Source organism: Polistes canadensis, unplaced genomic scaffold (genome assembly GCF_001313835.1).
Source record: "Polistes canadensis isolate GaletaPanama2010 unplaced genomic scaffold, ASM131383v1 scaffold_0, whole genome shotgun sequence".
NCBI lineage: Eukaryota > Metazoa > Arthropoda > Insecta > Hymenoptera > Vespidae > Polistes > Polistes canadensis.
Genome location: NW_014569547.1, coordinates 2,449,912 through 2,587,427, shown reverse-complemented (window position 1 = coordinate 2,587,427; position 137,516 = coordinate 2,449,912). Strand labels below are relative to the sequence as shown.

The window sequence follows — 137,516 nt, the reverse complement described above, 5'->3', positions numbered from 1 at the left end:
GAGGAGGAGGAGGAGGAGGAGGAGGTGGCAAAAAGTTAAAATTAAAAGTTGTATAGTAAACCTTATTCGTATGGAATTTCATCAAAATAGTATTGTCCATAATGATATTTACAACGAAATTGCGTCGGTTTTTTCTCAACGGAACATATTTCGGCAACGAGAGAAAGAGAGAGAGAGAGAGTCTTTTTAGAACATTTTCGTTTTCGAAAAATTTATTGTTTAAATGTGACTAATAATCTGTATCTCAGCGTAACAACAAAATGGATTGTTAAAATAGAAAATTTGGGGCGTCTTCCGGCACATCGAGTCAACTATACTCGTAATGTAGAGAGAAAGAGAGAGAGAGAGAGAAAAAGAGAGATTGAGAGAGAGAGAGAGAGAGAGAGAGAGAGAGAGCGAGAGCGAGAGAGAGAGAGAGAAAAAGAGAGAGAGAAAAAGAGAGAGAGAGAGTGAGAGAGAAAAAGAAAAAGAGGAGAGATCTTTGCGTTTTTGAATACTATTAAAATAATAAAATTATATTAATATAATAACACTTTTTACACCGGAGGCGCTTCAAAAACCACAAAACTACAGTCTTTGGTATCTTCGATCAACAGTTATGATAGTAACTAAACTATTCTACATTTATCTATAATCTAATAAACTGTGAAACAAGTGTACTATAATGTTATAGTTCATTATGATCCCCTCCCCCCTCATCAACATCCTTTTTTATTTTTATATATGTATATTATATATAAATATTTGAATATTTTTTCTTTATTTTTTTTTTTTCTGTAACACTGGTGCTGAGCCACATGAAAACCTTTTAAAAGAATTTTCTAAAATATATGTATATATTATCTTGTTTCTATTTGTTTTTTTTTTTCAAACGTAATAATTTTATTGTATAAAACGCGAGCGAGAGAATACATTATTGTATTATTGTTTCCATTGTAGTTATCAACGTATCTAATTCATCCTTGTTCATTTCAACGTCAATGATACGTCTTGTTCCCTTCTCTTCAACAATAAAGTCTAATTGAAGTAGAGGTTCTCGTAACGATGCCATTTTACTCGTACCCATGACAAGCTGTAAATTATACAATTCCAATATATCCTTCTTTTATTAGATAATCATATAGAAGATAAAATATAATGAAATATTTGATTACTTTTAATCTCCAATCAAAGTCTACTAAAGTTTGTAATTTTCGCTTTGAATGTTCCATTAATAAGGCATGCGTCAGTTGTTTTTGTCTAACTTTTAAACAATTTAAAATATCTTTTTGAATTAATTCAGGAAGGTCATGATACTCTGGAGGCATCTAAAAATTAAATTAAGTTCGATAAGGCAAATGGAAACTTGAAATAATTATTTAACATAAGACAAATATGTTAAGAGTACTGGGATAAATTTTAGAGTATAATAGTTGTTCGTAATAATTTTTAATACCTTCTCTTCCATCAAATATAAACATGCTGGATTACGTAAAAGCATTATCATTAATTTATAAACATCTTCGTATACTTCTTTACTCCAATTCATTCGATTCATGAACTTGTGGTAAGACGGTCCAGGACGTCCACATATTTCATCTACACATGCATGTAGTAACTGTAAACATAATAGTTACTTTTAATACACAATTTTAATTTGTTACATTTAATAAAATATACTAACTTCTTTCAACACATCACCCTTATCTTGATCAATTAAGTTGGTATATAAAGACTGAATAATCTCCATTCTTAATCAATACTTAAGCATTTTCTAATATTTGTGTCGTTTCATCTGAATCAAAAAAAAAACAAATATAATAACATGTAACAGTATGAAAAATACGTATTAAATTTTTGTACAACGTAATGTATATTATTAATAAATAATAGTTAATATTACCTTATGTTACACAGATGAATTAAATTATATAATAAATGATTATTGTTTACAAATACATATATATACATAAGTGAATGCAATCACTTAATTTTAACATTTGTTTATCACATTTAACAGATTGTCTATTGTAATAAATTTTATTCGAAGGTTATACATTCAGATAATGTAGAAATGTCATAGAAATAAAAAAATCATTTGGTAATACCGGCCTGCAGCAGGGATACCAACATGGCAACCGAAACGCCATCTAATAGTGATCAAATTTTTCTATTAAATAAAAAATCAAAATAAATTATAATAATTAACTTAAATTCACACATATTCTCAAATATCGCGAAAAATATTACAAATATAAAACTAATAAAATAAATTAAAATATATAAAAAGTAAAAGATAAATATACAAAAATTATTTATAAGTTAGAACATTAAAACAAAAAAAGAAAAGAAAATTGCATCATTAAAATAAACCTGGTAATATATATTATATATATAAATATATATTAGTAATTAATAGTTTCCCCCATTAATAATTATCTTTGAAATTAATTAATGAAAAGATCAAAAACAGAGCATGTAAATTTTTTATGAAGCATAGATGGCGCATAGAGAGTATTTCCTAATGTTCCTTTTCTTACGAAAGAAAGAGAACTTGGTATGTGTCACTTTTACTTGCACTGTTTCCCTTCCATTTATACTGTTATCTTTAGTGACAAAATGCACTTCTGTGTATAGTCATGCATTATAAGGGAAGGTTTATCATGAAATAACTAACGTTTTACGATTATTTACTCGAGTTCATCGATTTTAACGGAAATTTTCTTTTACACAGTAAGTTTTCTAAGTAATATTTTGTTTATTTCATTATGACAATTGGTTTTATTCATCTAAATAAAATTATCTTTATCATATATTATACACTGAATCGTAATATTAGAGAATAACATTCACTCTCTTTATGGCTTCGTGAATCAATTTGTTTACGTGTGTATTATACATATATAAAAAACATTTCTGGAGTGACATAAACAATACCTTTATTACAACGAACGCGTTTGCAGATTATTTTTTAATGTTCTGGTGTTACGTTTTATTTCAAGAAATATTATTTCTAAAGTTTATAGAGTTAGATTATATAATTCTATTGCTAGATTTTTCTTTTGACCTACTTTTTTTTTCATTATCTTACCAATCTGCTTATTAAAATATTTAGGTCAACTGTTGTATTTTTGTTCTGTTTCATTTGAAGTAATTGTCATTTATAACAAATTCGATATTTTAATCATACATTCACGTAGAACGAAATTTGTTTGAAATTATTGTTATTTCATAATTTAAATTTTTCGTTATGAATCAGTTTTGATTTATATTAAATTCATTTGTTGTTTAAAAAATGTATTCAATTAAGAATAATTTTAATCGGACGATCACATTGTTTATCGTGTATCGATATTTATAGAAAATTTTTCTATAAAAAAGAAAATACTTGACAAGGTTTATCAGAGTTTGTTTTAATTAGTATAATTTCATTTTTTATTTCGCTTTAGTTTCAATAACAAAGTTGAAACTATCGTACGTGACTCAGATCGCGTAATCTTTTCCTCGGATAATTTTTCGTAATGTCTTTTATAAAATCGATATTTTAAAGTATGCAAATATATCGATAATAAAATTTAATATTTGCCGATGCATGTAATATATAAACATTTTTATAAATATAATAATATATTTTTTGTTGTAAATATTACTACAATATTATTCACAATTGAATTAGTTATATTTATTCTTATATTTTTTTTTTATATAAAAATTGTATTTCTTTAAATATATTACTATATTACATTACATTTTCTCTTTCAGGTTATAAAAAACAACTTAATTATTTAAAAAAAGCTTTGAAGAAAGCATTGAACATTTATTAATGAAATATTTTATTAAACCTAATCAAGACTGTTGTTGAAAATATATTTCAATTGGTTGCATTTTTCATTATAATGGTTAAGTATTTCGAAGACAATACAACATTTTACTTTAATTGGAAGCAAGTTGTACAAGGATTTTGGGTTAAATATCCCAATCCTCACAGGTATCAATTTTGTTATTATAATTAAACTAGAATATATTTCCCTCTCTCTCTCTCTCTCTCTCTCTCTCTCTCATGTATGAGCTTTTTTAAATAATATTATTTTTTAATTGTGTCATCAGCTCGCATGTCTTATCAGAAGATACTATATCAAGAGAAGTTAAGGAAGGCAAGCTATATTCTAAGCGTCTTTTGACAAAAACAAACGGTGTACCAAAATGGGGTGAAATGTTGATTAAGAAAAAGTCTGTTAAAATAGTTGAGGAAAGTATATTGGATCCAGAAGCAAAGACATTGACAACGTATTCGAGAAATTTTACCTACAACAAGGCAATGGTAATTCTTGCAAATAAAATATATTATATTATGAATACATCTTCGTTACTCTTCAAATGTATATAACATAATTTTTGTATTATTATTTAGAGTGTTATTGAGAAAGTTGTTTATCGAGTATCGGATGAAAACCCTTCATGGACTACAGTACACAGATCGGCATGGATATGGAGTTGTGTACTTGGATTTAGTAAAGCAATTGAAGCATTTGGACAAGACAGATTAAAAAAGAATTATATTAAAATGTCATTAGGTTTCAATGACGTTCTTGGACGTATGTTTCCACAAACAGCACAATTATCAACTTCTTACAGCAGTATTCAAGTAAATATATATCATATAAGAAAATGATTTCTACAATATATATGAGTTTCAAAGGGAAATTAAAGACATCTAATATTAAATATAATTATTAAATGTCTTTAATTTCCCTTTGAAACTCATATATATTAATATACTGTTGGGACAAGAATATTAATAATTAGATTTCTACAATTTTCATATCTTTTATATTTTTTAATATCGAATAATTTACAGCCTGACGATACAACTGCAAGTAAATCAATTTTAGCTGAAGGATTGCAACATTCATTGAAAGACAAAGCAGAACAAGTTAAAGATGCTGCTAAAAAAGCTTCAGATTTAGCTAAGCAAAAGACTGGTCAATTTATGTAATATATAGAAGATTCAGATTAATTAAACTTAAATAAAACATTAGCGAATAATTAAGTGCTGTACCAGATGAAGAAATTCAATAGAACACGTATTAATAGTAAAAAATAACAACAGCAAAAAGAATTAGATCACTTGGAACTTTTTGTCTAGAAAAATCAATTTAATATATACCGAATCTCTAACTTTTAATGTTAGGAATTTTTTCTTTAAAATATTTTTCTTTATAAATCTTCTCTCTCGTCACAATATATAGAAAAATTAATGATTTGTATTACTTTTGTTTTACAAAACATAGTTAATTGTATTTTAAACAAAAATTACCATTCCTTTTTAACTGCCGGAGTTCCCAGAATATATATAATATTAAGAATATCTCCTGTATCGAATTATTTAAGGTTTAGTGCATATATAATTAATCTAAAATACACTTTTTAGATACGATATACGTACTTACGTGACTTATACTCTACTACTCGTTTAAAATAAAATATACGAGTTTCATTATTATAAAAAGTAAGTCTTGCCTATAGAAATGGAGATTCTATTAGATTATATTAAATTGTTTATGCCATACAACATTTTTTTGGTTGTAATGTAAAATTAAATTTTATTCGTTGTCCATGTTATAAAAAAAGTCCATATATTTTTTAATATTATTTTCAGGTAAATTATTTTATTTAATGGCATATACATACGTGAAATACATTTTGTGTTAATTTGTAATATGGGGTATAACTTTTGTCTTTTTTAGAATAACAATTTTTTCTCTCTTTTAAAAACAAGAAATACAATCATACTGTTGAAATATAAAACTATAAAAATATATAATGTATATATCAAAAATTAACATAAGTTGTGACTTGGTGTTTTGTATGTAGAATGCCAATAAAAAAATAAGTATGCATTTGTGCAAAATTAGCGTTTAAAATATCGCATAATAGAATTTGCACCTTTGTTGATTTTTAAAAGAACGTAAATGCAAACTAATATGCACGTATATGTATATATTATATTCTATATATATTACGTACGTATATGTATTATATTATAAAAATATATTTGCTGTATGTATGCTTTTGAATGTATTATATGAATAATTAATTTAAAGTTATTAAAATATATATATATGTCCAACATATGCAAGTTTTATTGCATACAATTCTTGTTATTTTCATGTCAAAAAGGTGAAGGATAATAATAAATTAAATTAATCAAGGTTATTTTCTTAATGGTATAATCAATGTCCCGAAATTAAGAATGAATAATTGTTTCATTGAAATTAAACATTTACAAAAATTAAAGGCAGACTGTAAACTTTAGGGGTCTTGGATTACACTATTTGAGGACCTACCCAATTGACCCAGATTAGACTAACTTAATTTGAATTAATTGTGACGACTCATTCGCCATTTTGTCTCGAAAAATATATATATTTATTTTTCTATTTAAATTCAATAGTGTTGCAAATCAACGAACGTAAAAAATTATTTTTAATAACAAGAATAAATAAATAAACAAATATGCTTATTTAATTTCAAATTTTATATATTCATAACTGTATCAAAATAAACGTGCGTATCAATCTTATTCTTGAAAATAATTATTTAATAATTTCTTGTTAAGGAATCTTATTCTAATATTCTAAGTATATCTAAAAAAATTTCTTAGAAGAAACTTGGAAAATTTATTTCATTGAACATATTGCGGAAATAAAAATTCAAATATATTCATAAAAATTTTCAATAAATAATATTAATATTAATCATTGACATATTACAATGACTTCATTGAATTTTCGCATTCACGCAAATACAGTATTGAAAATAACGATGATCCATTAGTAATTAATTTTTTTAATATGTTTTTTGTCTTCCTCATTTCATAAGCATGAAACGTGATTTTCTGGTTGACCTTGTCGTCGCCATCTACGGATCTGACTTCTCATTAACGTAGTGATTCCTTGAAATCTTAGAAATACCAAGTTCGGTCGACTTACTAACTATACGAGAAAGATACATGAATTCGATACATGAATTTAATCACGTCGGCCCATCATAAATTAAATCTGACTTTTCTGTATACTTCCCTTTAAATTTATCAATAAATTCAAAGGTGGAAAACAGAGTGGGACATAAGAAATAACATAAAAAAACCTTTTAACATAAATATGTTAAGATAAAATTGTTATTATAATCAAAAGTGCTGTGTTGTTATCAACGCATTAAAGGGGAAATTTATCTCGTGCAATATACGAATGAGGGAAAAACCAAGTTTTTTCTTTTTTTTACAAAATAATGTGTCTGTGAGAAATGGAGTGAGTAAGAAAGAGAAAGAGGAAAATTCTTGGGTACACGTATTTATTCTTTTTCAAGTTGTCGTCGACCCGTGCAACGTATCAGAGATTCATATATAAGTAAAGAGTCTCGATAAATTTCCGTACAGTCGATCGTCGACCTTCCGTGAGAAACTTTGTTTGAGAAGTTTTGAGAGTCGTATATAAAGATAGTTTTTTGTGATCTATAATAATTTATTATAATCAATTCTCTCTCTCTCTCATCATGACGAGCCGTGTCAGCGTTTTTACGATTTTAAGTAATTACTAATTAAAACATAATAATTTTTTTTTTTAATACAAAGATATAATAATTTATAAAAAAAAAAAGAAAGAATTGTAATAATCTTTGTGTTCGTTTTTATTTGAATTTAAATGCAATTGATTTATTTATACGATAGTTTATTCTCCGTTGATCTTTGATATTTAATAAGATTAAATATTAATACGATTATTTTTTTGTTTGTGTTATTATTGTAGTCGTGCTTGCAGTAACATCAAACACCATAGCCTTTCCTCAGGTAAGTTTATAAATGTTATTTTAAATATTAACGTTATAAATATAAAAATTGCACTTTTACATTATTTCGACGGATCAGAAATTAAGAATTGTTTAAATATATTTATGAAATTATATAATCCTAGTAATATGTGTGAATGATCGGATGATAGAACCAACAGTTTCTTGACAGTTGCTACTTGTATTTATACGCGTACTATTGTATTTAATTATTACCTTAATTATTTACATTTGATTTCAGATGAACTTGAATTTAGATGATTTTTCTCAAGTTAATGGGTTCGCTTTTGACGGTCCTATAAGAACTACAAGTCAACGTCCTGCAAATAATGGAATTATGGATATTACAACAACGACACGAGCAACACCTGCACCTGTTACGCCAGGACCCCCAGGTTATGAAGAATGCATTTCTTCGTGTGCGGTAAATATTTGTTTTAAATAATCTTATCTTATAATATTACTTATTACTTTATATATATGTAATTTTTTAATACAGGTTACTGCAGAATATAATCCTGTATGTGGAACAGATAACATCACATATGAAAATCCTGGAAGATTGAATTGTGCAGTTTTGTGCGGCAAAAGTAAATTAATTTTAAATATTTAAATGTTCTAAACAATAATTAACAGTTCCTAATGTTAATTTGATTTTCTATCTAATTACAGATATAAAAACAAATACATACGGACGTTGCGGTGCTGATGGGCTAAGAGGTTAATTGATCTTTGGCACGAACTGATAATAGTGATTTATTATTAAATAGATAAGTAATCTATTATGGAAGACTGTTTAGTGATTTATGTTTTATAATTTTTTCTATTAAAAATTTCTTTTATTGCTTCTAATACGTTTCTTCGATAATATTAATAAATATCAAAATATCAAATTTAATATACATTCTCATTTGTTTTTTCTCTATTAGATTATTATTAACGATAAAATAATTTATAACAATGATTTCATTTTCATCATACACCGTTATTAATTGTTATTAATAATTGACATTTATTATATTTATTGCGTATACACTGTAATTATCTTCTTTTTTTGTAAAAATTAAAATAATTTCCAAGTAACAAAGTATAAACTTTCGTTAGAATATTTATTTAATTGTTATTATTATTTTCAATGTTGTTAATATAAAAAAGAAAAAAAGAAAAAAACAAGAAAGAGAGTGATAGAAAAAAAAAGAGTGATATGTCGATTTAAAGTGATTCCCTCAGCCGACGGTAACAAATCAACTGATCGAAGAATTATTTCTATCAGCCCACCTGACCCTTCGAGATATTTCAAAGTTACCCCCATGGATACCATAAAGATGTCTGGCCAATATATCAGCTCTGTCTTCTTCCGCTCTTATTGCCATTCTTCTGTATCGTCCAACAGCCAATAGGCAAGATGCTATCAAAATTATTTGAATGATCAGCCAAAAGATGAGTAAGCCTAAAACTAAACTAGCATCTACGCAGAGTAGTCCATCGATGGAGTCTAAAAAAAAAAAAACAAGTAAAAAACAATTTAGAAATGGATTTAAAAAAAAAAAAAGAAACAAAAAGAAAAAGTTCAAACTTGTTTAATAGAATTGGGATTAAACTTACGTCCGCCAGCTATTAGAATCGTATCGGGAGTAGTATTTTCCCTGGACAGTAGAGGATCCGCAAATATCACAGGACTCTGAACTATGATAGACAGTTGTAATGGTAGTTCATCTGGTGTTTTGTTCCTGAAAATTTCAGTTACCTCAGCAGTTATATAAGGCTCCGACGTAGAAGTGGCAATTGTTGATTTTCGTTTCCTTCTTCCGTAAGAGACACGATTTCCTTCGCAATGTGCCTTCAAAATAAAAAATAATCATTCCAATGATATATGTACTTTTCTATTGAATTCGATGTTTAATTATTAATTTACCGGCTCGCATATATCCAGACAAAATTTAACAATAACGTTGAATCGAACCAATTGACTTTCGGGAAATTTGAAAGCAGTAAAAGTTGCAATAAGTGATCGATTATCACTAGGATCTTTTGATAACGCTGGAAATGTTGTTGGATCCGTAGGACACCCAACTTCATTAAGTAGAAGATAAGACCAATGTCCTGTTGCACTACTAGCTACTAGATGTCCAGCCATGATATCATACGGACCTAAAATACTTGAAATTCTATTTGATTTCATTCCTAATTTTCATATCTATCATTTAACTAATTCACAAAATCACGCATATTTATTTTATCATTTTTTGAACATAGGGATAAAGATTAAATAAATGGTTAAATGATCGATTAAATTAATGTGAAGATAGGATACTTAACCAAAGACGTACCATCAGCTGGATTTATTTCAATTCTAAGAGTCAGCCTTTCTCCCAGTTTCGTAACAACAGCATCCTGATGATCCTCGTTTAAAATTCTCATTGTTATCACTGGAACTTCCGATGATGCGTTCATTACAATTGTTGAAATTGGTGGTACTCCTGCGCTAAATACGTTATTACGGATATGGAAAAAAGTTAAAAAAGTAATACATTTTATAAGGACTCGAAACAGTGCTCACTTGGGATCAGCAAAACTTAAACTCGATTGCACCGATATGTTTCTAGGCTTTGGAATATCATGTTCACCTATAGTACATCCAACTTTAATAGCTTGATCACCCAGTCTTTGAATAATAGGATTGAACTGTACGACTATAGTAGCCCATATCATCGTTCTTGTTCTAAAAAATAATACATAATTTTAATGCAATTATTGATTATAAATGGTTTGTTGAACTAACCGATTTTCATTATCGATTGAAAATGCTGGCGTTAAACCACATGGAATTTTGGACATATCTAATTCCTCGGTTTTTGGTAAAGGCAGTGTTAATATTGTTACGTTTCGGCCAGTCCCTTGAATACCACAATCATTTCCATAACCATTGGCGTAAAGTCTACCTTCGAAGGGTTCCAACGTAGTCAAAGTTACTGTTAACATCATGTCGCTGCATTTGACTTTAACTGAAAACATAGTATTTTATAATTTTTTAATTGAATCAAATCCCAAAGTTTTGCTTTTCGTAAATAAAATAACTCACCGTCTAAACAAGGTTCACGTTCCTTGTAAATACTATTAGGTGTGCTTTCAAGTGAACTGGTACCAAGACTCAGTGTATCTTCTGAGTGTAATCGACAAATTGGTTTTTGATTTGACGTGTATACTACTGTATAACTTCTACAAATGAAACCATCCTCGCCAAGATCGCATCTGCTTTCGCACTGTGTGCAATTACAAACAAAAAATATATTAATGTTATTATTAAAATAATATTAATAAAAATATAATATATTTACCTCTTGTTTATCAACACCAGGTAATTCAAGATCTGAATATGGCAGAGTTACGTTCGGAAATTCAGCGTAGGAACAATAATCCATTTTTACTGCAACATAATTTAAGATTTAACAATAGATAATATTTTCGCAATAATTTCGTTTTCCTTATGTTAGATAATTAGAACAAGGAATATATTATTAGATATTTTTAAATACATTTCTTTTTTTTCTTTTTTTTTTTTATAAAATACCTACATATATCATGACACTGATGTTGCAAATATTCGTCTCTGTACATGGAAGCCCTGTAAGTCTGTGGTCTAATACTCCTTTCAGCCATTGATAGGGCACATCTTCCAAGTGTATTATTAATCGATAATGCTTTTGATGCACGAAATTGGGCTGATTTACAGGCACCACCTGAAAATCAAAATTCGTTTAACATAAGTTCATATTTTAATAAATTTCATTCTGTAAATGACAACAACAACATCAAGTCAACATTATTTTTGTTGTTTACTTTATATATTTTTTAAAAAGATATTAATAACATTAATTTAAATTTACCTGCATCGATACACATTTTATAACATCGGCTTCTTCGCATAAGTTGTGGTAACCAAACGGAAGCAACATCGAGTAAAACGGCGCCCAATGTTCTTTCCACTTGCCAAAGTTTTTTTTCTTTACAAATTTTAGGTACTAACAAAAAAAAGATAAGATTCGAATAAATAATTCGAGAGAACATTGAATAGGAATAATATAAAAAGAAAAGAAAAGAAAATCTATCCTCGATACCTTTAATACAAATTTCTTGATAAAATATAGCATTCGACTCTGGAACAAATTCGTCGCCTTGAACTTCGACGCTGTAACAGAGACTTCGATCGATATCGATCACGAAGGCAGTGCAATTGATTCTTTTACACCTGAGAGAATTAAAAATAAAAGTAATTAATATATAAATAATTAAAACAAGAATTATAATATTTAAATATATATATTAAATATTAAATAATTATATTTTATTAATATATACCTTTCAAAACAAGGTATAACAATGCCATGGGCATTTTCACCACTGAACAGGGCAACTTTAGAAATGGTATATTCAGGCCTAGCTCCATCAACTTTCTCCCATGCTGTGTCTTGACAACTTTGGCATAATCCTAAAAAAGAAAACGAAAAAAGAAACAAAAATTAAATAAAATAAATATAAATGAGAAGGAAAAGAAGTAAAAATACAGGATCGGATGAATGTGAATTCCTTCGAGCATTGCATACCTAGTTTAACATCGGGAATACATTAATGACGTAACGTAAACGTGGTTTAAAAAAAAGATACAAAGAAAAAAAGCAAAAAAACAAGATAAAAGATAGAAATACAACACACCTGTACAAATGATCGACAAGATGACGACGACGACGAGGAATAGAAGAAATATCAAAGATCGCGAACGTCCAGTCATCCTTTTAACTAAACTCTTCTTCTTTTTCTTGTTTATATCCTAAAGTATTATCAATCAATTTGTAATATCTATTATCAAACAAACGAACACCTTATTATTAGTTCTTCCTTCGTTTCTTCATGCGCGAACAAATATTTCGTCGTTACATAATTTTATTGATTCACGGTGCTTATATCCTACTTGTAATTAATATCCTTCGAAACCAATCATTAACACCGTCTTCTACGAACAGTTGATATTTTTTCATCCCCATTCCCGTCGTTCACAAATTTTCCTTATTCTTCTTCTTCTTCGTATTCTTATTCTTCCTCTTCCTCTTCCTCTTCTTCTTCTTCTTCTCTTTTTTAATTAATATTTCTTTGAAATATAAATAATTTCCCTATACTTATAATAGAATAATTTAAAAAAGAAAAAAAAAAAGGAATAATGGGGAAGAACACGTTGTTCGTCTAACGACGAACAAAAATATGAATGACAATTCCGTTCTCGCGTTCGTACCACGACTGACTCCTACCTGACGGGATGTGGGTAAAAACTATATATCGAGGTGCATTGTCGTAGAGAAAAAAAAAAAAAAAGGTGTACCTACGAAGACGAGCAGGACGCGCTCGGTGGTCCACGAACACGATCGCGATAGGCTTCTCCCTCTTCACCCCTCTTACCTCATCTGCAATCGTGCAATTAGTCACCCCTTTTTTAATAATACGTACCTACTGTCTTTTTTCTTTTTTCTTTCTTTTTTTTGCTATATCGTATCGTTATACACATATATATATATATATTCATGTGTCGGTAATTATGACAGTGGAACTAATGTAAGTCAGATAATCGAAACAAAATTAATGACTTTATGATTTACGTTTGTAATATACGAGTAATTTTAATATAAATTAAATCGTAAAATATTAATATTTTAACTATAACAATTATACTCGATTGTCATAATTATTGGTACATACAAAATATAATTAATCAAATATTCTTTTTTGTCACATATATATAGATATATGTGAAATAATTCAAATATAATTTATATATGTTTAAAATAATTCTATACGCGGGTCGATTATTAAATTAATTACGAACATTTTTTTCTATTTGTTTCAATTACTTTTTTTTTATTCTTATTTTAAATATACGAAAAAATATTTTCGAGAAGTGAAATATTTGGTAAAACCATTACAACATAGTTCATACAATTATCTAGCTTACACGCGCGACATGATAAAAATAATTTTATTGAAATATAAAACTTTTTGAAACACTGAAAAATCAGTATCGCGTTCTTTCTGACATATACATTAAATTAGAAAATTTATATAAGAGTTATTATTAAATTACATGAAAAAAAGAAAAAATAAAATAAATTTCACTTGAAATTTCATTAGCATTGTATTAGCATTATAATAAAATATGAATATATATCACTTCGTTATAATCATTAGCTCAAATGTAATGTCACAATCATATTATTTACATATTTGTTTTATCAGCTGCAATTTTGGTTATCCATGAAGATAATCATTTAAAAAATGGTGTCAACAGAAAAAAAAAAAAAAAAAGACAAAGTATGTGTTCCATAAATACTAGAGTAACAATGTGTGTTTCCATCTGTAGAAAGGCTTACCGAATCGAGGCCGCAGGTTCATTTACGTGCTCGAGTGGTCGTCTATCGTTATCACTGCTTACGTAATAGCCTTTAAAAATATAGGTATATTCTCCATTAGGAATACAAACGATTTGTCAAACACAAAAAAGAAGAAGAATCTTAATAGTATAAGTATTTATGAAATATGCAACTGATGTGTAAACTAAGGAAAGTGAATTCCGATATTTGTTATACGGGTCATTCCTGTCCTTATTTATTGTATATACATATGTATATGTATGTATGTGATATATCTAATAGTAAGTACTTACTTATGCATATGCATAACTAAGCATATGAGTCATCGACGTTGTTTGAAATCTCTCAACGATATACACTTAATTATCTAACAAATTATTAGCATTATCTAATACCAAATTAACCTTTCAATTTAAATATAACTAAATTTCAATTTTATTTATAAAATAACACCCTTTTGGATTATTTTTCTATAATAATTAAATATTATATACATAGTTTATATTAGATACTAATTATTATATCACACACATATAATATTAATATATTATATTAGATTACTTATAATATGTGTAGTAATTAATTCGATGTCTTGATATTAAATTCATTGCATCAAAACTGCTATTCATTATTCGTAAAAAAATTCATCGTTTGTCTGAAGGATGAATAAAAAGCATCGTAAAAAGATATAGAGAAAGAGAGACTATTTCGAAGAATAACATATGTGTACGCGCGCGATTACTTTGTAAATAAATATAAAAATTTGTTTAATATTAATTAATTTGCTATATCTCTAACATATTATTTTGAGAAATAATAAATAAAATATGTATATTATTATAGTAATTAATAAAAAAAAAAAAAGAGAATCTATAATTTTCTATTAACACGGTATTTACTTTAACGGCATTAAATAATAATAGTACGATTGTATTATACTTTACGCATTATGCTTCTTGAGTTCTAGTTACTTAAGTATTTCAAAGCAATTCCTACATAAAAAGAAAAGTTTCTCTCTCATCCTGATGTAGACATTCGAAATAGAGGAAACGGAACTGGCAATGAGTAAAACGTGATCGTAGCACGTGTAAAATCGATATTATCTATGATATGAAGAAGAAGATTTAAACGTGTAGAGAATTATTGCAAAATCGTTTATTTTGTAAAATACGCATACACGGCTTACTCGTCTACGAATATACGCATCCGGCGTGATGTCCTTCGTCTTATGCAACAGCAATGGTAACGTTATTATGTACAATGCATATGTATCTATTATATCTACGTACATACGTTTATTATCAAGGCCTATACGTCAAAGCCACGTAAAACATAAAAAAATTCATTTTTAAGAAATAATGATTATAAGATTTATTTATTTAAATTTTTTAAAATATATAACATGTTGTTTGTTAATATAAATTTGGATTAATTAAGATATTGATTGTTTATTACATATAGTAATTACTTATAGTAATTTTTATACTAATATTATATTATAATAATTAATAATATAAATAAAAAGAAATTTTAATATATATATGAATCGAGTCCCAGGAGTTTGTTCTTTTTTTTTTCTTCTTCTTCTTTTTAATTTCTTTATATGTTTGTACAATAATTAAAAATCGTCAAATAAAAGATAGAAATTTCGAGATGGTCCCGTTTATTTTCGAAAGGCTAGTCAAAATCGATTCAGATGCAATTTCCTGTCGGGCCCGTCCGTGTCTACCCGTCAGTCTGCACTTCGTCTCTACCCCCTTTATACGGATCAATGATATCGTATAAATGATGACTGGATCGAAAACTAATTTACATGAAGTCAATCGATTACGAGTACTTTCATTGTCATATCTCCTAGTTTGACAGATACCGTGAGAATAACTTCCCAACAAGTTACTCTAATTCCATACCATTCCTCTTTTTATTTTTTGTTACCATTAAAATACATAAATATTGATAAATTTTATATCATTTACTTTGGAATATTACAAACGATATAATATACATTTTCATATTACATTTATTAATAGTCCATATACAATATATCTCAATATAATTTTTTTCATAATTTATATTTTACATATATATATATATATATATTAGAAATATTTTTATATATTATAGTTAATATTTTTGTTTTCTATGATAAAAAGAAATTTGGTAGACTAAAACATTTTGTTGAATAATTTAAAAAAAAATGAAATTATATTATACGTAGATATATCAATTTTCTGATGCTTTCGAAACTAATTCGATGAGTTTACCGACTAAAGGATCTACCTTACATAATCCTTTAATAATGTTTTCACCGTAACAACCTTTTCCATAATAGTTTAAACTCAAATCGGATGGTTACTCGTATAGAAAGTTTCATTAATAGAGATTGTACAAAAGTATACGATTCAAAGTAAAATCAATGATAATAGTTCATCCAAAAATCTTAATAGAATTATGATGACTGTCTTTTAAATCAATCATGTCTTCTTCCTGTATTGTAATAGACAGATATTTTTAAAAATATTATTTAGGTATTATTTACTTTCGAAGATTTCTCATATTACGACAATACTTCGAATACATACTTTCAACCCGCATTATTTATCAGTTACCATTTCAAATTTATTTTCTACGTAATTCTTTCGTAATTTTTCTCAATTATGTGTAACTTTCTTTTTCGATATGAAAAAGAAATATCATAATTAAATATTGTTAACATTAAAATTGACATTACGTGTAATTAATAATAGTAATCGAACATTAAAAGAAAGTACAAAATTTATATACGCCTGTGCATTAAACGTTGCTCAAAGATTTATTTATAACAGCAAACGAAAGAAAGATGTACATAAAACAATAATCGTGTTAAATATTTCTCTCTCTTTCTCTCTCTCTCTCAAGATCAAATTTTTACATACAAACATATTTTCCTTATAATTTTATAGAATAACAAAAAAAAAATATATATATATATAAATATATATAAATAAAGAAAAAAAGAAAGAGAAATATTAATTAACAATAAGATTTTATAGAGCGCTCATAAGTAAACGATTGATATCGTATAGACTTATAATAGTATGAAGCAAAGAATTCAATGGGTCTGGAACGATATTACTGTCAGAAAAATTTTTCAATACCGCCATTATCGGTGGTAAAACAGTTTCAAGGGGATGATTAAATACATCAGTTGCAGCCTTGCCTCCATTACGGATCGTTTTGAGAGTATAACAAATACAATTTGATAAAGATTTTATAGGATGAGCTGCAATTTCTGAAGGAGATGGTAGATAATTTGAATCCGATGAGTTACAATTGAGAATGTCATCGACCTTCGATAATAAAGTCCAGGTAGTAGATCCTACTTCTGTAGACATATTAAAAATATTTGATAACGATAAAGATATTTAAATTAATTCTTCGTTTTAACGTTAATGAAAATTCGGAAAAAGAAATGAAGATGATGAAAATGTTGATAATGGTGGTGGTCGTGGTGATAATGATAATGATGATATCATAGAATAAATAGGTTTGGAATCGTTCACAGCGTTTTCTACATTATCAAATAACCCTTTCAGAGGATACTCAACGCAATTAACAATTTGATTAAACAATAATGACCCGGAATATAAAATCTTGGACAATAATCCTGTCAGTGATTTTAGAATCAACGTTAAGACATTAAAAACCGATGGCGGAAGTTGTTCGTTTAAATGTACAATCATTTTAACAATCCAGTAAATTGATTTTAATATCGTATAAAGAAAATAGTTAACTTAGGTGCTGTTATTATTGCTCATTGTGATATTTTTGTCGTTGTTTGGAGCCTCATTTTGGCTTGAAAAAATCTTTTGTTAAAGCTCATTCCAATTCTTCGCGATTTTTCTTTAGATATCAAACCTTTTTACTTGATTTTCAAAAAAGCACTTGTGCTAAACTCAAAGTCCATCTTGTTTAACTATTCTTTTTTCGTGTTTAATCTGTTTTTTTAGGATGTTAGGAAGAAAAAAATTAAGTATTTAAATAGGTAAGACAGTGAGAGATACCGAATGAATTTTGTTTCGGAAAAAAGATTAGGAAAGAGAGTAGCCGTATGCAAGAAAAAATAGTAATAGATATAAATGATAAATATAAAAAAAAGATAATTAAATCTCTCTACCTGTAACAGTATCGTTAAATACCGATGGGAGTGTAGCTCCATCGGATAAACCATAGAGTCCGCAGCAGACAACCAAGCAAAATAATAATGATTTTGAAATTTTCATCATTTTACCACAAAATTTTATCCTTCAATAATTCTTTCACTCCTTTGCACACTGGTAAGATATAAGATAAATTATTTCTATTCTAAAGTATATTATACGTATTAGTATTAAAGTATTACATAAGTTTGCGGAGGGCCGTTCCAAAGATATTTGCGAATTTTTTGCGTTTGAGCTCTTATATTAAGAACTTTATCCTCAAACTGCGCTAGTCTATTTCAAAGAAATGTCACAGTACTACGTAAATACTACTACTTTAAACGTAAAAAATCGTTCAAATGTAGAAACAAAAAAGGAAAAAATAATATTTTACCTTGGCTATTCGAATATTCATTGAACTACTTCGTCACCAAACACTAGTATTTATTATGCTACCTTATCATATACCTAATTTCTTTCCCTCTATTTTTTGTCTTTATTTTCCTTTTCTTTTTTTTCTTTTTCTAAAATTTACGTAAATAATCGTTGCATATCGAAAAGGATTAAATAGTTCAAATATTATTATATGCGCATACATTACAAAATATAGTTTCTATGTACAGGCCGATAATTATACATAATCGTAATGATATAACAACGACTATTAGACTTATATATATAATATAATATTATACGAAATGTAATTAAAAAAATATAAAAGCTCTGAAAATTTGTAAGTATTAGTCATCTGATTGAGTCACACATTTTGATAAACAAAAAGATACGTATTTTTTGTACATTACGTGAACATAGAACAAGCATTAACACTTTAAATGAAAAAGATGAATGATTTAAAATAATATTTTGGACAAACTATTTATTATGTATAGACATACTGGATTTTTTAATTGTATTTTTATTGATTAATATTTCATGACTATCATGATGATTTGTCAAAATATACTGATAATTTATAACTCATTATGAATATTTTACGAAGTTGTATAATTAGACATTTAAAGATATTACTACGGTTATCATTGGAATGACCTGCATTACTATCACGAAAAAAGTATTACGAAAATAAAATATGGTAATACTTTAATTATTCTTCAAATTCGAATATTTGCTATTCATTCACGCAGGCAAATTCTTTCTTCTCTTTTTTGATAAATTTGCTAATATTATTATACAATATATAATAGATATAGAATAAAAATACTAATTCGTAGAAATTTGATTTAATGATCTAATTTACTTGGATCTTGGTAATATATATAATAATATTTAAAAAACAAAATAGAAATAAAGAAAAATTGTAAAAATCCTATTTCTTACAAATAATTTAATCCTATTTGCATAAAATATATTTACTTCTTTGTTAATTAATTTTAACTACGTGTTATTAATGCTATATATTATAAAATCTTTAATATAAATATGAACAACACATCCATACCGGTTAATATTATTAAGTATACAAATAAATTAAGAATCTAAGCTTCCTAGAAACAAACATTCGATCCATAATAATCCGTAAAAGATTGAAAAAGTTATCTTAATTTGCTTCTATACACCTCTCCCACTTCTCGGGCAGATAGTGAATTTCCTGGCGGTAAAATAATGGCGGTTTTGAGTCGATAAAGTAGGTAATGCAGTTTTCGACTTCTTCGAATGTTTTAAAGTGGCTATTGACCACTATATGATGTTAAAGCAATTGGAAAAAGTAAAAATTAGAAAAAGCATACAATGCATAATATGCGCCTTATTGCAACTAATTTTGTTTACTGTATTCGTGATGAATATTTTGAAGTTATGTTAAACTTTTAGTCCGGTAATATAATCTCCTAGGTTGATATTATATAATCCCCACAACTAGCGGGGAAATATTTTTATTCCAATATTTAATACGATCGTTTTAATTATTAAGGCTGGAACTTATGTTTGCATCTAATATATCAATCTGTAGAGTACAAACATGGCAAATACGAAATAGGGAATAAACAGGAAGTGTTGATTTTAACTGATTGTCCTTACAACGAACACCGATTGGTCCTTAGTTCTGAACATTGATTGGTTTTTATCGCACGTACCGATTGGTTCAATAAATTAAACCAATAGAAATATACTATTTTATTCTAGTTTCTGACGAACAAATAAGAAATTTGTGAAACAAATCAGATTTTCATTAATTCATTATACAATTCTTTGTATAATTTCTTAAAATAAATTTACCAAATAGAGAATTGGTAAGAATTATAAATGATCAACCCCTCCCCCCTCCACCGCTCTCTGGTACTTTATGACGAAAAGGTTAAGTTAGCCAGTAGAAGCAGAACTAGCAGAGACATCACAAAATTTTAAGACACTGACACTGAAAGGTACTACTGTATTTGTATTTGTATTTAAATACTAAACGGAGGTATCTTAGATTATATTTATACGGGTTATTAATGAAACATTTATCTAGAAGATTAAAACATCTTTTTTAAAAGTAACTACTGCGTCTCAAATAATAGTCCCAAGTTATAGATCGGTGTATACGTGTCTCTCTTTTCATCTCTTTCTATCCTTTACCATCACTACTACCCCCTCCAGATATTTTTTTCTTTCTATTTCTTTCGGTTTTCCATATTAATTTTTTTCTTATTAATTAGAGTCCTCTACGTAATGTGATTATCTAGACAAAAAACATATTGTATTATTTTCGTCTGAGAGTGTTATTTAATAAAAAGAAAAGGTTTCACTAACGTTATAAGATATTTATTATAATTGACTTAATTATAATAACACACACACATACATTACTATGCCGATTCTTATTTAATTAAAATTCCTTCATTATTTTTAGTCAATGTTGCGCGACAATAAATTCGCATAAAAAGATAGACTTTGATTAACTATACTATATTTAATTAATTTCATTATATCATATATATTAATTAATTGCAATATTTAATAATTGTTATATATATATACATATCTATGATAATAATCTTCAAATTTTCAATATCTTTTTTCTTTTTTTAGATCAACACATTTCTTTGACACGCAATGGCTGTCAAAGGACTAGTTGCTGCAATAGTTCAGTTTCTGACCCATCAATTGGAGGATGGGAATATTACAGCAGATTCCCGTGAGAGTCTTGAAGTAGCGATTCAATGTTTAGAAACAGCCTACAGCGTACAAGCAAGCGATACACCTGCTAAATTTAACTTGTACGAAGCTTACAAAGCTGCTGTTGAAGATGCTAAGCCAGATCTTGGACCGGAAGCTTCACCAGAGGCTAAAGCTGAAGCGGAAAAATATAAGAATGAGGGTAATGCTTTGGTCAAAGCAGAAAAACTCGAAGAAGCTATTAACAATTATACCAAGTATGTTGTATAATAAATTAATATAATTGATTATTTAATTTCTATATTGCATGTAATTGCTTATTAAATTTATATCATTTTTAGGGCAATTGAATTAAATGCGCATAATGCAGTTTATTACTGTAACCGAGCTGCAGTCTACAGCAAGCTTGGAAATCATCATCAAGCTATTAAAGATTGTCATACAGCATTATCTATCGACCCTATGTATAGTAAAGCATATGGACGATTAGGTTTGGCATATTCAAGTTTGGAGAGGCACAAAGAAGCCAAAGAAAGCTATCAAAAAGCTTTGGAAATGGAGCCTGATAATGAGAGCCATCGAAATAATTTACAAATAACTGAAGAGAAATTGGCTCGACAATGTGTTTGTAATATGGGATTGGGTGGAGCACCAGGATCATTGCCAGATTTAAGCGCTATGTATAATAATCCTGCTCTGACAAGTGTGGTACAGCAAATATTGTCAGATCCAGCTATGCAAAATATAATAAGTAATTTGTTCTCAAGAACAAATGTTGAACATAGAGAACGGCGCATGGAAGCATTAATTGAAGCGTCAGTTAAACAATTCTAATTCTTGTAGTTAGAAAAAAAAATCTATTAAATAAATCTAATTACTTTGCAACTTTTTAGGGGTCTACAATTAGCGCAGGAAATGCAGAGCGAGAATCTGGAACTGATAGAGACCATAAGGAGGCAGATGGGAGGGAACCCTAACGATCCTGACCCACCACAACATAATTAAATTACGTATTAGAGTCATCAACGTAAGATCGAAATAATCAAGGTTGATTTTAATGTGGAAAAATTTGAAGACAGTGGAATAATCACTTTTTTAAAAAGTTATTGCAAAGTACATATGAACATTTTACTTACAATTCAGTTTAACCTATCTTACTTAAAAATGAATATTTATACGCATACGCATAATCATATCTATGGTCATATATACTACCTTAAGAATTCTCTTTAAAACTTAGAAGTTGAATAAATGTAAAATATTGTCTTCTGAAATTCTCTCGTATGATATTTTTAATGTTTTAGCTAAATTAAAAGAAAAAAAAATGATTAAAAACAAAAAACGGATATATAGCGTACTATATACTATACGTACTTACAAAGGCTGAAATTAAAATTAGGATAAAAATTTTTTCTATTATTCTCTAATCAAAACAAAATTAAATGTCCTTTTTTTTGTATAACAAAAAATTATATTGTTCTTTTTTTAATATGTATCAGTAAGTTAATGTGTTTATATTATCATTTCAAATTATACATATATTATTAACTGTTATATTTCATCAATACTACTATTATTACTATTATTATTATTATTATATATACTGTTATTTCAATATAATGATGAAAGATTTAAAAAGTTGGAAAATTTAAAGGAAACTAAATACATGCTTATAAATTCTGCCATAGCATATCAAAAGGTGATATTTGATCTATTTCTTCATCGTCTCAAAATATTTAATCTGACATATTAGAATGATCCAAAGACCTAAATTAAATGAGTATATTTAATGATAAATGAATTACATATTTCCTATGACGTCATCTTGAAGATTCTATAAAAACATCTTGCGTTCTAAGGTATTAGACATCAAAATAGTGTAATTTTTCAATTATTCTATCTAACTCTAGTTAATCATATATATACTACTCCAAAGTTCGCGTTTCGTGGCATCTTGAATCACATTATTTGGTATATTATTATTTGTTTTTAAAATATCTAGTATCTAAATTTTAACAAAATTAAAATTTTATATTATGTAGTTTATTACTTTTCTAATCTATAAATTTTTTCATTATTTCTTTAAAAAAATACATTAGTTATTTGGTAATGAATTTTTATGACATTCGCTAGATGTTACATGTTAATATAATGTTACGTGATTCAAATTTGGCTGTAAAAAATAACAAAGAAAAAATCATATATTCATTACCATGAGATTTTTATTCGAAATTAATTAATTTGTAAAATAAATAATCTGCTCTCTGCAAAAAAATCAATATGTAAATTTCTACATTACCGACACTGCATTTACGCAAATGTCTCTTTTTCGTACTAACACTTATTGTTAATAAAATTTCCAAACATTCTAAATATTGCTTCAATCAAACAAAACTAGAAAAAAAGAAAATTGTTTACACAATTTGATTAATTAAAAACATCATAAACTATAAATAAGATCGAATTAATTAGGCATGATAGTTAAAAGATTATTTTAACTTATCAAGCAATTTCGTTTATTTTGGTACTCGATAAAGTTGAATAATTTTATGTTACAGTATTGAATCAGTTTATGTAAAACTGTGTAGTAGTAGTAGTAGTGTAGTAGTGTAGTAGTAGTGGTAGTAATAGTAGTAGTGTGTAGTAATAGTAGTAGTAATAGTAGTAGTAGTAATAATAGTAATAATGTAATGTAGTAATGTAGTAATGATAATATAATAGTAATAATTATAATATAACTTTTTAATTTTTTTTTTTTTTCAATTTTTTTCTCTAAGTAATCTAACACAATATACTAGTATTAGATGATATACTATTTAGTACCTAACAAACATAAACAAATTAAACAAAATAGCATTAGGGCCATGCATTTAGGATCATCTTATTATTATAACTATAGGACCACGTATTATTTCAATTTATGTTGAATAATACAAAGTGCTGATGATCCTTAGAAAGAGTAATAAACGCGTGTTAACTCTGTCATAATAGAGAAATTGTTCAATCTAATCACCCCACAATATGCATAGTTAATTAAGAGGTAACGTTATTCTAACACTCGGAAAAATAGCTTATTTTTGAGCATTTTTTATGGAAACATGGTAAGTGCAAAGTAAAATTCATTTAGATGACTTATTACATATGTCAGCGTTAAATTATATAATTAAGTTAAATCGTAGAAATATTAGATTTTACCAGAAATAAATAAGCGTTTTTGGGAAAGCGTATAAAACTATATATAGTAGTTTTATAAAATAATAAAATAAAATATGAATTCACAAGAGACGAGTAGTTAAAGTATGAGATTGACATTTAATCAGTCTTTAAAGTCAGATTTTCTTTCTACAACAATGCTCGTAGTTATCCGTTATTATCTCTTCCTGTACTTTAAAAACCAATGTTCTGTTAGTCATGCTGTTTTATCTAATCTTTTGTAATTTTGCTTTACATTTACCATATTTCCATACTAAATTCTCAGAAATAGGCAATTTTTCTGAGCACTAAAATGACGTTACCCTTTAACGCCATTTTGAGTACTCAAATGGACTGACTCGACTTTTCTTTTTTCTTTCTTCTCTCTCTCTCTCTCTCTCTCTCTCTCTCTCTCTCTCTCTCTCTCTCACTCTCTTTTTGCATTACATTGCAATAGTTAATATTACGAATGTTCTTGTAAATATTGAAGTGAACCATACGTATATAATATTATTTAATCTTGATTTTTGTTTTTCTAATTAAGTAAAACATATTTGTAAAAATGAAACAGAATTAATAATTTATAAAAACAACCCTTACATTCTATGTACATATTATTGCGATTAGATGTAGAAAAAACAATTTGTTTAGATTTTCTTTTGATACAAATTTGCTATTGAATTTTTTTCTTTTTATTGAGATATTGTTATCCTTTTGCATTGCTAATAAGGATCTCGCGCTATAACGAAAAATTTTGCAAGATTTCTATTTTAAACGAAATCTACTATACAAAATTTCTCTGCATGCCAATAGTAAAAGTATAATACATAGATATCATGGAACAAAAACTCTGATAGCCATGATCAAAATGATGTGAATATATTCAATGTAGCAATTAATTCGGTGCCTTTTAAACAAATTTAGTGTTTATTTATAAAGTTATTAATTCCTATCAAGTATTTTATAAAGTTAATATAGTTATTTATGAAATATTTATTTATAAAATGTTATTCTTCAACTTATCTTCCATTATTTACGATGGCTTTAATCCATCCACCTTTCAAGCAGCTACTGAATTCATTGACGAAAAAAAGATGGCGATTTGGATGCAATGGATTTAATATCAAGAAACCGAATTAATTGCTACACCTAATACTTTTTATTTTTATTTATGTTTTTTCTTTTTGCTTTTTAAATCTATGAAGAATTAATTATTTCTATAGATGTAAAAACATTCTATCTGAAGTGCCATCCTATTTTCGAATAAAATTCTTTAACAAACATTTTCATTTTTACATCAATCGTTCTACTGTTATTATTGACATGATCGAGTTTATACTGGTCTCACACTGACTTATCAGCAAGATACAATTATTGTCAACTACAGTCGAGTCCTGAGTATACTCAATTTTAATCGCCTGTTTCATTAATTTAATAATATTAATTATTATAATAATAATAACAACCATAATAAACATATATTATATTTTCCAAACAAAGAAAAAACAAAATTAGAAACAGAAAATAAAAAAAAAATAATAATAAAAAAGAATCGAATAATTTTCGCGTGACAACAGCAAAATGCAAATATAGATATATAAAAGTAAAAAACAGATAATCATCTCGATTAACGAGTCTACGAAGTAACCAATTTCCAATTTTTCATTCGTTACTTATGAAAATCATATTTTACAAATAACAATTTTTAGAATCGCCAGGGAAACTTAATAGGTACATATGTACATGACGCATCGATTCAACAATTAATTAATTAATTAATTAATCAATCAATCAACCAGGGCTCCAACACCTACAATAATAAATCAGTGTGATATTATACCCAATGAAGCTCGTTATATTTACTCATTTAAAACAAAAGTACTAATATTATTATAGGATGAGCGTGACTCATAATAATAATATTAACTAATGATAGTAATTAAGAATATTAATAAAATCAAGCAACGACTGGTTCGGGACTGCACGGCTGTAGTTCCGATTCATTTTGCGATTCTGCTGTGTTCGAGCTGTTCGAAGTAGAAGATGCTGTTGTAGCACTTGTATCATGATTTGAAATAGAATCGGATGTCATAGCAGCCCATTGTGCAGCATGAGGTGCTGTACGTGCTTCTCTTCTGGCTTTCCTTTTGGTACGACGTTGTTCCATGACTAAACGCAAACGTCGCATTTTTCCTTTAGTAGCTTCGTTTTCTTTCGACAATTCTTCTACAAGATCAGAAATATAAAAACATGCGCGCGCGCACGCACACACACACATATATATACATACATCTGTATTTATAGGTATATAAATTTTGACAATTATTTTTTAAATTATGCATACCCAAAGAATGTCCTGATCCGTTTGAATCATGGCAACCAACGCCAACAGAGGTTCCATTTCCTGAATTTGGTACACCATTAGATCCAGAAGAACATTGTTGACGACTATTCGAATGCCTATGATGATGCCTATAGTGACCTGCTGTAGCCGCAGGTGTAGCACATAATAAATCATTTAAGATATGAATAATAGTACTAATATCTCGTTTGGGACGACCATGTCGATCCTGAAGCGCTGGATTAATAGTCCCACTAAAGGTTCCAGAATATACACCTTTCCCGTGATGATGCATACTTTCTATCATGGCTCCTTGCCTATGTCTCGCATTTTCCTGTATATAACATATATTAAATAAACTATTAATCTCATTGTTTTTTTCTCTTACAAGATAATTACAAGATTTAAAAATATAATAAAATATACTAATAGTATTATACTTTTAAAAAGCATGCCTTTCTTAAAGTAAGATTTCATAAAAAGTTTGAGAAAGCTATAAAGTTGACTACAATTTAATGATAAATTGAAACTTTGATGATGATAATAATAATAATTTATAGAGAGATATATAAAGCTTGTATAATACCATTTAAATATAAATATATATAAATGTAAACAGGGAGAACTGGCATCGGTAATAATGTATACCTCTGCGAGGTCGACCCGCGAGGTGAATACCTCAGAGGAGAGCTGCTTCAGTTTCTGCGTCAAATTACGAGATGCCTCGGCTAATGCTCGGGTGTCTAGGGCGAGCTTTGCACCTTTGTCGATAAGAGATGAGGCTAGAGGAGAAGTCTGCGACGAGGTAATGTCACCGATGGCGTCCTCTCCGTTTCTCCTCAACGACGTTTCAAGGGACGACTGATGGACGTGATGAGCGGTACAAAGCTTTTTGCTTGCTGGCGTCGTTACATCGTACGATGACGAAGAAGAGGATGTTGACTCGGAGCATGTGTAATTGATGGAGGTAGATTGTTGCAAATGGTCGATGGAAATGGTCGAGGATGAGGTAGTAGTAGTAGTAGTGGTAGCAACAGCAGCAGCGGCAGCAGCAGCAGCAGCAGCAGCGGCAGCAGCAGCAGCAGCAGCAGCAGCAGCGGCGGCGGCGGTGGCAGCAGAAGTGGCAGCGTTAGTGGCAACGGAGGCGGCAGCAGCGGCTGCGGCTGCGGCGGCGGCAGTAGTAGTAGAGGAGCAGGTGGTTGAAGAAGAAGAAGAGATGACGCCGGAGGGTAAGGGTAAAGGAGAAGGAGAAGGAGATGATGTTAAAGATGAACAGGAAGGGTGAGATGTACAGGACGAGGTACAAGTTGTCTTATACCTCGAATGATAGCGGTGATGGTGGTGATGATGGTGATGATGATGGTGATGATGACTGTGGTAACGATGATGATGGTAGAGGAATCGAGACTGGCACATACTCGAACAGTTGGTTGCCGAAAACGCAGTGGTAGCGCGACTGGAACAAACTGAACTTGTCGTTTTGGTCGCTGTTGATAAACTCGTGCTGCAGCTCGCCGCAGCATGTAAAGCCGATGCCAAACGGCTTACGAGGGAGGACGTACGGGGTGCTGCTGCGCTTCCTCGTTGAAGTTTCGATGATGTGCTCGCAGTAGAACGTGCAGCCAACAACGCTGATCGCCTACTTTGAAGCGAGGGCGGTACGTGATTCGTCGAAAGATTCGGCCCATTTCCACCGATGTTGTTTCCTCCTCCCCCGCCGCCACCTCCTCCTCCCCCTCCGCTCCCGCCTCCACCGACAGTCAAGCTAGTAGTACCACTGCCGTTCGTTTGATTGCTACCTGGTAAAGGCACTCTCACCGTCGATAACTGCAGTTGAATCAGCATCATGTGATCGCCCAACCGCATCGTCAGATTTAGAGGTGCCTTTCCAGACAAGAAGTCGTTCACCTGCGAGTCGTTCAAACTCTCCAATGCTTGCATTACACTTTGCTCTGGTCGTTGTGCCTAAAACAATATATCATTTCTATAATTAAAACTGTTTTTTACACCTACATATCTTTTCTCTTGTCAATATTTGTATCATACACATATTTTTTCTCAGCATTCACATGAAACAAAACAACAACCCAACTCGAAATAGAGAAAGGAAAAGATGAGATGAAATAAAAGAAATAGATGATCAAATTAATCGATGATCGAAATGAAACAACAAAACGGCAGATGATAGAAACAAGAAGACCTGCAGAAGGAAGGAAACCTCGTCGCATCGAAGCTCAGAGAGACCCTCGATGGACTCGGCTAGTCATCCCTCGGCACACCTAACGGACTTCTCTTTCATGTTAACGGCTATCGCATATTCGATGTAACTTGATTTGTACATATACGTTTTAAGAAACTACTCACTAATTTTCTAACTCAAATCTTTTATCCAATCCCCCTATTTTTCTTTTTCACCATTATCAAATAGTAGAAATAATATCGATATACTCTTCGAACGACATTTTGCATAGATAAGTTACGATTATAAGAAAAAAGTAATAATTCAATACTTTACATCATCGTTTCTTTTAATTCAAATTATCCTATCTTGTTTCTAATATTGCATGCACATAAATTATAAACGAAGGTTCATTAATTCTCGTAAATCTCGACACGACTTATCGAAGAAAACTTACCAATAATCCTGTTTCCACGCTCGGCAATAATGTGAGTCTACTTCCATCTTGCAAACGATTTTCCTCGAGAGTTCCATCGCGTAGCAATCTATAGCAAAAGTTTTAAAAAATAAATAAACAAATAAACTTTCCTCCTAGATCGATTAATATATCCTTTATATAATTATATATTTATATTTTTAAAGGAATATATATATATATATTCTCTAATGGAATTATATAATGATTATCATGAATTTTTTTATCAATATTCTAATTAAAGAGATATAAAAGTAGAAAGGAACTTGCATTAAATAAACGCAATATAAGATAATATCGATAAAAGAAAATATAATGATTAAAAAAAACTTATTTTTACACATCAAAAACTATTCAAAATATTCATGCTTTCAAAGTTCCTAATTAAATGATAAAAAAATTTTGAAGAAGCAAGTCATGTTTGATCAAACGTATTGGTAGCTCAAAGTACGAAGGGCATTTATCTATATACAAAACGATAATGATATCAACTTATAACAGGTTCTAATATATCAATGAAGAATAACAATAATATCACAAATAGACAATAAATAAATCGGCTCTTTAATCGAAGAGTACAAATAAACAATCGATGGTCATGGATTTAAAACCACTCATTATTTCTATATAAATTTAATCTAAACCTTGGGCTAGACTTTTATAGATCTATGAGATCTATCTCTCTTCCTTCATTTCCTTTTATTTGTAATAATAACAATAACAATTATAATAACAATATCGCTTCCTATCTGTTTTATTTTCAAAACAATTTAATATACAATCCCCATTATATTTATTCATAATAATCTCCACTGTAATCATAAAAGTGATATTTAACAAGAATCTTATCAAGTATCTTATTTCTAAATAAAAATTTCATGGAATTGGAAGCGATAGATAAGGCAAAATAGATTTGTTCATTTCTTTGTAACACTTTGAAGAGTAGGAATACGAAGAGGATACAAGATGAAGAAGAAAACGACGACAAAAAGTAACCGAAAGAGACGGGAAAGGCCAAGAGAAGAGAGACCCGTTGGTCCAAGCTCGTTTCTCCATAAGGCGCATGCGCACACGAGGTCGTCGTGCACACGGTGAGCAACCAAGGGCTGGAACAGGGGCTTGGAGGGAGCTGGAGGAAGACACGCGTATACGTACACGCAGTCGCGTCTCAAAGAGAGAAAGAAAAGGAGAGATAGATATAAAAAGAGAGGGAGAAAACCAACTCGTGCGACCCTGAACGCGCGCGAGCACACATGCACGGAAAAAATCACGTACGATGTTGCTCCGTTTATTTTCAATTCACCATCCCCCTCTGGGTTTTGTTTCGCGCCAAATTTGATTTTTCACATAATTTAAATATTATTTGATAACGAATTTAATCAATTATTGGACCATCATTTGCTCGAAATGTTTTCTAGAAACGCTTTATCTGATTGGTGTTTTCTTTTTAACCTCAACAAATAATTGGCTCGATGTGTGGAAAAACAAACAGAAGACAATAGAATGCAACCTGTTATTCAAAAATGTCTCGACATTCCTATAGTTTTTCAATCCCTAATTGACGATAAAACCTGAATGTATAACCTAATCTAAGAAAAAAACATGATGAATATTTTATTATTATTTCCTATCTATAACTGTTAATAAACATTTAATTCTAACATATTTTTAATTAAAGAATTAATGATTCTCGTCCACTAACATTACTATGTCAAATGAAGAAGACGAAAACGTGTAATTCAAGGGAAAAGAGAAACGCGAGGTATAGAAGAGAACCTTCAAAAAAAAATACGTAGAGAAAGAGAGAGAAAGAGAGAAAAATAAAAAAAATAAACAGCATCATCGTCGATGGATCCGTGTACGGGAATAACCGCTCTCTGTCCTATGTTCTCTGACCGGCCGCTTGCTTTTTTTATTCCTCTTACTCCTACCCTCTCGTGAATTCTTCCACTCGGTCGCCCTCGCGACTGAGCTTGCTGTCTTTTTCTCTCTTAATGCTCGTTTCCTTCCTCTTTCCCCGCGAGTGTGTGCGCGCGCGAGAACGTACGTCGTAGATGGCTGTCATCGTTTCGCTCTAGAGAACGCAATTTATCGAGGTATTCTACCTACTGCACCACACCATCACGATTCTCTCTCTCTCTCTCTTTCTTTCTATCTATCTGTAGTAGTTTATTCTTCTGTCAGTCTGTCTCTCTCTCTCTCTCTTTCTATTTCTAGTAGTTATTTCTTATCTTTACCTAACTCTTTCCCTTCTTTTTATCCATCCCTTTCTTTATATCGCGCAGTAGTAGTATCTTTGTATCTATCTTTCTTTCTTTCTTGTGCATACACGCGCTACAGTGAAGGAGGATCCATGGAGAGCGACGGCCCCCACGACGCCTACGAAGCGTGTGCACACGTACTCCCTCTATATATCTATCTTCTTTCCTCCTTTTCTTTCATTCCTCCTTCTGCCCTTCCTGTCTCTTGAGCTCGCTCTGTTTGCCCGTCTCTCTTTCTCTTTATTTATTTATTTCTTTCTTTCTTTCTTTCTTTCTCTCTCTTTCTCTCACTCCCTCTTTTGAGAAAGAGATTTCTCCTACTCGATCGTGGCCGCACCACGTCCGAAAGCGCACCACATACACACACACACCGATGACGATTATTCCGCGAGCTCGAGCATTCTCTCGTACGGGTCAACAACGGTTTCTCTTTCTTTCCTCTTTTCATGAAGCGTCTTTCTTTTACGATTTCGTACGATCTTGTATATACCTAAGGATTTTTATATCTTCCTTGAGATTAAGTTTTAATTGCTTTGATCGAAAAGAATTTTTTTTGTTATTCTTCATAAGAATTAATATGAGAGACTATTTTTTTTTGTCTGAATTCTTTCATTGTAACGAAAGAAAGACAGGAAATGACACGCATTTTTTCTTTTATTCTTTCCATCTTTCGTTATTTTGTATTTTGTATTTCGTATTTATGTAAATATTATAGCATTCGATGGCCTACAACTATTTTTTTCTACTTTATTTTTTTTAACTAAACATATATATATATATATAATCTCTTTGTCAAGAAGATAAGAATAAAATAAATAAAGAAAAAGAAAACACATCGTGAAATCGCGTTCGATATTTTCTAATATCGAAGTACATTTTTACGCGGGAAAATTCAAACTAACTATTTCGAACTACATGAATTCTATTGCGTAAACTACTTCGTTGTGTCGATTAATCTTTCGTTTTTGAACAAATCCGAAAGGAATTGGAAGTTTCTGAGAAATAATGAATCAGTTGATTATAACATGTATCATCCTCGAGTATTACTCACCTCTCGAGGTGTAATAAACAGATGCGTTCTTTAGCGACCTTGAGTCTTTTAGAAATATTTTTCTTAAGATTTTCAATAGTTTCGGATCGATCTACTGTAAGATCGAATTGTCCACCAGTAGTTGGGGTGATGCTGATGGTGATCTCGTCGGATTCGACGGCTGCAGCCACGACGCAGCCACACCCTGGCGGGGACGGGGATGTGATAGGGATCGGCGAAGAAGAATTAGACCTTAGACTGGAGGGCCGACCAGCAGCAGGAGGACGATGATGATAGTCCGGTTCGTTGGGTAAGGTAGGGTCAGGTGAATTTAACCAGGAGGATATTGAGGAGGCGGAGGAAAAGGGGGAGGAGGAAGAGGAGGAAGAAGAAGGGGGACAAGAGGAGGATGAAGAAGAGGTAGAGGAGGAAGAAGCGGAGGATGGCGAGGATGGCGAGGAAGACGAGACGGAAGAAGAGGAAGATGTTGAAGAGGGAGAGAAGGAGGACGAGACACCAGGAGAGGAGGTCACCAAGGCGGCGGCAGCAACAGCAGCGGACTCTTCGACAACAGTTGTTCTACTACGTATCTTAGATTCTTCCTCCTTCTCCTTTCCCATAATTATATCCGATGACGATGCCGGTGGCTGGGAACTACCTTCCATACTGTCGAATCGTGCAGCAACTACGTAAGATCCTTCTTCGAAAAAGATCTTCAATAATTTTCTTCCTTTTTCTTCCTTTTGAAGCTGATATTGCTCGCTTTGTTCCACCTTGAATAGTTGGAGTAGGAGTAATAGTGGTAGTCGTCGTCGTCGTCGTCGTCGTCGTTTTCCTCGCCGTCGCCGTCCTCGTCTTCTTCGTTCTCGTTCTCGTCCTCGTCGTCGTTCTCGTCGTCGTATTCACGCGTCGCTTCCTCTTTTCTTCTCTTCTCTTCTCTTGATGTACAAACACGCTCGCGCACGATACAAGCACGCACGCACCAAAGCAGGCACACGCGGCTGGGAAAGCACACTCGTACCCAACATCCACACCCACGATCGCTAGTCACAGTGTGTAGCCCCTACGCTCGATCTATCGATCCCACTAAAGCGTTTTTCTCTTCCTCCTCCACCTTTGTTTCTTTCTCTTTTCTCTTCTCTTTCTCTCCCCTACTACTTCTTCTTCTTCTTCTTTTTCTTCTTCCCAAGAATTCGTCGAAATCTTTTATTTTTCTTGATCCAATCGTGAGACGCGCCACTGAGGGGAGCTCCGACGGCAAAGGTAATCGGTCAACATATCTTACTAATGATTGTCAAAGGTAAACTAAGAGAAATGTTCTAGGGAATGTATGCGTTTTAAAATGATTAAACTTCTCGATCGATATCACCAATAAATAATCGAACGCTTAGAGAGATTTTTTTTCTTTTTTTTATTCTCTTTTCGAATATATCACGATTTCAACAGTATTTAAACATTATTAATTTTCTTCTTTATTTTGTCGCCGGTAGGTACAATAATGATACGACATACGTGATAGACGCTTGCAAACTACCTTTGCTTCCTCCTCCGCCCCTTCCTTCTATCTTTTCTTCTTCCTCTCACCCACTTTTATTTGTTCTTATCTTTTTCTTTCTTTCTTTTTCTCTCTCTCCCTCTCTCTCTCTCTCTCTTTTCGACGACTTCACATGTTCATTCTTGTCACTACGCACTGGCCCTCCTTCCCTAAGTGTCTACAACTAAACGCAACTGCCATCGAGCAGCAACCAAAACCCTGGAAGAGTTCCTGTGAAATAGCCGAACGTAACCGAACTTTTCCGAACTGCAAGATGGCGCTGATTCGAATTTAAATAATTTAAGCGCCATTTTTTTATTCTATATTATCGATGCCACAATTTTTTTTATCGGAATGATTATACATGAATTGTAATACTAATTATAGTATGAATGAATACATTTATTATTTTATTCTTTTATGCTTTTTTATTTATTTCTTCTGAAAATTTCTTTTTAAGAAATTATTACCCTTTCACCTTATAATTGTTACAGTCTTAGTACATTATGAATTGGAGTTCCTTTATCATTTTCACTATTTTTCTTTCTCTCTTTTTGTCTTTCCTTCGTTCTTATAAAGTATATTTTTAATAATATTAATAACGGAGCGATATACATGAAATAATTACAGCTGTTCGATCGCATCAAATATTTCGTAGAGAAATAATATTGTGTATATACATTTATATATACACTTATATAGTTCTTTGGTTAAATTTTGTTGTTATTCATTAATTAACGTGATTTATGTGTTATAATAATAGTTATAATAATAGAATATAAGTTAATAAGATTTACTTAATTACAGAGCAAATATATACATCATTTTCCAACGATGTATTATTACGATACAAGCTTCAACTATATATACAATAATGTGTTTATATAAATGTTTGGTAAAACACTGGAAGAAGAGAGTGTTCGTATTATATTTACATACTTATAAATGAAAATTTAAAAATAGAAAATTCGAATAGAAAAATATATGAAAGCTACTTTTTGAGATAGTTTTGATTATACACCTTATTCACGTAGAAATAATATTTATGGCTATTCATTATTTATGCTTAAATATTGATTTCTTTTGAGAAACTAAAAGAAATCTATGAAAATTTAGTATTTTAATAAGAAACTATGTATTCGTTTGCTCGTTATTTCATTTGTTTTCATTACCACTCATGCTTATGGTTGCCACTAAATGTACATGTATTTCATTAAATAATATTGTTTAGAGAAAAAATTTAAATATTTATGATTCAAACTCTTCTGAATCTAGATCAATCTTTTTAAATTCATATCCTCCCCTACCATCCATTTGTAAAAGGTACTGTAATCAAATAGATAATATTTATTATTAACAAATAATTGTTTTTTTAATGTATAAAGAATTGTTTGTGTTACCTCATGATGTTTCCAAAGAGATTTTCTATGAGAAACAGTAAATAAAGTAATATTTGCATCTTTACAATAAGAATATATAGAATCCTCAACATCAATGCTAACAGCACTCGTGCATTCATCTAATATTGCAAATTGTGGTTTGTGGTAAAATAATCGGGCCATCTAAAAAAATATTTAATTAATATTATATACTAATTAATAGAAAAATCTTATATTTAAGTTTATCTACTTAACGATAAAATATTTCATTAACACGTTAAGCGCGCATTATGCCAGTTCCTATGGATCGACTGTAGCCATTTAGTTTTATGCTATATAATTACGCGCGCTGGTCTTTGCATACTGATTGTTACATTAAAAATTTCGTATAGGCGACATCAAATTTTGTTCAATCAAAGTTTTTAGGAAAGGAATATAATATTTTCATAAAAAAATTAATGTACTTTATTAATGTTCGTTACTTAGTTTAGAGCTCACGCATCATAAATGATCGCCTCCACTTGACAGCAGAATGCACCGTAAACGAAAGCCCGACAAAATAGGCTTGGCGCTTAATGTGTTAAATATCTTACCGCAATACGTTGTTTTTCTCCTCCTGACAAAACATCCATCCAATCGGCTACGGCATCCCATTTTTGATTGTCAGAATTTCCTTGATTTTCTCTTTCCAAAAGATATTCTAATTGCACTATACGTAAATAATTTAACAAATCTTCGTCGTTAGTTTGTCCTCTTCTGGCCATTTCTTCTTTAGTGTGAGGATAAATAATTTGGTCTCTTAGAGTACCTAACGTCATGTAGGGACGCTGTGGTATATAGAATAATTTTCCACGTGGTGGTTTTGTAATGACGCCATCCCAAACAGGCCATAACTAGTTGCGTATAAGCAAACAAAAATATATATATATAAATATATATATTATTTAAAATTATAAAGTTATATAACATAACATACAAATAAATCAAAATAAAGATCAGAAATAATTTACCTCTCCAAGAATTCTGAATAATGAACTTTTTCCACAACCGTTTGGACCACAGACTAATACATTCATGCCGGATTTAACTTCAAATGACAATTCTTTGATAAGAATATCTCCATTTGGTGTTATAAGAGAAACACGGTCAAATTGTATAATGTTATCTTTTGCAATGATCTTTCCAGCACCTGGGTAAATATGTGGATCACTCTTCGAGTCGGCCATCATTGTTCTAACATATTTTCCAGAGTTCAAGTCATTTAATACATCCCTTATTTCTGTAACTCTTGCTGTAAAACCTGCTAATCTCGTTATTTCTCTGCTTGATAATATGAGTAAGCCCAATGCTTCTGCAAATTTAACCAACATTCTTCCATATGTATAATAATATTTAAATCGATGTTCAGAAGGGCCTGAAAGAATGGGGTGATCCTTTTTAAAGAATGGTATACTAACGGCAGTAAAGCCAATCAATAATGCCAGATCTGAAAAAAAAGAAATCATAAATTGTTAACAACTATCATTTTAATTAAATATATCTACGTTTTTTACTTAGTTATTAAAATTTACATTTTCCAATAAAATTGTCAAATATGCCTATGAAACATCTATATTCCAAAAATTTACGAAGATGTGAAACCTGAAACAAAATATACATGTATTGATATATTGATGCTATAGAAAGTTTTTTTCCACTTACCAATTTATGAAAACTAGTTAAAAGAATTAATTTTTCTCTATTGTTTCCTTGATAAAATGCTATTTCTTCCGAATTGGTGATTAAACGTGAATTGATATGTCGATATTCACCTTCCAATTGTTGTTCTTTCACAGTCATTTGTGTTATTGGTCTTCTCAAGTAGGTTGTACAAGTACCAGCTATTATTAGATATGTAAGTACCAATAATGGTGTCTACAACAGGAACAGAAAAAAGGGGAAAACAGAAAAAAGAAACAATATCAAATAACTGAAAAGAACAAAAAGCATGGTTTCTAAGTGTATGATATTGAATATAAAGAAGCATTTTTCTTTATATTATATTTCTATGAAGTCATATTTCCTAAATTATATTTAATATATATAGTGTACAATAATATAAAAGTACACTAAATGTATTCACACAAAGCAGAAACAATGGAAATATATGAAATAAGTATTATAATATATTTACATACTTGCCCGCCTAAAGTAGTGGACATCCTGAAAGCATATAAAATAATGTCGAACATTGGCTTCATTATATTGCCATACAAGTCTGTAAAACTTTCACAAAATTTATCTACATCGGTTATTAATAGTTGATCTGGATTTGTAATGCGAGAGTCTAAATTATTCATCTTATAATATGTATAGCCCCTGAAAACAAATAAAAATATATATTAATTAAGATCCACATTAAAGTTTCATTCGAAAGAAAAAACTTATAAATTGTAATATTATTTTAACACTAAACCTATAACGCGCGATCAAATGACCGCGTCCTATAATTTATAAAAAATGTAGTAAAAACGCATTAAATTTACATTATTCATTTCTAAATAAAATAAAATATATTGTTCATTATCCAATTGGCTAAAATTTCACTTTATATTAAATTACATGTTCTTTTAAAGCGTTCATATTATTACTCACAGTAGGAATAAATTAGCATGAAAAATCGGTAATTTAGTATCAGAAAGTGTTGACCTCGACTTATTTATTACAATAAATTATTCTATAATGTGTTGAAATAATTATATAACCTTTGGATTATTATAATAGAATTTCTATGATAAGCCTCATTAGCAATTATAATAACTATTCAAAAATAGAAATAAAACTTACTTGAGATAATGATTCGTTAAATGATGCGTTAGATTTGTGCGCAATTTCAACTTCACTTCGCCTATACTGTATTTTAAAATATTGTTCACAATTGCTATCTAGACAAATAAATTTACATTTAAATATACAATGAATTAATAAAAAAAAAGTAAGGTTATCCAGCAGTTAGAAAAGAAATATATCAACAGTCATGGTTAATAATTTATGCGATAATTTCAAGTACTCACGCTAGGTATTACAATTACAAATTTCAATAAAAGTTTCTTGAATAAAGGAAAATTCATGGTGATAATTGCTCTAGGAAAGCAAAATTATCTATTAGCAAAAAGAAAATAGTTGGAAAGAATAAATAAAATAAATGATGCATACGTTTCAATAAGAGTAACTGTTTGTATCAACCAAAGATCGCAAATTGATCTGGCAGTTAAAGAACCACCGATAAGCAGCAGGAACAAAATTTCGGATGATATTATTCCAGGAATGCCAATGGACAATAGTTTAAATAATTGTCGAAAAAATACTGCATTGACTTGAGCTTTTGAACCTTTACGTTTGTCCTAATAGAATTAAATAATTTTATAATAAAAAATATAATTATTTGTATCTATTTTTTATCTTTAATAATAATTTTCAAACGATTACCTCTTTAATGAAATATTGTATATTGTTGTTAGACCAATTAACATTCCTGTAAATAAAAAGAAATATGTCTTATTAAATATAATGGATAAAATTATTATTTTATTACACAATTACTTACTTGTTTTTAACATGATTTTTTCCTTTTCTTTTTACCAACCATAGTAAACTACTAATTGCCAAAGATCCAGCTAATGCATATTTCAACGTATGTTTACTAAGTGCTGGTGCCATCCTTCCTTTTCAGAATTACCTAGCTAACTAAATTTTTTAGCATCTATCGCGCGTATAAACTATACGTTATGTATATGTTACTTTGATTCTACAGGGTAAAGGTTACAACATATGTAAGAAGTGGGGTGAGATTATAAATCAGCTTTTCCATGATGTTTCAAATTGAATTAAATAATCTTAAACAGGATATACTGTTCAATATTGTAATCGTAAATAAATATTGCTACTTATGACAAAATTTAAATAATACATCGCGAAGAAAATAAATAATAAATGGTATTACAAAAATCGAAGAATAAAAATGGAAAAACAAAAATATGTTTTAAATAATTGATGAATACAATTATAAGACTCTTTAAGGCTTGCGGTATTTTTTCGTCCTTTAAGGATTATTTCAACAAATTTACATTCAGATTACTATGCAACATTAATTTTTCTAACGTTTATAATACAAATATTGTTCCTAAATTTCAATCAATGTACGATGTAAGTATATCAATGACGTAAGTATGACAACTTCATTAACAAATCATACGATAGATGTAATAACATTAATTAATTTTGACGTATGAATTACTGTCATACATATAATTGGACAAATATTCTATAGTTAATAAAATAGTCATCTTTATAACTCGAAAAAATGTTAAATATTACGCATGAGGATAAATAGTACAGAAGTGAATTAGAAATATGCGAATTAAATTGATAGCAAAAAATAGGGAATAATAATAGTTGATCGATTAAGATACACGATGGTGCTGCAATCGCATAGATGCACGATAATTTTTATAGTAATTTCCACTCTATCGAATATTTTTCTTTGACGATTTACGATTGTAGTGATTGTATTTTTTTATATCGCTTGTCTGAGTGATACTTTCAAATGGTCAGTGGTTTCACGTTAAAAAAAAGCTGTAAGAAGTGATCGTGCATTTTTGAAAAGAAGAAGAAGAAGAAGAAAAAGTAAAAGGAGAAGAAGAAATGCCAGACAGTGGTGCTGTTTATCAACCTACGACGGTAGGATACACGTATGATAGTGGAGGTGACGGTACCGGTAGTGCTGGTGGAATAAGAAGTGGTTTTTGGAGGATTGCATCGAGGCATAAGATTAATTCAAGAAAATGGCTAGAATGGACGTTATTGTCTGTTGGATTGTCCTTCTTCGTCGTTGGACTCACCACAATGCTTGTGAGTCTGGTCTCAACCGACAACATTAATCAACGAACTACAGAGGTGATTAATTATTGTTTAGATTTATTTAGAATAGACTTATTATTCTTGTTATTATTATTGTTATTGTTATTATTATTATTATTACTATTATTATTATCATTCACTTCCTTTCATTCTCTGTTTCTCATTCTCTCTCGTGTTCATCTGTCTTTTAAATGACATTCTCATACCTCAGAGTACCTTCCTCGCTGCTTCGTGATAAAGGATTGCTCCCACTGATAAGGTAATACCAGTGGTGAGTATGGAGATAACACGAACGATAGCAGGATTTATTGATCAGTATCCTTCGCAGCATTTCAAAGAAACGCTTAATTTATGGGTGATCAAATATATATGGAAAATTGTTTTAACATTGATCATAGGTAAAGCAGGATTCGTCTTCGATTGGTGCAACTGTTGAAGTGGAGGAAAATGTTGAAGGAGCTTCTAAGGGATCCGTAGCATTAGGAGCAGGAATGATATTTGTTGGAATATTATTGAATGTTATTTGGGCATGGCTTCGATTCTTCCAACGTAATAAATCACCAAGGAGCGGAATTACTGGAGGAAGTGGTCAGGTAAGAACAACTGTTACAATGAAAATCTTTCTTTTTACTTGAGTTTTCTTCTTCTTCTTTTTTGTTTCTTTTTTTTGTCACCGGGCACCATCTTTTTATGTTACGTATGTTCGTTTTCTTATCTTAATTACGCGTTGCTATGAGGAAAGATGTTGGGCGGTTTGAATCCATCGACTGACTTGCTGGTGGGTTCCACTTCGCAGTACGGGCCAGTACTTACGGAGTTGCCGAGTCAGCTGAAATTAAAGGAAGCTAATATACATGAGACGCTAGTAGCACCACTTTCTGATCAAGAAGAAGAAACCCTTACTTTAATGCTGGATTCTAATACATCTACAACGCTTGTTGCTGACCCTAATAGTGCTGCTAACCAGATTCCAGGTTGAGTACATTCATTCACCACACTGAATGCAATAGAGTGACCTGAAGTGAACACTGCTTTACTTTTACAAATCTGATAATACTTATCAGAAATTAATTGCTTATATTTTCTCGTAAGAGAAAAAACGAAAGAAAAAATATCTTGTTTTTAACTCTCCATTAGTTTATCTGCAATGATGAAAATCATTGTATAAATAACATTAATTTATAAGTTCATATTCAATATTTGTTGATTATACTACTATCTATTTTCACAGTCTAGTGCTTTCAGTTATACGAGTCTATATCAATATACAAGTCGTACAAGTAATGATATGAGATCTCATTTTTAGAATCTTTCATAATATCTAGTATATATACATATTTTTTTGCTATTGCCTACACATTCCTCTACTCCGTCCATTACTATTAATTATTTCTTACTTGCATTGAATCCAGACGTTAGAAATACATAAGAAAACGTATAGGCTTCTAAGAGTCAAATAATTCACATTATTATATATATATATATATATATATATTATTATTATTTGAGAAAAAAAAAGAAAATGTGAAAGACAATATTTTAATATATTTGATTGTTTGTTAATAATAAATAGCACAATTGACTTTTAAACGATAAGTTATTTTTTTATGTTTTTTAATTCATAGTGCAATAACGAGTTAAGCACGCAATATTTATTTAAAATGTTTTGATGCAAGGCACAAGATATAGAAATAACGGAAGTACTTATTATGTTAACTCTTCATATTTCCTATATTTGTAGTTTTATATTTTTTATTCTTACTGAGTATTGCGCATAAAATATTATTCGAAATTGTATTAGTTATTAGTTCTATATTTGAATAATTTAAAAAAAAAAGATTTTGTATATAATACGATTTTTCTTTTCAAGTTCTCTAAAATTTAAAAAATGATTCTATTATTTAATCTAAAAAAATGTATCACTTCTTTAGTCATTATAATTTTATTCACATATCTTAGGTAGTGCTTTAAAAAGGCACTATATTGTAATTAATTTATGTTTATAAAATTTATAAATTATTTATGTATACAAGATTTGCATGCATTTTTTATTAATGTTATTAATATATGTATATAAAAAAAGGAAAAAAATCATTTTATTAAAACATTTTTTTTCTTTTTTAACTACTGTATAGTATTCATTATACGTGTTGTTAGATTATACTTGTTTTATCAATTTAGTTTTATTTTTATTTTCAGTTTATTTAACATTAATTCTTATCGATAAAGAACAAGTGTGTACAAAGAGGAATGCATAGATGATATTTCATGAAATGATAAACCAATACATTACATTTTAACTTATAATAAAAAAGTAATAAAATAGTCAATTTAATTAATCATGTGAGAAGTGAGCTAAACGTCTGGATTTATTTTATGACATCACATTCTCTTATTAATACATGTATTATCCTTTTCCTTTTAGTTTACTTCTAATAGTAAAAATCTACAAAGGGAAACTGTGTATCTGCTGATTGGACATAACCGATTTAGCTATTTTATTTACGTTTTTTATTAAAGTTATTTATGTATTAAATTATTTTTTAAGTAATTTATATATTATAAAAGAGCATATAGTATTATCGAATTATTATAATTATATGTTAAAAGAAATAAAAGAAATTCATTTCTCTACTTTATTTAAAGGTATTAAGAATTACTTGATTTTATATAATATAATTTAAGAAAAAATTTGGTAAAATTTTTTTAAAGCACTGTCTGGATGCAATGCAATTGTATTATCAAGCACATTTTTGAAATTTTTTGTTCTTTTTTTATGTTTTATAATATATACTCATTCCTACACACTGTTTTAAGTAAACATTTGAATGCCTACTCAATTAAATAAATACCTTTAGGAATATATGTTTTGTTAATAAATTGATTTAAAAATTATCATTATTTTATCTGTTAATTTAAACAAAAATTTGATATGCACTGCAAAAGAAAAACCTTGACATTTAATTAAATATATATCTCTTTCTTTATCTCTGTGTAGGTATACTAATTGTATTTATATAATATATATAAATCTAAATATATATAGAAATATTTTGTGATTTGTTTACATTAGTAAATAATCACATTTTTAGCATGTCTGAACAAAATCATTTAATGTCACAATATTAAACAGGATTTCTTTGAAGAAATACTTTCATTGCAACATCCGTTTGAAGATTTGTGATTTCTATGTATTTTGTATTCTTGCATCCAACCATGGGACACCTACAAAAATTTGGTTATTTTTACGATATTCAAGATATAAACGTATATACATGTAGAAAAAATAAGCAAAAATTTGTTGTCATTTCTAAACTAGTAAATCATTTATCATTATGTCTCTTATGCAATTTGTTGCACTTACCTTGTTTTTTTATTTACTTTTAACAATGCCATAATATTTTGACGATCATAAGTATGTCCACATGCAATATTTTTAATCGGATCTTTTATCCTCATTTTTGAAATAGGATCTATCACATTCATAGAATCTGTTTGTAATTGTAATTCTTCGTCACTGTTACTTTCCTCAATATTCTGATTTTTGTTCGCATCTGTTTACATTAAAATTATGAAAGATTATAAATAATGTTTTTGTAATGTCATCTTTTTGTTTTTTATTATTTGCTCACCGTTCAATAATGCTTCCAATTGTCTATTAAATTCCAGTAATCTTTTATTTGTAGATACATCAACATTCATTGTAGATATAGATTTCTCATAATCCTAGTATTGTAAAACAATTTTTGAACTGTGTTATATACTTTGAATTTAATATATACAAGGTGTTCTGTAACTGGTAGTACAAATGAGAAGAAGGTGATTCTACACGATGATATTTCTTGTATCGGCTCTACTCGTATACTTACCAAATAAGATTCAATCAAATGCATGCGTACTACACTCAACAAATTTTCAAACTTATTTTTCTCAAAAATAAAGCCTTATGTGAACAAATTTTATTCTATGTTTTCGACTTAGTTTTTCATGTAAAATCACCTCCTGTTTGCTTGAACCACCAGTTACAGGAAACTATATTGTAATAATTTACCTTAATAATTTTAGGTATATTTTTTTCCGTTATTTTCTTATCACCATATTTCTCTAATATTTCATCCTTTATCTCTTGAATCATACTTAATTTAGTATCTATTTCACAGTTCTTTTGTACAACATCTTTCAAATCAGCTATTATCTTTTCTTTATCTTCTGCAAATTTCTAACCTGTATTTATTACTATATTACATTTAATTAAAACATAGCTTATAAAATATATTAAAACTTACGAAAGTATATAACTATATTCTCAGCAGTTTTTGTATAACATTCGAACAATTCTTCGGCTACTTCTTTTGATTGAGTCATTTTTATTTGTTTTTTGTTATTAAATTCACCATGTATTTTGAATTCAAAAACAAATAGAAATATGTAAACGTGTTTGAAGGTTATGATAGCGTCATCTAGCGCCTCACAGCTCACGATTACTGTAAGGTGTAAGACGTGTTCGCGCGTGATAAATGCATTTATAACACAAAATACTATATAAAATGAGTAAAAAGTTGAAATTGACAGTTTTGAAGACGTCGACATCTTTAAGATCTAGTCAACGAATTAATACTAAAACACTGCTTCAAAATTCACCTTATTTTAGTCAACAAAATGATCATTCATCTAAGATAAAAGATGTAAACAATGATAAATCTAAGGAAATTAACAATAAAATTGATGAGGAAGGTATATCAGAAGCTACTAATGAATCAGAAAAACCAAAGAAGAAAAGAATCACCAAAAAACAAAATGTACCAATTAAAATAGAATATGAAGAATCGAATGAAGTTAAACCACAGATTAAAAGCGATGATAAAGTTCCTATAACAAAAATAAATAAAAAAGAGAATACAAAAATTAAAGAAACAGAAGATACATCTGGTTGGGAACCGTCCAATTGGAAACGTATTTTAGAAAATATACAAGAAATGCGAAAACATAAAACTGCACCCGTAGATGAAATGGGTTGTCATAAATGTGCAGATCCAGATGCTAATGATTCAACTTATAGATATCAATGTTTAATAGCGTTGATGTTAAGTAGTCAAACTAAAGATCAAATAACTCATGCAGCTATGAAACGTTTAGTTACTTATGGTTGTATACCAAGTAGTATAATGGCTATACCTAATGATGTTCTTGTAAAGCTTATACAACCGGTCGGATTTGCTAATGTAAGGTATTTTAATAGTTACATTTATTTTCTTCAGAAATTATATTTTATTTCTATAAAAGATATAATTATTTTTCAGAGAAAAGCTGATTACCTCAAAAGAACTTCTACTATTTTGTTGGATAAATACAATGGCGATATTCCAAAGACTATAAAAGAGTTGTGCGATTTACCCGGGGTAGGTCCAAAGATGGCACACATTTGTATGCAAATAGCGTGGGGCGAAGTAAGTGGTATTGGTGTAGATACGCATGTACATCGTATCTGTAATAGACTTAATTGGGTAAAAAAACCAACTAAAACACCAGAAGATACTAGGAGAGAAGTAGAAGAGTGGTTGCCTAAAGAATTTTGGAATGAAATAAATCATCTTCTCGTTGGATTTGGTCAAGAGATTTGTTTACCTCGCTTTCCTAAATGCAAAGACTGTCTTAACAAAGATATCTGCCCTTCTGCCAAAATAAAATAAAGTAGAAAGAGATCTAAAGTATTTTTATGTAATTTGTTTAATGCATGAAAAATATTTTTTTCCTATAATTAAAAACAATTTTTATACAAAATTACATGAAAGTACATAACAGCGTAATAGATATTAGCGTTTTCCTTTCCTCTTAAATTTTCCATCACATTTTTTCAATTTTTTCTCTTGTTTTTTCTTTTTCCTAATGTTTAGCTTTCTATTTTTGTTGTGTTCTAATCTATTTTTTTGTTGAAACACTTTACTTTTCTTTACTTCTTTTAATGCAGCGTATTTAATAGCTCGTTTTAAATCCTTTGCCGATTCAATACTTTTACTTTCTATTCCTCGTACAGAAGTTTTTGCTGTGGATTTTTCTTCAGTTTCTTTAGCTTCTTCTTTTTCAGATTCTTCGTTATAGTCAACTGCTTTGTTGATTCCAATACATTTATTCTTTTCGTATAATGAATCGATATCCATTTCTAAGATACTAACTGTATGATTTTCTGTTTCAAATTCTCGTTCTGACAGCAATTTCTCAAGTTCTGGTACATCACGATTTGATAATAATTTTTTATAACGTTCACGTGCCTAAAAATTATATTTATATATATTTATTAATTTTCAATTCATAAGTAAAACGTTCTTCATGTGCAGATGAATAATATATAATTAAAAGAAAAACCTACATCTTGTTTTATCCTCTTTTTTTCTTCTTTCAATTGCTTTAGTAATTCTTCTTTAGCTTTTTTTTGTCGTTGTACTTTTCGTTTATGGAAACCTCCCAAAAATTGTCTAAAATTATTTCAAAATATAATTAACCCCAAAATAGATATATATAATTATGACTTGAATCTTTAACAAATTTTTATTTAATTGAGCGTATATTTACCGTCTTTTATCCTCATCAAATACTAAAGTAACACTTTTTCGTTTATTTGGGTTTTTCATATTGATTTATTTACGTCTCTAACACACATATAAAATTACCCGTGTCAACTTTTGAAGGTATATATATAATATTAACTTTATAATGTGCCGTTAGATATCGCTGTCGTCGTTGTTTCGATTACACCGGAATTACGTCACGAAACAGGTGAGAAATCTTTCAATATAATTTAAAAATAATTATTATTAATTCTTGTGATAAGCATAAGACAATCTAAAAAATTGTATTAAACGTTTTAAATAAATAATGTAATTAACACACACACAATTAATATCTTAAATTATTTTATATTTATTTTAACAATGTGTAATATATACTTATGCATGTATTGCGCATACAAAATTAATGTTTACACGTTATTATATTTATTTAAACATTATATAGCTATTAATCAACTCCTTGAATATAAAATAATATTAATGCTTTATTTCGTAAAAAGAACATTTTAAAATCATAGTGAATGCCCGACATCAACGATGTAAACATAAACGAACACTCGAACGACTTTGACAATATCGTCAGTCTTCTTTCGTATTTCGAGGAGTAAACATCGCCGGTACGTTCATTCCGTGCTGTTACGACAAAATAATATATACTTTCGATTATTTTTCATTTATTTAAACAATATATATAGTTTATATATGTTATTTTAATATGATTTATTACAATTTAAGCAATGCTATAATTGTTTAAACATTACATACCTTATTAATATATTTTATACCTAATATAAATTTCAGTCGTGTTTACATTTTAATTTATACTTTTTTTATGGTTATAAAGTAATTCGTTATACGAAGTGAAGTGTCTTAATAAATTTAGAATCAGTGTTTCTCGTGTCATCGTGTTCAATTTTATCATACAAGATATTCATCTAAAGTTTTTTTTTCTTTTTTTGTTTTAATAGTTTCGATCGCCTTATTATTTAGTGTTCTGTTCAAGTGAAATAATTGAAGAACTTGGTATCATTCATGTGAATTGTAAGTATTTAGTTTTTCTTTAATGTAAGAATTTCATTTTATTTGGTTGATCAAAGGTTGGATTAAAGGTTAGAATAATATATACTAATCAAATTTGCGATTACTATTACAGATAATTTAGCATCTTGTAATATTTTCTATTACAGTTAACCTATTATGACGACTTGGGATTGTTACAGATATTTTTGAGGCATTGTAAAACTTCTTAAAAAACAGTAGCAAGTACAATTTAATAAATTATTTTAACCATTTAATCGTGTTTAAGATTAAAAGATTTGAATTTGCATGGATGATTGGTTGTAATTTTTGATAAAAAAGCAATGAATGATTAAAAATCAATATTCTGTGGCATTGATATTTGAGAATGAAGATATTACTTTTATAAATATATGTATAACCTAAAAAGTATTATAACAAATATGCATAATAATAGTATATATACATATTAATAAAGAAAAATGAGAACTTGGTTAGAGAAATTATTTTAGAATTTATTAAAAAGTTTTTATGAAAGTATAAAAATTGCGTGCATGTAAATGAGTTGACACACTTAATTTTAATTTTTATTAATTATAGGTGAAATTGTAAAATAATAATCGTATAATAATTATAATTATTATTAGAAACGGATGCAGGACGAGTGATAGGAGCTTGTCACGTAACAAAAGAGAAAGAAAGAAAGAGAGAAAGAGAAAATCAACAGACGTCTGATACAGGAAGTAGTGGGCACCCAAGGATAGACATTCGTTCCTGGTTCCTTTCTCCCCTCCATCGTGTCGATCGCCGCGCTACTCACAGATTGAGGTGTGGCCAGTGAGGGCAGCCATTTTCTTGACTTTCTGTCGCTTAAGATTTCAGGTAAATGCGTAATTATTTATCTTTAATAATGTGTCTCGATCGTAGTAATGCGAGAGTGTGTTTGTTGTGTTATTGTGCTCGCGTCCTCGCACCGTGTTGTCCATGAATTAATATGAGTTCGGGGTTATAAGTCTGTGCTTTTAAAATGAGATGAGAGAAAGAGAAAAAAACTTCACCTACGGATGCCTAGGGAGAAAAAGAGAGAGAGAGAGAGAGAGAGAGTGAGAGAGAAAGAAAGAAAGAAAGAAAGAAAAAAGAGCGAGAGAAAGAAAGAAAGAAAGAGAAGTCTGAGGGAGTGCCATGCGTTACGAATTAATTTCATGACGGCGAGTCTAAGCTCGATAATAAAAGCAAATTTCCTTTATTTTATTTTCTTTAAATTTTTATTGGTTAACTTTATAAATACGATCAGCAGCAGTTTTCAAGCGCACGTCACGTCATGCACGTCACGTCACGTCACATTTTCGAACTGACATTCTTTGGTTATACCAAAGAAAAAAGATTTCTCTTTTCAACTGATAGATGATTATTAGTGAATTTTTCATTCAATGAATTCTCTTTCCTAACCTCGGGGCCTTCAAAGACCCCTGCATCGCTATCTTATCCTGCCTGCCCTGTCGTACCATGCCCCACCCTACCCCACTCCATCAGTCCACCATTCCACCACTCTACTCGACTCTACTCTATTCCATTCCCATTCCATTCCGACCCACCTCGCTTTTCCTCGCACTCTCACACACACGCAGCGCCCTCACGTCCGGCTTCCCCTTCACTCTTCCCCTCTATCTTTCGTCCTAACTCTCACCGAGCAGCGATGCACATCTTCCATTCGATGAGTGGACTAAGATTTTTTTCCTATAATCATATCTCTACTACGATTAGCTGCTACTCGTCAAAGATTACAATTGACTTTTTACCTTTATCTAATTTAATAATAACTTTTTGCTAATTCGTTTTGTTACTCAAGTCAAAGGCAGCATTTCGCTATAATAAAAAGGTCGGTATATACTTTGACGTACATTTGAAATATTACGTCGTGATCTCGAACCGTACCGTGGAAAACCCCCCTGCGCTTTTTTTTTTCAATTATACTGACTAATCATATCTAGAAACGTTATTTCCACGAATTCATTCCATTGCATACGTTCAATTTTCATCGTTATTTAATTTTTCTTGTTTTATATTTTTTATATTTTTTTAAAGGTTTTTGCAAGTAATATATAATGTTCTTCTACCTTGTTCGGTATTGAAATTAGTTATTGACTCATATTCCTCTGCTTATACGATAATGAACATAAAGTAATATTGTTTGATATGATCATTTAAATTTTTCTTCCAAGGTATCTGTATTGTGCAGTTTTGCATAACTTCTAATGTTTTAAATATAATATGTGTTTTTTATATATATATAAAAATTTATAGATATATAAATATTTATATATATTGCACAAATCAAGTCAGATTTCCTTCCGTCAAGTAATATATCTCTTAATCGTCTAATACAAATACGAATACCTTATTGGTAGCCTGATCTTTTGATGATCCACAAAAGTCATCGGATAGTATTTATTTTTATTTAATGATATGGCTATTGCATCACACTATAAGCTTTAACTAAATTAATTATAAAAATCATTATTTATTATAAGAATGCATAAAAATCTACAAGTTTATATTTCATATTGACGTATAACATTTTAACATTATAATTAAGATACTTATTTATTATGCAAGGTGTTTCCTGCATACATTTTTTATATGATGTATGAAAAAAAATAAAAATAGATTTTTTAAATTCATATACATATATACATACATATAATATACTTATCTTGTGTACTCAAAAGACAAGGTCAATTAAGATTCTTCTCATGCAGTCACGTATTAAATACTTTTTTTATTATTTCGTTTAGCTTTGGTAAAATATATTATAAGTGCACTTTATTGTATTCTTTAAAATTATATGCTATAAAATTTATGAATTATTAATGTTCTTTATTTTATTTTTTATTTTTTTTATAAGTAATCTTGTAAAAAAGAAAAACAACGATAAGGCATTCTACGTATTTGCAGATATAGTAATGTCCAATAAGAAGTAATAAATAATTCCTGTAGATTTATTTTAAGTATTATAATTAACTTTATACAATGCATATGTATATAAAGCAAATGTGTCTCATTATCCAAATATCTGTTGAAAAAATTTACATATTATAAAAAAGTATTATTTTTAAACTTGAGTATTATATTTATATTTATAAATCGTATCGTTAGGATCATTCATAATGTATATGATTGATATTGTAACGTTTAATAAGTTTGTACCATATAATATATGCAGTATGAAAGTCTTCTTTAACTTAGGTACGCTTTTCAAATTGTTTTTTCCAATGAGTATGTTCTGTCCTAATGCATGTTTAACGAACAATATCTTTTATTTATATGCATGTAATCTATAAGAATGTCATATTATTTAAATCATAAGGTATTGTCTTTTTATACACATCTTATACACATACATATCATATTCTAGGAATTAAGCGATAGTTAGAAATTTAATAAATTCAATCGTTTAACTCAAAATGATCATATTGCTAAATCATGCATTGATTTTAATAAAGACTCTACCTTATGTGATTATATAATCTGTTATATGTAACAAAATTTACTATACAATTATCAACTATTTTTAATTGGTTTCTTTTGAGAGATAATCCTATGAAATTAATTTATATAAATATATCTTAAATCTATATATACTAAATTTATATATATAATATTCGAGAGATAAAATGGTCAATAAATTATATATNTATATATATATATATATATATATATATATATATGACATTAGAAGGAAAGAGTTAAGAATGTTGATTGCACGATTTAAATATCGGGCAGTGCATTTCCTGATAATAATATTTACACATAATTTTTATTATTATTATTATTTTGAAGCAAATATAAATATACTATTCAAACAAAAAGAAAAGTAGAACACATATTATTTACACAGAAGTATACACAGACAATTTTTGTTGTGTGGAATTTGAGTTAGTCTCACAGCTTCCTACTCATTCTAACATATAAAATGTCCACTTAAAACAGAGACGCTGAAAGAAAGACTAAAAACATGGGATGCAATGCGGGCCGATGCCTCGGTCCAGACGATACGGGGTACCCTGGATCAGGTACGACCCAGTCAATATCCTCTAAAGCTTCAACCCTCGTAGGTTGCTTTTCGAATAGCATTCAAGTAGATATGAGATTAAATATGAAATCTAGGGAATCTTTACTACAACCATTATGTAAGTAGCTTGCAGTAAGCAAAGTTAGAAATGATTATTAGTCAAATATCTTTTTAATGCAAAGTATCGAAAAGGTCCAATGATAGTATTACACACTAGACAATCAGGATAGTTTTGTAATTCATTTAATATATGCAATTTAATTATAAATAGATAGTGAATTCAAACTACGAGGTTTGAACTCTAGTCACTGTTTATTACAACAGTTTCAAAAGAGATCAGTAATGTCAAGTTACGCAAGTTCAAAAGTTTACCCTGACTTTTCCTAACTCTATCCTCGAAATTGCTTTTTTAATCTTGTCCATTTTTATTTTATTTTATTTTTGTTTACTTTGTAATATTATTGCAAATGCTGACCTATATATATATATATATATATATATGTTTTTAGTAATTGCTTACATTCTTTTGTTTTCTTTTTTTTTAATTATCATAGACAAAAAATATAATTAAATATTAATATAACAATTATTTCCCATTTCTTTAGCGATTCTTACGTTTCTATAATTTTTGCATTGTTTTATATTGATCTATGTTGTGTACGTTACATATTTATGCTGCATGTTGGTAGATATATTTCTGCTTTTATTATATATATTTTTGTTTACAATAGATTGCAAATTTGATATTTTCTTTTTTTCCGCTTGAAAAGAAACTTCTGTTATTTATTTTATCAAAGAACAATTATAGAATTTACATGATGATGATATTTATCAATCTTTATAATTATATAAAATATTGGACATTTTGAGATGTGTATGTATGCATATGTCAACAATTGATTCGTTAAACCAATTAAGAAGGATTTATGTGTATTGATGCATATTTGCAATAGTCAGCAATCTGTTTGTTGATTTTATAGATTTACGTATCCATATAAAAACACTAAATCATCCGAAATTTTTATGTACAAGTGTAAAAATTTCTTAAAAGGTTATTAAATGAATATATATAAGAAAATCTATATATAATTTAAAACTATAGTTGCCGAATAACAAGTTATATATATATACATCGTATGCATACTAGTCAATTTCAATACAATTGTAACGTATGTATAAATATTGGAACTTATATGTAGTGCATTATTGTACTACATTATTATGAAATGTAATATAAAGAATTACAAATCAGTAGCATATAGGTAAGTTATCGATTAAGCATAGGATTTTTTATAACTAATAAATTGTGGAACACCGCTCTAAGTTTTTTGCACATTGTTGCTTTAAATGTGCGTATGCCTAGTTTAGAAATATATGTAAATATATATATATATTTGTATAAATTAATTTCATATATATATTTATGTCAATACAGTAAAATTAAAACTAAATAGTTTTATGTAGAATGTTTTTTATACTTACTATAATTAAAAAATCAAATAGCTTATATAATATTATAACTAGAAATATATCTTTAAAATTTTAGAAAAAAATAGTCTATTCTGCATAAAACATCATAAATTATTATTATTATTATTATTATTATTATATTCATCAAGCTTTGTACACACACACATATATTGTTGTATTATATATTATCAGTAATAAGACAGAAATAATATGAAATAATTATATAATTTTTTAATTGAGGAGCTTTTTATTTTATACGAAGGCGCAAACTTTGAAATTTTTTATTACATTAAATCTCTTACAAATTATGTAATTATAAAATAAATCAGCTATACATTTTCAAACTATTCTTTTTTAAGAATAAAACAATCATCTTTATTGAAAATTTGAAACAAAAGTCTGTGCCTATATTATATTTAATCACGTATATGAATGGACAAACATTTTGCAAGATTGTTACTAACTTATAACGATTTATTCTATCTTGCTTTTTGCATAATTCAAACTGTTACGCAAATTTACAAATTTCGACACTGTTTTTGTACAAAAATATAAAGTAGTCCTTAAAAGTCTTAATATTTTCATAACACTATTTTTCAAATGAACGTGTATCTTAATTGTAGGATTCATGGCAGCCATTAGGAAGAAGTTAGTTATCGTGGGGGATGGTGCTTGTGGTAAAACATGTTTACTCATAGTATTCAGCAAAGATCAGTTCCCCGAAGTATATGTACCTACTGTCTTTGAGAATTATGTTGCTGATATCGAAGTGGATGGTAAGCAGGTATGTTGTCTTAACATAATTCAAATCATTTATTATATTTCATTATTATAATATTATCGCGCAATAACTCTTCTAATTTATGAAACTGTAATATTTAATTACAATATATGTATATCTGTATGTGTACAGGTTGAACTGGCTCTTTGGGACACAGCTGGGCAAGAAGATTATGATAGATTACGTCCGTTATCATATCCAGACACAGATGTTATCTTGATGTGTTTCTCCATTGATAGTCCTGATTCCCTGGAAAACATTCCTGAGAAATGGACACCAGAGGTGAAACATTTCTGCCCAAATGTGCCCATTATTCTTGTGGGAAATAAAAAAGACTTGCGCAATGATCCCAACACCATTAAAGAGCTTGGAAAAATGAAGCAAGAACCAGTTAAGCCAGAAGAAGGAAGATCCATGGCTGAAAAAATCAATGCCTTTGCATACCTTGAATGTTCTGCCAAGAGCAAGGAAGGAGTCAGGGAAGTTTTCGAGACAGCAACTCGAGCTGCGCTTCAAGTGAGCCTATTTTAATATTATTTTCTACACAAGCATTTATAGGAATGTTAGACATCTTCTTACAGTATAGAAACTTGTTTAATTTATTTACTATTAATTGCTACAATGTTATTTTTCTTAGGTGTTTTATTCTATTTATTTTTAATAACTTATCTTTACATTATTTCAAATATATGTAATATATCTTTTCATATTATATAACTAATATGATATATTTTTTTCAGGTTAAGAAGAAGAAGAAGGGAAGATGTAGGCTTCTTTAAAATGTAATGTCAGATGGGCCCAAAAAGTGGGTGAAATTATGGAATTGCAAAGCTAGCTGCAATAAAGCTAGTTGTAATACTGGAGGCCCCCAGTGAAGACCATAATATAATAACATCTTTTACCTTTAATTCTTTTACATAATAATCAAATCTACAAACATGTTCACATTAAAGCCACTGAATAACAAATCTTTCATGGTACAGGACTTCTTTAAACTATAATGAAAATATGCTTCAAGTTTGAGCGAGTGAAAGATTGTCATGTCAACTATTTACATTCAAAAAAGAAAAAACGAAAATAACGTAACTGTTTCATTGTAGTGGCCATTACTGTTAATATTAGTATCATATTACTATTATATGTATACATTCTACTTTTTTTTATACGTATTTGCTCTTCATGTCGGTGATAAAACAGAACGAATGAAATTGGGGGAAAAAAATTAATAAGAAATATTAAAAATAATAATAATAATAATAATAATAATAATAATAATAATAATAATATTAATATTAAACGAAAACAAAATAAAAAAAAATGCAAAAAACCAAAAAAAAATATAATACTGAAGAAACTTACATAATATGCAATGCAAAGTTGTAAAACTTTTTAGAGCACTGTAAGAATCTTAAGAGAAGAGAAAGCGTTACAGATTCCAAATGTTACGTCGCTATTTGAATCGAACCATCAATCAATATTTCTTAACAAACAAACAAAAAAGTAAATATTAAAAAAAAAGAAAAAAGGAAAGTAAAAAAGCCAACAAACAAACATAAGTAAAGTAGGGCGAGCAGATCATTTTCGTCTTTAAGGTACCAGTTAGACTAAATGTATTATTATTATAATATTATTGCTATATTAGTATAATACGACACTAACATAACGGATTGTAACAGCGACTATATTATATTTATGTATTTCGAAAACATCCTTTGTGTTTAATCACGATCATGAACAATGCTTTAGAGATCACACTGTAATCACACTGTATCATATGTTAATATGAATCATTCATGCAAAATACAGTAACAGATTTATAAGGATCGTATACGAGGAAAGACTACTAACCTGTCACGCGTAATGCTCAATTTTGATTAAAAAATGATTTAGCTTATTTTTTCAATTATTTTAAAAATTTATCAACTTGTACATTTATTTTCTTCTATTTGATTTTATACGTGATTCTTCGTTACAAGTTTCTTTATGATACAATCTAAGTTGACATTAAAATAAAGAGAAGGAGAGACAAACGGACGAATAGATGGGTAGACAGACAAGTAGAGAATAAAATTATTTTATCAAATGCAATACACTTTCCGCGTTTTCTTTTTATGCTTTTTAATTACGTATATCAGGGCATTCGAAGTAATTGTAATCGTAGCATCGGGCACGTCTAGTGAAGCCTAATCTATAAGGAATTTATTAAAGAAACATAACAAAAAAAAACGGAAAAAAAGGAACAACAAAAATTTAATAAGAAGTCTGTGAACCAATCGAATTAACGGCCTTTGGTACGCTATAAATACAAAAAAAAGAACCTTAGCCATTAATTCAGTGAGTGACTGTGAAACTGTGTTCATCTTGTTTTTTCTTAAACGATTAGCTGTATCATTATTGAAATGCGCTTTTTGAGAAAAGGGTCCGATCGCACAGTGGGCTAAACAATTTTTAGCAATGGTAAATGGTATACACCCACACATAAACATACGTACACACACTTTTACTACGTTTGTACTTTATGTACATACATACACTTCCTGCTGTGTTGTTGATTAGCTTCATCAGAAAAGAAATGAAAGAAAAAAATCTTAATTACTGCCGATTACGAGCCCACTTACCCCGGTATCGAATTATTAACAACAACAACAACAATAATAATATCTATTTTCGTTTCAGTAATTTATACTCTGTTGCGAGGTTTGGAAGTGATCTTTACAATTTGTACATGGCTTTACTATTACATCTATATTAATTACGATTTAAAGATTGTATATAAATCAACCTCAACCATTCTTATAGTAGACGTGATTGTTGATAAAAATACCAAATGAAAATTCGAGAAAATTAATTTCGAACACTTTTGCATGATACGATAAAACAATAATAAAGTCACAGAAGGTGTTATTATCTCATTTTATTTTCCAGTCGATAATTTTAGAATTATTTAGATTTTCCTGATTTATATAGAATGTTATTTTGCTTATTTTTTTTCTAAATTTAATATATCCGCGTACATATATATTTCGAATAATTAATATAAAAATTAAACTTTATTTAATTTTCATTAAATTCCCTTATTTTTCCTTTAATTCTGTATAAATTCATCAATAAAACTATAATTACGACATCGACAAAAAAATTATTTAAATTAATTCGACATAAATTTACGTCGATTAATACAATATAAACTTAATTTTTTATAGTGACTAAAAATGCTACTGTGTTATTTATTATATAAAATTTCATAAAATCAGGGAAACTCTCTATTATTTTTGTGCTTGGATAAAATTCAACGTAAAAGCAAAGGAATTTTTTTATATTAAAAAGAATTTTAGTGCGAGTGAATAAAAATTATAATAAATATCGAACCTCTAAATTTAATTTGTTTGTTTCTTTTTCTTAATTATCATTTTCATGCAAATAGAATTGTTAAACGGTTGAGAAATAAAATAGAAATCATTACATATGCATTTCTTATAGAATGCAATTGCTATTTTTAAATTATTCGCAACTCTAAAGGAATTATTTTTCATAGATTTTAATCATTAAATAAAACCATACGTAAATTTATTCGTAAATCTAAAAATATAACATCATCTTTGTGAAATATCTAAAAAGAATTTGTTTGTATTAATCATCGTAAAATTCAAAGTGCAACGCGATTAAAAAACAATTCAGAGAAGAAATGGTGGGGATAGTTTAAGACTGCGCAGATGAGTCAACATGACGGTCATAACCAAGAGATAAAGGTTATAGAAAAAAAGCAGAAGGAATTTTATTTTCGAAATATTCGATATTAATATCAAGTTTTTTATATAGAAAATTTATTATTAAAAAGAACAATGCTTTATTAACAATTTAATAACTATTAAAGTTATAATTGCTAGGAAAGAAATGTCAGAAAGAAAAGTTTTTGTAACAGTTGGTACTACAAGTTTTGATAATTTGATTTCAACAATATTAACTCCTGTAGTGCTTGAGGTATACATTGTTTTTTTTTATATATCCTTAATTATATTATAAGGAAATATTAAAATATTGTCAATGTTTGTTTCATTTTAGGCATTAAATTTAAGAGGTTACAATTATTTATCTTTACAGATAGGTAAAAGTTCTTTAAAACCTGATTGTTCACCTCGATATGGTATCAAACATATTGAATATTTCCAATTAAGTTCATCTATCGAGAATTATATACAGGCAGCTGACTTAGTAATAAGTCATGCTGGAGCAGGGAGTATTTTAGAAGCCTTAGAAGCTAAAAAACATCTAATTGTAGTTACTAATCAGTTACTCATGGATAATCATCAATTAGAATTAGCTCAACAATTGTATGAAGATAAGCATTTGTTTTATTGCACTTGCGATACTTTGTTAAATACTATTCAAACAATGGAGTTAAGTAAGTTAAAACCATTTATATCCGATGGAAGTAAAAATATTGTTAACCATTTAGATCGTATCATGGGTTTTAGATAAAATAAAGTATGTTTTTATTTATAAAACATATTGAAATGATAAATTATGTTAATAAATAATTTAAACTCTTTTTTTAGTAAATTATATTAGTATAATAAATTAATATCAACAGGAGAATATATATATCTATTAAAAATGATTGCATAGCTATATAAAAATGCAAGGAAATAGTAGTTTAGGTACAGTGAGAATGTGAGAACCATATATTATATATTTATGTTGAAGTACATATAGATAATATAGAATAGATAAACTCTATATTTAATAACAATATAAAAAAATAATATACTTAACAAGCGTGGCTTAAAATGTTTATTTAGATATAAAGACAACTTTCTTATTTCATGTAAGAATAAATGATAAAAAATGTGGCAGTCAATTCTTTTTAAAATTTTGTTAAATCGATATATCATTGAATTAATTTCTGATTAGTTACTTAAACACTAAAGTTGTCAATTTATAATGACTCTTGATAAAGCACTATGGTATTTAATTCAACTTAAATCGTTAACAAATATTAGCTATAATTTTTACTTTACCATTATTTTACACATAATATGTTAGATAAATATCATCGAATTTTCATGAAACAATGCGTTATCGGCTTTAGGATAAGCAACTTTTGTTTTATATTTAGATCTTTAAAACCGTTGTGTTTCTCAATTACAACAGCTATTACATTTTTAATTTATTTCATAAAGATACACGAATATGCAGAAATGAACTACATTGAGCCAAGGAAATATATTTTAATTACAGACCAGACCAAGACGGGTCATTTCTTTTAATAGTTCATTGCCCATTTGTGCAGGACTCCTTGTTACTATTACACCAGCCTGAAAATTAAATATTTCATTAAACAAAAATAATTATTCACAAAATTCTTTTTCTTAATTTGAATATAAAATTTACTCACTTTTTCAAGGGCATTGATTTTATCTTGTGCACCTCCTTTTCCTCCTGAAATAATAGCACCTGCGTGGCCCATTCGTCTACCTGGAGGAGCAGTAAGACCAGCAATAAACGAAACTACTGGTTTGGCTTTAGAACCCTGGAATTTATAATGAAAATAATATCTAATTTGTTTATAAGATAGCTAAAGAGAATTATATTTATATGCATAGGAAAAATAGGAAAATATTAGAATGAGAGAAAGAGAAAATAAGAGAGGACGAGGACGAAGTATGAATGGATAAACAGAAGGCTTTAACGAGGAAAGCTAGGGAGAGGAATATTAAATTATAAAACAAATTGGAGTTAATATAGGTAACATATATCTTGTAAAGTAGGAAATTGTACTGAACAAGGGTGTGGATCAGGATTTGGGTACCAATAATGTTTTACAGCAACCAACAGTATTATTTTCAATAAGGTATTCCGCTGCTAGTTCTTCTGCACTTCCACCAATTTCACCAATCATGATAATTCCTTCACAATTTGGATCTTTAAGGAAGACCTCCAAACAATCTATAAAATCTGTACCATTAAATGGATCTCCACCAATTCCAACACATAAGGTTTGTCCAAGACCAGTCTTAAAAAAAAAACTTCTATTACATTTATTTTCTTTCTATGTTTTTACATATTAATAAGATTTATAATAATTAATTACTAACTTACAATAGTTGTCTGATTTACGGCTTCATACGTTAATGTTCCTGATCTAGAAACAATACCAATTTTTCCTTTTTGATGTATATGTCCTGGCATAATTCCAATTTTACACTAAAACAAATGTTTATCATTCTTACAAAAATTCGTAATTATTCATTATTTTGTCAATAATTATTAAAAATTGTAATACTTGTTCGGGAGCTATGATACCAGGACAATTAGGTCCAATTAATCTTGATTTATTTTGTTCAAGTAATCGTCGTTTTACTTTAACCATGTCATGTTGGGGAATACCTTCCGTAATACAAACAATTAGGGGCATTTCTGCATCCATTGCTTCCATAATGGCTGCAGCAGCACCCGGTGGTGGAACATAAATTACAGATGCTGTAGCTCCTGTTGCATCTTTCGCCTAATTTATATAAAACATATATAAAATATATATTAAACAAATAATGAAAAAATCATAATTATTAAATTTTTCAGAAGTAAGTTTTATTTTTTTTAGAGAATTTAACTGAGCCTTATATAAAATATAAAATGAAATAAAAGTATAATACTAACTTCTTTCACACATTTGAATACAGGCTTTCCAAGATGATTTGTTCCTGCTTTTTTTGGATTAACACCACCTACTATTTTTGTACCATAATCCAAAGCTTGCTGGCAATGAAATGTACCTTGTTTGCCAGTAAATCCTTGACATATTACTTTAGTATTCGAATCAATTTTTAAATTCTGCCTAGTTTCCGTGTAATTGAATCTTATTTGAGAATGTAATATTCTTTTACAACTTCCAACTAAAATAGTAATATACATGTTAGAAAATTGATAAGACAAACATAAATATTAGGAATATTAAATATATCAAATATTTTTATTTGTAAGCATTAAAAAAAAAATTTTTTTTTTAACAAATTTGTATCTTTCTTAAAAAAGTTTATTTTTTAAAAGTTACTTTAAACAAAAAATTATTTTATAAAAATGAATTACTGTAATTACATGCTCTTAAGAAAAAACATTTTTAAGTCAATGTTATTCTTAGTCACAATAATAAAATTGAGACTTTTAGGTCAAGGTTCAAAGGTACTTTGACAATTTATCTATTAAAAAGTAAGAAAATAACAGAAAACAAGATCTATTTTAATGCAATAAGATAAATTTAATAAATTGCAAATCTAATTATTATTTAATTTAAATTAAACTCGATGAAAATCATTGACAGTTATAAAAAGATAAAGTAAATTCAGGGTTATCTTAAATAGAATTTTTCTTTTAGCCTAATTATAAGTAATACTTGATATAATTACAATGATAAGGACGTATAAAATTGGACATTTATAACATTAAACGAATTAAAATAATATTATCAATGGGAAATAAATTCTATTATGCATTGTCTTATGTAATATATTAGTAAATATATACGTGAATACATAAATCAGAATTATTTTTAGTTCGAAATAACAGTCATTTATGACATAAGGAAAAATATTAAAAAAGAAATAAAAAATACAAGGACACAGAAATGCATGTATTAAATCATTTAATGCGATACGTCAAAAAGTTGCTATGGTTATCCTTAAGTTAACTTTACTTGCTAAAATCTTTAAATAAAAATTGTTAAATCGAAATAACTAATCTTACTTGCAAATTTAGAAAGTGTCCTAGTAGCCACAGCCATGTTCTATTAGTAGTTTTTCTATTGAAAAACTATTGTAAATATATTGATAATTGAGAAACCACCATTAATAGAACTACCGTGGCAATGGTTTGGCAAGAAGGCCAAGAAGCAAGTCAATGCAAGAATAAAATGAAATACGACAATATCACTGTAGACCAGTGAGTTGCGCGCACGATTTGGTGAGCTCGATATTTATCTCATTCTCGATAGTGAATGTACAATTTATAAGAAGAAGACACAAAAATTATCTAAATCTGTTCTCTTCTTTTTTATTGGCAAATTTTTAATCCATCTAACATGATAATATTAAGTTACACCTAAATTTTTTTTTTTTGGTTAAAATTTCATATGACTATTTAGTTTATTCTAGGGTATTCATCTTTCTTATTGTTGCAATTCGAACGAAATTTGAAGTAAAAAAGCATGTGCATGGGATGCAATTCTTACTTCATAAATTTTATTTCATTGAATCAACCAATAGGAAAAGCAGAAATGTATCCACGAATTTTATCGGATCAACAATATATCGAACAATCGTAATTGGTTGATACTTGTTATGATGTGTATCAACCATGTTACTGTCATGGCAGGTAGTTAGTACCGCTATATTGCCCATTATACAGTAATACGTTTTTGTATACGAATCGTTTGTTTTTACCGAATAGTGAAACAAAGTACACGTCTAAGGCGAATGAATTAAAACCAAAATAGAAAATATAAATAAATAATAGCCATTATGTCAACAGATTTTTATATACGATATTACGTCGGCCACAAAGGAAAATTTGGTCACGAATTTCTCGAGTTTGAATTCAGACCTGATGGAAAATTGCGGTACGCTAATAATTCTAATTATAAGAATGATACTATGATTCGAAAGGAAGCTTACGTTCATCAATGCGTTATGGAAGAATTAAAACGCATTATTCAAGATTCAGAAATCATGCAAGAAGATGACTCGTTATGGCCACAACCTGATCGGGTTGGACGTCAAGAATTAGAAATCGTTATCGGAGACGAGCATATATCATTTACAACTTCGAAAACAGGATCACTTTTAGATGTTAATCAATCACGAGACCCTGAAGGACTCCGTTGTTTCTATTATCTTGTACAAGACTTAAAGTGTTTGGTGTTTTCCCTTATAGGATTACACTTTAAGATTAAACCCATATAAAACAGAAATATAGAAGAAGAACAAGATTAATTTATATATTCTTCATTGGAAAGATATTTCTACTATCAATGAAATACACATGTAATTTTTTAATAAATAGGATATAAATAATTTTAATTGATTTATCGTAAATGATCACCATACTTTCACATCTATATTTGACATACAATAACATTGTATATTATAAGATAACTTTTTCTAAAAAGTAGAAATATAAAATAATTTCAAGTGTTTACTTGGTTACTGTATATCTAAACTATTTAATTAAATATATGATAACTTTATAAAAGTTGAATGAATCATCAATGAGAAAGAGAGATACTGAATCGAAAGTTATCTTGCATCTTGTTTGGATGCCATGCTTTTATTCAGTCACACTACTAAGTATGTCTGTGTACATTCATATTTATTCGAGAACGAAAGACTATAAAACTAGTAATCAATTTGTTTTTCATGGATAAACATGAAAATAATCAAATTTATATTAAAAACGAATAGTGTAATAATAAAAAAGATACGTACGATATATTTCTAATAAATGAAATTCGTCTTTTTTTGAGGTTATAATTTTTTAATTATAAATTGGAAAAAAGATATTGTTGCTGATGATTTAAGTAACATAATATTGAATTATAGATGTGAAATATTTTTTACAAAGGATAAAATGTCTGAAACACCAAAAGATGGAGATCATAGTAAAAGAAATGAACGAGTTAGAACGGTTACAGATTCCGTTCATGAAAGATTCCGTGAAATTCGTGTTTACTGTGATATTTGTAGACTTGATTTTATTGGAAATCATAAGGAAATAGAAAAACATTTTAACAATTCACATCCCTCAACTACGATGTGTTGTTATTGTAAAGGCAAGGTATTCAAATATCAAGAATTAAGAGAGTATAGTTTTGATAGTAAAGAACCTCAGGAATTTATCTATCATAAGTGCCACAGTTCAAGATAATAGTACAAATTTAAATGGATTCCATTGGAATTCTTATAATTTATGTACATAAAATAAAAGAAAAAAATAAATTTATTATTATATGATAATATATACCGATATAAGAAATAAATTTTATTTACAAATAGTAAATTACAAAGATACACGAATTTTTGTACACAGTATAATATTACATATCTTTTTTCTTAATTATTTATAAAGTTCACATTTTCTATTATAAACAATAATAGGCAAATGTGATGAAATACATTATAATATTTTTTATGCATATAAAATTTGGTTTCATAAATTCCATTATTATAGGCAATACCCTTGTCGTATTGTTTAAGGCATACACCAGCACAGAGTTCGGATATAATGATTTATAATATAAAAAATAATCTGTGTTTAACGCAATGTTACTAGAGATCACAGTGACTCAAAAAATAATTCTCTTATAGAAAATTTAAAAGTATCTAAAATAGTAGCAATAATTTAAAATTTATATATCATTATTAAAGACAAACAACTTATAAACTCACTTTTTGGTTTAATTTTTATCTACCGTAGTAATACTGATAGTATTGAAAGAAGCATCTATTAAGTATAATTAAAGATACGATCATGTATTAGCTGTTAGATATTTATGCGTAACTTAAACAAGATGAAATCGTTAAAAATAAATATGCACATTAAAGAATTTTAAATAAAAAAAATACTTTTTATATGACGTATACCAAGCATTTAGAATAAATTACTTAAAGTGTGCAACTTATTATATATACTATTTGATAATTTGGTACTCTAAAACTGTACATTTGTAATTATTCTTATTGTTCTTAAATATTATTACAGCACACATTAAAAAATGCATTATATTAATTTTATACGCAATAGCAAGAAATATTAATTTTAAATAAATGCATTGTATAATACTCCTATAAATTTATATAAATTGTTATGTTGGCATTAAAATGTGCTGTGCGGTTTAAAGTGCGTTCAGGTTGCATTTGCGCAAGGTATAATTAAATTTTTGAAATTAGTATTAGTGCATAGAATTCAAAATTTAAAATACTGCTCCTTTTGTTTATAGAAAATTAGACATACATTATTGATGCACTAATACGAATCAGTAGATATTTGTTGATATATCAATTTCATAAACCTATTATAGAAATTAGGAAATATTATTCTAAGGCATAATTATCCAAAAATAACTTTAATTTTGTGGGATAATCTGTCATTACTCCTGTTGCTCCAAGATCGAACGCTTTCTTAAATTCTTCATCTTTGTTTAAAACCCAAAAGTATACCTGTTATAGTGTTTTTATTTTTTTTTAATATTTTCTTTTCTTTTTTTTAAATTAGTAGTTTTTTCGTAATATTCAGTTAAAATAATTTGATCAACTTTACTCACATGTATTCCACGTGCTCTTAAATGTGTAAATAAGCATGGTCTCATTAACAGTAAATTGATAGTGCGTACAACTAGTTTTTCTAATGGAAAGATCGTTGGGTTTGATCTATTCTTGCGTCTTAAGAACATAAAAGTATTTTTCTAGAGGTATTGCATATATTATACATTTATTTGAAATAACATTAACTTACCGTAAATAAATAGAAGGTAAAAATATTTCTAAATGTGTCTCCTTTAATGATACAAATGGTAACAACCCAGTGTATAGAAGAAATAATAGCATCGTAACACGTCGCATAGAAAATAATAGGTTTACACTTGGATTCTGCAACGTAGTATTAATAAATGTTAATCAAAAAGATACTAATTTTATCAATCTAATTAAATTAAGATGTTAAAACAATGATGTACCATTTTGTAACATTTACGTGTAATCTCATCACTAAAATTACCCCAAACTGTATATTCTTCTCGTTTAAATTCAATAATTAATTCAGATACACGTTTTATAAGTTCATCGTTGTTTATCTTTATGTCGATATTGATAGGAATAGTTGGAAATTCCTCGAATACTTCTCTCAATAAAGGAAAACGTCTTTCATTTTCATTAGCAGAACCGATAAATTCCATGTCTGTGAACTACTATTTTTAAATAATTTCATTCAACACTGTTAATATTCTTAGAAGAATAAGCAAAATACCTGGATCAAAATCTATAGGAAGACGTGTTTTCAACGGTGGCAATTCTTTGTAATTTAAATCTGAGATGTTCTTATTGGTACCAGTGCTACGCAATAGATTTTGATCATGCGACACAACCACTTTACCATCTTTGGTAAGATGACAATCTAATTCTAACATTTCAGTACCAATAGCCACTGCTCTGTAATATTACATATATTATTTAATTAATATATTTAATAATAAGAAATAATGAATTATTTTTAATAAAGGAATAAATCAAAGGATGACAGTTGAATGAAAATTGTCAATGATTATATAAAATCATGCATTTGTTAAAATGACGTAAAAAACTTATTGCATTCATAAACATAACCCTGAAAAAATAATATTAAAACTAACCGTCGAAATGCGGACATGGTATTTTCATAATTTTCTCCAGCTCCTGGAATATGTTAGAATAATATTTAAAAGGAATATTCATATTAATTAACTCATAGTAATATAAAATGATATTAAATAAGTAAATAGAACATACCACCTCTATGACTAATATGATGACAATTAAATTTAATTTTTTTCTTTTTATGAAGTAACGTAGGATATTTAAATAATATCATTGATGTTAATACGTAACCTCCAATTAATGTATATAGCAACATTTTTATTGCTATTTTATTATATTTTTTGTACACCCAATACACGTTAAATATTAATAAAAATCATTAGTGACGTATTAAAAAAAAGTTAAAAGTCAGAATTGCAGTCGACACGTAATACAAAGTTTTTTAGCGACAACAATAGCCACCAATTTTAGACAATTACAAGAGATAATACGAATTCATGTAAATTGTTCTCTAATTGCCATTTAAACCTTTTATCATAAAGCGTAATTATTTGACTTTTAATTTATTATTAGTGTTTATTGAAAAAACTGTAAATGAGAAGAAAATCGGGAATAAGAAATTGTGTTAATTTGTAATAGTTTTTTTTTTTTGTTTTTAGACATCCATAAACCAACCGTGTGTGTTCCCGCGCACAGGATATATCTTTGTTTTCATTGATGAAAACCTGAAATATCTGACAAATATGTTTATCTCTTTCTTATATTTGATTAAAAAATTTTATATTTTCATTATTTATTTTACTTATTTAACGAGATAAAAAATGACATGTAATCTTTTTTTAAAAATGATAAATAAAATAATTTTGAAGTTAAAAGTTAACCTATAAAAGAAACGGGTATGAATAACTTAGTATGAATGTAGAATACATACAGAAAATTGTTTCAAGTTCACGATATTCAATAAAAATTGATCTTAATTAATCTTCCTAGGTAATTATAGCTATTTTAAGAAAGGACTCGTTATTTGAAGGCTATTTCTATTCGAAAAAAAAATGATTTAAATACGCGGACCTACGATATGTGTGAGTTTCTACATATATATATAATATGCATTTGGCATATGTGTGTGTATATATGATTTTTAAAGTCAGTGGCTTGAATAGTTCAAAAAATATGTATGGTTAACTAGATGGCGTTGCATATTCAGATCTTGCAGTGTACATCGTTGATAATCTGGCGCTTTATCACCCTCTTAAAATAAGTTAAAAGAACGCTACGATTATTAATTTCTTTATATTCAATTGTTTCTAAACACTCAGTTATCGTTGAGTATTTATCGTTGAGTATTTATCGTTGAGTATTTATCAATATAATACATGTATTCTCTCATTGCATCGATAGAAATTTAAAGTGGTAAGTTAAAGTGGTTTTATTAAAAAAAAAAAAGAAGTATAGTACTAAGAATATAGTATCGAGGTAAGAAAGAATATCTGAATATTTAAACATTAAATTATTTTTCTTCAATTAATAATTCAAATAAATCATTTTTGGTAATATGTAATAATTTTTTAAATATTTAATTTTGTTATAAAAGACAAGCTAAGAATTTTTAATAATAATTAACTTTTTATAGTGTACTTTTTATTTTATAATTTTTGAGCGATTATCTTATGAAAAAAGAAAAATATTTTAAAAATAATGTTAAATCGTTGAAATTTTATTTTTATCTTTGATCAGTAAAAAATAAAATGAAAATGTATAATAAGATGTATAAAATAATTGTTATTATTAGTATAAAAAATTATTATATTATAATAATTTACTTAGTAAAATTACATTTCCTGTATCTATTATTGTGAGAATAATCTTAGTAGCTACATATGATAGTAACGTTCTTTGTTTGTGAAAGGTCATCATGTATGACCTTATATTCTTATCTTATTATTAGCTTTGAATATTGAATTAATTATCTAAAAGTTGAAATACTGTTCTTTATTCATGGTAGCATCAATACATTGAGTATTTGTGATAAAACAGTTGTATTGAATAAATGTAATTGTCATTATGTGTTAATTTATATTGAATAATATTTATTTCAGATATTTATCAATAAATATATATATATATATACATACTAAAAAAAATAATGAAGTTATTTAGTCTACTATTACTTTTGCCATTTTTCTATACTAGTCTATGTAGGGCTAGGGAAATTACGTAAGTATAATTATTTATTAGAAATACATAATAATTTATTAATCAATTTAATAACAAAATAATTTAATCAAATACATTTTTATTATTATAGACACGAGGACATAAAAGATGCTATGTTAAGTTTGGTGCATATGATGCGAGAGAACACTGAAAAATTAGAAAGACATGAAGCACGCGAAAGACAATTAGGAGAACAATTAAAAAAAGCTATCTCTGCATTAACAAAACGAGTATCTGCCATAGATGGAATGAAATTGGCTAAATTGGATGACAGATTAGGAGGAATTGAACAATTAATCGCACAGGTAATAAATAGTTTATAATTTCATTGCAGAGAAAAATTAATATTATCATTTTAAATGCAATGTTTCATTTTGTTTAGAGAGATGAGCGAGAACGTATACAAATGCAGAAAACAGCGGATGCTTTAGAAGATTTGGAAGTTAGATTGGAAGGATGGTTAACGGATTTAGAAACTAAAATAACTAAAGCTCAGGAAGATTCCAATACATCATTAAATAATAAAGAAATAAATCCTGAACTTTTATCCAAGTTAAATAATACTGAATCGTTGATCATGGGACACATTACAGATCTTGAATATACTATGAAATCAACATCAATGGAGTTACAAGATACTATGACTAATCAATCAGAAAAAGTACAGTCAATGGCTATGAAGGTAAATGTTATATAAAAAAAATACCATTCATAATTAAAAAGTTTATTCTAATAATGCATTCATTTTTGTTTATATATTCAAATAGTTAGAAGACATTAATGATAATTTTAAAAATGTTAAAAATTCGATAGAAGTTATCAAAGAATCATCCAAATCTTCAGACAAACATGTAAGCGAGCAATCAATTATTTCTTTACTAGTACAAGAACAAAATAAAGCATTAAAACATATCGAAAAATTAGTTAAGAATTCTATAGAAGATATTCATGAACTACCGCAGTAAGTTTATTTATTAGTATAATTGTATAATAAAAAATAAATTATTAGACGTTTTAATGTCTACTTTTATTTTTAGAGTTAATGAAACTCGAACATTGCACAACGAAACAGAATCGCTTTTACAAGAAACCAAACATTTGATTAAAGATATTATTATTAAAGAAAGTAATGATATAAAAGATAAAATATTGAAGAGTAAAGAAGAATCAAAAGATACAGTTGAATCGTTGAGGTATAATTATTATAAATAAATACGTATTTGACAAATATTTTTCTAAGATGTAAAATATATTGTTAATTGTATTTATAACATTTTAGAATGGCTATGGCGGATAATTCTAATCATGTAAGCAAGGAATTACATGATCTTAGTAAAGGTCAATCACTAATGGTTTCCATGGCTGATCATGTGTTAGATACGAAAAAAAGAGTAGAATATGGAGTACATCAAATTCTTTTGGAAGTAGGAGACTTGGTGAAGGCACAGAGTAAAAATATTAATAATACAATTAATACAAGATTCGATGGTATCTCTAATGATATTATGGACAATCAAAATGGAGCTTTAGCTAATTTAACTACTAAGATGGAACAAGAAATGAATCAGGTGAATATATAAAGATAATTTTATAAAGTAGTCTTTTAAATAGGTGAGAATCTGACGTATATTATTTTTCAAATAAAGGTGTGGAGGCAAATAAACGTAATGTATCAGCAAATGACGGAAAGTGCGAGAGCTTTAGATAAATTACACAAACAGAATGAAGTTTATATTAATGGTACAACTTCTACTATGGATGGAATGGAAAATAAAGTAATTATATCTATAAGTAATATATTATTTAATTTAGTTATAAATTTTAAGGAATACATGTGAAAATAATTCATTTTATGTGTAGGTAAGCGAAATAACGAAACGTATGACAGAAGTAGATAAAAACTTAAATTATCTATTGGGTCGTCTTTTATTGGTAACGCAAGAATTTACTCAAATTAAAAGTGGATTAGGTACGGCATTAGATAATATTAAAGCATCTTTCAAAGAGGTGCAAGAAAAAGCCCGTGATTTAAGTAATCCAGGACCATATCCACTACCTGAAAGTTATAGTGAATTAAATGAAGAAAGAACTGATTAATTATCTATGCATATAAAAATGAGAGATATATTTTAAATGAGGTAGGAACCAAAGGAGTTAGAAATATGAATATTTTATATACATATGTTAAATACTTGACGATATACATAATACATTGAAAGTTTTTGTAACTATTTTTATTTTTAATTTTATAATTTTTTAGATATATCATTTTTTATTGTGTATTAAAGATATTAAATATATATATAAATATATATTATATACATATTTAGAACATAACTTGAACGTGCCGCTCATTTTTTATACAATGTTTTAAATAATATAATTATATTAAATAAAAATTTCTATATATTATATACTTATCACCCATGGTTTTGTAATGGTGTTTCATTGAAGTCTATGGTGGAAGCATATACATATATTACTCAATTTTATGTTACGTCATCCGGAAGCTAGTCAAATCTCAGCATTGTGCAATGGTAAGCTATTTAACTCTCTATTATAATATTAACATATTTTTACAATTTAGTAATTTCTTTTCAGATTTTATTTTTTATGGAATAGTTCACTGGAAAAATATTAGAAATGATTGGTCTTAAAATAAGCGGAGAAAGAATATCAATTACAGAGGTAATTTTAATTAATATATTTTTGTGTATATTGTCTTCAATATTTTTTCATTTTAATTTTTGTAAAACATCTTTGACGATTTTAATTGAAAATCAGCTTTGATTTTGAATCCATCCTAGAGGTTTAGTTTTAATATTTAACACGATAAGAGTTTGGAGATGTGTTCTAAAAGGAAAAAAAATAGGAAGAAAATAAAGTAGAAAGCACGATCGTACCTTTGTTAGTTCGAAGTAAGGTGAAATATACCAAAAGGGGAACACGTAACTCGCGAATTGGTATGGTATCTTTAAAGCGCGATTAAACGACAGGAGAATTTCGATCACGATCGAGAGAGTGCACCTGGAGAGATCGAGATAGAAGTTCGAAAATGTATGTCCATCGAACTGGAGTGAAAAAACGATTCCGTATCTTCCCTTGACAAGAATGACCTACATACTCGACATACCACGTTCCTCAAAGACGCAAGTTTCAAATTGCGTCATTGTCATTTTTATATGAACCCAGAGAATCGTATAATTAAATCATAAAATATTCTTTTATATAAGTGAGAAGTTAATCGGACGCGGGGTATTGTTAAGTTGCAAATTATTTCCTAAGGAAAAAAAATGATGGATAATCAATGAAACAATTGATTTGGATAATTTTTATTAGTCAAATAAAAATGGCCGAGTGATAAATGAAAAAAAATTGATTAATCGTTTAACAAATGAAACATTTAATATTTTTCTTTTACAATTGTACACAACGTTAGCATACGTAATTAGCGTACAAAAATAAAAATGATCTAAGTACATATATATATATATATAAATATTTAGTATTGCGCGTGATAAAATACAAGTTACGAAATGGAATGATTAGGCGGGTAAACACTTCATATCGATAAAACACTTTCCTCATCTATCACGGATGCACCTGTGCTTTTTCGAAAGGCGCAATGCGCGCACACACTCACACACAAAGAGAGAGAGAGAGAGAGAGAGAGAGGGATAGAGATGAGAATCGGTAGAGAGATGGACTGTTTTCTGTCTGGATCGTGGTGCGTGCACTTGCATGAGCACGAGCAGGAGCACGCATGCATGTACGTACTTTACGTAAGTGCGATCAAGTCTTTCGATGAGTATTATCTGGAGGGTTGGATCAGTTGGTAGGATCAGTAAGAAGGATCGACTTCGCGTTGGAATACTTTTCCGCCTGTCTTTCTCTCTCAAATAAGAAGAAGTAAAAAAAAGAAGAAGAAGAAGAGGAGAAGGACTGCGTAACGGCATAACGATTTTCACAGGTGCAATGATAATTACGACGTTCTCGTCGAGGCCGTGAAAGAGGAACGTGCGCGAACGTACGATCCGGTACATATCGTATCATATATATATATATATATATATATATATATAGATATTACAGACGGTGGACACTTTCTCGGTGAACCGAATCGAAGGCCTCCGGAATCTACAGCTTGCAAGTAATAACAGCTTTACGCGTTGAGAGAAGAACACCAAAGAGTAATATTTATCCGCTTGCCGAGTCCGGTTTTCTGATTCTCAGTTTTATACGCATAAGACGTGTTAATACATGTTTATAACGTGTACGAGTATTACCTATACAGGTGTATATCTTTTCCAGTCTGCTTTTCTTCTTCCTCTTCCTCTTCCTCTTCCTCTTTTAACACTTCCTCTATCTTTGCAACTATTGTTATTCTTGCTTTTCTGATTATTAGTTTCTTTTTACGGATTGGACGTATCATATATGTTTATAACGTGTACGAGTATACCTTTACAGGTGTTGCTATTCCTCTTCCTCTTCTAATATTTCCTTCATCTTTATAATTGTTATTCGTGATTTAAACTTCTATTCATCTCTTTGTAAGATAACTAAATGAAAAGAGAAATTTTAATCCGAGTAGGTCGAATTTTTGTTAACACGTATTATTTTCATTCGAGAGAGCAAAGAGAAAATGAGATTTCGTCCAAATTGAATGTAAGTATAATAAAGTCCACCGTTATGCAGCTAAATTAACGTACGGTATATTCAATGACTACGACCTTAATACATTTAATTCAGATCATTAGAGTATAATAGAAGTGTACAAAATTCTTTACCTACAATTTATGATTGTGAATATTTAGGAAATGATCCCGAGTAATCATGTTAATTTCTGTTAAAGTTTTCCAATAAGTTCTTATTATAATTAAATGCATTTATAACGGTGAGACCGTTTTTTCTTTTTCTTTTTTTCTTTTTTTTTGAGACAGATCATTTTCCTTGAAATACGAGCTGGCAAAAGGCAAGTGAATTGTTTCTGAACTGAGCTTGGTTATAACTAATGAGTAAAGAAGGAAGGAGTCTACCAATAAGTCTGTGTCTTCTTTGTGTGTGTGTATGTGTGGGTTGCTTTAATTAATAAGGAAAGACTGCTTGTCTGCGACAGCTGCCGCGATAGCCCCGAAAAGTACGCGCCTACTTACTAACGTCCTTTCCCTTCTCTCTTACGGCCACTTATATTCTCTCCTTTCCTTTCTCTCCTGTTTGCGAAGTGAAGGTAAAACCCTGTTTCATTTTAAAGTGCGCGTGCGAGTGAGCGCGAGGGCACGCGCCGATTACCTGCAAGTGGAAGAACCTTGCGATGGGCACGCGTATGTCTCGTTCGTCCCTCCTTCAGGCGCACGCGCCGAGTATTCTGACCGATTTTCTCCGAGAGATCTCTACCGATCCCCGTCGAAGATTAAAACAGAGAAAAATTCATCTTAACCGTTGTTTCCGGGTTTTATTAACCCTTTCAGTGCTGAATACTTTTAACTGAAGTGTTTTCTACCAATGAAATAATTTATTATTAATGTGACCACCACAGATATATATGCTAATATTAATAAATTATATTTATATTTTTCTTTTCTCACAATATTATTTTCATCTGACAAGATAAAATAAAAATATTACATTATTTTACATTAACATTGATAAACCACACGCGTATCAACTTTTATCAAACGCATATATGTGTCCATAGCACACTAAAAGGGTTAATAGAAAAAAAAAAGAAATATCGAATATAATTCGATCATAAATCAACGATCCGATTAGATTATTATCATCTAGTTTGTATTTACCATTTTTCTTGTTTTTGGTCTATTTATATAAATATTATATATGATTAATAAGAATAGTTATATATAAACGCGGAGAGAGATTTTTATTGTACGCAGATCATTATTATTTTCACGCGTTAATTTTCATTTCTTTATATTTTGTAGAAAAATGGATAAGAATACGTTTCGAATCATAAATTAATTTTATTAAATTGGATTATATATTGTTTAATTTGTATTTATTTTATTTTTCCGTTTTGCAATTCGGTGTGTAGATATGTTTTATTATTAAATATTAACCGACAAGAGAATAGATAAGAAATATAATATTTTAGTTTAAACTATAGAAAAATATTAATAAAGTATATTAGAATGTTCGATATATTTTAAATGATTGTTAATTAATCGTAGGAAATGTATATTATAGTTTAAAAGTACCTAATATAAGTTCGATACACCGTCCTCGTCGAAATCCATTGTTAAACTGAGTCAATGTTCTCTGTAAAAGTTCTTCTGTTAAATGTTGTTTATATGACTTGCCGGACGATCATAATACGAGCAGTAAATAGAATTTGTTCGTTGAAAAAGTCATATAAATAATATTCAATAAAAGTATTGTCACAGAGGTTAACGTGCCAGTCTAACGACGGATTTCGAAGAGCAAGGTACATAGAAAGGTAAATTATTAATTTTAGATTACAATATACATTGTTTATAATTAATTAACAATCATTTACGATATATCGAATATTTTTAAGGTATGTGCATCTTGCAATAACCATCGATCAAAGTATCTCATTATACATTTATATAAACACATACTAATCTTAGAATTTTTTATAATTTCGTTCGTTTTTAACGTTGTTTCGTTAAATTTTATTTTTACCATTACGCCTATAAAAAAACGTTTCATTTTAAAAATGAGAATAATAGAGGAAATAATATTTACTTTGTAATTATCATTCGTAATTTCTTTTATGTTAGTTTTTTATCTCCCCAACCCCGCCCGCCCCAACGCCTTACACGCATAACCATTTTTCGGCGTACTAATTTTAATATGAGAATAATTTAGCACAAAGATATGAGTTGAGCAGTATTCCTCTTCCTATTTTCCACTGGATGTATCGGTAACTCTCTCGTACATAATCGCTTTGCCAAAATTAGCTTGATAATTATAGCTCGTATTTCTTGACTTTGTACACCCACAGCAGCCTGGAGGTCCAGCTTCCGGCTACCACTTTTACCTCGATTTTCACTTTCTACAGAATTTTCGAGGCCACCAATTACCGATGCGATCGATACTAACGGTATTATAAAGCGTCGCGTGCCCACCGTGATCGAGACAAACGGATTTGGCCGGGAGTGTTACGTGTTTTCTTTTTTTTTAGTCTACTTGCTGGACCCAAAAATTGAGGAAGAAGAATAAGAAGAGAGAAAAAAAGAAAAAGAAAAATGATAAAAGCAAAACTCGTACGGTTACATAAACGCGAACAACCTACCTACGCGATTTTACGATAAGTTTCTATTTAATTGTTTTCTCGATAAAATTACTAAGATAAGAATACTTTCCAATTGGAATAAAAATATTGTTATTATATTATTATCTTGTACAATATACAAGCTATATATATATATAATAACAATATAATTATATATTACAATTTATTAATAAATAATATCAACAAAATGTGTATATTAAAAAGTACTTTTTTCTTATTTTTTTTTTTTTTTAAATTATTACAAAATTATCTAATTGTAAGATATTGAAGAAAAATGTATAGATTAAGAATTTCTTTTAAGAGTTATCATCGAGTTTTAATTTATTTCAGCAAGATGAGCAATTGTGAAAAGCCAATATTTTCTAGAATAATTTTTCGCTTTCCATTGTATTATACTTAAACAGTGTATATACATATATACATATATATATATGTCTTTACCTCGCGCAATCTCTTCGGTTTTGTTCTTTCGTTCATCGATCAATGTCCGGCGTCGTTTGCTTCTACAAGGCCCGCATTCACCATAAATTTTAACCGAGATGGACAGCACGACGTACGAGTACGAATGCTCTTGTGGATTGGCTTAAAGAGAGCCAAAGCGATTTCATTTGACCGTGAATGACGACTAAATGTAAATGGACACGCGTGTATACTCGCCTCGATATGCCAAGCGATCGTTACTTTTCGCTTCGAGGCATATCAACAAAATGTGCTACTGAGAAAACCTACAGTTTTTAAGCTTAAGCTTGATCAAACATATCCGAAAGATAATAAAATTGCATTTGTATTTTATTTTTATTTGTTTTTAAAATCGATCCTATCTCACTGTCTCGTCGTTCGAAATAAATGTCAAACGTTTTGCGATAATATTCGACAAATTTGAAATAATAAAATAAGAAATTCCGTGAGAATTTTCGTCTCTATGATTTTATTTATTAATCAAAAATCTTCAAAATAATGTTGTGGACATTTAAAAGATAATAAGATCGAGCGTTAACATTTTTTTATTTCTTTTTTTTATTCATTTATACAAATAAATCAAATATATAAATTATAATAGGTGAGTATCTATAATTATGATAGATATAAATATCATGAAATATATATATATATATATATATATATATTTATTTCAACTTTTTATATTTTCTATTTGGTCAAGAAATAATATTTACATGGCAATGCATCCAAAATGCACATGCATTTTTATCTTGAATTTATTATATATTCCGCTAAATGATAGAGTATATATTTAGAAATCGGACCGTCCGCATCCATGGGGGGGGGGACCATTTGTATTATGTATTTATATAGTCATTTTAGTCACGCATCGTTCACGCCAAGTTCACGCTTACTTCACGCTTCGTTTGCATTCTTTTTCATTGTCAAGCAAAAATCGAGGCACGTAGAATAGATTGTTAGGCGCAACCCAGGCCCTCAGAACCTCAAAACCCTCCAAACCAGGGTTTCTTTCTATTTCTTAAAGATTAAGGCAAAAGTCCATGATTGGAAGATGCGCAAGAGGATTAACATAATACTTTTTGGTAGATCTTTCGAATGTAAATGAAGTATCAACTCGTGGTAGAGGGCTGAAATGTCAGTAATAAATAAAAAAAAAAATTTCGACAGTCCCCCGAAATTTATTTCGAGACGTCGAAAGGATGATGATCGATCTCTGTATCATTACGATAATGTGGCAAAAATAATATACCTACAACATTATTAGCGAAGATTTTCTTTTTTTTTTATTTATTATACTTTGCATGATTATTATAGGTAGAAGAGAATCAAGAAAATTTTTATGCTGTATATTATTATAGTGTCGGATTTTGTTGGCTCGTTATCTCTCTCGAAAATGTTGTATTTTGAATTTATAAAAATTCAAATGCAATGTTTTATTATTGCTCGAATTTTTTAATTACATTATCGATAGGATTTTATTTTTACGTTAATATATGAACGAATATAAGACTATATATATATAATATAACTTTTTTATATCTGTTTTAAGATAATATTTAAATAATATTAATTAACGTCGTTTTTTTCTTAAACGTTAAAAACAGCGTAAACAAAATTGTACACCTAATATTTAGATAATATTTCTATGGATGAAAAATATTGTATAATATAAGAAATCAATCTTGTCTTGTACTTAAGGTAATTAAAAATCCTTATTCGATGATGCGCGTTACTCGCAATTCATATCGTTAAATGAGAGTCCTGTTTCGGGTGGTTAATAAATCAATGACAAGAAACTTTCGAGAAGGACTCTGGAAGTACTTTCATCGCGAATCTATCTTCGTAAGATATGAAAGTGAACGAAGAGACAGGGTAGAATTCTTGTACGCATGTATGAAATTTATCAACCTGTTAGCAAAACTGTCTGTTTACTTTATTGTTTATTATGAAATATGGAGGGACTAATTCGATGCATTTCTCGACAAATTACATTAAGATCATTGCATTCACTTGCATACTTTAGGTATATAAATACTCTCTCTTATTTAATAATAATAATGATACTAATTAACCCCCTGCGGTTCTGGGGGAATAAGAATAAGAACGCAGTAGTCCCTGCTTGTGGTAAAAGGCGACTAAAAGGGAAATAGTAATAAATAATTCGAGATTTTTGTCTATAAAACGGATTTATACATTTTTTAATAATAATTGTAATAGACATAATAACTCATTTAGTATGTATATATACAATATATATAATATAATGAGTATGCCATTAGGTATGGGATGCTGTGATTAATGTAACCTCGAGTCTCAAATGGCACATGTGATAATCAAGTACTTGATGTAAATTGCATGTATAATTAATGCGCCAACGGTGGAATACATTACAATTCATATAATATAAGAAAATATGTATATATGACAATATTATCTTATATTAATACTAATAAGTATTTATTACAAAAGCGCCCAGGATAACAAGTTGAAACCTTTTCCATCGTTTGTATAATAATCATCGAGGTTGCCGATTTGACTTTTGATTATATTCAAATGGAAAAAAAAAGAAAATAGTAAAAAAGAGGTTCATAAATTATTTAAAGATTTTTTTTTTCAAAATTACCTGTTAAACGTTTCCACGTTAAATGGAGGGTCCTTTTTAGAAATCATCTATAGAATGCTATATGTCGTTCAACTAATTTGTAAATAATCCGTAAGCAGTGAATAATTTATTTAGATTAGCTCGTATCGAAGAGTTTTAGTTTGGTTCGTTAAAACAGTTTGTTTGCGCGTCAGTTCTTTTTTGTGCTTGGCAGGTATACGCGATCAGGTATTCGTGCTCCGCGACGAATCCTTCAAAAACCAATGGCAGTGTGTCCTGTCCTTACCAAAAAAAAAAAGGAAAAGAAAAGAAAATAAAGGAAGAAAAAAAAAAAAAAGAAAAAACTCTTGCATTCGAAATGCGATAAAATATTTGAATTAAGTTTACGTATTTTATTCAATGAATTCGAGAAATGCATCTCTTATCCCCCTTCCCTCTTACCCTTCTCCCTGCCACCCCCTTCTGGTTCTTCGAGGTTTCTTTTCCTTCTTTCTTTCTTTCTTTATTTATTTTTTAATTCTCACGTCGTTTTATGGATGAGACACGTTTCTCAGATACAATGCCATATCATTGGCAGGGAGTTGGTACTTGAATAATAATAGAATAGTAGCCGATTCTTGCTTAGAAATAGTCCAGACAGGAGACACCAGTATAATGGATAAACCTATACTGATCTGCTGGCACCAAACAGTTTTTGTCAACCATTGAAGAAAAAGGGATACTTTAAGCCCTCTCTTTCTTTTCTAAATTATATTAGTATTGAGTTTCCATTGATGTGAGTGTAACTTGGGAGAAAAGTTGATTTCTTATATTCATTATATAATATATTTTTTCAATCGTAATAATTTTTAGATTTCTCTTTCGTAATTATTATGATTATTAATAATAATTTTTCTAATTGTTACATATAGTATTATTATTATTTATTAATAAGATATTTTTGATCAAAGGTTTAAGAATGAATATAAAAGTTAACACATATATAACATATCTAATAAACAAAATGATAATTTTTTGATTCCTTCATTTTTTTTGTAGTAAACACGTACTCGACATATTTTCAATTTTATTTTACATTTTAGACATTGTTTTTCATGTAAAATCACCCACTGTACGTGCTTATGTAAACGAATTTTGTTTTTGTTTTGTTTAAATCCAAATTTCATCATTTTATTATGTCATATTAATTATTTTTTTTTTTTCAGATGACGCATTCGAAGTTAAGAAGAGTTAATAAAAAATCAACGGAAAATATTTCTTATGCTAATCGCAACTAATCTTAATCCGTTTTAATCTAATACGCTAAACAGGATGATGTTTAATGTATAATATTATATCGTAGGCGCGAAAAAGGGTATTATCAACTCATCCTTGGGTTATATCTTTCTTCTTTTTTTTTTTTTTTTATACCTTGGTCAACGCGATAATGAGGAATTCATATATTAATCAGATGCAAATACGCGTTGTCTTGGTTAAAAAGTTAATACGCCAGCCGGAGATGTACGCCTGTTTCCTGCTTGAATCCTTCCTTTTGTTCTACTTCTTGTTCTTTTTCTTCTTCATCTTTTTCTTATTTCTCTTGGTAGCATGCAAACACGTTTTTGTCGATAAGCGGGAACCTACAATTCCATTCGAAATTCGGTATTAAATTTTCGTTGGGTCCGTGTAAATGTTCAAGGAAGATACGATAAAAACTGTTAATTAGTGATCCCTGTGATGTATCCGCATTATTTTAAAAACTGGGGAAACATCTGTCGCGCGTTTTCGGTATAGTTTCCTTATAAATGAAAATTATTAATCTCTCATTTTTTTATCTTTCCTCTTTTTTTTCTTTTCATATACTTATAGAATTTTATAAGACAAATGATTTTTATTGAATACAAATGAAGAAAAAAAAAAGACAAAAACAAAATTGATTAAATAATTGAAATATAACCACATGGAAATATTTATATGATTTGTAAAAAGTATAAAGATTTTCGAACGAAATTCAACGAACTAAAGTGTGAAATTTTAGTAGTGACCCCAAATGAGAGAAGATAATACTTTACGGTAGTAAACATCTTTGGTAGTTCTTCTTTTTTTTTCTTTTAGCCCGGCTTATTATGCAGATCGGTGTATTAACCTAATTTTGTACCTGGCTCGCGATTGATGTGGTCGTCAACCTTAATCAGCACCGTACCGTTTCTTTAAAGATTCGTTATCGAATTATCGCAAAAAAAGTTAGGGAACGAGTTGCGGTACACGGCTTTCGATATTTCATCGTTAATATGTATTTAAAAGTAACGTAATAATCATTTATTTCTTAAAAGAAGAAACGAACGAACGTACGAACGAACGAGCGAAGCATTGGAAGAAATTTTACGTGTACCTACACACTTATACATACAATCTATATACTACAGAGCTTTTTTTTTATATATATATGGAATATTTCAACTTTCTTCCAATCAGTTATCTCGTTTTGGTATCGCCAATTAAATCGCGTTCCTTTTTATAAAACTTTATAAATTAGTAACGAGCACACATGGGAGTCGTGTATTTTCAAATTTACCGTGTCGTTTAATAAAAAAAATGATTATTATTAATTTCATTAAATGTGTGTAATATAATTAAGTGAGAAAACTTTTGCTACGTGTTTGCTCGTATAAGTTAAATGTTAATTTTTAATAACTCCTTGCTAATTACTCATAAGATAATAATTTAACGAGAAAATGGGTATATAAAAAAAAGAAATCGATTCAACGGGGTGGGGGTGGGGGTGGGGGGTTTATCGAATGGGGAAGTGGATCGAATTTTTGGAAACTCGAACTTTTAGGGATCGAAGCAACGAACTGACTACGACAACTTCCGTGAGGGTAAAGAAATAGCAAATTGCACTTCGATCGAAGAATAAATGAACGTACCTTCTGTCCTTAGGTATTGAGTTGCAAGCACGCCTATCAAAGAGGTTCTTTTCCTATAAGATAAAGACAAAGTGCAACTTTGCAAGTACGCAACTGTTCACACGATGTGCACTACTATGTGCCTAGTTACTATGGCAGCCATAAAAGTACGAACAACTTGAATGGTGTAGGGCATTTGTCGATTGAGTTACCGAGACGCTGTGTGTGTGTGTATTAATTACGTTTAGGTGGTACATGGTAACATCAAAGGAAAGAGATAATGATGTCAAAGTGAAAGAATAATCAAGTAAGGATAGTTTATGTTTCAAAATTGACACTTTTAATATCTACTGTAAAAAGAAAAAAAAAATACTACAAATCTTGTCGATTCAATATTTTCAGTTTTCAATTTTATTTTATATTTTTATAGGTTTCGCGAAAGTGTAATAAAATTCGTATTAACGTCTGCCCTAAATTAAAGATTTAACATGTTAAAGAAAAAAATAAAAGGAAATATTAAAAATATTTTTCTTATGTCAATTTTTTATCATTTTATTTTTTATCGAGTTTGCGAAAGAGCATAACAAAAAATTGATCATATTTATTACTTTAATAAATACCTTAAGACAAATTTATATATATACATTAAAATTGATCAATTTTATATTTTCCATCGCGGAAAATAGTTAGATTAAGATTTATTATTAGGTAAAAAAAAGAATAAAGGTATTTTTTAAAAGTGCGAAAAAAGAAATAGTATCTAGAGGAAATATGGGAGCCCTTTGTACTTTACAAAAGTAAGCACCTGTCCTGTCACAGGGCCAATCACTGCGGCTTAACAAATGCGAACGCAGAAACTCTTTTTACGCTCTTCCGTTTCTCCTTTTTTTCTTTCTCATCCCTTTTTTCTTCATACGTTGTTCGGTCAAGTAATTTATCAAAAGGATTCGCGCGGTGCGAGGCTCCTTCATTAAATCCCAATTGCTCTCCATCAAATTAGTACGAGACCATCTCTCTCTCTCTCTCTCTCTCTCTCTCTCTCATTGCGAACGTTGGGGATGTTTTATTTTTCTCATTTCCTTTCTCTCTCTTTCTCTCAAAGATTAGTTTTAAAAAGAGACCGTAACGATATAAGAACGTAAGAACGAAAAGATAGTCATGAGAAGATGGGCGGGGGAAAGGGGTGGTGGTGGTGGTAGGAATGGGAGGGGGAAGAGAAGCAATTAGTTTTCTTACGATTCGCTTTACCTGCAAAAGGCGATAACAAATTCAAGTTGATGAAACATTTTTTCGTATTCCGAAGTGAATTTAATACTTTATTAGGTTTTGTTTGTCAGCAATAATGTTGTCAACATTATTTCGTAATTAAACATTTATACAATTAGGAATAAAACGATGATGAACGATAAAACGTATAAAAGGTAATGAAAAATCAAGAGAAATGAAAAAAAACAATGTCCAGTTTAATATCGTAACTCGGATGATCGGATCAGGAAAGAAACGAGAATGCGAATATTTTGTAATTTCGTCATCACGGGCACGTGACTCTTGTCGTTGGTACACACTTCGTTGTTGCATGCACGACGGAAAAAAAATAATTTCACGAGTATCTCTCCTCGTGAAATACGCGCACGTTCACCCTCGACACATACGCGTACATCGTGCCACGTGAGATATATTTACGCTAACATTTGCATAACATATGCTCAGTCTAATGCGATTGCATTGCACCAATTTGTCTTTCGACACGAAGTTCCTCTTACATATCAGAATTATATCCGCGTGTAATTATCAATTTAATTGTTCTCAATCATAATCGCCTAGAAACGAAGTAATTATTTTTGTTGAATTTTTCTTTATCTCGTTAATCAAAGAAGAAGAAGAAGAAGAAGAAGAAGAAATTCTCTCATATTATTTATGGTTAATTGAAGTTACAAAGTTGGCTTGAAGTTGGATGAAAAATTTGTTAACCCAATGGTACTTAAATATTTTAAATAAATTTCAACACGTATCGCGTATTATTTATTTAACGTTTGCATATATATATATATATATATATATCTATATATATATCTATATATATACACGATACCGACATATTATTTAATGTTACTTTGTGCCGTGTCGTTGAAAAATTTCCTGTCCCCTTTTACGCATATATTTTATATACTCGTAGAGGGATAAAGGTAGGAAGAAAGTTTCAGTTCGGTTTCTTTAATGGCTGAAAAATTGGGGCGCAATAATTCGTTGCACTTGCATCTGCGGTTAATAATTCCAGGGGAATCACCTGGGCATTACGCGATGGGCTCTTTCGGGTTATATACGCGCGCAGGGATAGCACGTATGGAAATCGATGCCATCGTTGTTGCATGGCGTGTACCGATTGAAGGAGAACCGTATTCTCGTTCCTGGACAAGTTCCAATGAAAGACACCGGATCGTTTACGTATTCCTCCTGTTACTACTTTGCGGATGATTATCGTCCAAACGCGTATCGTTGTCTCCTCAAGGACATTATCGGCCATGTTCATCCATAACCTTCGTAATATTTCAAAAAAAACCATTAAGAGAGAAAACGTTTACGCGATATCACACCATCGATTACCATCTTTCTTTTTTTTCTTTTTCTTTTTACTCCATCAAAATCATTTCGATTTTATTATCAAATAGCCATACGATTCATATTTATATGTTAGATATTTCCAATTTATTTACTACGTATCTTATTTTGTAGGATCGTATTTTTCAAAAATTATTTTGTATATAACATGAAATCAATATTATTATTCTTAATATTGCAATTGTAATACATGAAATAAGATATTTGCAAACTACAATTGTATCGTAAAAATATGTATTAGTATCTTATAAAAGTATCTTGGTGAACATTTCCGACGTGGCTGATAATAATCGATTTAGTTTAATTTAGGATGTATCACGATGAGTCAATTAATTCAAACATGTTTCATTCGATTGGACGATACATACAAAATCTTTATTGTAAATTTAAACGTTCGGAAATTATGATAATACGCAAGCCTGTTTAATAAAGATCTTTTCTGATATTTTATGATCGTTCATCATCGTCCATCATCGTCCAGTTCTTCTTTCATGTTTATAACGTTGAGATTTAAAAGGGCTTTCCTGACTTGTTCTTTCAAAAAGGAGCCCGACCAACAGCTGATACTTCCGTCAATAGTAGTCCTTCTGCATTCCTTTATTAAATACCTGTACCTACTACCTGCTACCTGAGCGTCAATGCACCAGCCTAGTAATCTTTAACTTCTTCGTTTAACTTTTCTGATCTATTTCTATTATTTTCGATGACTGCGATATTCTTTTGACGTTAATTACTGCTTCGCGTTTTTTTATTTTTTGTTTTTTTTGTTTTTGTTTCTTAACATCACAGGATTTACAGATCAGAGGAAATTTTTCAAAGTGAAGTTTACAAATCGATAAAAATGAAACATGCAAGATTTGATTGAGTTTATAATTTTAAGGATATTCATTGTATAATTAATTTGATACGTAATTGTTGACTTTATTTTGAGCTCGTATTTCGTTCGATTTAAAATGCAAGTAGCAGGTAGATCCATGTTTGTCGTCATTTAAGAAGTTTCGATTAGGCTTGAAATATTTTGCGACTTCATTCATGGGCCTCTAAACGAGAAGGGGGACTTTTACGACTTCATTCACGCACTACTCCAAGTTCCCGAAAGGTAGAGCGAAAGATGAAAGCGTTTGCTTCTTTCTCTCTTTCTTTCTTTCTTTATATTTCTCCCCATTCACTACTCCGATACGGTTCTTCCTTTACCTCATCAATTACTCCCTCTTGGTCCCTTCGAATTTCGAAAGGATATACGAGAATGTAATTTCATTCGTAGGTATCCCTACTTTTTCAGTACATCGTGAGAAACTTTTTGATATAAAATCGTAATGTTACGAATGATTTTTTATTGTTATAATCTTATTACAGAATGGTTTTATGAAAATCCACAAGAAAAAGAAAAATATTGAAACGTTTCAAAACTTATTGTTAAGACAAAAATTTGATTTAATAAAGTTCACTCTTTTCTCTACGCGTAGAATACTTAGTCGAGTTATAAATTTAGCATGTAAAGTTCAGGAAATGTCAGAGAATGCAATGCTGTAAATTGTGCATCTTTGCAATTCTTTTGAAAAGTTCAAGTAAATATTTTTTATACTTATAGTAAGTGGATTTTAATGATTTTTATATTAAATTAAAGTTCACTCTTTTTTCTACGCGTAGAATACTTTGTAGAGATATGAAAATCAAATGTAAAGTGCAGAAAATGTCTGTGAATCAAATGCTGTAAAGTGTGCATCTTTGCAATTTCTTTGAAAAGTTTCGGTAAATATTTTTTATACTTTCAGCAAATAGAATTTAATGATTTTTACATTAAATTAAATTACACTCTTTTGTTTACGCGTAGCATACCATATCGAGTTGTAAATCAATCTGAAAAAGTTCAGGAAATGTCAGAGAATGCAATGCTGTAAATTGTGCATCTTTGCAATTTCTTTGTAAAGTTTCGGTAAATATTTTTTATACTAAAAGTAAATATATTTTAATAAAACTTATATTAAATTAAAGTACACTCTTTTTTCTACACGTAGAATACTTTGTAGAGTTATGAAAATCAAATGTAAAGTGCAGAAAATATCAGAGAAGGCAATGCTGTAAGTTGTGCATTTTTGCAATTTCTTTGAAAAGTTTCGGCCAATATTTTTTATACTTTTAGCAAATGAATTTTAATAAAACTTATATTAAATTAAAGTACACTCTTTTGTCTACACGTAGAATACAAATTTGTGTTATAAATCAATCTGCAAAGGTTCATAAAATAGCAAAGAATGCGATGCTGCAATTTTTTTCCTACTTTGCCATTTCTTTGAAAAGTTTCAGCAAATATTTTTTGAACTTTTAGCAAATAGATTTTATTGAAACTTATATTAAATTAAAGTGCATTCTTTTCTCTACACGTACAGTACAAATTTGTGTTATAAAACAATTTGCAAAGGTTCAAAAAATGGCAAAGAAAAATGGGCGGACTACGCAATGTGAGTAATGCCTAAAACCAGGCATTGTTAACAATACCGGCCTAGGTTCCAAACCTCCCCCGGCAATGTTAACAATGCCTGGCGTTAGGCAATGTGAACAATGCCTAGTCCGCATATTTTTCTTTGCCATTTTTTGAATCTTTGCGAATTGATTTATAACTCAAATTTGTATTCTACGTGTAGACAAAAGAACGCACTTTAATTTAATATAAAAATCATTAAAATCTATTTGCTAAAAGTATAAAAAATATTTGCCGAAACTTTTCAAAGAAATGGCAAAGTAGGAAAAAATTGCAGCATCGTATTCTTTGCCATTTTATGAACTTTTTCAGATTGATTTACAACTCGATATGGTATTCCACGCGTAGACAAAAGAGTGTACTTTAATTTAATGTAAAAATCATTAAAATCCGCTTACTATAAGTATAAAAAATATTTACCATAACTTTTTAAAGAAATTGCAAAGATGCACAATTTACATCATTGCATTTCCTAACATTTTTTGAAGTTTACATGCTAAATTTATAACTCGAAAAGGTATTCTACGCGTAGACGAAAGAGTGTATTTTAATTTAATATAAGAATCATTAAAATCCACTAACTCTTAGTATAAAAATTATTTATCAGAACTTTAGTACAAATAAAAATCTCGTTACACATATGCACGGTTTTCGGAAAGCCATATAAACAACATTAATTGAAATGACGCGGATACGTTTAATTAAATCGTGCGTTAAAAAATTTCATGAGATATATTTTGAAAAGTACTGAAGTATCGATCATACTTTTTCTTTCTTTCTTTCTTTCTTTTTTCGGAATAGATTGTGATTTACTTGGTAATGGTTCGTAAAAGAAAAATCTCTCATTATGGATCGAATCAAGGAAAGAAGGTACTGCCTCATTAACGTTCCCGTTTCTTAGGACTTGCACGAATACGTCTACTCAACGCTTGGAAAAGAAGCTTTGTGGACAGATCGTCAGGTGCAAGGTCGTACGACGCATACTTCTTCGCAGCCGGCTATTCTCTCTCTCTCTCTCCCTCTCTCTTTCTTTCTTTCTTTCTTTCTTCATTTCTTTTTTTCTTTCTATCCTCACTCAATGAGGAATTCAACGAGGAAGCTTTTTACTACGAGATACTTGTCCTTTGAGTTCTTCGAGGGAAAGCCCACTTCGAAGAAATCTCGGAAACGATCTTATTGTTAGTAACAACGAAAGACTGGACTTCGCATTACTTTTTTCTTTTCCTTTTTTTTTTTTAATCGAAACAAAATTCTATAACATTTCGATTCATTGATTGTTAAAAATTATATTCCTCCATAGAGGTTTATATTCAATGATAAATAATTTACATTTAAATTTGTTTAATTCTCAATAGGTATCATGGATCTTGCAATGTTCGAATAAATATTATTCTTTTTGAAAATTATAGTTATAAATAATAACACACCCACACACGTTACAAATTATTATATAATATATTAAAAAAAACTTTAAAGAGTATTAATAAATTTTGTCGATAACTATAACATCCGAAAAATTTCACCCCCCGTGGCGTTAATAAAATTCATCGTATCGACGGTGCATTAATTCGATACGATAAATCTTTATAAGTACTTTGATGATGACGCGTATAAATGTTATTATATTTAAAAATATATACATTGACATATTCCCAATGTTCAATAATCACGTAAAGTAATATAATTGTTTTGATAAAACAAAAATAACAAGTAAGAAGTTGATAAAAGTTAGAAAAACGAATGAAGCAACAACAAAAAGAGAGTGCGCACGTTTCTGTAGACCTACTTTAAAAAACGTAATCCCATGTATCTGTCTCGTATGCATAACGAATTTAAAAATGTGCATCGATCTCGAAAGCATTTACTCCGATTACTCCTCTCTTGAAATACTACGGCGTTCGCACGAGGACCTCCTTAAGAGGAAACGGAGAAATGGAGTCCAATATTATAAGAAAGAGAGAGAGAGAGAGAGAGAAAAAAGTAAGAAAGAAAGAAAGAGAGAATCAATGGGTCGCGCAACTGGAATTGGTAGGACCAGAACGGACTTAATCAGAGGTGAAATCACTTTAAGTAGACGAACGTGATACGTGGTTCCGCATTTTCGATCGAGTTTCGGTATAATGATTCCAAATGGCAAATGATAGTTTGATTCTCAATCCTGTAGGAAGAATCTTCTTACTCGAACCTCATATCCATAGCATTTATATTTTCATCTTTCTTCACGAAACCACACGCATACGCGTATTACGTCACCGTTGCCACCGAGATACTACTATACGAGAGTAGAATTTCCCGCGGGATCCCCAATTTCCATAATTTCATCCGTACTCCATACTTAAGCTCAAAAGATACTCCGTTCTTTTTTTTTTTCTTTTTTTTTTTTTCAAGAATAAAAATACGAATGGCATCGCATGCGAACTGTTTTTAAAAGAAGACTGGTTTTACTTACTTACTTACTTACTTACTTACTTACTTATTTGATTTTTCTTGGATTTTTTTTTCTGCTGATGTATGTAGATCATCGTCATACTTTTCAGGGATTATCTCTACTTACTTACTTATTATTCACATTTTTATTTTATACTTTCTAACTACTCGAGTTGGCTTCTTCTTCTTTTTTTTCTTTTTTCTTTTTGGTTGGGTCTTTTTATGGGTCTATACTAATGGTATTCGACTAATCTACTCATAAATGTATACGTTCATGGTATTTCCTAGCAGTGACATGTGTTTTATTAAGAGATTAAGATTAGTATACATTACATTGATGTTCTCTTAATGGTGATCGAATGTACGTGCCTTAGACGGATGGAATTAAAAATCGAGCCTAATAATATGGTGTCATGGTTTATTTTAATACTAATTTTATCTTTACGATTTGATCGTATTTAAATACTGTTAAATACAAGTCGTCCAATTAATTCGGCTTAAAAATGTGGGAATATATAAATCTAAAGAAATTAGTCAGAAAAAAAATACGAAAAAAGAAAAAAAAGGAATAAAAATTCTTTACAAAGGAAAAACATAAAATACGTATACCCCGATGACAAAATTTCTATTCCAAAAGAAGTGAGATTGAATCGAGCATATCAAAATATATTCCATTTATTTGACTAATAATATTATCTATCTTTCAGACTGTATTCGAAAACTGATTAAACGTAATCTAAATATTATATTAGAACAGGAATGAGACATTAAAACAAGCTTACTAATGCATGCATCATTTGTTTCAATAGAAATGTTTATCATTTAAATTTGTCTTATCGTACGAATAAATACAAAATATAAAAGAAATAATAAATCTAAACAGAAAAGAAAAGAACAAACAAACAAACAAACAAAAAAAGTATGATATAAAAATAAAAATAAATCAGAGTTGGTCGCGCGTAAAACGGGATAACAGGTGTGGTGGGACGAGTATAGTTGAAAGAAGAAAAGATAGAAACATAGAAAGAAAGAAAGAAAAAGAGAGAGAGATAAGGAAATATATATATATATATATATATATATATATATATATATATATATATCCTCACAGGATTGTCGATGATACCAAAAACAGAATCACGCAAAAGTAGTTCACGGTTTTTACTTGTGGTGGAATCGATGCGACTACTACTAGCGGGGATGTACTCGCATTAACTCTTTCGTTGCTTTGCCTGAGGCTGTTAGCCGCCTTGGAGAAGTACTGAAAGACACGTTTCAGAAAGAGAACCCGCTCTTTGCTTTACGCGTCTGTATAAAAACTTTCTCTCAAGTGGAACAAGAAAAGCACGGAACTGAGAACTGCCCGAATCCGTTCCCGGTTAAGCCGGTTCCATCGGCAAGCTTGAAAAGATTTTCACTTGAATCGATGATCGAGATCTTTATATGGTCCATATAACCACCATTCAACTAAAACCCTTATCCGTTTAATTCCACATATATACATACATACATATATCTACGTATAGGGATTAACGAATAATATAATTATATATGTATTTTTTTGTTTTTAGAAATAAATAACATTTATAGAGGAATATATCCATAAAAGTTATTATTTTCAAATAATTCAATCAAACAAATATTGTTGTTAGTTTGTTATTTAAAATTGGATATATCTATTTAATCTATCTTTAAGATACTTATTAACTTATTCTTACAAATATATATATATATGTCTATTAAAATGAAAAAAAAAAAAAGAAAAAATTAAGGAAAATGATTACTTTCAAATAAATCAAAAGATTATAATTATTATTGTTATAATATAAGAATATTATAAATAATTATGTACGACAATCCATAAAACATTTGAAATTTGGAACATCATCATTCGACATACGTCCACTAAAAACATTCGACCGTTATACAGGGGGCATACGGTAACGCCCTAAAAAAAAGGAAAAGAGACAGATACATGGAAAGAAAGAATGATAGAGCGAGAGAGAGAATTCATAGGAGGAAACCGAAGCATCCATGTGTTTTTGGGTTTGCTGGGTCTTCTGCTTGCCAGATGACACCATCCGACCGTTCTCCGATCGTAGCCCATCGTTGTGCTTCGATACGAATACCAGGACGCACGAGCGCAAATGCGTAAAGCAAAGGAAAGGAAAGGAAAGGGAAGGAAAGGAAAGGAAAGGAAAGAAAGAGAGAGATAGATAGACAGACTGTTAGATAGAGAGAAAGGTAAAGGTAAAAAAGAGCCCACCTTGGGTGCTCCCTCACAGCACGTGGCGCGTGTCCGTCGCGTGCCTTTCGAATCCTTCTGCCTTACGGGATTCGCCCTTTCAGGATTTCTCCATTATGGTCTCGTTTGAAGATTAAAGAAATAAGTACGATCGTTAATTATCAGATATAGAAACGATTGGCTCCTCGATTAATCCGAAATTGATCATTCAAATTTGACGATATCTTATCATTCTTATTTCACATACATTTGAGATTTGTTATTTTTATGAATATTTTTAATTGTAAGATAAACGATTTTTCTTTTTTTTTACATTATTATAGAATATCAAATGTATTAATGCGATGTTGGATTTATTTCAATTATTTTCTAACGACTTGTTTCTCTTTTTTTTAGGATTGATCTACGATTTGTAAGTGTTATTATTTTGTTTTTTATTTTTTTTGGGGGGTGGGGTGTTTATTTTTATGAATATTTGTAAGATAAAAGATTTTGTTGCTTTTGTATAAATTATTATAGAGAATATTAAATGTATTATTATAATTCGATGTTGAATTTATATTTAAATTATTTTCTAGCGACTTTTAAGGTTTGTTATATAATGAAATTTCTTTTTTTAAATTAATGATAACAATATTTTGTGGTAAGATCATTCTCGACTGTCAGTTTTTTAATGGGCTATTATAATTATGGTATTAAACGATATTAAAGTGTAACATATATATATATATATATATATTTTAAAAGAGTGTGAATTTGATTTTCGATAGGTTGAATTTTTAATAAAGACGAAAGAAAAAGCAAGAAGACATTTTAACCATCGGCCAACTGCGCCAAGAACTTGTTCGATCCCAGTCTGTCGCATCGTATACGGATAAAAAAAAAGATTCTCTTGGAACTCTTCTTTTGAAGTGAAACTAAAATGCTTTGACTTTGAGAAAGAGAGATGAAAGGATGTTAGAAATATCGGATTAGAATTTCATATTAACCCATTTAATATATTTACTTCGATAAATTTCGCTTTCTTTTTCATCGTTTACTTTCTCTGATCATTTCGATCATTTATTTACATATTTAAATACTTTAAACAATTTGATTATACATCGACGGGGGTTTAACAATTACGATTAATCTAATTTATATAACATTAATATTATCAACACGATTAATGTATAATAAATAATTATTTTTATCAGATCAATGTGTGTGAAAATAATTGTTCGAAAAATATTTAGATGTTGTATAAATGTAATTTTAAAAGCATGAAACGAAATAGAGATTATTAATTGATAAATTGAATTTTTGTAAATGTTGCAATAAAAATTATATAAAATATATCTTAAACGTCGAATTATATAAATTGAAATAATTAAAAAATAAAATTAAAACATAATTGGATAAAAAAAAAATAAATATTTATATCGCGCGATTGGGAGAAAAGGTGTAGAGAGAACCGAGAGTAGCGAGAATAAAGAAATGAAATAAAATGAAATAAAATGAACAAATTAAAAAAAAAAAAAAAAAAAAAAAAAAAAAAAAAAAAAAAAAAAAAAAAAAAAAAAAAAAAAAAAAACAAGAGAGAAAAAAAAAACAGAAAAAAAGAAAATAAGCACGGTGCAACGTAATTCGAAACGACCGGATGGTATCAACTTTCCTCGCATTAACTCGTCATAATAAAGCAAGAGAAAAAGGATGCGAGCAGATACGGAAACGTTTAAGAGGTAACGCGCGAATTTCGCGAGGTTTGGACTTCTTACGTGTACACACATATATATATACATACACATATATTCATATAGTATTTACAACATATAAGAAAATTCGAAAGACGACCTTATTTATTCGTGACAAGTGTACACGCATCGTGTAGACTTACGAGCGGCTTTTTCGTCTTTCGTGAGTTAGTAAAACGTGTTCGTAAAATGCATTACTTTTGTGTATATATATTGTACGACATGTTGTATGCATGTATGTATGTATGTATTAACTTTTATTTACTCCTACGTAGTAACGCGTGCGAGAATGCGTACAAATATTTACGTATGTAAGTAAGTAACTTTACTTACATATGTATATCCTATATATAAAGAGCATGCTTACCAAATATCTCATGTCATTTTTTTATTAAAACAAGAGTTTATCTCTTTCCTCTGTTCGATGGTGCAAATGCATGGAATCTGCGTTTTTCGTACGTACGATTTTCGTACGACCATTCCTCGGATTACCTTTTCTCGTTTCGTATCGCGAAAAAGTTTCTGAATGAGGCCGATGGTGTTCTGGTGTACTCTCAACGAGTTTTAAACGAAATAATGTTACCCACGTAAGTAGTACACGTATAAGCGTTAAAATTAGTCAGACATATCAACGCGCAATCAAATCTATAAAAGAAATACGTGTAAAATGTATTAACCTTGTTAAAATGATTTAGATATTTCAGCGAAATACAAAATATGTTATCGATATTTAATTAAAAAATCTCATAATAAATTAATTTACTTTTTTTAATTATCTATCACATAAATGTTGCATTTGAATCGTGACAAATGTCTTTGGTTAAAAATATCACCTGAAAAAATCTATGCGATTATTTAAACGTATTTCTAAAAAACAATACGAAATTTCTTATCCGTACGTTAAAATAAAACTTGCAAAAGATAGTGGAAAAATTGTCTTCGTGAGATATCAGGCCAGAAGAAAAAAAAAGAAGAAGAAGAAGAAAAAAGGTACACGTATGCGATACTTGTTTATCAAGATTATTATCAGATACAATAATTGTGCAATGTAGCATAAGAAAAACATAATAGGAGTTTAACGATGCTTGTACCTATATAATGACTTTTTAATAAAGAAAAACATCATTCAGTTTGGAGAGAAACGAGACCAGACGAGAGCCTTCGTAAACCCAACATATCGATTTCGAAATCGATTTTAACCAAGAAGACTACAAGCAAGCAAGCAAGCAAAAGGGTAAGAACAAAGGTATCTTTTGAGAGAAGTAAAGAACACACAGTCAAGACGTCTTTCTCTCTTTTGGCCACCTCCACTTTTAACGAGGCATGCATTCGCTTTCTCTCGCATCGTTCTTTATTTGATCTACGAGTTATTAATGCGCAGCTTGCCCTCGTTACCAACTCGAAACTACCCACTGACTTTGACTGTCATCGTGTTAATACATTTCCGATGTACAATCAGAAGATTATTTTCTTAGTTAAGATAACGTTAACTTCAAAGTTAACATTAAAAGTGTAGAGTACAAGCTGTAGTTAGAGTCGTAGGTATTATCTTTGAGTCGTACTACTTGTTGCAGCTTCAATATTTATATCTGGAATAAATGATTAAGGAAAAGATTATATCTTTTACATATTCAAATTACCCCGATTATTTATTATTCATTAATGGTGTATTCATTTCCGTAGGGGGTTACTCGCGCATAGCCGGATATATATATTTTAGTTTATTTATTATAATATATACTTGTTTATATATACACACCACAAATTTGTAATATAAAATGATCTAATGGAAAACAAATATCTCTAATAATAAAACATTAAATAGACGTTCGTATAAAAAATCTTTTTACGAGATCAATTTAGATTTATCGATAAAATCTAATATTAAATCCGATTTAGATTAGAATTTGTGTTACTGCGACGATTATGCGGTTAGATATCGAAGATCATTAGATAGATATCGACAAGGTGCCAAGGTTAATTTCATGTTTTTTTTTTCTTTTGATGGGTTTTTTTGTGATCAGTGAGTTGGTTAAATCAGCCGTTAAAAGAGCCGTTGACAAACGCTTACCGAGAAACGAGCCGATTGTCTAAAGTTTCACAAGTGGAGCGGGTTAACGCAACAGTGTTTTACGCTCGGTCTCCTTCATGAATCGTAGTGCTTCATTTGATCAGCCTAGAAGGGATGAACGACCACCATACACGCTTACCAGATCCTCCTCCCGCAGGCTTTAAACCAGGTGTTCGGCCAACGACACTGACTCTAACCGGCTGCCGGCGACGTTATAAGTGGTTTAACTCGACAGACTTAAAAGTCCGTTTTGAATTGGACAACTGTCTCCCCCGTCCTGGAATTTCACAGCCTGAATCCCTCTCGTTTTATAAGAATAGTTAACAGTTCATCGTTAATTTGCCATTCCGTTTAGATAAGCCTACGTTAAATCCTGCAACATGTGTGGGTTTTTTCTTCTCTCTTTTTTTTTTTCGGAAAAGAGGGATGAAGAAAAGGAACTAATAGAAATTTCACAAATACTTATTTACTTAAATGTGAAACACAATAATATATATTAGCACATTTAAAGGTGTTTTTATTTTTTGTTAAAGGTAATTGAAGTAATGAACGAATAAGTTAGATTCAAATTATTAATAGGTGATGTTATAACCAAGTTTTATTCGTGTCTGTGAAATTGAGAGAATAAGAACATTATTATTATTATTATAAATATATAAATTAGTTAACATTGTCTAATATATTGGATTGTAATATATACTTATCCTGTTTTCACCACTTATAAAATAAAAAATACACGAATATTGGAAAAGAAATAAAATAATAAACAAAACATATATATTACAATCCAATAAATATCTTGAACAACATTCCTGTGATAAAACATGTTTACTTAATTCAATGTCTTACCTATCCACAATACTAAACTATATATTAACTAGTCTGATTAGAAAATAATTGAATTATAATAAAATGGTTGAGACGACGAGATAGAGATAGAGAGAGAGAAAGATATGATAAAATATTTATAATATTAGTTAAAAAGTAAGGGTACGTCGTAACAGGAGAGAACAAAACCGGTCCTCTTACGTCGTCTACACTTCTTCCTCTTCCTCATATTCTTCTTCTTGTAGCAGTTCTCGGGAGCGTCGCTTGTTTTAATCGTCCTTCTTTTGCTGGAGCGTGTGCGGGCGTATACGACCGTTGCTGCTGCAGCTGCTTCGCTTTTTCATACACGAACGCACGCACGCACGCACGCACGTATCTTTACATACGCTGTGTGGTGTCGTCCGTGTATTATACTAATACTACTATAAAAAAAAAAAAATAAAAACTTATTCTTTTTCTCGCTCTCTCTCTCTCTCACTTGCTCGCTCACTCTCACTCATATGCAATTCGTTGCATCTCTCTCTCTCTCTCTCTCTTTTTCTTTTTTTTCGAAGTATGTTTATAAGTTATATTAAATGTTCTTCTTGTGTATGTGTGTGACTTATGTGTATAAAGTAATTCCACGTTACATTTATTCGACTCATACTTTTGCATAGTATGCCTGCCGGTGGGTTTATATAACGAAAGGATGATCTAAATGGAGGACGAGCTATTACATATACATACGTAAACAGTCCTAGGGAGGAACGTGTTACGCGTCGCTACGTAACTTGGTTACTGAATAATGCAATAGCAGACCGAGTGTGTGTATCGAAGATTTTCGCACGGCAAGGTGACCAACTTTTATCAACAATCAGATACGTCGTTAGTATTACTTTTCGTCCGCCTTTTAAGGGGGGGGGGAAGAACACGACGATGGTCCCGTTTTAATTACTACAGTATCATCTACTATTTTTATCTTCTTTTTATTATTTTTTTTGTTTTTTTTTTTTTTGTTAACGTAGATCTAACATCAATTTTAATTTAAAATCAATATTATTAAACGTATTTATTCTATAGAAATGAATTCGTTTATATAAATTTCGTTTAAATTCAATTCAAGATGATTTTTTTTATGATTAACAAAAATATTATTCTAATGTGATAGAAAATATAATTTTGAACAGGGTGTTCGTTTAAAATCAAAAAGATTGTTACTCGCTAAATTATATTGATTTTATAATTATTACACGTATATCCAATTTTTGTATTAACTAAAGTATTATTATTTCAAGATAAAAATAAATGAATAAATAGAATTAAAATCAACATCGAACGAACAACCAATTCGTTATTTCTATATTAACGAAACTATTTTGTAAAAATAATAAAAAAAAAATATATATATATATATATATATAAAGTACTTGTTTTAAAGCAGAAGAGTATCGTTACGTTGCTACGACAATGTACAGGTGTTTTCAGCCCCTACGCGTTACTATACGAACGAGACTGAGGAAGAAGCCGCCGTTGCCGACGACTTACGACGGCGCGAACCTTCGCATCTTCGTTTAAAAGCGTAGGGCACGGTTGGTTGACTGCATGAGCGGGAAAAGTCGTTGGTTAAAGTTCTTACCTAGTCCTTTCACTAGGATCTTAAAAAGGGTGGGGGGTAAATGGAACTTAGGAAGGGTAAAAGAAGTTCCTTGGTTATCGTTGGTGGTGGTGATGGTGGTGGTGGTTGTTGTTAATAATAGTAGAAAAGGTTAAACGTTTTAAGTTAAAAAAGGGTAGGAGAAAGAAAAAGACGGAAAGAGAATTGTAGAGGAGGAGGGGGGAGGGAGAAAGAGAGAGACAGAGAGAAAGGAAGAAGGTGCGCCCGTGCGCTCGTGCAAAGTGGAGAACGTGTCCGAGTGGTGGGGGTTAAAAGAAGGAAAGACGCGCGTGCTCTTCGTGGGAAAGGTGGCACGTGCCGACACGTGCCCGAAAGTCACGTGCTCTTCCGCCATTGGCGTAATCGGGAACAACATTATACGATATGCTACTGAAAATCTATGTCCTTATGTAGGTACACGTATATATATATATATATATATATATAAGTTAAATTTTTACAACCGAATTACAATATATGATTCTTCTATTTTTAGCCGATAACACTTTGATATAGTATATTATTTTATTTCTGTGTAAAATTCCATTGTTTAAAGTTGCATCGGTTGCAAATTTCTAATCTTTTCGAATAAACAAATTTTCACTTATGCTTACGTGAGCCGTCGGTTCTCTATGTAAATTTTTAATGTTTAGTTGGCTCTTGTTTGTTTATTTAAAAAAAAAAATAGAAATTACATATAAAATAAAATATTATTAATCTATTTTAACAATTTACTTATACTGCAATTTTGTATATTTTTCTATTATTTTTTGAGATATTTTATCTTTTTTTTTAATTTTTACATATCGTACGAGTAACCAAATAAAAATCTAACACGAGAGATATAATAAATTTGTTTTGGATTTAAGCGAAAATCGGTAGATCGAATCGTAGTTATAAGTTAACCTTCTGCGATAACATGTGGTGTCCGGCATCATAGAGTAATGAAAAGAAAGGAACAAAAAAAAAATATAAGATTGGCGTTATACGCCAATGGACGATCCGCCTATTGCCCATAAAGGGAAGAAGAGAAGGCGGACGTGTTGGTGGTGGTGGTGGTGATGGTGGTGGTGGTGGTGGTGGTGTTGGACGCGCGCACAAACTCGGCCGCCTGTGTTAGCTGCGTTCCGCTCGATGCATCCGTGGGTGCATCTTCCCTACACCTTCCCATCTGACCGGTCGCACACGATTGCTGACTTTTGATACTCATTTAATTTCATTCTTTCTTTTACCTCTAAAATTGTCACGAATTAAAATTAAAATTAACAAATGTATTTGTATTTATTTTTGTTTTTTTTTTTTCTTCGCACGTTACCAATTATATTTTTTTAACTTTGATTTATGTCCAATTTGTGATTGTTTTGCCCTTTTGTAAAGTGAAATATAGGTATTTCTAATGATCGGAAATAGGGAAGAGGCTATTATAGTGAAGTTTGAACGGTAATTCAAATAATAAGACGGGGAAGATAATATTAGGGGGGAGCCTAGGGTAATTTTCTATTTCGTCCTATTGTGTGGTTTTCTGAAGTAGTCTAACGACAAAAAAAGAAGATAAAAGAAAAGAAAAAAAAAAACATGGGCGAGGTTATAAAATGAAGTCTAAACGCGTCTTTTGATCTTGCGACTTTTGATAGTTGCCCTTTCGTGTTCCTATTAATTATATAATTTCAGTCTAATTTGTGAAAAAAAAATAAAATAAAATAAGGATTTTCGTATCGAAAAACGAATTCTCGTGCGTTCGCGTATCTGCATTTCTTAAGGATTAAGATTAACGAAACCACTTAATCTTGGCTACGAAAGAAGAGCGCAGGTGGCCAGCCCCCGCCGAGGGTTCGTGCACAAATAAAAAATTACAAATTGAAATGAGGGAGGAAGGATTTCGTGCAACGGATCTTTCGGTTCGTCAAACCCGGTAGAAGAACAGTGCTCGGACGCGAGTGTAACGAACGCACGTTCTTCATGAGATTTTAACCGTAGATAAATTCCTCTAAAAATAAACCCATCTGTGGGTTCTTCTTTGCATAATGACCAATTCCAAAAGATCGAATCTAACAAAACGAATTTGATTAAGGAGTCTACGGATTTTCATCGTATCTAAATCATAGATATTTTTTAGCAGTCATTTTTATTCGGTTACTTTTGATAAATTCTCTTAACCCACCGATTTATCCACATTTATTTATGCCAATTTTTTTTAAAGAATCAAATAAATATATATCTTTTTTTTTAAATTTTTCCTTTAAAAGTCAACTAACTAAGCTGTAAAAATCCAAAAATCACAAGACAATCTAATAATTTATATTTCTTGAGACTTATAATATCGTTCCATGCAATTATTATGAAATTTATACCTCTTACCTATATCTTATCTTTTAAGTATAATATGATAAATATGAATATGATCTTGTATGTAGATACATATTTATGTTTTTTTTTCGATGTAACAGGAGCGTAACTTTCTTAACGGGAAATGTTGAAGGTGACATGCGATTCGTGTGTTCTTGGTGTCAGCATCTTTGACTTGTCCGTTCGTTCGTTCGTTTTTTTGATCGTACGGTAATTACGAATATTCATTAATTACTCCTCTCTCTCTTTGGTTCTTTAGTTGACTGAGACTTTTTCAAAAGAGAGTCACGAATCGTCCTGGCATCACCTTCTCAATCTTCTCCCACTTTTCCTACTACTTGTCCAAGACCACGCTTATTAGGCATTCTTACTTGCACCTGCAATTGAAGTTTCCCATCGAGAAACGACCCTCTTTTTATTCGTCGTATTTATTTGCGAACCGATTTTAACCTTCGTTTAAGAAAATAAAAAAAATAATTTCATTTAATTTGATAGAGTAAGCGAGGAAGACAGAATGGGAAAGAGAGAGAAAGCATGATTCAATGCAAGGTTCGTAGCTCGTGCCAATGAAATACCAAAAGCAATGGTTAAGTGTTCATTTCATTGCGGCCTCTTTTTGTATAATTAACCATAATTAAGACGGTATACTTGGTTAATTATGCCTTAAGCTCACAAGTGATTTCCATAATAAGAATATAGGGTATGTACTTTGATATTTTGATATGCACATTGGTAAGTGAGTATTATACTTAGGCATACCCATCGATTTCTCTTGCTAATTATCTTAATTGTTTCAAGAGAGAGAGAGACAGAAAAAAATGTGAATCTTTTTAAGTATTATTTTTTATAATAAAAACTAATCTATTAATTCTACTTTTAGACTTTTTCGATATTAGTATAATTTTATTATAGTAATTATTTTCTCTGTGTAGTTAATAAATTTAGCAAAAATAAAAGAAGCTCTATAATATTTTGATATTTACTTATTTAACATTTATTTGAAATAAATTTGAAGAGAGAAAAGGCAGACCTCAACATTCGAATGGTGTTATCAAAAGTGAGAGAAAGATAAAAAAGAAAAGAATGAAAAGGGAACAAAAGGTGATATCCTTACAGTAATATCCGGCTATTACGGGGAGAGTCATCCTTCTTTAAGAAGGTATTCTAGATGAAGAGTAAAGAGTCCAAAAGAATCAGCACGGTGGGCGTCTACGGGTGTTTTACAGTCGTTTCTGAAGATTGCGAAACTTCCCGTGAATTACGAAAACTGGCCGGAATCGAGTCGGTTGATCTCGAAGACCTCGAATGAAGGTGGGCAGGACAACTGGATCACGCATAGCTCGAAAGATACGTTGGTTACTTTTTTCTTTTCTTTTCTTTTCTTTTCTTTTTCATATCCGCAGAAATTCCTTTTTTTTTTTACGAGTATAACTAATAAATAATATAATAAATACATTCGTTCGCGCGCGTGCACGAATAAAAAATTAAATGTGGTATTTTTCATTAACATATGTGTATTTTTTAATTTTAGGAGTTCTGAAAAAAATTGACACACTGGGTTACGGAAGATACTTTTTTTTTTTTTTTTTGACTATTCTTACAATTAGTAAGACGTACTGTAACAACTTATCATGTCTGACATCACAAAGTAAGTAGATAAAATTCAATGTAAGATCGAATATGCAAAGTAACTTATTAGTAAGTGTATATGTAAATAAAGACTCGTGAAACGTTATACAAAAATTCAGACTTTTTCGACAAAGAATGACAAAAAGAAAAAGAAAAAGAGATAGAGAGAGAGAGAGAGAGAGAAAGATATATAAAATTGTATCCTTTCTGGTTCAATTGAATGGCGAGAAAGTTTTTTTGCGGCGAAACGAAAACTTTTCTTTTTTACTGTTCTCCTTCTTTTCTATACTAACCACTTTTAATCTTTTCACATACAAACAGATATACACACACAAGCACATACATTTATATACTTACTTTTAGGTATAAAAGCCAACATGCGTGTGAGATAAGAAAAAGCGAGAGTCAATCTCTTTCTCACTTTTTTTTTTGTTCATTCTGCACTGCTCCCATTTACAAATTTTTTGTATTTCGAATAAAGAAACTTTAAGGATTTTTGGTAAAAATTCTTTTGCAATAAATTTTTGTTGAAATCGATGCGCCATTTATTTTCTTTTCTTTTCCTAACAAGTTAACGACTGATCGTTAAATCATTTAGAATCTTAACATTTGCACTTGTTAAACTTAAAAGTATTTATATTCTCTATAAAACTGTCAACCGTTGTCGGGACATTTTTGTTCATCTTATCGTTAGTTGTCAGACAATTTATAACTATCCGACATAAAACGGTGTATTGAAAAATGATTGACAATCGTTTATAGTGCATACATATTTAATTAGATAAATAAATGGACTTTGTCCAGTTTTAATAATAAATTTTTGTAAAATGTTAAAAAAATGATAACAAAATTCTCGTACCTATGAACGTGTTTTATTTATTATCATCATCAATTTCCCATAAAACAAATAACAAATATAACGTTTTAACTAAGATTATATCGAAAAATTTTTGATCTAGTCCGTAAAAATATTTATAGCGTTATTTAAAAAAAAACATCGATAACCATGTTTTACGTAACGTTAGATTAGAATCTTTATGACTAATTTTCACGGTGTTGTCTATTCGTTTTTGGTTTTCTGAATTTTTTTCACATTAGTAAAGGAAAAAATTTACTAACCGATTGTTTTTCGTTGTTAATTTTGAAAATCATTGAATAAGAAAACTATTAAGACGTTTTGTAAATTTAGAAAATACCATTTATTGTTATCAAACGATAACGATGGGGCAGCAGCAAGTAAGTATTGCTTGAAGTTTTGATAAGTGAAACTTACATAATAATCTATGAACGTAATCGTAGTCGACTATGTCTTTGACGTTGAACGTTGACGACGAAACATTAACGAGAGAGACCAGCAGGTAAGTGCACCTGCAGTGCTTCTATAACCACATACACACGCACACGCACACACACACACTTTTGTATCGCGTAACCTCGATGTAAAGTAACCTCGAGGAAGGAGGTGAAAAAAGAAGGAAGAAGTGGTGGAAGCCAGGAAGAAGAAGACGAAGAAGAGAAAGAAGAGGAAGAAGAGGAAGAAAAAGAAGAAGAAGAAGGCCAGATGAAACGAGTTAGACTATGAGCAATACTGGACGAACGGCTGGAAGAGGGCAAGAAAAAGAGCTGAGCTATAAACGATGAGTATTGTTCTCACAGCTGTTTCACCTAGTTTTCCACCAGTTCGTCCCATTGCGATGGTAATTTCGTCGTTGTATTGTGCCAGTTATATGTCGAAGTTTGTACATAGCTACTGCTTTTGATGATACCAAATAACGATAAAAAAAAAAAGGGACATATTTACCATTATATATAATTTTGGATAGAAAAGTTAATGATTAATTATCTATATATCATAGTATTTAACAATCAAGTTAAAGACTATTGTAAGAGATTATTATAATGCTGATACAATATATGCAATATAAAACAATTCCTTAGTAATATTAGGTACATTTTAAGATATACTTAAAACACTTACATTTAATATAACGCATACTTATACTATTTGCATACTCTCGTAACTGTGTTGATATTAGATTATTGTATAATACATTTATACTAGATAGACATAAATAGTGAAATATTTAGATTGCTATAAGAAAGAAGGTTTGTATGAGGGGAAAGACGATCGAATAAGGAAGGAAGGTGGGATCTAAATCTAAAACTAGGCGGTCCGGTAACAAGGAGGCGGCCTTGTTTCTGTGGTTCTTTTACTGTGCGTTACAGCGCCGACGCACTTCTGTCTCTCCTACTTCTTATACTAAACCCACCACCTCCACCACCAACACACTACTGCAACACCACCACCACCGCCGTCACCAGCACGCTTTGCCGAATCAAATCTGCTCGCGGATCTTGAGTGCGCGCGCACACACATACTCTACAGACGTCTCCTGGTCGTGCTCATGCTCATTGGTGTGGTGGGCCGATCAGCTTCAAGAGATGAAATGTATTCAAGATGGATTCTCTCTACTACCTCTTCAATAGAAACCCGCCATTGCATGTTTTCTAATTTTTAATTTCATTTGTCATTTTGTTTTCATTTGATTTGATTTTTTTTTCGTCCAATAATTTGCCATAATTTTGTTCAAATTCTCGATTGAAACGATTCCGATTGATTTAGTTTTGAAATGAATAAAATTTAGGGTATTGATATGGGGTATAAATAAAGAAAGATATTACTGTTCCGCTCGGGATCATCCTGGTGGTGGGTCAACCAACAACATTCACGATTTCGGGTACTACCTTTCTCCGATATAATATATGTCGATTGAGTGCTCAAGATGAATCTCGATGAGTCGACGATCTTTACAAGGAAAAGAACGCCGGCATGCTTCCGTCGTAACGTTATTTTTAAAACGTAATTGAACGATCATCATTGCTCTCGATGTACCGTTTCGAATCAATCAGTTACTTATCAAGGAAAACGATTAAAGAAAACGACAGAGGGCTGATTAATCATCGAGATTACCTTCATTTTTCAAACTTATCTTTCAAAATCGAAATTAATTTCATTCTTTTCACGGTTTCGTATGAAAGAAAAAAAAAAAGAAACAACCACACAAAACAACAAATCAAATAAATACTAAAAATAACTACGGTCGACATATTTCAATAGATATCCGATTGAAGTTTACGTTCTTGAAATTTTAAATTGTAAATTGTCATACAAATGTTATTTACGACTACTCGTCGGGGAATAAGAATTATAATTATATTCGATGACATTGAAACAATGCATTATGACACGTGTTTCTCTATTTTATCTTCTTCTAGTTTTTTTTTTCTTTTTTTTTTCCTAAAACAAATGAATACGAAGAAGTAAAATTTGTTGTACGATTTAATTCGAAATATTACAATTCGAAAATTAACACTAGGCAAAAATCTCTCAAAAATCAATGACAACATTCGTATAGTTCTTTTCGATAGATCGAATAGGTCAATCCCGATGTGACCTATGATTTTTCCTATCACGGTAATTGAAAAAATAAAAAAACTTTCCAACGAATACTCGGAAGGTGGTGAATATATATGTTTTATATTTTTCTCTTTTCGCTAGCATGGGGAGACTAATTTAAAATCGTATATGTGTGATAGAAAAAAGAAAAAGGAAGAGAGAGAAAGAGAAAGAGAGAAAGAGAACAGAGTAGAGACACTTATGCAAATGTGGAGGAATCAAATGTGCATCCATCAAAGGATAGAAAAAGAGAGAAAAAAAAGAGAAAGAAAGAGAGAGAGAGAGAGAAATTGTCTGCCCCTTCTACTATCAAAGTCTCGTCCCGTTGAAAAGCTCGTAGCAGAGTGGTAGGCGTGGTCTTTGGATAACTCGTGTGTCGTGTGCGTATACGTGTCTTACATATGTATGTTACGTGTATATACACGCATGAAGACACGCACGGGTGCGCAGGTGAGAAGAGAGAAACCCGAGCAGGTAAGGGGAAGCTACCGGCGCGCACGCCACTATGCGAGACCGTTCGTACCCTCCGCGGGCTCACCGGGGTCAGTCAGGGTCCTGCTCTTAGCCAGGACACTCCAATATCTTGCGTACGCGGACGAAACCGGGTGACGAATCTAAGAAAAATAAAGAGAAAGAGGAAGAAAGAAAGAAAGAAAGAAAGAAAGAAAGAACGATTTCGATAGATCAGACAGACAGTTGTCAATTTTGTCTTCGTTATTATCAAAATCCATTAGTTATTATTATTTTCATCTTTCTCTACATTTTTTCTTCGATTGTCATTTTCTACGACGTATCATCAAAAAATAGAAGATAGATACGAAGTTTTTTATTTCGGGTGTTTGTTAGATCAATATTAATAATAATAATAATAATAACATTTCTTTTTTTGTATGTATTATTCGATACGTTTCGTCTTACGTTTAATTGTCCTTGTCAATTGGACAAATTGGCCTGACCTGGGTCAACCACGTGGTAACTCTCTCTCTCCCTCTCGCTCTCTCTCGCTCTCTCTCTCTACCATAGAGGGGTATCGTTTTATTTCTAAAGGAAAGGATTAAGAAGAAGAAGTAGAAGAAGAAGAAAGAAGAAGAAAAAAGAAGTCAAGGATACTTTGGTTAAATATATATTTTTAACACCCATACCACCCACCCATTGGAAAACTGGTTTCTATAATTTCTGGGAGAAGTGTAAGAGAGAGAAAGCAGGTAGTAGTTGGACGATCGTTCAACTTTTCTACATGAACGGAGGGAAGAAGAAGAAGAAGCCCTGATTTCGTAGCAAGTTGACGTTTACGTTGCCATTGCGATTAGGAACGTGATGTGTGGTAAGTAATGATTTTTTATTAATGAGTATTACCGTTTAAAAAAAAATAAATAATAATTTAATAAAGGGTGGGGGGGAGGCTAATGAAGAAATTGTCGGTAGTCGTAGTTCATAATGTGCATGCATTATTATAAATCAAATTTCAATGTTTAATTATTGCTATTATTATTATTATTTCGTTGTTCCGTATGATAATGAATTTTTTATTCGTAATTATTGCATTGAAATAAATTGAGAGTTTTATTAGAAATTTTGTTAAAAACACCAAAATTTGTCATTTGATTTAAAACAAATGTAACAATATTGAACTATTTTTCCTAGTTAACGAAACACGTATTAGAAAAATGAAAATATAACCGGCTATCTTTTCGCGAAAGTCACGTGGTAGCATCAATTATTAAGAAAATTTTCGAATAAAACGAAACGCGTCTGTGCTAATACGTAAAAAGCAAGTCATCGTTAATTGGTAACGTTTAGTATTAGTCATTTTCTATCATATAACATGCATATACTTATGTATTATTTTCTTGATAATTTAGTAGCTCGTAAATGAAAAATTGTAAAGAGTTTATGTTTAAAATTTAGATTTTTGTTTTTTACGGTTGCGTAACGTTAAAATTTCATAGCATCGTTGCGTTCTGCTTTTTCGATATTTCGTTTCTTCCGTGCACTCTTAACAAAAAGGAAAGAAAAGAAAGAAAGAAGAAAAAAAAACTTTCCCTAAAAATCTTCTCAACACTTGGGTAAACAAATTTCGGCCTATTTAACGAGCGTCGCAGTGTCAATAAGTTCCTATCAATCCCAGCCGATTCATGACTATTTCGAGATTTCCATGAATATTCATCAAACGATAACGCAATCGTATCGTTATTAACATTTACCGAGGATGTTTCCGTTTTTTCTTTTTCTTTTTTTTCTTTTCTTCATTTTTATTTTTTCACTCGAAGCCACACATGTTAGTCGTTTTTATTTACACACATATACACTCCTCCAATCCAGATTTTTATTCATTTTCGTGTTTTTCTTTTTTTCTCTCCTTCAAAAGCTTTGCTAACTCGCACCAATTTGCGATAAAGTGTTTTTAATGTATGTGAGTGCTTACTTAAACACGTGTTTACTTAAGTATGAATTGAAACGGTTAGAAATGTTTGTATTCTGATTAAAATTTTTGTTTCTCTTATTTTTTCATTAAATTGATTAAGCGTTAAGATATTTTGTATTAAAATGCAGTTTGTTTTTATTTTCTAACATTATCGCAGCGTGTATTATAAATTATGCAAAAATAAAAATGAACTAAAAGGTATATAACGTGTGATAGAATTACAGAAGGATGTAATTCAAATTATAATAAGTTACATTTAAATGTTCGATGCATCACAAACGATGAAATCCGTTTGGTAAAATACTTTTACAGATGATAGATATGCTATATACCAATATATATTTTTTTTTTCATTTTAGCAACGTTGCAACGGGTTTAAATATATGCGTATATAATCTCGTAAATAATTAGCATATCCGGTAACAATAATGTATGATTCGGTATTAATGAAAGACTCTATCTATGCAAATCAATCGACGACTCGTTAAAACTATTTTACTTATACTTATCTTTTATGCAAGAATGCAGTCGGTTAAATCTTCACACAGATTTATTCAAAATGAATGATATTTAATATAGCGATTAGAATGATTATTGCTTTTTTTTTCCTCTTTTTCTTTTTTTTTTTCTCTAATGCATGATCGAATAAAAGCACATACGAGTATGTTATGCGATTGCTATCGTTCGGGGAAAAAAAAAAACCTTGAAAGTTTTATTATATTTTTGTCTTTTTTTTTTCCTTTCTTTTACTTCTTGATCATGCTCGATCGTTTACAACTATGCAATATATCGTAGTGTTTGATCAGTTGTTACAATTTTTCTTCCTTTTTTTCTCTCTCTCTCTCTCTCTTTTCTTCTCCTACGTAGTAATTATTTGTAAACCATAATTGAGTTATATGTATATATGTATATACTATAAACACAATTGTAACATGCTCACTAGGCGGATTAATAATTGCGATTGCGTAAATATCGTATGACACAGTGATAATGATGATGATGTTGGTTGTGATGATGATGATGATGATGATGATGATGATGATGATGATGATTATGACAATGATGATGATAATGATAATCGTTGCCATAACACTCTCTTCAAGCAGATATTATCGCAAATGCAGAACACACATTTGTCCCAACTCTTATGATAATTAGTTAACAACGGCATCCAATTAAATGTAATGAAAGAAAATCTTCCAAATGTCAAAATAGAACAGATCGTTTAGTTTCATTCAAACAAATTAAGCGGCTCACGAGTAATCGGTGAGATAAAGAAGAGAAATTAACAAAAAAATAATATATATATATATAAAAATCAAACAAGATTTCAATCACGATTAGATCAATGGTAATAATATTTATAATATTTGAAGCCAGTTGTTTTAAACGAGGCCAAAGAATTTCTTTATAAGAGATTATATACGTCTTACACCTTCTTTGTGTAATTACATATACTTATAATACTTAAATACTTACGTATAATCATTGAATTGATGATACTTAAATTTCTTCTTGTTTGTTATCAAAAAATTTCTACGATAATTTTGTCAAATACCATCTTTTGATAATTGTTTGTTTATCCATTGTTCGTATACTCTTAATTTATATAAAAGAATTTTTCGAAGAAACGTATAAAAGAAAACATTTCTGTATCCACTTTGTCAATAATACTATTTCGATCATTTTAATGCGAGGCAACGCAGTCCCGTTGAATATTTTAGTCTAATTAGACTTTGAAAACGATCACGCGTGCATTCTTATCATTGTTAAGTACGATAGAATAAAAATAGAAATAAATAAAAAAAAAAAATGGTAATTCTTAAAAGGGGGAAAAAAGCGTCGATACGTATAATTGATACATAAATCTTTATTATTCGTTCAGTAAAAACGATAGAACGTCTTTGACATACTTTTCATTATTCGATCATATGTAATTACACATAAATAAATACGTATGTGTAAATTGTATATCTATTTGTAATATTCAAATTTGAATTGAGATATAGAATAATAAATTGTCAAGTTTGTAGCTTAGAACGTAGGTTATTGTCTATGCTTAAAACGAGTAACTGGGTTCGAACGTGAGCACGTATGGCGATAGGTATCATCTCGAACGTCAGTATTTTAAATATATTCCGGAATCACATGAAACCTCATAGATCCTGTCATCTTGCACGCGAGACTTTTACACGGGTTTCCTACCCAACCGTTAATCATAAAAATCGTTTATTACCAACGATTCGTCTAGTTTTTTATTTATAAAAATGACGTTCAACCGAGTACGTGTCTAGTGAATAGGAAAAATAGTGCAACATTTTTTTTACAGATCAACTTTTCCTCTTTATCTTTTTTTTTTTCCTTTTTTTTTTTTTTATATTTTTACCGAGTTACGATCACGACGCAAATCCCCGGTCACCCTGCCCACCACAGCTTAGGAGACACTCGAAATTTTCTGCACGCACGACGTGCAATATACTTATGCACGTTTATATGTGTTTAAATACGTACGTGTGTTCATTATGTATAACACACGCATGTTTAGGAACACGTACGTTTTCACCAGGTTTTATTATGCTCTCACTCGTCGAGCAATCACGCCTGGTCGACCTAACATAAGATTAGAATCTCGTCTCCTGACGAGTCAGCTAGGACGATACAGGATGTGCACGCACACCATGCGACATATATAATTCATTTCGTTGTTTGGCCGATATATAGTATGTATGTAAGTACTTAGGTGTTGGCTTGTTTTTGAACGACTATACCACCACCACCACCACCAATGGGGGTAGATACACCGCGGTAGATGAGGGAATCGTTGACGCATCGAGTTATCTTTAAATACTATAGATAATACTCATTCCTCGTTTAATCGTTGTCATCCGATTTATGCTAAATACGTTTTTTAATCATTTTCTTTCTTTCTATTTTTTACTCTCACTCTCTTTTTTTTCTTCTTTTTAATAAAATATTTATATCGTATGATACGTGTTTTTATTTAAAGTTTTTCGTTAAAATTGTCGATTAATTGAAAATCAATATGAGTGTAATATTTTGTTCGTTTTTTTCTCTCTCTAAATTTTTCTAAATGTTAGTTAGATACTATTATTTGTTAAGGAATATTAATTATTTATTTACGATATAAGTATATGAAATAAATAACTTTCAAAAATGTCAAGTTCTTAGTGTTATATAATATTATATTTGTTCCGTGTGAGGTTTTATGAGTGTAAAACGTAAAAAAACGCGGCTTACCGTTCAATAGGATTATACCTTTACACGATAACACTCGACTAAAGATTGCATCTCAAATTTTTCATAGATTGCAACAATTTCGTTGTGAAATATTTGAACCATCTATTTCAATAACTACCTATCAAATGATTACCTATATATTTTTATATGTTAAAAGAAAAACAAGAAAACATTCACCATTGATGAATATATGAAAAGATCGTTCATCGTGTCATTTACAATTGTGCTCTTAATCCTATATAAAACAAATCTTGAAAAAAAAAAAAACCACGTCTCGTATGGTATCGTTATTATCCAGTTAAATCGTATAATTATCCTTCCGAAAAAAAGAAATCGATATTATAGTATCAAGTACAAAAAATACATATTTCGTTCTTAACGAGCATCTTACAAAGAGAAACGAATTAGTATGATGGTAAATGAATTAACGTCGCGCCTAAGGGAAAGCTCGAAATACTCGTTTTCGATCATACACCTTGAACCTTTAAATTGGGATTGAATTTACAACATCGAACCTCGTAAATCGTGACTTACGTATATATATATATATAGAATATAGAATATATATATATATATATATAGAAATGTATACATGTACTCGACTTATCCAACTTCCTTTTAGGTCGGCCACGTTCGATAATATTTTAATAAGAAAGCTCGCTCGTGCCAAAAACCAAATATCAAGTTCGTACAAACGTTTCGATATCTTATCGAAATAAGATAATATGAAATAAGGGTTTGAGTCGAGTTATTTCGAATTGGTCAATTCTTTAACTCATCCCTGTACCCCTCACCACCTCCTCCTCCTCCTCTCTACCTTCTTCATTTACTTTCCGATCTACACTTTCTCTTGGCCTGTTATCCTTTCGCTAACACTTCTCCATCCTCTCTCGAGAAGATATTCGAATTATCGATAATTACTCTCGGTCCAGATATTACTGATCTTGAATTTTTCGGGTTACGTTGAATTAACGATCGTGTACGCGTGTACTTATACCTATAGGTATGAGCACACCTTTACTTATTTACTTGGCTGCAATGTTCGTGTCATCGTGAGCGTATCGAATACCGGTTTTACCGAACGTTCGACTATCATTAACCGGCTCGGATATCGAGCAACGTTTCGATGCTTCTTCGAGGAAGATAGCCCAGTTTGATTGTCTTCCGTCAATTTATCACGAGTGACGTCACGCATTTGCTTTTACCAGTCTTCGGGTTGAGTATCTCAACCCATTGTCAGAGTCGGATGAATAGTTCTCAATTATATTTTCTAATATATTTTATATTGTAAGTTTATATTATATATTCGTTATAATATAATCTAAAATCTTACGTAAACGTGTTATTTCTATTGGTCAAATTTCTTATTCTTTCAATTTTATAATATATGCTATCTCAACGATAGTAAATTCAATGAATCATTTAAAAAAAAACGATTAATTAATTAAATAAGAATGAATTATTTATAGAAGAAAATTTGTATTGATAGAGAAATGCGAATATTTCAGAAGCGGTACCGCGAACTTGGCACATGAAACCGGAACTTCACAGCGATCCTGTAGGAGTTCCGGTGGGAGCATTATCACCCCCGGCTACCCTATCTCCTCCAAGTAGCCCGAACGTGACATTACCACCCTCTCCTTGGAGTCCGGGTGCTCCGGGAAGCAGTGCTAGCAGTGTTGCATCTTCTAATCCTCCCTCAAACTTCTGCGTACCTGTTCCGGACCGTTTCAGTGCTTTCACACTCGTATCTAATTATGGTTCGGACTTACGACTACAAAATTTACCCCATGCCGCGAACGTACCTACGCGAGGTAAGACAATCATTTTCTTTCATTTGAGAAATGTCTTTTTTTTTTGCTTTATAATTGTATAAATAATTAAATATTTATATTTGTCGGTATATATCATTTATATAGATAAGAAAAAATCAAATGAAATATTAATTAAACGTGTAATATTTAAGAGATTAACGTAAAGTTTGATAGTTTTTATTGCGCGAAAATATTAAACGATGATAATTAAATGATCTATTTTTAGTTACACCCTAAATGTGCGTTAGTCTAAGAATGAATTTATATTTTCTCGATAGAATATTCGTTCGAGGTAACATCAAAAAAAGAGAATGAAAAAAAAATGCATTCTTATTTTAGAGATGCGTTGCGGCCTGATGTACAGCGGTTACGCGACGTCCGGGACCACTTGGTGGGCCCGAAACGTAGGCCTTCTGTTGCCGCATTCCCTTCTGCCGCCGTTAAGAATTCCAGCTCAACAGACAACACCGGTTGCCAATTGTTCGCCCATTCATCCGGAACCTCTTAGCCCAGTCAAACCGGGATCACCGAGATGCGCCATTGAAAAAGTACCAATTGGTAAGAGATATTATAAAAATATAATGATTCATTTTATTATGAATAATTATTATCAAATTGTTTCATACAATAATTTGTTTGCCTTATCGACAAATTTTTTTGATATATTCTTATAGATTGTAAATATTGTCTCTTATCCTTGCTTTAAGATTTTACGATTGATTATAATTTATTTATAATAAAAAGAAAATTTATAGTTTTTTCAAGCAAGCGTAAAAAAAATATTCAAGTTAAATAAATAGTAAGTGCACAATCGGGTGATTAAATTTTAATCTTTTAGACCAGAACGATGATTATTTTCGTAGAATTTAAAATTTTGTTGCGCATTATTTGTTGAAATTCTGTTAGGATTATTTAAAATGGTAGGAATAATTAATACGTATGATATAACGACAACACGGTTTCTAGCTATCGTTCGCGTGATTACGAGGAATCGGATAAGCAGACAATATATATTATACTAGGACAATTCTGTAAGAAACGTAAGCTCGTAAATAGCTTACGAATTGGTCGTAGACGATCGGCAAAGAAGGCTAAAACAAAAGTTAATCGTGCAGCTGTTACCGTTTTAAAAGCATTATTTTTTCCTTGAGTGTATGTATATGTGTATACGTATATGTATATACGTTTACACAATATCGACGAGGTTCTTTCAAGTCACCAATTACTATTTTTCGATAATGTTCTTTAAAACTGACTATGCGATATTACATTTTTATTTTTGCCCGTCTTTTCACGCTTACCGACAAATTTTATTATTAAAAGAATATTGTTTTCTCTTTATTATTATTAATAAATCAATATCGAATTACGAGTATTTTCAAGAGAGTATGTCATTAATTAAATTTAATTAATATTCATTTACAATTAAATTCTCAACGTTCTTCTTACAATATACGTGTACCAGTAATTATGAAATATTACCAATGTTACTTGAAATATATGAATAATTGAATATATAATATAAATCGTAATAGATGAATTTTTCAAATTATGTTTTTTATTTAATCTATATGACTTGATGACCAGCGTCGTATTTATTATTGTTGTTATTGTTTTCATTCATAATGTGTTCCGAAAATTTTGGCCATTCAGACCGAATATAGGAAAAAAAAATGTTTTTAAAAATACATATCTGACACATTATAACGTGTTTACGGTGACTCTTTAAAAAATAGCAAATAGTTAAGTACCGAACTTGAGATAAGAATAAACGGCCAGCACTCTCTCATTATTTTTTTCCTTACTCGTTTGTTCGAACATTCGTGCTAATATAAAACAAAGAGGAGAAGGAGAAGGAGGGGGAAGAGGAAATGTGACGCAAAGCAGAGCAAATTTTCTTGTTTGTTAGTGACTCGTTTATACTACAGTTTTTTTTCTTTTTTTTTTTTTTTCTAAAAGATTGCACTATCATTTGAGGAAAAACTAATCACCACGCGGTAATTTTTATTTTTAATCACGAGTACGCGTAATTTTTGTTTGTTTTGTTTTTCTTGTTAAATAACGCAGTCAAAGAGGAAATATTAAAAATTTGTTGTTGTAAATATTTAAGCTTGCGCCTAATTTCGATCGACGTGATATGTTTCAGAGGAAGAAGTACCATTGAATCTTAGCACTAAACCAAACGATGTATCATCTAATATCACTAGGAAGAATGAAATTTGGTCACCTGGTTCGGTTTGCGAAAGAGAGGCTAGAGAAACGAAAGCACCATCTTCTAGGAATCCTTTGGCTACTTCAATTATCAATAGACAAATTCATCATTCACCTCTCACCCCACCATCGTCGTCCGAAAGAAGCTTTCAGGTGAGTCAGATCATATATAAATACCTAATTTCATATAAACGAATTTTAATTCATAAATTGAAAATATTACAAATTTACAAAATGTATGATGATACCGATAATTGCAACAACGAATAAAAATAATATGTTAATTAGAAAATAAATTGTATTGACTATTACGGAAATAAAAACGATAGGATTTTCGGAGTGTCGTAACTTAACTGGATCAGAAAAATGAACATTGTCCTCGTCGAGAAGCGCGAATCGTTGAGCACCAAAGATCAACGATAGGCCTTCGAGGAAGTCGAGTGGTATCGGTCTTGGAAATCTCGAAGCTACCTTTCATGACACATACACACACACAAACATATTCTCTCTCTCTCTCTCTCTCTTTATAGTCAATGTGCACCTTCAGGTGGCTCGTGCGTGGGTTTACCGTACGAACGTGGATTTTACGAGCTCGTGTGTAGACTTTTATCGGCATACTCTTATTTTGCGTGAACGTAAAAAGCAACAACGTTCGATTTCCATCCAATTCGAACGCGCGATTCCTTTCTTCCTTCCTTCCTTCCTTCCTTCTTTATTTTCCTTCTTTCATCTTTTTTCCTTCGTAAGAGCAATCGCGGATCTTTTTCGAAGAAGATCGAAGATCAAGACCCTCGGCGTCGTAGTAGGACATATGTATGCGTGAAGGCGTACGCGTGCACGTTCTTCTTCCAATCGACTCTTTCGATCTTTTTAAACGTTCAACGTCGTCCTTCTTTGCAACAGAAAAAAAATCAAGACACCATTGCGACGCCGATTTGCCCAAGTTAATCGACCTACCTGATTCTTTTTACGATCAATTTGCAAGACCCATGAGAAATCGTATATATATATATATATACGATCGCGTACGAGCAAGTTAACATCTTACGATATGAACTTTTTCTTTTTAAAGAATCTTTTAAACGAAACACATTGATTTTAAGAATAAACGATCTTACGAATCATTTTATATCTCGTTTGTTAACTGTTAATATGATAAATACAAATAACGAGGATTATAAAATACGCTATATTATAAGAGAAAATTACTGACAATATTCAATTTTTCGATAGTTATAACCTTCCTTTAGTTTTCTTTTTTATCATTTTACTTTTGTTGAACGTATAAACAAAAAAAAAAAAGAAAAAAAAAAGAAAAGAAAAAAACATAACCAAATGAAAATTCGCGATTTCGTGGTGAAAAGAATAAACGACGAATGTGTCTTTGATTATGCCGATTTTGAAGAGTCACGCGATCTGAAATTCCTGCGAAAGTATATAAGTACCCCCCAGGAGTAGTTGGTGGTGCCGAGGAAACGGGTCAAATGTTTTGACGTATTACATACGTATATATATATATATATATAGGTATATACATAAGTAAGTACGTATCGGTGATCGGTAAGAGGCTACGTCGTAATTACGTGCGATTCGATGGTAGCTCAAACTCTCTCAGCAGTGGTTTTACGTCCGACACGTAACTGTAATGCGGACATATTAGGATATGCGGGCCAGACGCGTCACGTAGTTTTTATTTCGGAGGACTGATTTTTATTTTTCCAAACCAAGTTGCCGTGTAGAGTTACACGGAAACCTTTTGCTGATACCGATCAATTCCAACAACTTCAACAGAGCTAACTTTTATCGCATTGTTTGAGAGAAACTTTTTATTTTTTTCTTCCAAAATTGCTATTTTTTTTTTTAAATATATTTATTTTTGTTATCGTTCCCCCACAAATATGAGAGTTGAATTAATCTCTTTGATAAAAAGACTTCTTTGTTAGTATTGAATAAGCGTGAGAAGATATTCGTAAAGAAAAAGGGAGAGTAAAAAGATGAGATTTAATAAATAGTATTTTTCGGATACACACTGAATTCCATTTCTTATATTAAGGATTATAACGAAAGATTATTTTACAAATGGAAATCCAAACTTGATAGAAATTTTTTTCGTAGGGTACTTGATAAATAAAATTACTTTACGTTCATATTATTTTCAATTTGCCAACAAATATCTATGCATTCGAAAATGTTCACTTTTATTTCTAATTCAAAATATTATACAATAAAGAAATAAGTATATGAAAGAGAGAAGAAAAAAGAAATGAAATTAAAATCAAATTTATTAGATGATTCGCGTATCGATGTCAATTGGGGAAAGTCTCGGTCAAGTAATAACGACAACAACAACAACAACAACAACAAGAACTGCAGTAACAGTAACAGTTACAGTAGCATCTCGTAACGTTTGCGGACGTCTTGCGTTTTCCTTTTGTCTTGAAGCGCCACCGGAAGTTAGCACTTTCGTGTTACGACAATGGCGTGCTCCACTCCTTACCCGCTTTCATTCCCACAATCCACCGCTTCCTTTGCGACTCTTGAACGAAGTGCCGCGGTGCTTATTAACGATCTCTCCCTTTTACCTCCTTCGTCCTTCCTCTTTTCTCACTCTTTCCTAACTCTTTCCTCACTCTAATCTTGACCCCTGGCCCCGTTCATCACCTAATAGCCGATGATCTACAAACGGGAGGAACGTTTTCACCTTAACGACCCAGGTATTTAATTTCCTCCCTTTTTTCTCTTACGAATGACAAAAAAAAAAGAAACAGAATGAAAGAAAGAAAGAAAAAGTTCAACCGTTATCGATACCGTACATAATAATACTATTCCTTCATCATTCGATACATAATTGTTTAATTGTCATAATAATTATTATAGATATTACGAACAAATCAATACGAATTTTTAACGACGAATTGTTTTCTTTTCAAACAAAATTAACGTCGCTTCGGTGCAATTGTTTTTAGAATAATTTTTCAAATAATATTATAAGTATTACAAAAATATATCGTTAAGAGATAAAGTTTCGATGTTAAAAGGGATTTTTTGTTGGAGACACTTTGATGGTTTTCATCGTAACCGGCTTTATCCATTTTTTTTTAATTCTTTTAGCGAGGATTTTTTGTTCTCTATACCTTTTTGTCATTATTTTATTTATACTTTCTTTCGTCGGGCCACACATGAAAGCAACACGATCAAGATCGGGGACACTCCCTACCCCTTCACCCTTCCCACCGTCCCCCCTCCCCCCTTTACGAGTCATTTCACGTTCGACAACGCGTCCCACGGGGACACGCGAGAACGGGTTTTGGTGTTTCACTTGAGCATTATCCGACGATACAGGACGACTCTCGTCTCGCGTGTGCATTTGCACCGGGAATGTATTTGCGCCGGTGGGCGATCAAAAAAGGGGGCTGACTCAATGCCGCTCTGTTTTACCGCACCGAAATCTTAACGCAACGACGTCCGAAAAATAAATATCGGGGTTTTTCGGTTATTCTTCTTTCTTAAAAGTTTCTAATGTATTTTTGTTTTTCAAAATCGAAGAAATGAAATATCAACGATAAATGTAAGAAGAATCCGAATATATAGTTTTAATTGTAGTAAATGAAAATGTAATATGTTAACGTAATACAATTAGAAATATTAGGGTGAATTAAAAATTCGTGCGTTTCATCAAACGGATTTTATATTGAAACTGCATAACGGATTGTTCTTGTTAAAATTTACTTTGAAAATATTAATTTTCAAAGGCACGCACTTTTGGTACACCCTAATATAATGTATTTAGAATAATTTTGTATGTTGGACAAAAAAACTCTTAGAATTTCCTTGAAAAGTAATAATAATGATATGAAAATTAAGAAAAAAGAAGAAAAAAAGAAAAATGTTAGTATATACAAGTTGACGCAGTAGTACAGGTTTACCATTGAAACGGTTAACGTAGTTAAATCCGAAAAATATGATATATCAGTAAAGACATTTTTCCTTTAAAGTATTTGATCAAATTTTCTCGTTAAAATATGGAAAATATTAACGGATATTCTTTTTTTTTTATTGAAAATTAACAACGAAATGAATATAAATAAGAAAATTTGGTTTTGGGATGATTGGAAAAAAGAAAAAGAAAAAGACAAAAATTAAAGCAGAACGAATATTATTCTATACAAAAGTAGTATTTTAAGTTGGATACGTTGTAGGAACGATTCCCTATCCAAGCTACTTACAAACCTACATAAATACATATGTACATATATTGTCCGGAAAGAGACACGGCGTGTTGCTTGTAGCATTGTGACGACTGGCGCCTTCACTACAATGAGTCGAGGAAGATAAAATGAACACAGGTGCGTCGGTCGTCCCGACGCGGTGTATTACAGCGCAGCGCAGTGCAGCGCAGTGTATAGCGCAGCACAGTGCAGCCCTCTTTTAAGGTGCCTTCTTCCTTTCCTTTTATTTTTTTTCTCTTTTTCTTTTTCTTTTATCTTTTTCTTCTCTTCTCTTCTCTTCTCTTCTTTCCTTCACTGACTTGATCGGTTTCATCTTACAACTCCAAAGGTCTTTACTTACGCTTACTTAAGTACCAACTACTCTTACTTATTTTTTTATTTATTTGGCTTTATTCTGATCATTCTTTTTCTCGCACTGAAGATTTGTTGAAAGAAAAAATGAGAAACAGAAAATATAGGTTTTGAATATGCATAAATGCACGTTAAAACTGGGTCGTTGAGGGATTTTTGTCGGATGTCCGACAAGTGGCAATGAAGGAAATAGAATACAAAGAAAACGGAAGTTCATTCTATTTGAATATTTAATTTCTTCTTCAATTGAAATAAGAGATAGAGAGAGAGAGAGAGAACAAAGGGATGGAGTCGACAAAAGGTATAATTGCATCCTTACTTTGGCACGCAATTCCTGTCCTTTGGATTAATATCTACCTAAGGGTTGTCCTAGTTACGAATACATAGATTGTTTCTTTTTCCTTTTTTTTTTTTTTTTATCCCTTTTCTTATGATATTCAAATAAGAGGAAGATTACTTGTTCTTAGAAAATATACGATAAAAGAAAACAACTTGAACATACTTTTAGAATAAAGTATTAACCCGAGAAACCACGAAATCCTTGTTACAGTGCAAACAATGCGGGAAGGCATTCAAACGATCGAGCACGCTCAGCACTCACCTTCTAATTCATTCTGACACGAGACCCTACCCCTGTCAATATTGCGGCAAAAGGTTTCACCAAAAATCGGATATGAAGAAACACACATACATTCATACCGGTAAGTATTGCATGTCCCTTTTCATCAAAATGAAAATCAATAATAATTTCCCTTAACATCGCGCGCCTTTTTGTGTGTGTGTATGTGTATTCATTAGATAGATTAATGTTCTAAAATGAATTAATAAGTGAATATAAATCAATATTATTAATAATAATAGTAATAAATATAATATACATTTATACGGAATATATAATTGTAAGAAAAAAAAAACTTAATAATACAATAATACAAAATTATTAAACGTTATCGTTAAAGGGGGAGAAAACTTTTTTAAACGATAAGAGTTATGGATAATTTATCAATTAATATTCATCGAGCTTAGAAAGCTTTTTCTATCGAAAGCTTACTACTCTTTGGTCGATACTTTAACACGCACGACATTACACACGTACATATTTGATCACACATATAAGTACACACACGTACACGTACGTAGTATCTATCGTCCGAGTTGTATTTAATAATTCCAAACAGTTTTGTAACAAGACAAAAGCAGCAAACTATTCTCTTCGAACTTAAGTTCGATCGTAGAGTAGCTTCTCCATTTTCGTTCTTTTTATTGCTCATTGTTTTCGGGGTATCCAAAGTATCACTACCACCATCACCACCACCATCACCTCCCCCTACCCCCCTCGCGCTTGTCGTAGACACGAGCCCAACGACAAAGTTCAAGACGATCGGAGTCGCTAGAAACAGTTTACGAATTATTTACGAAGCCCGCTTGTTGCCACTACCTTACATTATTCAGTGTTCCTATTGTTGCCCTACGATCGACGAAATGTTTCAACATAAGTCGTGCATTTCATGACGACCAAGGAAGAAATGAGAGATAAAAGGATATTTTTCTTTAATCGTTTTCTTTTTATTTTTTTTTTCCCTATCAAAATATATCGACAACAACTTAACAAAGTTTCGTAAATACGTCTTTAATTGAAATATGTGTTTTATTTAGAAATACATTATTTTTTCTCTTTTTGTTCTTTTTCTTTTCTTAATTATTTTCAAATTCATTTGAAAACGGGATTGGAATAATTTATATTTCTTTTCGTACACAATTCGACGATATTTTAAGTTATAATTTTAATCGAAATTAAAAGGGGATGAAATACGATTTGTAAATTGGCATTGATTGAATTGGTTAAATAATGTAAACGAGAAATATGGTGGATTTTTGTACGATTATCGATTTAACATTGTAATTAACAAGTGTGAAAGAAAAACCGTCTATGAATATCGATATATTTTAATTGGATGTTTAGATTTGCGATGGTAGCACCATAGTCGTCGTTGTCTGCATAGCCTCTTTTCTGTCTGTCCTAGCATGTGAACGAATCACGCACTATGTTACGTGGTACGGTATGACATGACTGTCAGGTCGATATTTTTCTTCTACGAAAGTCCTGACACTGTGAAAAACATGAATTTGCTTTTATGGGGATGATACTTAAAAAAACAAATCTCTTTATAAAATGTTTTCTCATTGTAATAATGCAAAATAATTTTATACTAAAAGCAAACAAAAAAAGACAAACTATCCGATCGAACGAAAAATCAAATTTACACATTTCAATTAATTTAAAATAATTAATTTTCACATTAGAAATTTATCGAGAAAAGATGCTAATGTTTGTTGGATAAATTCTCTTGTCTTTTTCAAGTGGTTTTAATTGCGTTACCATGCGAAGAAGATTAAGGTTAAATCGTAAGAACACTATCGTTACCTTTATAATTCAAGCACCCTATTACTTTTACCAACTGGCAGCCCTTCTGTACAAACTCCTTCGCTTATAATTAGATTTCTATCATCGAATAACGTTTAAGCTTTCCACGACATCGGGGGTTAATTTCTACTTAATCCATTTAATTGGAACAAATGAATTATCGGAGTCTCAACAAAGCAAAATCAATCTATAGCACGCAAGTATAATACAATACCATTGACAATACATGGGGTTTTCGTAAACTTACGAAATCTTTAAACTAGAAAAATTCTATTAAAATATATTATAAAAAAAAAATGAACACAAAATTCAGATTTACTTATTGCGAAAAATACAAAATTCGGCTTTAAAGAATAAATGTAACAATGGTAACAAATATTCAACCCTAATTAAAAATATTGTTACAACTTATAACAAAGTTTCGAAGTTTCTATTCCCCTGATTTGTTACGATTTATATTTGCTTTCTTTTTAATACAGTTGAGTGTACTTTCTTTTGACCAATAATAATAATAATAATAATTCTAATGGAAGGAAAGTGATATCGATCGTTGATAAGTAGAACCATAGGGTTCCCCAAATCTCTTCCTTCCGGGAACGAGCTAGGAAGTTTGATATCACGTGGCCACAAAGTATGCTACTAACTTCCCTCTTTGTATATATATATATATATATATATATATACTAGTAATATATTTTAGGTAATGTAACGTACGCATAGTTACAGGGAAGATCACGCGTGTGTCATGCATCGCACAATGTCCTAATAACGGTTATATACGAATCGGACACATGTCTTTATTGATGCGAGTATGACGTCTGACGTCTGACGTTCGCCCAACAGCTGACGCTATCCGAATGAAACTCCCATGAAATTCGTACGAATATTATGTCATTTCGATTATAAAATTTTGCTTTATTTATCAAAAATAAAACTCATCAATTAAAATAACTTTCTTTATTATCGTAATTTTCGAACACGGTACCCGATTATTCGTGAAAAACTATTGAAAGCTTCGAGTCCTTAAGATTTGACATTTCTTTTTTGTTTTTGTTATTTTTCATTTTAACTATCAATAACAAACAAATTTTTATCGATAATTAAAAAACAAACAATTTTCTTGAAGTCACCGTTATCGTTATCTTCAATAATTTTCTTCGCGAAAACAAATTTAATTAGAGTATTTATATATAAAAACGGGAAAAATAAATAATACGAACTAACGTTACATACACAAAAATACAAATATATATAATATAAATAAATAATTTTCTACTTTATTTTAATAACAAATTCTCTTTCTTGACAAAACCGCGTGGAAAAGTCGAAATATAAAAGAAACCAAATCGAATTGTATTGAATACGTATAAATAATTAGTGTAAAAATAAAATGTTTTATAAATATGATATATTTAATGAGATCTATTATGATAGAAATTTAGTGTAGATTTAATCAGCTGCTGCGGGAAGAGCACATTTTCTCCTGAGAACGAACGGAAAAAGCTTATGTACGATGAGAAACGGTCTGTTTGCGGCGCACTAAGCGAGTTTCCGGCACGACACGCGCCAACCCGGCGTGCCACGAGCCACCAAGGGGGGAAATAACGTGGTGTTGCGTGCTAATTACTAATAGGGAAAAGGTAGGGAGACCTAGGAAGAGTAGTATACCCTAAGTCCTTACTTTTCATCATTTCCAAGCGGTATAGTAACTTAACGCGATAAAGTAGCTAAATGCGAGAGGACGAACGATTAATGCTGAGTTTAATTTGATTTTCACGCGATCTTTTAACAATCTTCATTTTAAAAACGACCCTTTTTCTCTATCAATACGCTTTTCAATCTTTCCTTACTATTCGTATATATGTGTTAGATGAAAATATTGAAATTTATCAAACTTAGATTGAATTTTTTCCTTTACGTTATTACTATTATCAATATATATATTTTTATAAAAATTCTAGATTAATATTTATAATAATATTATATTTGAAATAATGATGTTTTATACGATATATACTTTATACCAATTAAAAATGGTCAAATTATGTATTATAGATTAAAAACAAAGAAAAAAAAGCTATATGTGGTGCCCCCATCTTAGAAGTGTCGGCTACTAAAGTGTGAAATTACGTAGCACGAGTCGTATCTTTAGTTTTATGCGTATCGAATGAAGGATAACGACTAACATAAATGACTTTTTTTTTACGAGCTAACAGATTCTTACAACGATTATTGTGCCTTGGCTCGACGTTATGCGACCATGTCTTGTTTGTTTTACTGTACGTTCTTAGTCTAAGGTGTTTTCGACGATAAATACACTTAACTAAAATGCGGGTAATTAGCGAGACTTTTATACATGTATTCGTGCTTGTGTGGATTCGCGTATACAGATATATCATATAAGAATGCTGATATAAGTAGGTGTAGGTTATAAAACAATAATATCCCTTATGAATTTAATCGTACTATTATTTTATTTCTTTTTTCTATATAAATTTCTTTTCTTTTTCTTTTTTTTTTTGCGTTAAAATACTAAACACACGAAAGGTGTGTTTTTTCTTTCGAATGAATTTATTTTTTCGCTAGTCCGTGATTTGTTAACCTTTTTTCAATGTGTACAAATAATTGACTTGCACGTCGCGTCTACCTGACACACATTTACATCCTATTCAATTATTAACGTAAGTAAGTATTTACCTTTTCTTCGTATGGTTCGTCCCGCCTAGAAAATTATGTTTTCTTTTGTCCGCACCATGTACTCTTGCAGTACGTCCCCATTTCCGATCGTTACTTCGGTATGATACAAATGCAAAATAAAAAGAATGATCGTGTCGAAGAATAAGAAGAAAAAACGACGAAACATGAGGGAATCGATCTCTTTTTTTTCTTTTTTTTTTTCATTCAACCCTTCCTTCTACCCCCTTTCCATTCGTCATTCTAAAATGAAAACTTACGTAAGTTTTCAGTAGTTTTTTTCTTTTTTCTCTTTTTTTTCGGTGAAAATAAAAATAAGAAATCAAAGTTTCTGATGAGGGTCGTGGTTTGCTAAGGGAACCGGAAGGGGGAGGGGTTTGTAGAAAATGTTTACTCGTCGTGAAAGGATGTATTTTTTTTTAGAGAGTTGTAAAATATATTATGTATGTCAAAATGAAGAAAAAAATCACGTAAACCGCATAAGAATTATTGTTGTTTTCAACTCATTAGATTTTTATTTCTGAGTGAAACTAAAAGAAGAAGTTTATACGACTAATTGCAAGATAATTAAATTCGAAGTTAAGATAGAACGAATTAAGGGGGATGCAGTTGTAGAAATATTTAATAAATTAGGCATTTGAAAAACATCATATTATAACGGCGTTAAACTTGTATGTAGATATCTTGTAATATCAAATATTTTTTCGTATTGTAGTAAAAGTTAATGGCGGGATAAAATAGATCCATTTTTATATTTCTTAGCGATCTTTTAATATTCGCAAACCGATACTGAGGGCACTTTTATATGCACTCCATTCGATATACTCGATATAACCAAGTCCTAAGGGACGAACCCTCTACGGAGAAGAATGGCGTGATAATAACCCCTCGAGAGTTTTTGTGCCGTGTAATTGCAATTCTCTTTCTGAGGCGGTATATTGTTTTCAGCGCATCCATTTGTAGACACTCAGCGGAGTTTTCCCTCCCTTGCAAGACCGTCCTCTATAAATTATTCTCGCGGAATACGTGACAGCTTGGTTACGATCTATGCTGAAAAATAAAAATAATATTCTACGTAAATTTATTTTTTTTGCTACGATAATATGAAACATAAATTCTGTACCTATCTTCAAAAAAATAAAAAGAAAAAAAGAAAGATAAGAGCGATTCATTCTATTTCAATTCTTCGCAATCTTATCGTAAATATTTTTATCATTCAAAATTAAAACGATCTATTTAATGTATATTAATATTTCATTTAGAATTTAAATTCATTTCTATACGCGAAAAATATTTGTGATTATAGTCGATATAAATATCACTAATTTGATGAAATTTTATTTGGTAAATGTTGTTAGATATAAAAACGTCATTATGATTTTAAATAATATAAGTATTAATTGGAATAGTAAAAGAGATAAATCTTTTTATCGTGCGTCAAATTGTTTTAGATCAATTCTGAATTATTACGTAGAACGCGATTGCACTTAAAATATGCAAATCGTTGTTTCGAAATAAGCGGTTAAAATAAAACACCAGCACGAGTAAGCAAATTCCTGCAAAGTCTTGATCATCGGTGCACGCATTGTGGTACACTATGGAGTAATCTACAACATAACATTTTTGTATCCATTGAAGAATCAATAATAGATCGGGATATACGACGATCTTTGTCATTCATCAAATTGATTTCCCTTATGTGTGCTATTTTTACGTCTATTTTTTTTTCCCTTACCAATGATCCAAAGAATACACGGAAATAAGGGAATTCCGGTCGTGCTTAAAAAATGAACGCAACCATAGATGAAATATACATATACATACAAACGTATACTCTGTCCTACTGCAATTTCTCTCAATTACGTTACCCATGGCATGCTTCGCGAACCTTCGGAATTTGGATTAATAATAAATTTTCACAAATGTGCATGATCAAGAATAACGATTGACAAAGGTGGTTCGATTTTCTTCGTGTTTCTTCGATATTCTAATTTTTTCCTAGATAAGTATGATAAAAACGAATGAAAGAACAAAATGTAGGAAGCAAAAAAGAACAGAAAAGAGAGAGAGAAAAAAAAAAAAGAAAGAAAAAGGATTGACATGGTTGGCTTAAAAAAAAAAAATTGTGTAATCGTATAATTACGCACATATTTGTTGCTTTTACTATAATTTATTATATCTTATCAAATTATATATAGATTAGTATACACAATGAATCAACAATTTGTAGTTTATGATAATATCAGGATTAATTGTAACGAAATACATATAAGAAAATATATATAATATATATTATCAATTAATAATAAATTAATAAAATATACAACGCGGGGAATATATTAATATAAAATTCTAGAAAAGAAAATAAAAGAAAAACCTTTAGAAAAATTCGATTAAAACGTTCAAATAATTTAATCATCCACTAAGTTGGACTAATCGTACCGATACACTACCCACCAAGATAAATGATGAGGAAAACTTTAAAACGAACGCGTTATAAACGTTCGATGATTATCGGTAACGATGCATCAAAAAGAGACAGGGACGTATTACGATATTAAAGACTCTCGTCGTCTGATATCGAAAACAGAAAAGCATATGTGTGTGTGTATGTGTTAAAAGAATGTATCTACGATATATAACACAATACATATAACAAGTAGTAATAGTAGTAGTAGTAGTACTAGTAAGTACGATCGATTTTTACTATCGCGGAAGATCCCTATATTTCCCGTAAAAAAAAAAAAGAAAAAAAAGAAATAAAAATTAAAAAGAAAAAAAGATATAACAAAGACAGAAAGAGGGAAAATGAAGAGAGAAGAGAAGTGGAAAAAGAAAAAAAAAAGGAAAAGATAGGAGTAGTAGCATCGTCTTTTCTAACCGATCTCTATCTAGCAATAACCGAGTAGAAAAGGCGGATCGATTTGCCGACTCTCTTTCACCATCGTCGTTGATACGACATCGCGTTATTACATCAAGTTCGTTAGGCGAGTCGTGCATAATTAAGCGACCACCACCAACTCACCACCTACCCACCCACCCCCAACGGTCATCCCAACCTGTTCTCTCTCTCTCTCTCTCTCTCTCTCTTTCTCTATTTCTTTTTCTCTCTCATTTTCTCTTTCTAACTTGCATGCTCCGAATGATAGGCGCGAACTCGCGAGTATTCGCGGCCGCGTATTACTCGAGCGGGCACTGACTAACACAAGCATACTCGTTGCTTGTCGCAGATACGATTCTACCTCTCCTATCATTAAAATCGGCCACCAAGTGAACGCTTCGGTCGGTAAATATTTAAGTCGGTCGGTAAGGGGTTGGTAATGAGAGTCGGCATGGATCGATATGCTGCTTCTCGTTCGTAAATATATATAAATATATATATATATGCATATATATATATATTTATGTATGTGTGTATTTGTATGTATGAGCAAGGCTCGGTCACTGACACGGATTCGATAGATAATCTTCTTCACTTGGACCTATTCTACTGATTTATTTCAATTTTTGTCGAAACTTGTCTTTTTTGTTCTCATTGTTTTCGATAAGATATCATTTATATTAATCGTAATGTTTTTGAACAATTTTGTTGATTTCAATTGAAGAACGTGATATTCTAGAGAAATCTTTTTAACTTACTTTGATTATATTTACTAGTATATATCTCTCCTCGTAAAAATCGATCGCAAAAGAAAAACCTGCCGAAGTATTTTTTTTCCTTTTTACTACCATCAATTTATCTCGGGGAAAGCTCTCTCGTTGTTCTTATTTCTATAAAGAAGAAAAGAAAAGAAAAATAAAAAAAGAAGGAAGAAAAAAAGCTCGTCTATTTCTCTAAAAAGTAACGTTATGACGCTGCTCGTTCGTACGTGGATGAGCAAAGGTAGTTCGTTCAATTTTTATACTATTTTTCTCTCTTATCATTTCTTTTTTTTTTTTTTATTTCTCTCTCTCTCTCTCTCTTTCGTTCTTTCTTTCTTCCTTCATTTCTTTTGCCTTGACTCAACAAAGTTATGGTGATCGAATCCTAGACGGCAATTACTATAATTGTATTTTTCTTCGCGCAAGTGAGTAGATAGGAACGATGACAGGAACGAAGTGGCGGAACAGTGCGACAACAATATTCAATAGTCCTCGTGGACTTTACCATTCTTTCTTCTGTCATGTGAAAGATAATAATTGTAATGGTATATCCGATAATGCGATGATCGCCGATACGCTGAATTAAAAAAGAGAGACGGTAGATAAACTAAATAGATAGATTCAGATGAGAGAGAATTTATAATCTAACTTATATCGATTTCTCATTCGATCTAATTATAAGAATATTACAATAAAACGTGTCCTGATAATTGTAACATTGTCACTGAATCCCTAAACACATTTGGAGAGAAATCATTTATTTTATATTATATTTTTATACCGATTATTTTTATTAGATATCAAAATATCCAATAAACGTGTCCCTATACAATTGTGACGTTTGAATATAAATTTGAAAATTCTACAAAAAATATATTATTTTATATTATAAAATAAACCTTTATATCAATGTTTTCACGTTCAAATGAATAACGACAATAAATAACAAAAGAAAAAGATATTAGACGACACGATAGACGACAGATAAATGGGGACGGGGGGGGGCTGGTTGAGTGGCGAGGAAATAAATTAGTTGATAAAAAAATTCCCTTATGTGTAAAACGAAACGGAACGATGACCGAAGGAGGAAAGGTTGAAATTTATGACAAAAATCGAGAATCGTCTTGATATCAGAAACAAGTAAGTTATCGTAACAGACAATCGTGAAATACAACGAGCACGTCAACTCTAAGTGTACACACTCAGATAGTTTATAAGTTTATTTTCTCTCTTGTGTGTGTCTTATAACGGCTAGGTTGTAATAGTATATTACATATACATATATATATATATCTACTTCTAGCTAACGTTTTAGTATACTTTTCACTCCCCGAGCAAGGGTCTGCTGTTCTCCAGAGAATATTATTCGCCGATATCGCTCGTTATACGGCACGTAACTTCGGCCAATTTACCAGGAAAAATTTACTTCCATTCTATGTGTGTATGAATACTATTGTACATATAATAGGTATGCTTGATATCGAAGAAAGTGTATTCTATCATATCTATCCTATACATACACACACACATATATATATTATAAAAAGATGCTTACGCGTGGGCGTAAATATACTCTATCTAAATACATTTCTATTCTCTCTCTCTCTCTCTCTCTCTCTCGTCTTAAATGTAAGTGTGATAAAAATTGTACTAAAAGTGCAAGCACTTTCTAACTATCGGTACGTAGTGTTAACGTTGTCGGGGGGTAGGGTGGGGGGTTCTTTGCGATAGGGTTTAGTGGTAGAGTGTTTAGTGATGGTGGATGTTGTGAGTAACCTGAAGTATGGTGAGAAAATTAATTCCTTTTCGATAGAATCTTAACGGCGACGCCTTTCGAGGACGGTGTAACACATACATATATATATATATACACACACACATAAACACAGTACACCGCCAATGTCCTTTTCCAACTCGGAGGATACACGCGTTTTTATCGTCGCTTTATAATCGCAAAATTGTTTGCTCGGAATTTCGATGGCGACGTAACGGAGGAACAGCTGTTTACCTTTATTATCGCAACCCCACGATCGACGTTAGACGTCCGACCGAAGGACTTTTAGAAAAAGGCTTTGCGAGTTGTCTCTGTTCGACCCTCTTCTTTATTTCTTTCTTTCTTTCTTTCTATCTTTCTATCTTTCTTTCTTTCTTTCTATCTTTCTTTTTCTCTCTCAGTTTTATTGTCATTAACTTATGCGACGACTAGTCGTCTCGTAAGTTTTCATTTTTATTTTTACATATATATATATATATATATAGATATAGATATATTATAGTTAGTAGTAGCAAGTATTTTATACATGGATGTGCGTCAAGATTCGTAAAAATGATTGCGAGTAACCTAGTAGCTAGAAAGTATACTTTTTAATATCATCCTATCGTTTATTGTGTTTAGTCGAGTTGTTCCTTCCTGGCTATCGATGTTCATAGGAATACTTAGGATGTATATATGTATATGTATAGAGAAAAAGAGTAAGCTATTGGCTTATGCGATCACTCGATCGTTCCTTTCTATTTTTTATGTATGAACATAGAAGAAAGTACGATAGGGTTGTATCTTTCTTTCTATTGTATTTCCCTTTCTCTTTTTTTTCTCTTCTTCCTTTTCATCAAATTATATCGACCGAACTCGAAATAGCCTTGTTGTTTCCCTAAGGAATTTCTCGATTTCTATCTTTCGGATAATATCTTGTCATCGACGTTTATTCGTACGCGAAGGTTTTTTCTTTTTTTTTCTTTTTTTTAGCGAGGTGCATCTTAATTTTCTTCAAGAACGCACCCGACAAATATTACGCGAGGAGATTTTTTTTGTTCTCAGTTAAATCAGAAATAATTTTTTTCTAAAGCTGGAATTTTATCGATGATTCATTTAAATTTATTTCTAATATATCAATCAAAATGATTTTTTGATTATTTGTATAACGATGTTTGAAGAACAATTTTTGATTCGATGTTATATTAAGTAGAAATGTAAATATTGTTTAAAAACGCGTGCACAACGTTGTATGAATTTATATTCGTGTTTAAAAAAAAAAAAAAAAAAAAAAAAACAGAACAAAATTCGAAGGAAAATACGATATAATCGTGATTTCAAGTTTAATCAGTAAATTTTGGTGCCGAAAAATAATATGTTGTCCGTGTTTTGTTATTGAAATGGAAAAAATGAAATTACGTTTTTTTTATCGTGGGCTCGTATTGCAAGATTATTATGCGATACGTAATTATGTTCTTTCAATTTATCCGCATTGATATCCAACCAAGTGTCCCGTTCACGTATCGTTGCTTCTTATTCGAATTGAAGAAAGTAAAAATATAAATCGAATTTGATCGTGACAGTTTTAAAAGTGAATCAACACGTAGATAATAATCGGCAGGTCGTTGTACTTTACTCATCTACAATGGAATCTTTCGATTTCTGTATCGATATCGCCTATATCGAGGGAAAAACCGTCGTCGTTTCTCGGCAAGATCATTTTAAACAAATTATCATTTTTTACTCATCGCGTATTGACGCAAAGCAACATCTTATGAGTTGCGCCATCGAAACGCGTCCAACCGTACGATTTATTAGTTGATACAGCTGCGTTTGATTAACCTTGCTTCATTATTCCAAACCATATCCCGTCTTCTCTGTTGATAATCGAATTTATGATCGGCAACCGATGCGCATGATATAAACTATGCAATTCCGATTCCCAATCGTGCGATTCCCTTTCAAGATAATCTTTTAGATTAGTCATTAAAAAAAAAAAAGAATATAACGCATCGTGATACCAATAAATGTTAACATCAAATTGAGAGTATAAAAACGAACCGATAATATTATCTATTCACAAATTTTTCTTGATTAATAATATAATAATTATATTTGTCTATAGGAATTATATTAAATAAATATTATATTATTTGTAACAGATATATTTTTGAAGATAAATTAAACTATTAACTTATTGAGAAAGATAATTTCTTGTCCCTTTTTTTCTCCAGTGTTTTAATAATAATAATGACCCATTGTATTGAGATAAATTCTAACGATATCATTTAAATATATGTTTTAGGTGAGAAACCACACAAATGCGTGGTGTGTGGTAAAGCATTTTCACAAAGTAGCAATCTGATAACTCATATGCGCAAGCATACGGGTTACAAGCCATTCCAATGTGGTCTATGTGACAAGGCATTTCAAAGGAAGGTCGATCTTAGAAGGCATAGGGAAGGTCAACACCCAGCGGCGCCGGCGTTAGATTATCGTTCGCTTCAGGTTGCATCGTCTGGTGTCGGTGAACAAAGTGCCGTTCAACGAAACAACACCGGCCAAGTTCGGTGCACGCCATCACCACCACCACCACCATTACCACCACAACAACCATTACAACCACCACCACAGCAACAACCATCACCACCATTACCATTACCACTACCACTACCACTACCACAAACAACGTCACAAGGAGTGGTACAACAACAACAACAACTACCACCAGCACAGGTACACTCCGGTACCACTGCCAACGGCATTAGCAGCAGCAACAGCAGCAGCAACAGCAACAGCAGCAGCAGCAGCAGTAACACAGCCCCATACAGAACGATACCGGTTCCGGGTAGCAGCAACAGCAGCTGAGATTCGTCTCACCCAGAGCCCTTTCCTTATTCTTGCAGGTGTACACAACGATTCCATGGGATCACCGAACGCATGCCAAGCGTTTCCCTCTAATTCGAACCCCACACTTCTTTACTTATTTACTACTACCACTATTACTATTACTATTACTACTGTTACTCTCACACACATTAACAATATTTGCCTTGTAAATAATAATCCACGATCAATTGCTACTTGCTAAAAAAAAAAAGAGATATTAATATTATTGGTTATATGTATTACGTCTATGCAATTATTTTAATCTCGTTTAATTCTTTTTTTTTTTCTCTTTTATTCGTAATTTTATTTTATTTATTATATACGTCGTCGCGTTATAGTTTCTTTTGCATTTATCTATTACGGACATATTTGTAAATTAACAAACAATTTGACAAAAATCTTAAGGAATTAAAAACAAACAATACGAGATTACAATTTTTGCATATATCTAATAATTATTTAAAGGAAAAAAAAATGTTCATTCATTCGTCCATTCATTATCGTGTACAATTAGGATATACACACATACATATTACGAAGATGTTTTAGATACTTCGATGGCGGAGATAGATTTTTCAATATTTCCAACTTAGGTGAGTAAAGTCTTATATCAAATTTATTAAATATTTCTTAACAACAAATTAGTAGAGAGAGATATATATATATAAATATACATAAATTTAATTAAACATTTAATTTATATATTTAAATGACCCTCTCCAAGAATGATAAAAAAATAAATATATTCCTTTAACGCGATATATGAATTAATAATTCGAAAAAAGACAGGAAAGAAGAAAAAACAAAGCAAACTTAAATTAGAAAAGTGCCAGTATATATTAAAAAGCATAGTTGATGAATCATTTGTTTTTTCCAACACTTGTTTCGTATCGATTGACGCATTAACGTTGATTGTTTTCATATCTCTTGTCCCAATATAAATATTCCTTTTCAAACGAGCTCTTTTCTATTTCTTACGTCACAATTATGTAATAAATACAAACGTAAAATGTTAAAAAGAAAGGAAGGAAAGAAGTTTTAAGTATTTACGTATGTAGGAAAATATATTATCGCAAAAAAATAAGCAGACAATGAAATCATAAAAGCAGATTCGCGTGTGTAACCGGACGTATGAACTGTTAGATCAAGTTCGAAATAACACGCGAATATTGTGTTATTCTTTGAGACACTGCGTTTGATTTTGAATATGGTTTCCACGTATCACGTGTGTACTACTATTCGTGTTTTTTAGTTTGTTTTTTTTGGTTTTTTCTTTTTTTACTTGCGTTGGTCTGTTCTATCAACGCAAACTCATCGAATGAAACTAACACACGCGATTGTAAAAAATGTGCTTTGTTTATCTCTCTCTCTCTCTCTCTCTTTCTCTCTCTCTCTCTATCTCTTTCTTTCTCTCTCTCTTTCTCTTTTGAACTTAATTTTTGCATACAATAATGACAAAAAAAGCTTAAATGTTGCACTTAGTTTAACTTAATTCGTATCTATCGGTAAATGACAAAATTTATATTATTAGATATATATTAGACGATGTTATTATTATTAATTATTGTATTTACATTATAATGTGTATAGTCAAATTCTTTTGAAAATGGTAAAGCTTTAACGACGAAAAAAAATATCTCTCTTACTCTTTATTAAATCGGAATATTAGATTTGTCTTTTTACTCGTGAGTGACGATATTTGAACGATATATAGAAGTAAGAGGTGTGTCAACGAAGAAAGAAAGAAAAAAAGAAAAAGAAAAAAAAGAAAAAAATACTGTTGTTACCGATAATCGCGGTGTTTTTTTCCTATATTCGAATCTCGGCTTACGTTAGTTAATCAAATTTTTACGCATTTAACTGTCCCCGACGATAATTTGTAATTGTCGTCTTTTAAAAAATATCTATCGAAATATTATACATATATATATATATAATATAGAGAGAGAAGGTTTGAATAGAATACAAATTTATATAGAATATTTGTATAAACAAAAATGATATATTCGATAAACATTATTGATGATTAATTATTAATCATGGATTATAAAATATCATGAACCGTCCAATCGTTTTGTTGATGAATTTGTATGTGTGTATGTATGTGTGTGTGTGTGTGTGTGAATGCGCGTGCTAATATACATAGAAAAAATGATGCTCTTAAACAAAAATTTATTATTCAAGTATGATACATATCTTGAAGATGGCATCAAGAAGGTCCATTGTATATATTCGACAAAGTAATGAAATTTTTAATAATTATTATACACTTTTTATTAAATTTTACTGATTTTCTTATCCGTTATATTATATTCGATATAAATTAAGTACGTATATCGGATGATATAAATGCATAAATGTGGATATTATCCTGTTGCCATCACACGTAACAGAATTATTTATTTGCTATTAATTATTTATAAATAATTAATCTACTTTTAGACGCATGTGTGTAGATATTTCCAAATAGAACGTTTTACGATATTAACAAAATTATAAATATTATTTTTTATTATTATGGCTTTCATTTTTGAAAAAAGGAAAAAGAAAAAACACACAATTCGGATAAAATTGAAAGAAACACTTAGTTTAGAAATATTTGTTTCCCAATGTTTTAAATATTTTCTTACAAAACATTTCTCTTTCATTAGAATAATTATCTTTTCTTATTTCTCGATCACAGTTATAATATCAGTATATTTTGTAATTGATTAATGCAAAATTAATCATTAATATTTACTTAACGTAGAACGCTCTTAATCTATTACCTGTCATAGTCTATCAAAGCCAAAGTCGTAAAGTTAGGAGAGAAATTTTTTTTTTTTTTTCTCTATCGATAAATAGTTAAATTTTTCTTCGAAGAATATCATCAAATCGCATCGTCATTTTTATCATATTTTCTTCTTCTTCTTCTTCTTTTATTTTTCTGTGTTTATTAACGTAAAAATTCTGTTGAAAAAAAAAAGGTACGAAAGAAATTATGCAACGATTTAGAAGAAATTTGTCGATTCATTTAGAATAGTTGATAAAATTTATAATATGCTGAAATATAGAAAATGGAAAGAAGAATTTTCGTACGTTCGATTTTATAGAACTGAGAATGTATAAAAAAAGAAAGAAACCTCCCCTCCCCAGAAAGAAAAAGTAAGGAAAAAAATAAAAATGGTACATAAAATATTATAGGAATATACATATAAGCGTAAAACAGAATGTACTTTATACGATCGATGCGCACAATTATGAAAATAAAAAAGAAAATTGAAAAAAATACGCAAATTTAAAATTAACGATAAATAGAACTATATTTACGCGTCGTGTATAATTTATTTTCTTCTTGTATCCACATTTTTCAATATATAATACGCATCTATGCAATGTATCTAAATGTGAATGGTACACATTCGAAAATTTATATTATTATCTTCTATAAATAATTTTTTCAATATTGTTTTTTTCAACGAAAGTAGAGCGTAGATTATACAAAATTAATTTCGAAGACAAATTCAATATGATATAATCGGTTTGAAAGAATGTAATTATATAAATTTGAAAATCGCATTTAAAATGATTTACTTAAACAAATATATACCAAATTATTCGACAGAAATAAATTACATATATTCGATGTTACATGCGCTACTGTTTCGAATAGATTAAAAAAATAATTTATGAAATTAATTAGTCATTTAAAACACTGCTAAGATATATGGTTTATAATATAAATATTGTTACATATATAACTAAAGTACGTACATATATACGTGATTTATTCTATATTCGACTAATCAATTTTAAAATAATTAACGACTGGATAATCTATGCTCTACTATACATATATTATATA

At 30.0% G+C, this 137,516-nt stretch overlaps 19 protein-coding genes across 36 annotated transcripts in view; 10 read left to right on the top strand and 9 right to left on the bottom strand.

Annotated features, from left to right (window-relative positions):
- Positions 1-743: 743 nt before the first annotated feature.
- Positions 744-2,081, bottom strand: LOC106789504 (COMM domain-containing protein 8-like). Its single transcript, XM_014754192.1, has 5 exons — positions 1,883-2,081; positions 1,664-1,774; positions 1,436-1,597; positions 1,155-1,307; positions 744-1,072 (listed from the first exon to the last, which is right to left on the bottom strand). The coding sequence occupies exons 2-5, from the start codon at positions 1,727-1,729 to the stop codon at positions 914-916; spliced, it is 540 nt and encodes a 179-aa protein (XP_014609678.1). The 5' UTR covers positions 1,730-1,774; positions 1,883-2,081; the 3' UTR covers positions 744-913.
- Positions 2,082-2,560: 479 nt separating this feature from the next.
- On the top strand, positions 2,561-5,488 carry LOC106793528 (protein preli-like). The gene is made up of 5 exons (XM_014760534.1): positions 2,561-2,712; positions 3,742-3,967; positions 4,087-4,300; positions 4,391-4,624; positions 4,838-5,488. The coding sequence occupies exons 2-5, from the start codon at positions 3,876-3,878 to the stop codon at positions 4,973-4,975; spliced, it is 678 nt and encodes a 225-aa protein (XP_014616020.1). The 5' UTR covers positions 2,561-2,712; positions 3,742-3,875; the 3' UTR covers positions 4,976-5,488.
- Positions 5,489-6,844: 1,356 nt separating this feature from the next.
- On the top strand, positions 6,845-8,914 carry LOC106793320. The gene is made up of 5 exons (XM_014760145.1): positions 6,845-7,567; positions 7,788-7,828; positions 8,069-8,251; positions 8,327-8,417; positions 8,500-8,914. The coding sequence occupies exons 1-5, from the start codon at positions 7,534-7,536 to the stop codon at positions 8,550-8,552; spliced, it is 402 nt and encodes a 133-aa protein (XP_014615631.1). The 5' UTR covers positions 6,845-7,533; the 3' UTR covers positions 8,553-8,914.
- A 23-nt stretch (positions 8,915-8,937) lies between these two features.
- On the bottom strand, positions 8,938-13,137 carry LOC106793307. Of its 3 annotated transcripts, none has more exons than XM_014760125.1 (14): positions 12,797-12,961; positions 12,541-12,684; positions 12,187-12,316; positions 11,946-12,076; positions 11,715-11,849; positions 11,403-11,567; positions 11,166-11,254; positions 10,910-11,090; positions 10,610-10,832; positions 10,388-10,549; positions 10,158-10,312; positions 9,743-9,978; positions 9,433-9,667; positions 8,938-9,322 (listed from the first exon to the last, which is right to left on the bottom strand). In XM_014760125.1, the coding sequence occupies exons 2-14, from the start codon at positions 12,614-12,616 to the stop codon at positions 9,072-9,074; spliced, it is 2,169 nt and encodes a 722-aa protein (XP_014615611.1). In that variant the 5' UTR covers positions 12,617-12,684; positions 12,797-12,961; the 3' UTR covers positions 8,938-9,071. The 3 variants fall into 3 exon arrangements, 2 of the variants coding, with proteins under 2 accessions (XP_014615611.1, XP_014615603.1); XR_001382403.1 differs by having other exon boundaries at positions 9,205-9,322; positions 9,433-9,513; positions 9,575-9,667; positions 12,541-13,137; XM_014760117.1 differs by having other exon boundaries at positions 12,541-13,137.
- Positions 13,138-17,254: 4,117 nt separating this feature from the next.
- LOC106792353 lies at positions 17,255-18,820 on the bottom strand. Its single transcript, XM_014759096.1, has 3 exons — positions 18,625-18,820; positions 18,400-18,556; positions 17,255-17,607 (listed from the first exon to the last, which is right to left on the bottom strand). Exons 2-3 carry the CDS (start codon positions 18,506-18,508, stop codon positions 17,270-17,272), a joined length of 447 nt encoding a protein of 148 aa, XP_014614582.1. The 5' UTR covers positions 18,509-18,556; positions 18,625-18,820; the 3' UTR covers positions 17,255-17,269.
- A 1,875-nt stretch (positions 18,821-20,695) lies between these two features.
- On the top strand, positions 20,696-22,812 carry LOC106787324 (small glutamine-rich tetratricopeptide repeat-containing protein alpha). 3 transcript variants are annotated; one of them, XM_014749796.1, is made up of 4 exons: positions 20,696-20,802; positions 21,452-21,795; positions 21,880-22,353; positions 22,446-22,812. In XM_014749796.1, the coding sequence occupies exons 2-4, from the start codon at positions 21,476-21,478 to the stop codon at positions 22,513-22,515; spliced, it is 864 nt and encodes a 287-aa protein (XP_014605282.1). In that variant the 5' UTR covers positions 20,696-20,802; positions 21,452-21,475; the 3' UTR covers positions 22,516-22,812. The 3 variants fall into 3 exon arrangements, with proteins under 3 accessions (XP_014605282.1, XP_014605120.1, XP_014605206.1); XM_014749634.1 differs by having other exon boundaries at positions 22,432-22,812; XM_014749720.1 differs by lacking the exon at positions 20,696-20,802 and adding an exon at positions 21,046-21,161 and having other exon boundaries at positions 22,432-22,812.
- Positions 22,813-25,115: 2,303 nt separating this feature from the next.
- LOC106787103 (putative GPI-anchored protein PB15E9.01c) lies at positions 25,116-34,754 on the bottom strand. Of its 3 annotated transcripts, XM_014749380.1 has the most exons (6): positions 33,038-34,753; positions 29,708-29,795; positions 28,634-29,036; positions 27,720-28,537; positions 27,075-27,405; positions 25,116-26,956 (listed from the first exon to the last, which is right to left on the bottom strand). In XM_014749380.1, exons 1-6 carry the CDS (start codon positions 33,679-33,681, stop codon positions 26,688-26,690), a joined length of 2,553 nt encoding a protein of 850 aa, XP_014604866.1. In that variant the 5' UTR covers positions 33,682-34,753; the 3' UTR covers positions 25,116-26,687. The 3 variants fall into 3 exon arrangements, with proteins under 3 accessions (XP_014604866.1, XP_014604698.1, XP_014604779.1); XM_014749212.1 differs by having other exon boundaries at positions 27,720-29,036; positions 33,038-34,754; XM_014749293.1 differs by having other exon boundaries at positions 27,750-29,036; positions 33,038-34,751.
- A 197-nt stretch (positions 34,755-34,951) lies between these two features.
- On the bottom strand, positions 34,952-40,046 carry LOC106787258 (ATP-binding cassette sub-family D member 3). Its single transcript, XM_014749501.1, has 13 exons — positions 39,970-40,046; positions 39,516-39,651; positions 39,398-39,443; positions 39,125-39,312; positions 38,983-39,052; positions 38,756-38,853; positions 38,107-38,287; positions 37,631-37,843; positions 37,501-37,570; positions 36,940-37,415; positions 36,523-36,822; positions 35,951-36,112; positions 34,952-35,876 (listed from the first exon to the last, which is right to left on the bottom strand). The coding sequence occupies exons 2-13, from the start codon at positions 39,626-39,628 to the stop codon at positions 35,799-35,801; spliced, it is 1,995 nt and encodes a 664-aa protein (XP_014604987.1). The 5' UTR covers positions 39,629-39,651; positions 39,970-40,046; the 3' UTR covers positions 34,952-35,798.
- A 385-nt stretch (positions 40,047-40,431) lies between these two features.
- LOC106793457 lies at positions 40,432-43,467 on the top strand. 3 transcript variants are annotated; one of them, XM_014760416.1, is made up of 4 exons: positions 40,432-40,864; positions 41,227-41,421; positions 41,625-41,802; positions 43,254-43,467. In XM_014760416.1, exons 1-4 carry the CDS (start codon positions 40,613-40,615, stop codon positions 43,262-43,264), a joined length of 636 nt encoding a protein of 211 aa, XP_014615902.1. In that variant the 5' UTR covers positions 40,432-40,612; the 3' UTR covers positions 43,265-43,467. The 3 variants fall into 3 exon arrangements, with proteins under 3 accessions (XP_014615902.1, XP_014615893.1, XP_014615912.1); XM_014760407.1 differs by having other exon boundaries at positions 41,571-41,802; XM_014760426.1 differs by lacking the exon at positions 43,254-43,467 and having other exon boundaries at positions 41,625-42,109.
- A 343-nt stretch (positions 43,468-43,810) lies between these two features.
- LOC106786730 (E3 SUMO-protein ligase NSE2-like) lies at positions 43,811-45,217 on the bottom strand. Of its 4 annotated transcripts, none has more exons than XM_014748744.1 (5): positions 45,115-45,217; positions 44,880-45,037; positions 44,461-44,554; positions 44,193-44,382; positions 43,811-44,053 (listed from the first exon to the last, which is right to left on the bottom strand). In XM_014748744.1, exons 1-5 carry the CDS (start codon positions 45,191-45,193, stop codon positions 43,954-43,956), a joined length of 621 nt encoding a protein of 206 aa, XP_014604230.1. In that variant the 5' UTR covers positions 45,194-45,217; the 3' UTR covers positions 43,811-43,953. The 4 variants fall into 4 exon arrangements, with proteins under 4 accessions (XP_014604230.1, XP_014603968.1, XP_014604054.1 ...); XM_014748482.1 differs by having other exon boundaries at positions 44,880-45,034; XM_014748568.1 differs by having other exon boundaries at positions 44,880-45,052; positions 45,115-45,205.
- Positions 45,218-45,334: 117 nt separating this feature from the next.
- Positions 45,335-46,526, top strand: LOC106786302 (endonuclease III-like protein 1). Its single transcript, XM_014747565.1, has 2 exons — positions 45,335-46,050; positions 46,129-46,526. The coding sequence occupies exons 1-2, from the start codon at positions 45,376-45,378 to the stop codon at positions 46,516-46,518; spliced, it is 1,065 nt and encodes a 354-aa protein (XP_014603051.1). The 5' UTR covers positions 45,335-45,375; the 3' UTR covers positions 46,519-46,526.
- A 7-nt stretch (positions 46,527-46,533) lies between these two features.
- LOC106786668 (nucleolar protein 12) lies at positions 46,534-47,553 on the bottom strand. The gene is made up of 3 exons (XM_014748350.1): positions 47,399-47,553; positions 47,196-47,301; positions 46,534-47,097 (listed from the first exon to the last, which is right to left on the bottom strand). The coding sequence occupies exons 1-3, from the start codon at positions 47,455-47,457 to the stop codon at positions 46,642-46,644; spliced, it is 621 nt and encodes a 206-aa protein (XP_014603836.1). The 5' UTR covers positions 47,458-47,553; the 3' UTR covers positions 46,534-46,641.
- A 711-nt stretch (positions 47,554-48,264) lies between these two features.
- Positions 48,265-55,702, top strand: LOC106786487 (ras-like GTP-binding protein Rho1). 4 transcript variants are annotated; one of them, XM_014747958.1, is made up of 6 exons: positions 48,265-48,435; positions 49,059-49,293; positions 52,402-52,484; positions 54,577-54,737; positions 54,867-55,250; positions 55,475-55,702. In XM_014747958.1, exons 3-6 carry the CDS (start codon positions 52,427-52,429, stop codon positions 55,511-55,513), a joined length of 642 nt encoding a protein of 213 aa, XP_014603444.1. In that variant the 5' UTR covers positions 48,265-48,435; positions 49,059-49,293; positions 52,402-52,426; the 3' UTR covers positions 55,514-55,702. The 4 variants fall into 4 exon arrangements, with proteins under 4 accessions (XP_014603444.1, XP_014603622.1, XP_014603533.1 ...); XM_014748047.1 differs by lacking the exons at positions 48,265-48,435; positions 49,059-49,293 and adding an exon at positions 50,087-50,290; XM_014748136.1 differs by lacking the exons at positions 48,265-48,435; positions 52,402-52,484.
- A 2,424-nt stretch (positions 55,703-58,126) lies between these two features.
- On the top strand, positions 58,127-59,589 carry LOC106786926 (UDP-N-acetylglucosamine transferase subunit ALG13 homolog). Of its 2 annotated transcripts, none has more exons than XM_014748955.1 (2): positions 58,127-58,715; positions 58,836-59,589. In XM_014748955.1, exons 1-2 carry the CDS (start codon positions 58,629-58,631, stop codon positions 59,211-59,213), a joined length of 465 nt encoding a protein of 154 aa, XP_014604441.1. In that variant the 5' UTR covers positions 58,127-58,628; the 3' UTR covers positions 59,214-59,589. The 2 variants fall into 2 exon arrangements, with proteins under 2 accessions (XP_014604441.1, XP_014604355.1); XM_014748869.1 differs by having other exon boundaries at positions 58,130-58,715; positions 58,797-59,589.
- A 97-nt stretch (positions 59,590-59,686) lies between these two features.
- LOC106786365 (succinyl-CoA ligase [ADP/GDP-forming] subunit alpha, mitochondrial) lies at positions 59,687-62,867 on the bottom strand. The gene is made up of 7 exons (XM_014747700.1): positions 62,475-62,867; positions 61,392-61,627; positions 61,018-61,239; positions 60,834-60,938; positions 60,568-60,747; positions 60,130-60,264; positions 59,687-60,049 (listed from the first exon to the last, which is right to left on the bottom strand). The coding sequence occupies exons 1-7, from the start codon at positions 62,509-62,511 to the stop codon at positions 59,963-59,965; spliced, it is 1,002 nt and encodes a 333-aa protein (XP_014603186.1). The 5' UTR covers positions 62,512-62,867; the 3' UTR covers positions 59,687-59,962.
- Positions 62,868-63,065: 198 nt separating this feature from the next.
- Positions 63,066-63,799, top strand: LOC106787032 (protein mago nashi homolog). Its single transcript, XM_014749076.1, has one exon. It carries the CDS (start codon positions 63,248-63,250, stop codon positions 63,686-63,688), a length of 441 nt encoding a protein of 146 aa, XP_014604562.1. The 5' UTR covers positions 63,066-63,247; the 3' UTR covers positions 63,689-63,799.
- Positions 63,800-64,742: 943 nt separating this feature from the next.
- On the bottom strand, positions 64,743-67,405 carry LOC106786416 (glycerophosphodiester phosphodiesterase domain-containing protein 1-like). Its single transcript, XM_014747839.1, has 7 exons — positions 67,265-67,405; positions 67,129-67,171; positions 66,747-66,928; positions 66,457-66,677; positions 66,237-66,370; positions 66,046-66,163; positions 64,743-65,941 (listed from the first exon to the last, which is right to left on the bottom strand). The coding sequence occupies exons 1-7, from the start codon at positions 67,386-67,388 to the stop codon at positions 65,816-65,818; spliced, it is 948 nt and encodes a 315-aa protein (XP_014603325.1). The 5' UTR covers positions 67,389-67,405; the 3' UTR covers positions 64,743-65,815.
- Positions 67,406-68,280: 875 nt separating this feature from the next.
- Positions 68,281-73,599, top strand: LOC106793368 (centromere-associated protein E). 3 transcript variants are annotated; one of them, XM_014760262.1, is made up of 11 exons: positions 68,281-68,485; positions 69,172-69,289; positions 69,381-69,594; positions 69,672-69,971; positions 70,057-70,250; positions 70,327-70,482; positions 70,569-70,857; positions 70,936-71,064; positions 71,150-71,826; positions 71,891-71,977; positions 73,260-73,599. In XM_014760262.1, the coding sequence occupies exons 2-9, from the start codon at positions 69,219-69,221 to the stop codon at positions 71,384-71,386; spliced, it is 1,590 nt and encodes a 529-aa protein (XP_014615748.1). In that variant the 5' UTR covers positions 68,281-68,485; positions 69,172-69,218; the 3' UTR covers positions 71,387-71,826; positions 71,891-71,977; positions 73,260-73,599. The 3 variants fall into 3 exon arrangements, with proteins under 3 accessions (XP_014615748.1, XP_014615739.1, XP_014615729.1); XM_014760253.1 differs by having other exon boundaries at positions 72,097-73,599; XM_014760243.1 differs by having other exon boundaries at positions 71,891-73,599.
- Positions 73,600-104,161: 30,562 nt separating this feature from the next.
- Positions 104,162-137,516, top strand: part of LOC106786212 (zinc finger protein 2 homolog) — a 36,053-nt gene continuing 2,698 nt past the window's right edge. Inside the window, exons 1-6 of the mRNA XM_014747792.1 lie at positions 104,162-104,221; positions 113,154-113,478; positions 113,818-114,036; positions 115,625-115,842; positions 120,820-120,970; positions 133,089-133,416. Coding sequence (XP_014603278.1) covers positions 104,162-104,221; positions 113,154-113,478; positions 113,818-114,036; positions 115,625-115,842; positions 120,820-120,970; positions 133,089-133,416 — 1,301 coding nt within the window. The remainder of the gene's footprint in view (positions 104,222-113,153; positions 113,479-113,817; positions 114,037-115,624; positions 115,843-120,819; positions 120,971-133,088; positions 133,417-137,516) is intronic.

Coding starts and splice junctions, on each gene's coding strand:
- LOC106789504 (XM_014754192.1), bottom strand. CDS start 1,729: ATGGAGATTATTCAGTCTTTATATACCAACTTAATTGATCAAGATAAG. Junction 1,308..1,435: donor TATATTTGATGGAAGAGAAG/GTATTAAAAATT, acceptor TTTAATTTTTAG/ATGCCTCCAGAGTATCATGA. Junction 1,073..1,154: donor ACTTTGATTGGAGATTAAAA/GTAATCAAATAT, acceptor TATAATTTACAG/CTTGTCATGGGTACGAGTAA.
- LOC106793528 (XM_014760534.1), top strand. CDS start 3,876: ATGGTTAAGTATTTCGAAGACAATACAACATTTTACTTTAATTGGAAG. Junction 3,968..4,086: donor AAATATCCCAATCCTCACAG/GTATCAATTTTG, acceptor TTGTGTCATCAG/CTCGCATGTCTTATCAGAAG. Junction 4,625..4,837: donor CTTCTTACAGCAGTATTCAA/GTAAATATATAT, acceptor AATAATTTACAG/CCTGACGATACAACTGCAAG.
- LOC106793320 (XM_014760145.1), top strand. CDS start 7,534: ATGACGAGCCGTGTCAGCGTTTTTACGATTTTAA. Junction 8,252..8,326: donor AATGCATTTCTTCGTGTGCG/GTAAATATTTGT, acceptor TTTTTAATACAG/GTTACTGCAGAATATAATCC. Junction 8,418..8,499: donor TGCAGTTTTGTGCGGCAAAA/GTAAATTAATTT, acceptor ATCTAATTACAG/ATATAAAAACAAATACATAC.
- LOC106793307 (XM_014760117.1), bottom strand. CDS start 12,616: ATGACTGGACGTTCGCGATCTTTGATATTTCTTCTATTCCTCGTCGTC. Junction 11,850..11,945: donor TCAAGAAATTTGTATTAAAG/GTATCGAGGATA, acceptor TTTTTTTGTTAG/TACCTAAAATTTGTAAAGAA. Junction 11,091..11,165: donor CTGGTGTTGATAAACAAGAG/GTAAATATATTA, acceptor AATTGCACACAG/TGCGAAAGCAGATGCGATCT.
- LOC106792353 (XM_014759096.1), bottom strand. CDS start 18,508: ATGATGAAAATTTCAAAATCATTATTATTTTGCTTGGTTGTCTGCTGC. Junction 17,608..18,399: donor ATTTAACGATACTGTTACAG/GTAGAGAGATTT, acceptor ATATGTCTACAG/AAGTAGGATCTACTACCTGG.
- LOC106787324 (XM_014749634.1), top strand. CDS start 21,476: ATGGCTGTCAAAGGACTAGTTGCTGCAATAGTTCAGTTTCTGACCCAT. Junction 21,796..21,879: donor GCTATTAACAATTATACCAA/GTATGTTGTATA, acceptor TATCATTTTTAG/GGCAATTGAATTAAATGCGC. Junction 22,354..22,431: donor ATGGAAGCATTAATTGAAGC/GTCAGTTAAACA, acceptor GCAACTTTTTAG/GGGTCTACAATTAGCGCAGG.
- LOC106787103 (XM_014749212.1), bottom strand. CDS start 33,681: ATGGAAGGTAGTTCCCAGCCACCGGCATCGTCATCGGATATAATTATG. Junction 29,037..29,707: donor GCGTGGAAACAGGATTATTG/GTAAGTTTTCTT, acceptor ATATTGTTTTAG/GCACAACGACCAGAGCAAAG. Junction 26,957..27,074: donor CGGATCAGGACATTCTTTGG/GTATGCATAATT, acceptor CTGATCTTGTAG/AAGAATTGTCGAAAGAAAAC.
- LOC106787258 (XM_014749501.1), bottom strand. CDS start 39,628: ATGGCACCAGCACTTAGTAAACATACGTTGAAATATGCATTAGCTGGA. Junction 37,416..37,500: donor TGACAATTTTATTGGAAAAT/GTAAATTTTAAT, acceptor CTTTTTTTTCAG/ATCTGGCATTATTGATTGGC. Junction 35,877..35,950: donor CTCTTTGGAAACATCATGAG/GTAACACAAACA, acceptor ATTTGATTACAG/TACCTTTTACAAATGGATGG.
- LOC106793457 (XM_014760407.1), top strand. CDS start 40,613: ATGCCAGACAGTGGTGCTGTTTATCAACCTACGACGGTAGGATACACG. Junction 40,865..41,226: donor TTAATCAACGAACTACAGAG/GTGATTAATTAT, acceptor CATTGATCATAG/GTAAAGCAGGATTCGTCTTC. Junction 41,422..41,570: donor TTACTGGAGGAAGTGGTCAG/GTAAGAACAACT, acceptor CTATGAGGAAAG/ATGTTGGGCGGTTTGAATCC.
- LOC106786730 (XM_014748744.1), bottom strand. CDS start 45,193: ATGACTCAATCAAAAGAAGTAGCCGAAGAATTGTTCGAATGTTATACA. Junction 44,383..44,460: donor ATTGGAAGCATTATTGAACG/GTGAGCAAATAA, acceptor TAATGTAAACAG/ATGCGAACAAAAATCAGAAT. Junction 44,054..44,192: donor AAAGTAAATAAAAAAACAAG/GTAAGTGCAACA, acceptor AAATTTTTGTAG/GTGTCCCATGGTTGGATGCA.
- LOC106786302 (XM_014747565.1), top strand. CDS start 45,376: ATGAGTAAAAAGTTGAAATTGACAGTTTTGAAGACGTCGACATCTTTA. Junction 46,051..46,128: donor AACCGGTCGGATTTGCTAAT/GTAAGGTATTTT, acceptor ATTATTTTTCAG/AGAAAAGCTGATTACCTCAA.
- LOC106786668 (XM_014748350.1), bottom strand. CDS start 47,457: ATGAAAAACCCAAATAAACGAAAAAGTGTTACTTTAGTATTTGATGAG. Junction 47,302..47,398: donor TTTGATGAGGATAAAAGACG/GTAAATATACGC, acceptor AAATAATTTTAG/ACAATTTTTGGGAGGTTTCC. Junction 47,098..47,195: donor AAAAGAGGATAAAACAAGAT/GTAGGTTTTTCT, acceptor TATAATTTTTAG/GCACGTGAACGTTATAAAAA.
- LOC106786487 (XM_014747958.1), top strand. CDS start 52,427: ATGGGATGCAATGCGGGCCGATGCCTCGGTCCAGACGATACGGGGTAC. Junction 52,485..54,576: donor TACGGGGTACCCTGGATCAG/GTACGACCCAGT, acceptor TCTTAATTGTAG/GATTCATGGCAGCCATTAGG. Junction 54,738..54,866: donor TCGAAGTGGATGGTAAGCAG/GTATGTTGTCTT, acceptor GTATGTGTACAG/GTTGAACTGGCTCTTTGGGA.
- LOC106786926 (XM_014748869.1), top strand. CDS start 58,629: ATGTCAGAAAGAAAAGTTTTTGTAACAGTTGGTACTACAAGTTTTGAT. Junction 58,716..58,796: donor TAACTCCTGTAGTGCTTGAG/GTATACATTGTT, acceptor GTTTCATTTTAG/GCATTAAATTTAAGAGGTTA.
- LOC106786365 (XM_014747700.1), bottom strand. CDS start 62,511: ATGGCTGTGGCTACTAGGACACTTTCTAAATTTGCAA. Junction 61,240..61,391: donor TATTCAAATGTGTGAAAGAA/GTTAGTATTATA, acceptor TATATAAATTAG/GCGAAAGATGCAACAGGAGC. Junction 60,050..60,129: donor AAATCAATGCCCTTGAAAAA/GTGAGTAAATTT, acceptor TTTAATTTTCAG/GCTGGTGTAATAGTAACAAG.
- LOC106787032 (XM_014749076.1), top strand. CDS start 63,248: ATGTCAACAGATTTTTATATACGATATTACGTCGGCCACAAAGGAAAA.
- LOC106786416 (XM_014747839.1), bottom strand. CDS start 67,388: ATGTTGCTATATACATTAATTGGAGGTTACGTATTAACATCAATGATA. Junction 66,678..66,746: donor TCCTATAGATTTTGATCCAG/GTATTTTGCTTA, acceptor AGTAGTTCACAG/ACATGGAATTTATCGGTTCT. Junction 65,942..66,045: donor TAAGAGCACGTGGAATACAT/GTGAGTAAAGTT, acceptor ACACTATAACAG/GTATACTTTTGGGTTTTAAA.
- LOC106793368 (XM_014760262.1), top strand. CDS start 69,219: ATGAAGTTATTTAGTCTACTATTACTTTTGCCATTTTTCTATACTAGT. Junction 69,290..69,380: donor TGTAGGGCTAGGGAAATTAC/GTAAGTATAATT, acceptor TTATTATTATAG/ACACGAGGACATAAAAGATG. Junction 69,972..70,056: donor TACAGTCAATGGCTATGAAG/GTAAATGTTATA, acceptor ATATTCAAATAG/TTAGAAGACATTAATGATAA.